This window comes from Macaca nemestrina, chromosome 6 (genome assembly GCF_043159975.1).
Source record: "Macaca nemestrina isolate mMacNem1 chromosome 6, mMacNem.hap1, whole genome shotgun sequence".
Taxonomy (NCBI): Eukaryota; Metazoa; Chordata; class Mammalia; order Primates; family Cercopithecidae; genus Macaca; species Macaca nemestrina.
In genome coordinates, this window is record NC_092130.1 from 107,239,716 (window position 1) to 107,383,894 (window position 144,179).

Genomic DNA, 144,179 nt, shown 5'->3' on the forward strand with positions numbered 1-144,179 from the left:
CCAATTAGTAGGGAAAAGAGGCAGCTCTAAGAAATTGCACTGAGACTCCATACCTAAGGAAGTGGAGATGGAGATGAGGGGAAAGGAAATCATTCTCCTCTCAACCCAGACACACAAGCCTTCTTGTCCCTGGATCTGTCTTTTTCCCACTTGATGTAATGAAACACACATCCCTGTTCCTATCAAAACCCTGATCTTCCATTTGGGCTTTAAGTTCATCCTCTTAGCCCTCTCAAATACTCTTTGGCTATCTGCTTTTCTGCTTTCAGCTTTCCTCTCTCCTGCATCTCCCCAAAATCTTCCTCGTCCAACATGCCCTGAGAGTTACTGCTGCGCTTCTCAGCTACCCATTTGGAGTCTGCCTTCTTTAAGGTGTTGTCCACATAGGCTGCCTGCTACAGCCTGAAACACACTTTTGTGACCTCTGCCCTGCTAGGTCAGCCCCTTCCCCATTTTCTCCAGTGCTTCTTCACAGCTTAATATTCTGTAAGTAGTCATGACATTGTATATTCTTATGCCTAAGTAGTCTTCACCTTTGAATATAGTAGTGTAATTTGATGATATTTTTTCTACTATGATTTTCTGTATGTCATGGAATTAATGCAGTAGTTCCCAATTTTTATCCACAATTTTGCTCTCTGGGATTTTGCTTTCTGTTACCCACAGTCCAATGTGCTCTGAAAGTATTACATTAAAAGTTACAGAAATAAACAACTCAACTGTTTTATTTATTTATTTAAAAAATAATTTCAACTTTTATTATTGATTAAAAGGTACATGCACAGGTTTGTTGTATGGGTATATATATGACACTGAGGCTTGAATTCCCAGTGATCCCATCACCCAGGCAGTAAGCATAGTACCCAACAGGTGGTTCTTCAGCTCACATCCTCTGCTCTCCCTCCACCATCTTAGTGGTCCCCACCGTCTATTGTTCCCACGGTATTCAGGGTTTAGCTCCCACTTATAAGTGAGAACAGGCAGTATTTGTTTTTTTTTGTTCCTGTCTTCATTCACTTAGGATAATGGACTCCAGTTCTATCCACGTTGCTGCAAAGGATATAATTTCGTTCTTTTTATGGTTGTGTAGTATTTCATGATGTATGTGTACCATATTTTCTTCATCTAATCCACTGCTGATGGACACCTAGGTTGATTCCAAGTCTTCACTATTGTAAATAGTGCTGCAATGAACATGGGTGAATGTGTCTTTTTGATAGAATAAACTATTTTCCTTTGGGTATACACCCAGTGGTGGGATTGCCTGGTTAAATGGTAATTCTAAGTTCATTGAGAAATCTCCAAACTGCTTTCCACAATCGCTGAATTAGTTTGCATTCCCACTTACAGTGTACAAGCATTCCTTTTTCTCCACAGCCTTGCCAGCATCTGTTGATTTTTGAGTTTTTCATAACAGTCATTCTTACTGTTGTGAGATGGTGTCTCTTTGTGGTTTTGATTTGCATTTCTCCGATGATGAGTGATGTTGAGCATTTTTTGTATGTTTGTTGGCCACTTGTATGTCTTCTTTTGAGAAGTGTCTGTTCATGTTCTCTGCCTATTTTTAAAAATTTAACATTTATTTTAAGTTCAGGGGTACATATACAGGTTTGTTATATAGGTAAACTCGTGTTATGAGGGTTCGTTGTATAGACTGTTTTGTCATCAATAGCCTGGTACCCATTCATTACTTTTTCTGATCCTCTCCCTCCTCCCAGCCTCCCACCTCTGGTAAGCCCTAGTGTCTGTTGTTCTTCCCATGTGTCCATGTGTTCTTATCATTTAGCTCCCACTTATAAGTGAGAACATGTGGTATTTGGTTTTCTGTTCCCGCATTCATTTGCTAAAGATAATGGCCTCCAGCTCCATCCATGTTCCTGCAAAGAACATGATTTTGTTCTTTTTTATGGCTGCATAACAACTCATGTGTTTTAAATTGCATGCCCTTCTGAGTACTGTGATGAAATCTCAAACCATGTCCCTCCATTCCGCCCTGGACGTGAATCATTCCTTTGCCCAGCATCTCCATGCTTTCTATACTCCCTGCCCATTAGTCACTTAGTAGCCGGCTCAGCTATCAGATTCACTGTCACAGTATCACAGTGCTTGCATCCAAGTAAATCTGATTTTACTTGATATGGCCATAAGTGCAAGAGTTTTGATGCCGCTTTGGGAGGCCGAGGCAGGTGGATCACCTGAGGTCAGGAGTTCGAGACCAGCCTGGCCACCATGGTGAAACCCTGTCTCTACTAAAAATACAAAAATTAGCTGGGCATGGTGGCATGCACCTGTAATTCCAGCTACTTGGGAGGCTGAGGCAGGAGAATTGCTTAAACCTAGGAGACAAAGGGGTGCAATGAGCTGAGATCGTACCACTGCACTCCAGCCTGGGCAACAAAGCAAGACTCCACCTCAAAAAAAAAAAAAAAAAGGTTGTGATGCTGACAATTTGGATATGCCAAAGAAAGCAAGCTGAGAAGTGCTTCCTCCAAGCAAAAAGGTGAAAGTTTTAATAAGGAAAGTAAAAAATACCATACGCTGAGGTTGCTAAGATCTAAGATAAGAACAAATATTTTATCCATCAAATTGTGAAGAAGGAAAAACAAACTCATGCTAGTTTTGCTGTCACACATGAAACGGCAAAAATTACAGCCACAGTGCAAAAGTGCTTAGTTAAGATGGAAAAGGAATTAAATTTGTGGATTGGAGACATGAACAGAAATGTATTATGATTGACGGCAATCAGGTTCTGTACTATTTGTGGCTTCAGGCATCCACTGAGGGTCGTAGAACATATTCCCCATGGATAAGGAAGGCAACTGTAATGACTTTTTAAAAATTGTATAATTTTCTATGCCTCATTACTATTTTTTTTTTTTTCACGGTGACCCAATGGCATGGTAAACCACCCTCTAATGTTTCCCATGCTTTGAGTGCATTCGTTCCATTTTGTTTTCCTGGACACCACTGTCTGGGAACCCTCCATTTCTTTGTTCTCTTGCTCTAGTCTGAACGTGTTGCCCTCCAGGCCTGCTACTCAGCTGTCATCTTGGGACTTCCCTTGACCATTGCTTGATGATGTAAATGTGATTCAAGAATGTGGGGCATATTGGAGAGATGGCAGCAGGAGAACAAATTCAGAGGACTTTGGAATGAGCCCCTGCTTGAGATCATTAGAACTTCAAATACATGCTTATCAGTGAAGCAGAGACTCCTTTCTGGTTCAGTGATAGCATGTCTAAAAGAAGTAATAGTAACATTATTATTAAATATTATTCTGGCTATCTAGAATCCAGGTCTAATCATGGGAGCAGAGTCACTCTGAGTGTGATAGGATAAGAGATGTACCTCATGGCTAGATTTTGTGCAGCTGTGGGAGGTGAAGGGCAGCTGTTGGTCGATCTGAGGAGCCAGGCACATCCAGCCACTGAAGTGTGATGGTGAGGGGGATATGAAACGTCTCCGAGTCCTCAGCCTAATATCTGGTGATTGGCTTAGGGCCACTGCTGGTCAACAGGGTCAGGAATCTGGAAGAAGGGCTGGAGAGCAGAGGAGAGCCAAGAGAAGCTGGATCTCCCCGACATCTTTGAGTCTGTCTGCCACTTGTACTAACCACCATGACCTCCAGAGAACAGTGGCTGCGGCTGTTCTGTCTCTAAAATTGCCATACCTTTTGGCGAACTGTCACCAGGAACATTTAGATGAGGGTAATACAGTTCCTGCTAAACCAAAATGATAACCAATCGTTAGGGGCTGACTTGTGCTCCTTATCTTCCCAAATTCATATGTTGAAGTCCTAACCCTCAGTACCTCAGAATGTGACTATGTTTGAAGACAGGATCTGCAAAGAGGTAATTAAAGTTGGATGAGGTTCATAGGATGGGCCCTCATCCAATATGATTGGTATCCTTATATGAAGAGTTGATTAGGGCACAGACAGGCACAGAGGAAAGACCATGTGAAGACACATTAAGAAGACGGTCATCTACAAGCCAAGGAGAGAGATCCTAGAAGAAATCAGCCCTACTGACACCTTGATCTCAGACTTCCAGCCTCCAGAACTATGAGGAAATACATTTCTGTTATTTAAGCCACTCAGTCTGTGGTACTTCGTTAGGGCAGCCTTAGCAAACACATACACTGATCAATCCAGCACAATGCCTTACATTTACATATTTCTTTGTACATTGCAAAGCATTTCGGTATTTTTAAAAATTAAATTAAATTTAATTGTAAGTTCTAGGATACATATGCAGGATGTGCAGGTTTGTTGCATAGGTAAACACATGTCATGGTGGTTAGCTGCACCTATTGATCCATTATCGATATGTTAATCATCGCAAATATTGATAAACATAGCTAACACTCATACAGTGTTACTACGTGCTAGGCAATGTTCTAAGCACTTTATATATCAGGGGGTGTCCAATCTTTTGGCTTCCCTGGGCCACACTGGAATAAAAAGAATTGTCTTGGGCCACACACAAAATACACTGATGATAATGATAGCTGATGAGCTAAAAAAAATAAATTTGCAAAAAATCTCATCATGTTTTAAGAAAGTTTATGAATTTGTCTTGGGCCACATTCAGAGCCATTGTGGGCCACATGTGGCCCACAGGTTTCGGGTTGGACAAATTTGTTATGTATGTTAACAAGTTTAATCCACACAATAGCCCTGTGAGACAGATACTATTATTCTCATCTCCATTTTACAGATGAGAAAAATGAAGTACAGATAATTCAACTAACTTGCTTGAAATCACACAGCTTGTAAGTATTGAAGCCAGGATCCAAACCCTGGCAGTCTAACCCCTTTCTCCTTCTTGCCCTGGACTCTTTCTGGCCTTCCTGGCACCTGACCTTTCTTTCCCCTTATATGGCATCACTCTGTTTACACACACGTCTCAGGCTCAGTCTCCCCTTTTGTGGGTCATGAATCTAACTTCTTTGTCCTCTTGGTGGGTTTCTGCTTTTGTTCACAGGGGAAATCTTCCAGGGAACCTGTGTATAATCCCCGTGGCACACATAAGGCCACATGCTTCCCCGGTCACAGCAGGGTCGTGACTGCAGGTTCACATTCTCGAGAGAGGAAGGCTTCACTCCAGCATGGTGAACTAATCATGTGACATTATTAAAATGGCAAAAAGGAGCCAGGCAGTTTAATGTTCTTTCTAGAAAAAAATTTGATTGTTTTTTTTTTTGAGAAGTATCTCACTCTGTTGTCCAGGCTGGAGTACAGTGGCAAGATCAGAGTTCACTGCCTCCTTGACCTCCCGGGCTCAGGTGATCCTCCCATCTCAGCCTCCCAAGTAGCTGGGGCCACTGGCTTGCACAACCACACCTGGCTAACTTTTTTATTTTTACTTTTTGCTGATCTGGAATTCCTAGGCTCCAGTGATCCTCCTGCCTCAGCCTCCCAAAGTGCTGGGATTATAAGCGTGAGCAAAATTTCATTTTTTTTAAGTTTTTATTTTTTTTTGAGATGGAGTTTCACTCATGTTGTCCAGGCTGGAGTGCAATGGCACAATTTTGGCTCACTGCAACCTCCGCCTCTCAGGTTCAAGCAATTTTCCTTCCTCAGCCTCCCAAGTAGCTGGGATTACAGGTGTCCACCACCACGCCTGGCTAATTTTTGTGTTTTCAGTAGAGACAGGGTTTCCCCATGTTGTCCAGGCTGGTCTCAAAATCTTGACCTCAGACGATTCACCTACCTTGGCCTTCTAAAGTGCTGGGATTACAGGCCTGAGCCATTGCATCTAGCCAAATTTTATTTTTAAGTTACTTTTTGCAGTGGCCTAAAGAGTTCCCCGGCCTGAGGTCATGTGATTACTTAGCAGATTTTGGTCCACTAGCCTGAAGTTCTAGAAATCACATATTTGTGCAACTTTTTTGCTTGTACCAAAATGCACTAAAATCTGTTTAAAACAGAAAGCCGTGTCTATTTGAATGTGTCAGTGGTCTCTATTGGGGTCCAAAATGGCAGATTAAACTGAACTTGGAACAGAGGGGCAGCAGGCAGCCATATGAAATGCCAAGTGAGCCCTTTAAAACGGAGGCCTTGCTTCATGTTGTCAATGAGACTGAGTTATAATTACCCACACCACTTCCTGAAACAGTTAGTTATGTTCTACTTGGGGCTTCTGATGAAGTGAAATCCTATTGTGATGTTAAAAACATGCATTTCCTTTGCATTTAAAAAGAATCAGCAGATTATTTTTCCACTCATATAACCTTGCCCCACCTTGGAAAAAATACTAGGCAGCAAGCACTATGATGAGATTGAAATAATACAACAATAATAGCAGTAATTAACATTTAATGAGCACTTAATGTATCAGTCACATCCCTGAATGCTTTACATGGGACTCTTGATTCTCACAACACTTATGAGGCAGATATCATTTTTATTTTCATTTTATTGATGGGGAAATTGAGGCCCAAAGAGTTTAAGGGAACAAGTGAATGGTGGAGCTGGAATTTGAATCCAGTTCATCTATTTTTAACAACCCTTACTTGTAACTTTTATGTGTTTTTACCCCGAAGAAGGAACAATAGAAATGAATAAAACAGATTTTTTTTTTTTTTCCTGATAACATTTTACTTCTGATTCTAAACTCATTCTGGGTATGGCAGTGACCACTGAGGGGAGGTGAGGGGAGCAAAAAGGCTCAGGAGGGTGTGGTCAGTCAAGTTCCTTCCACCTTAAAAATGCCTTTCCTCTCTCTCACCACTAGTTGAAGACAGCTCAGTATCGCTGGGAGTCCTGAGAGGTTGGGGTGGCCAGGCAGAGGTGTGGGACAGGCCTATTTGCACAGAGCACTGAGCCCAAGATGCTTTACTGGGCAGAGACACAGGTACTTTTTTTTTTTTTGGTGACAGAGTCTGGCTCTGTCTCCCAGGCTGGAGTGCAGTGGTGCAATCTCGCCTCACTGCAACCTCTGCCTCCCTTGTTCAAGCGATTCTCCTGCCTCACACTCCTGAGTAGCCGAGATTACAAGCATGTGCCACCACGCCCGGCTAATTTTTGTATTTTTAGTAGAGGAGAGGTTTCACCATATTGACCAGGCTGGTCTCGAACTCCTGACCTCAGGTGATCCACCCACCTCGGCCTCCCAAAAAGCTGGGATTATAGACGTGAGCCACCGTGCCAGGCCACAGGTACTTTTTATAGGAAGCCAGCACAAGTGTCTTCAGCCCCGCTCATAGGATGTGACCCATTGTAAAAAACTGGAATTTCTTTTTTCTTTCTTTTGCCATCCTGATTCTTAAAAAGAGCAGTGATATCAGTTAGGGCTCCTGGTTACACACTGCAGAAGCCAATTCCAGTGGACAAAAGTGGAAAAGCTAATGACTAGAAGGATACCAGAGATCTCAACAACCAGAGATCTCACAAAGTGGGTGGGAAGGCTAGGGAAAAAAAAAAAAAAAATGGTGAAGATGAGCTGAACTGCAGGAGTCTAGGAGCAGAGGATCTCAAGACCATGCCAGCCCAGCCAGTTGCAGCCAGGACACTGCCGGCTCTCAAGTGCATGGCTCTCAGACATCATCTCCAGCTCTTGCTGCCTCTTAGGGTCACTCTCTTCAGAAGGTATGTGGTCTCTTTGGCTGAGAGTAGGCCATTTGTTTGTGGAAGCTGGAGGACCACAATGAGTTGTGGAAGTAAGAATAGAAAGGCATGACTAACTTCCAGTAAATCTGCGCAAACTTTCCTTACTTCAAGGGGAAGAAAACAAGGAACGCCAGATCTGAGAGTGGGGCCCAGAGATGGGCAAACAGAGGAAGAGTAGAGAGACAGGGTCTTGTCCTGTAGTTAACATATATCTCTATTTTTTTTCTCTCTCCCTCTTTCCTTTTATTTATTTATTTATTTGTTTATTTATTTATATACAGACGGGGTCTCTCTCTGTTGCCCTGGTCTTGAACTCCTGGGCTCAAGCTGTCCTGCTGTCTTGGCCTCCCAAAGTGTTGGGATTACAGGCATGACCCATTGTGCCTAGCCTTGTACATTGTTCTTGACCTTGGAAACGTTTATGGGTAAACGGGTTTAGGAAGGGTTGCCTGAGAAGAAATACACTCTTTTTTTTTTTTTTTTTTTTTTTAAAGACATGATCTCACTCTGTTGTGCAGGCGGGAGTGCAGTAGCTCGATCTTAGTTTCACTGCAGCCTCAAACTCCTTGGCTCCAGCAATCCTCTCATCTCAGCCTCCCAAGAAGCTGGGACTATAGGTGGGCACTACCATGCCCGGCTAGTTCCTGGAATTGTCTCTTAGCTCCCATTGGCTTTGTCATCCTGCTAATTCAAGAGAAAAATCATGGGTCTGGGTCTGGAAAGGATGCTGATCTATGGGGGTCTGCCCAGCTTTATCTTTTTAATTCTCCTTTGCCTTCACCCACGTGTTACTGTAGCATAAATGACATGAAGAGGTGGGAGGTTGTCTACTGTGTTCCTCATTTATCAGCATAACCAGCAAAGAAAGGAAGCAGAATTATTGCCTAGCAGATGTTGGATTATCAAGCCTTTTTAAGTCCTGACCTTGATGGGACAGAAACGTTCAAATGCGTTAAAAGTACATACTTTTCAAAGGTCTATAAAATTTCCATTTTTAAAAATGAAGACTATAAATTAGGAACCGAATGGGAGGTGATATTTTATAGAAAAAATGAGAAAAAGAAAACTTGAGTAATTACTTTTCCTTTATCTTGGACTCGCCTCTAACAAGCTTAGGGTTGCTCTTCTGACCTTTAAGACACATTTTCTAGTTTTACAAGGTTAAAAATACCAAACGCCTTCTTCATTGCTCAAGGAAAAATGCATTAATAGTTGTCAGACTCCAAATACCAAATATGACTCTCTGTGGGTCAGCTAACCGGTATTGATAGAGTGGATAAAATGGTTAGTTAAATAACCTTAAGAAATTTTAAAAAACCAGGAAAATAATTTAATACAAATAACTAAGAGAAAAAATCCTGTGCTATGTGAGGGCAGAGTGTTTCATATGAATGATTCTCCCTTCAATAGATGACTCCAAACCCAATTTGCCTGGAATTATTTCATGGCATAACTTTCGTAATACTTCTCTTTTACTGTTCTAGATTTTGCCTCAAAAGTACTTTGGGGATGAAAATGAAAATGGAATTTACACTAGGGGTAAATTCTGGAGAACATAAAGGCAGGGCTGGATTCAGGGTGTGTTACTTCTGTAGTCAGTGAGACTAGGCTCCAATTCAGGAGGTCCCATGCTTGGTTTAATGATACGCTGTTGTTGTCTGGAAATGCCTTGTAAGGTTGGAACGAGGGGCTCCACATTTTCATTTTGCAGTGTGCTTCACAAATCATGTAGTTGGTCCTTCAAAAAACTGTATCAGTACAGGCTATGCTGGGATATAATTAGTGTCTCACAGCCGGCTGTATAAGTGGTTGGCAAACTTTTCCTGCAAAGAGCTAAGAATATATATTTCAGGTTTTGTGGGTCATACAGTCTCTTGCCTCAAGCACTCAACCTTGATGCTGTAGCTTGAAAACAGCGATAGACAATACATAAGTTAGTGAGTTTTTAAAACTTTATTTACAAAAACAAGTCGGCTGCATTTGCCCCCCAACACAAGAGTTTGTCACACCCTGGGCTAGACAAATGTTCTTAATCTTAGGTTACCAAGATTGTCTAAGAGATACACAGGTGGGTGTGGGGGTGTGGGGGGGTGGGGAGGAGCAGCATTCTACTGTCTTAACATGCATGGAACACTTTGGTACATTTTTCCCTAATTGAACTGTTCATACTATTGCTTTCCTAAAGTTAATATTACTCCAAGAGCTTTAGATGTATTAGTATAGTTTACAATCCCATTAACCTCATGAACTATGAATTATTATCAACCTAATTTTTCAAAAGAAACCAGGGCTCAGGGTTAAGCAGCTTCAATGAGTTACACAGCAAGGGGTTGAGACCCAGAGCCTCCATGCATACCACGACACTGCATTGCATCAACTAGTGGAATGGGGAGCAGGCAGTTGGCTGTCAGTAGTGTTTGCAAATACTGACATGTGAATGGTTTATGTATTTTATTTTTAAAAATGTAAGTGATAGCAAATTCAATGTCAGCCTTCTAATAACATCTTCCTTACTCACTAATATTATGCTTTCCTCCTGATGGAAAATTACAGCTTAGAACCTTCACTTGCATGTGCTCTCTGGGTACCCATGGCAGGGGCATGTGCAAGTATCATCCAGCCCGCGCTGCAAGCAGAAAACCAGACTGGAAGTGCTGCTGAAGGTGTGAGGAGTAGGAAGGTGATGGGGTTGGAAGGGTATTTGGCATCGTCTCTCTGCGGGCCTGACACTAAAGTTTAAAATGCTATTACTGTTGCTTTCAGGTTGCGCCTCCCACGAGGTGACCTGAGAGAGTCTCTAATACATACGTACACTCATACTAATACCCCAAATCTACCTCCTCTTCACAAACTCTCTAACCCAAAGCAAATCTTAACAATGCAATTTCCTATTCTTGACAAAGAATTACCAATTCAGAAGAAAGATGGAGAAAGAGAAGGATGAGATTACAGAAGTTCCTGCTTCATTTAGAATTTAGACAGTGCAGTAGGGAAAGGGCACACATCACCTTCTTAGTTCCCATTAGAAAGGATATGTTCCCTGGGGCTAGATAGAAAACTCCCCTGCCTCAGGGTTGTCTTTGGATTTTTTGAGATCTAGAGAACTGCTTCCCACTGTCCAAGGAGAACAGCCTGCTGGTTCTCCAAGCTGTCCTTTCTGCCATGTGACAGCTTAGCAAAGGCTTTCCATCCCCTGATTGCCAATAGGCAAAAGGAGCATTCTGGATAAGACGTACGTTGGTGGCATCAAAAGAAAGAGACTGTTGGAAAGCAAGTTGAGGAAACAGCCTTAAAATTAGGCAAAAAATTTCACGTGGAAAGATTTTTATACATTTTTCTATAATTATTCAACTACTACAAAAAAAAAAAAAAAGGGCACAAAACCCAAGTTATTGGCCAGGTATGGTGGCTCATGCCTGTAATGCCAGCACTTTGGGAAGCTGAGGGGGGCAGATCATCTGAGATCAGAAGTTCGAGACTAGCCTGGCCAACATGGTAAAATCCCGTCTCTACTAAAACCACAAAAATTAGCTAGGTATGGTGGCATGCGCCTGTACTCCCAGCTACTCGGGAGGCTGAGGCAGGAGAAATGCTTGAATCCAGGAGATGGAGGTTGCAGTGAGCCGAGATTGCACCACTGCACCCCAGCCTGACCAAGTGAGACTCCATCTGAAAACACAACACAACACAACAAACAAACAAACAAACAAACAACCCCCCTGCAAGTTATTCCCGTAAAATGTTGAGCCTAGAAGCCACATCTAATCGTCTTGTTAGAAGGTCAGCTATATAAACTTAACACTTAAGATAAGAAGTTAGACGTGGCCTCCTGGTCAGAAGGCTTACCATGGAAATTACAGTCCCTACCCCCCCCTCTCTCTTTGAGTTCATAAAACAATGATTCCAGATTTTAAAGTTTACTTTTCCCACTCAGGGAATAGCAGAGATGCTTAAAAGTTGGCCAATCAGTTTTGTCGAGAAGCTTGTGGACAAGAGTGGAAATGGAGATATATTGCGACCACATTTCTGAGCAATTTTAACTCGTTGGACTAACTGATGTCACATGTCATATCAAATAGACAACAAGCAAATCAGGCACACACCTGCCAGTCCATTGTCAGAAAAAGAAGTGACTACTCGAGCAGACATGGTAGCCCAGGGGTAGGGCAGGTGGGGTGGCCTCTCTTTATTTCTTTTTCTCTCTGACTTTCTATTTTGCCTCCATCTTGCTTTTCATCTTCCCTCTCTCTCTCATCATCAGGGAGTGGAATGTGCCTCCCAGCAGCTTCCTAAGAGGCAGGAAGAGAAGGCTAAGTGTGTGAAGAAATTCCTCTCAAGCAGTTCGAATAACCTGTTTTCTCTGATTTAGTTCTGGAGAAGGCTGACAAAGAAGAGTTTGGTTATAAGGAGTGGAGAAGATAAAGGTTTGTTTACAATGTGGGTTGGGTGGTGGGCATTTTAAATACTAGGGGTGGGGAGGCAGGGAGCACTGCTGCCCTACAACCCACCATCTCTAGAACTCAGTTCATTGCTCACTTAAACTGATCTCCTTATTACTTTGACAGAACTGCTCTTGTACCTGAAGCTATGTTTGTTTGTTTGTTTTAATTATACTTTATGTTCTAGGGTACATGTGCACAAAGTGCAGGTTTGTTACATATGTATACATGTGCCATGTTGGTTGGTGTGCTGCACCCATTAACTCGTCACCTGAAGCTATGTTTAAATACATTTCCCCATCCTGGCCATAGCAGGAGGACAGGGTAGTAATTCGAAATAAAAAGAAAAAGAATTGAAGACTCAAAGGCATTCCTTAAGCACGCTGCTGGGTAGACTTCTACTCAGACCAGCCTTGGTCCATTGGCCCATACCCTAACCTCACTGTCAGGCAGAGAAGGAAGGTGTCAGACTTGTAGTCCTGAAGATGGAGGCTCCCAGATGTAAGATGCATGTTAAGACAGGACGAGAGTTAATTTGGAGTCATCAGTTTTGAGGTACAAAAGAAAATCATTTTTCTTGCTCAGTGGCCACACCCTCATTTGATTCTAACATAATCTGTGTTAGTTATCTATTACTGTGTTACAAATTACCCCTAAAACAGAGCATCTTGAAAACAAACATTTGTTATCTCTTCATTTCTGTGGGTCAGGCATCTGGGTGAAGCTTATGTGGGTCTTTTGCCTTAGGATTTGTCATGAGGCTGCAAGCACGGTGACAGCTGGGGCCACAGATTTGTGGAGGCTTGCATGGGGGACGATCTGCTCCAAGCTCAGTCAGGCACCTCCTAGCCGACCTCTGGCTCTCTGTAGCTGCAGACCGGAGACATCAGTTTCTTGCCTCTTACAGCGCAGCTCACACCACGACAGGGGCTTCCCTCAGAACTCAAACAAGGGAGAAAGGAATAGGAAGAGAGTGTGAGCGAGACGGAAGTCACATACTTTTTGTAACCTTATCTTGAAAGTGGCACACTGTCATTTTTGCTATATACTATTTCTTAAAAGTGAGCTCACTCAAGGGGAAGAGATTGCCCAAAGTCATGAATACGAGGAAGCAGAGATTTCCAGGGACCATTTTAGTAGCTGTCTGTAACCAGCTGGACAATCAATGGTAGTCTTCAGATTGAAGTCTAAATGACTTTTGGTTGCCTTCAAAACCCAAATCCACCGTGAAAGAGTGCAGAGCCAACACCATTAAGGATATTAAAAAATGAAAATGTCATGAACTCTAAAGTATTTAAACTTCTGACTAGTTGAAGAAACTATGTCAAAGGAGACAACACCCTTTTGGGTATATAAAATATGATGACTGCGAACCCCATAGGTTCCATTCACGCTGTATATTTGTTTTCACGATGAGGCTTTTTGCATTTTGATAATTAGCCAAAATAACACTATTCCCTTTTCCAAAGTAAAAACAAATTTCTTGTGTGAGTCTAACTTCTACTAAATTGTAGGGGCTGTGACATGGGCAGGAAAGAGAGTGACTCCCTATAGTCACACGGTTTGGTCATCTAAGCCCCCAGACAGGCAGCAGAGGCCTGGGTGCCTGAATCCAGACCTTTCTGGCAGCTGCGTCTAAACCTACACAGGCTGGTGCCAGCACAGCGTTATTTGGCTCAGCATGGGCAGAATGATGGGAAGGAGACCCAGGGTCAAGATGAATAGAACCAGGTTCAGGTTCTATCTAAGCACCAGATTCCACCAGGGTGCTTTGTCCACCCTGCTCTCTGTAAAGGTTTTGTCAGTTTGCACATTTAATTCTCATGGATTGGAAGGAGGGGAAGTTCATATCTAGAAACTTGGAGACATTGTGAACCGGGAAAAAATGGTATCTTGATTGCTGCCTGCTCCAAGTCTTATTGACTTGTGGCCAAGCTTTGACCCGCTTGTTAGAGCTATGCAGGGAATGCAAAGTGGAGAGTCTAATTCTCTCAATGGGAGTCAGAAGCAGGGCTGATTTTCTCCACTCACATACTTTGAATCCACCCATAAGCCCACTCCCTTGGCCTCAACTGGGGCTCCAGACTTTGGCCTAAGCCAGATTCCCTATTTCCTTTAATTTGCTCCTGGCTCTAGTTATTAAGCCAAAACTTTGTTCTAAACACAAGTTGTGAGTGATTGGGTCTTCTTATCTCTATCTTCAAAGATAAGTTATATATTAGCAAGGTTATTAAAGGGTGGGGTAGACTAAGAAGGCAGAAAGTTTAACTCATTAGTGACTAGAGTGGGCCTTCGAGGTCACTCAAAATCTGGAAGAAAGGAACTCATTGGAGGAGGCACTGGTTTTCTTGCTGGCATTCAAATAGAAAGAGTGTGCACAGGGGCATGGGAAGCAAAGGCTCAGGGCACCTAAGCTTTTTCTGAAGACTTCTGCAAGTCACTTAGGAAGCTCTATCTGAGGGGCTCCTCCAAGTTCCACTCACAAAGAGTCCCAAAGAACTAGGATAGAGAGAAGTAGCTTGTTGGTGGGAGTAGAGAAACCAAGCACTGGGGCTTACGATTTGATTTTTGTTTTTTTCTTTTCTTTTTGTTTTGTTTTGTTTTGAGACAGGGTCTCGCTCTGTCGCCCAGGCTGGAGTGCAGTAGTGTGATCTGGGCTCACTGCAACCTCTGCCTCACAGGACTAAGCGATTCTCCTGCCTCAGTCTCCTGAATAGCTGGGATTACAAATGTGCACCGCCATGCCCGGCTAATTTTTGTAGTTTTGGTAGAGACCGGGTTTCACCACGTTGGCCAGGCTGGTCTCGAACTTCTGACCTCAAGTGATTCACCTGCCTCGGCCTCCCAAAGTGCTGGGATTGCAGGCGTGAGCCACTGCACCCAGCCTGTTTTTCTGCTTTTAAGTATGCTTTCACATACACTGTGTATGTTATTTTAGGTAGTGAAGTGGGAAGTGTGTGTGCGTGCATGCACCCACGCTCCCTGTGGGGGATAGAGGATTGCCTTATATTCATTTCTGCGTGTTAAGGTCCATAGAGGAAGTCTGTGCCCCCAGGCTAGAAGATAGCGCAGGGCAGAATGTCAGAATTAGCAAAATCTGCTCCCAATTCCTTACGTAAACCTTCCTAATGCTCTCAACAGTGTTTTAAGCAAGTCAACACTTGCCCACGGGCCTGCTCTGCATTCTTGTGAGCAGGGTGCCAGAGTCAGTTAGTCTGAAGAACACAAAGGCTCAAGGAAAAGAACCTGCTTAGTCTCTGCCACACGTATGTTAGGAAAAGAAAAAGGAACAAAAATGTTGAAGTCTGAGCTTTCATGCTGATCAGATCTATATAAAGAGACTTTAATTTTTCTTTTATCTTCTTTAGCTATTGTTATTGCATTTTCGGTTCACATTATGATCAAGTGTTAGGGTGCACAATTAGTTAACAGATTACTTCAAGAAAAGTAGAAACTAATTCCAATAACAGAACGAGAAAAGATATGCTATTTCAGGTCAGCATCTGTTTCGCCCCAAAACATGCTACAACTATTAATCATAGGTAAGCGAAGGAGAAGGAAAAATATCAAAAATCCTGAAAGGAAAGGAAAGGAAAGGAAAGAGGGAGGGAAGGACATAAAGTGCAGGTCATGTCATACAATTGTATTTACATTTGGACAAATACACCTTTTATCAATTCTTTTGAATAAATATATATTTATAGTGTGTCTACATTAACAAAGGTGTTCAATAACATGACTTAATTATTGACAGAGTTCCTACTGAATTTTTGGCTCAATTTCTAGCCTACGTTGCAAAAGTTAGGCTTGGTATAAATTGACATGTTGCGAATGGCCTCATGCGAGCAATTGCGATAGTCCACCATGACATCTGGCTGTCTGCAGAGATGTGAAAAACTTCTGGTTCAGACACTGGCTAACAACGCCCTTTCTTCCCATCTAGTGTGACTTGGCTTAGGGGCTTGAATGTCCTTCCTTGGAACTGGCCGCAGAACTTTGGAAACTGAGAGTCCCATTTGGAATTGATAACTCATGTTCTGGGCATAAGCAATACTAACATCAAGTCCTCCAAAGAATAGGAAAGCAAAACTCATTTTTTCCTCTATTAATAAAGAGAATAACTTCAAATTTTTAGAGCTTAATTCTAACATTCAATGGAGAATTAAAATTTGGCATCAACAAATGTGCAAATATTTACTGAGTGTTTTCCAACTCTGGGCACTGTTATAGTGAGCAGAAAACCCAGAAGACATAATTTCAGCACTCAAAAATAACATACTGTGATTGAAGACTGAAGTACACTCTATACCAGGGTATCCCAAACTGAGGTAAAAGGATGGATTCACAGTTTCCACGCTTCTCCTGCAATTATATGCAAAATTGTGTGTATATCTATTTTTTTAAAGGAGAATGGCAAGAGTTTTAATTATTTATTTATTTTTGTGGAGGGGGGTGGGGAGGAGTGTCACTTTTGTTACCAGGCTGGAGTGCAATGGCACAATCTCAGCTCACTGCAACCTCCACCTGACGGGTTCAAGTGATTCTCCTGCCTCAGCCTCCCAAGTAGCTGGGATTACAGATGGGCGCCACCATTCCTGGCTAAGTTTTGTATTTTTGGTAGAGATGGGGTTTCACCATGTTAGCCAGGCTGGTCTCGACCTCCTAAAGTCAGATGAAGCACCTGCCTTGGAGTTCCAAAGTGTTGGGATTACAGGCATGAGCCACCGTGCCTGGCCGATTGGTAAGAGTTTTAAATCAGATTTTTAAAGGAGCCCATTTCCTAAGAAAATGTCTAATAACCTGGGAGCTATTTACTATATATTAATAGTAAAAATAAAAGTTAACATTTATTGTTGTGCCAGGATTCATGCTAGGCACTTTACTTTTGACTCATTAAATGGTCACAGTAACTGTATAGAGTAGGCGTTATTATTTTCCCATTTTACAGATATAAAAACTGAGAGAGAAGGCAAGTCAAAGGGTGCTTGATTAGTAACTGTCAGCTTAGGAGTTGAACTCAGATCTATTTGATAGCAAAGCCTGTGTTCTTAATCTCTGTGATACATAATAGTAAAAACATATGAGAGTTGAAAAGCAATAAAGGACAAAAGTAGAAGAGATGTCAGAAGGCAGAGAATCTGGGCACAGCGAGCAGTGGCCAAGTTGGCTATACCTGGTAGAATAACGTGCTAAGAAATATCTTGATGGAGGCGAGAACTGAATAGAGACTTGTAAAAAAAAAAAAAAAAAAGAGGATTTTCTAATTTAGTGTTCAGGACCATTTAACAATACTTCCCTGCAATCCCAGTTGGTGCTAGCTGGAATGCCTAGCCTTAACATTTTAAGCCTTTAAGTGTGTTTCTATATCCAATTAAGTAAATAAATTTTCGGACTCCTACAAAGGCAAGCAAATGTCTGAGCTCTGGAGGAACATATGAATGTGAATAAGGTCCAGCTCACAAAAGGTGAAAACACATAGGTAGGGAATTCTGATGGGAAGAGGCAAAGTTTAGGAACACAATGAAAGCCTTTGGCAGCAGCGAGGCCCTATCTCAAAAAGAGAAGAAGGAGAAGGAGAAGGAGAAGGAGAAGGCCTGAACGTCTTTCTTCTTCTTCTCCTTCTCCTTCTCCTTCTCCTTCTCCTTCTCCTTCTCCTTCTCCTTCTCCTTCTTCTTCTCCTTCTTCTTCTTCTTCTTCTTCTTCTTCTTCTTCTTCTTCTTCTTCTTCCTCCTCCTCCTCCTCCTCTTCTTCCTCTCCTTCCTCTCCTTCTTCTCCTCCTTCTCCTTCTTCTCCTTCCTCCCCTTCCTCCCCTTCCTCCCGTTCCCCTTCTGCTTCCCCTTCCCCTTCCGCTTCTCCTTCCCTCCTCCTCCTCCTCCTCCTCCTCCTCTTCCTCCTCCTCCTCCTCCTCCTCCTCCTCCTCCTCCTCCTCCTCCTCCTCCTCCTCCTCCTCCTCCTCCTTCTTCTTCTTCTTCTTCTTCTTCTTCTTCTTCTTCTTCTTCTTCTTCTTCTTCTTCTTCTTCTTCTTCTTCTTCTTCTTCTTCTTCGAGACAGGGTCTTGCTCTGTCACCCAAGTTGGAGTACAGTGGTACAATCATGACTCACTGCAGTCTCAACCTCCTGGTCTCAAGTGGTCCTCCTGCCTCAGCCTCCTGAGTAGCTAGGACTACAGGCATGCCTCACCATACCCAGCTATTTTTTAAAATTTCTTGCAGAGATGATATCTCAGCATGTTGCCTAGGCTGGTCTGGAACTCCTGGCCTCAAGCAATCCTCCTGTCTTGGCCTCCCAAAGTGTTGGGATTACAGGCATGAGCCATCGCACCCAGACAGGCTTATCTTCGTGGAACAAGTGGGATTGAGTTTGGCATAAAGGAGTGGTCAGAGCTTTGGTGGGGAGATAGGGGGAAGGAGATTTCAGGGCTGAGATCTGAATGGGCTGCCTCTTCACCTCATTGGCTTAGCTCCACACTTTGCTGCGATTTCTGCTTTTCAGTCCTGTCTGTAGGCTCCACTTCTTCATCACTATTGTTAAGTGACACTGGCTGATCTAATTTCTTGGCTGGTATTGCTTTAGGCTGGTCAAATGAACCTCTAGGTTGCAAAGCTGGGCTCATAGGTATAGCCCAGCATTTACAAGGGGGAGTTATGGTGTCCTTGCTTGAGATACATATTTACCTTCTACACTGAGAATCTCTTCAGCATTTTTTTTTTTTCCTTTAATCAAAGTTGCCATAAATGAGCCTCTGGCTCTCCAGGCGACCTTACCTCAGGAGGGTCTTTGTACTTCTAATGGCTGTGCCCAATTCAGAGCCTCAGATACGCTGCTGCCTCCTTGCCCTGGCTTTGAAGCATTGGAGTTGTTTTCAGAAGGGAAATCTGTGCATCTGCCCCATGCTTTATGGTCCTTCCAACTGTTCTAACACAGGGTTAGACATTCTGAAGTTAACCCTTCATCCCTTTTCCCCCATAGATCTTTCTCAGCAAATGACAGACAGACAGAGGTGAATTGACCCTGATCTTTATCCTATGTCAGGGGAATCCTCACTCAACTCACTAGGTACATTTGAGTTAACCTTATTTAAGGCTCTTTTGAGGTATTCATTTAATAAACTGTTAGTACGGTTCATCTGAAAGGCTTATCTTCGTGGAACAAGTGGGATTGAGTTTGGCATAAAGGAGTGGTCAGGGCTTTTATTTCTGATAAAAAGTTAGATTTTTTTTTTAAAGGGCTGTATAGGGTAAACTATAACATTTACGTTTAACATCTGAAATGGACTAGTTAGTACTAGGAGGCCACATGCTCCACGGGCTTTTGCTTCAATTTATCTTGAACCCTTGGAGACATCATTCACGCCTGTAGTCCTTGTTTTCCTTGCTTGTATATGGGATGGATGTTGTTTAAAGTTCCCTACAGAACTGACTTATCTAAGAAATTACAGATACCTTTTCCATTTGTTCACATGTAAGTTATAAGAGCATGAGTGAAGTTAAGTTACTGGTGAGTGTGGTGGCTCATGCCTGTAATCCTAGCACTTTGGGAGGCCAAGATGGGAGGTTTGCTTGAGCTCAGGAGTTTGAGACCAGCCTGGGCAACGGCAAGACCTAATCACTACAGAAAATTCAAAAATTAGCTGGGCGTGGTAGTGCACGCCTGCAGTCCCAGCTACCTGGAGGGCTGAGGTGGGAGGATTGTTTAGGAGGTCAGGTCTGAAGTGAGCTGTGATGGTGCCACTGTACTTGAGCCTGGGCAACAGAGCAAGACCCTGTCTCAAAAAATAAAAAGTTTAACCTTCTCACTCTTCCTGTTGTTGACCTCAGTGGTCCTTCTAGGGATACAAGCTGCTCCCTCTTAAAGAGGCTCTGTAGTTTTTCCTCTCTGTCTCTTTCTGTCTCTCTCACACATTCATATACCATTTGAGGTTCACATAATGGATCAGGCGATTTAATTTCCTTTTCAAGAAACCTTGTCATTTGATTGGGATAGATCTGGTATCTGGGACATCTGGGTCATGTATTATTAGGAGGAGAATCTAACTGACACTTCCCACCTCCCCGCCTCCAATAATAAATGCTTCTCTCTAACATCTTCTGCTGTCTTCTCTTTAAAATGACCCCTGCCTATAGCAACCTTATGAATGGGCCCAGGGCACAGTTAACTTCCAGAGGAATAGGCTGTCTCAGACAGAGCTGCGGCTGCCTGGGACTGGTAGAAAGTCTACTGATTGATCATCAGTTCTGACTAATCATTATCCACTAAGTGTAGGTGGCCATGTGGAGGGCAGGCTGCAATGGACGATGCTTTACTTTCCCCTGCCAGGGCTGTCTAGATGAACCAGACTTCCCCTAGACTGGAAGTAGCATTGGAGACACTTCCCAGGTTACAGTGGGAGGTGTTAGAATGAATACTCTAGTTCAGTGTAGGTGGACTCAGGTATCTGCATTTTAAACAAGTGCCCATTCGATTCTTGCGGAAACTAACTTTTCTTCCAATCTGTAAGCACTAGCTAACTTTGTATTATATAGTCATCGGAGTATTGCCTTCCTGCTTCACACCCACTCCCTGCCCTCTCTGTAGAATGCTCCAGGATTATATGAAATTTGTCTTTTGGCTTACTGCTACATGCACCCCCAGAATCTGGTACATAATAGATGTTTAAATGATTACTTATTAAATGAGTTAAAGTCTAAAAAACAGTGCTGTCTTGATAGGTTGCAGAATACTGATGTGTTTCTTATAATAAAATTTCTTATAATAAAATTTCCTCCTGATATGTTGTGACAACATTCTTGTGAGTGTGTTTGAATATGTGGAGGTAGATGGAAGGAAAGATTGGTATAATTCGCTATTCTGACCCAGGATTTAGGATGTGGACTTGAGCCAAATAAATGCAATATCTATGGATTTTAAACTAGACCACTTATACTGTGGGCCTATATGCTTTTAAAAATATTATTTCTGTTAAAACCAGACTTCTATACTGAACCCACTGAACAGATAGTCTAGAATAAAATAATTTGCTGTTAGAGTTTGACTGTAAATCAGCCTCTGTATAAAGAAAGTGGTTGGCCAGACGTTGCAGTCTCATGGCAGTGAAACATAAACAAACTGTAAATACGTTCTTTTTACTGGTTTGTCAGGCTGGGCAAACCTTGACTGTTCACAGAATCTTTGTATGGTCTATCAAAGTCTCAAATGAAAAATGTATTATTGAGCTTTGTAAGATCCCAACAAAGAAAAATAAAGAATTCCCTCGTCTACAGACCAGGCACAAGTATTAGGGTGGCCTGCCAAGCTCAAAGTAGAATAAGAATGTGGGTGTTGCAGCCAAGTTCAGCTATCATAAATTTAAATATGCATTCCTTCTACTTGAGAATGGCTTATTTCCGTCACTTAAAGGAAGAGCTGACTCTTCCCTTGCAGACAAGCACCAGGCTTGGAAAAAAGCTATAAAGTAAATTAAAGTACCACAAGGTATTTACTAGCCTGCAAAATGTGCACCACCTTTAAGATCTTTCCAGCATGCTTCCTGATGAGGCTAAACAGATGAAATTATGCAACTATAGCCAAACTCCATCTCCAGTCTTACCTGTAAATGGTAACTCACAACCAAAGGGAGCAGAAAAAGAAATACTGGAGAGGAGAGAAACCAAATTTTGTGCCGCTTCACTGAGAAACATTTAGAAGGATAAAGAGCCGAGAGAAGCACCGAGAAAGAAAATATAATTTTCACTGCACTCTATCGGAACAACCACCCTGATAATAGTGTTTTTGGCACATTAGCTCTATGGTTGTGTTTACTGAAGTATTCTTTTGATACAGTTTACATGGTGAGGCTACCCTGTATTTAAAAAGCAAGACTGATCTTAGAGATAAGACCATGCATGTTATCAAATATAATGCTTAATTACGTGGAAGGAAGACATTTACAACCAGGAACCGGAACTGAGCTGGGATGTTGAAGTGGTTGCCCAGTGAGAATTCACTTGAAGCCTGAATAGGGACAAAGAAAAGGACGTTTGGATACTGACTCTTACGCAGCAAAAAGAAAAATAGGATTTGCATGGGGCAGCAAAATAAAAATTAGGAAGCAAGAATCCTTGAAAATTTCAATAAGCATTGTGAATTGACATTGCCTTGTATCCAGATTAACTCTGGTACCTCCTCGTTACCTCGATGGGTGAATAGTTTCTCACATCTTTGATGTTTTTCCATCATTTTATCATGTAAATAATGGAGAAGGAAGAAGGGAAGGTAATGAACATGTATTGAGTATCTACTATGTGTTGAGAGTGTTGCATATGTGCTCATAAAGTTCCCAAATTCTTTTGCCTTTGGGGTTTCTTTTAAATGCTCAACAAATGTAACCCGAGGCTCCATTCCACAGGTTCTCATCTTCCTGAGTTTCCCCTTTCTTAGTAATCCTGTGCTTGCTAGAAAATGCACCCTCAGTCCTCTGTTCTGGCTTTTGTCATCTCTCACATTGGACTTCTCTTTCAGGCATTTCTCTTCACACTTCTCGATTTCTGTAATCCCTTCTGGCTTCTCCCCACCCTGAGGCACTCTCAGTCTGAACAAATACTCTTCTCCTTTTCTCAGAAAGCGTGGTTACTACCTACCAATTTTTAATGTATGGTAAAACTTTACAAATAGCTTGAGAGTAACAGAAGAAAATTACAATGCCAAGATGGAAAATTCAGGCTATATATCAGACGTTCCTACTCCTGGAAAGACAAACCAAGCTCTTTCACAAAGGATCAGTGATTGGTTGCTTCCTCCTGAGCCCCAGTCTGCTACCCTGGTCAGGGGTAGTCCCCACCCCCCCAACTCTGTACTCACTGGACTTAGGCCAAGTTTCCCTCAACCTGTCTTAACCCAGACCAGCCTTTTACATTATTGTGCGCATAAGTCTAGCTCCTCATTCTCCAAAATGCCTTAGTTGTGAAACGGGATTTGGCCTTTTCCTTTGGATAATGAAATCCCCCTTGAAATGCTCTTCACAGACAAAAGCGTCAACTTCCTCCAAAAGTACATTCTTGAGCAACAGGTACAAATTGCAGGTGGCTTTCAGATAGTAATTATATATATATATATATTTTTTTTTAAATTATTATATATATTTTCTTCTTCTTAGACATGGCTACACACATTGCTATGATCTGAATATGTCACCCCAAATTTATGTGTTGGAAACTTAATTTCCAATGCAACTGTGTTGGGAGGTAGGGCCTAGTAAGAGGTGTTTAGGTCATGAGGGCTCTGCCCTTATTAATGGATTAATGTCACTATCTAAAGGGCTTTTAGGGGTGGGTTTGTTCTCTTCTGCTCTTCTGCCATGTGAGGACACTGTAAGAAGTTCTTACCAGATGTTGGTGTTATGATCTTGGACTTCTCAGCCCCCAGAACTGTGAGGAATAAATTTTTGTTCTTTATAAACTACCCAGTCTCAGGTATTTTGTTATAGCAGCAAATATTATGTAAAATATATGTAGCCCACATTTTCTATCTATTTAATTGCTTGTTGTCTGTCTTCCCTTACTGGAATGTAAGTTCCATAAGGGTATGAGTTTTGTGTATGTATGTATTGCTATATCTAGAACAGTGTCTGACACTTGATAGGCACTCAGTATACATTTGTCAGGTGAATAAATCTTATTTAACCCTCAATATAAGCCTATGGGATAAGTATTATATATATGTGTATATATATGTGTATATATGTATATATGTGTGTATATATATGTGTGTATATATATATATTTTTTTTTTAAAAAAGATAAGGTCTTGCTCTGTCACCTAGTCTAGAGTGCAGTGACATGATCATAGCTCACTGTAACCTTGAACTCTTGGGCTCAAGTGATCCTCCTGCCTCAGCCTCCTGAGTAGCTAGGACCAAAATACATATTTTAAATATATATATATTCTATATATTATAAAATATTTTAAAAATATATAATTATATATTATATATATTATTTAAATGTAAATAAAAATGTATGTATATTTTTTGTAGAGATGGTGTCTTGCTATGAAGTCTAGGCTTGTTTCAAACTCCTGGCCTCAAGTGATCCTTCCACCTAGGACTTTCAAAGCATTGGAATTACAGGCATAAGCCACCATGCCTGGCCCAAGATAAGTATTATTAACCTTGTTTTCCAGAAGAGAAAAAAGGATTTAAAAGAGTATAAATGACTTTTCCAGGCTCCCACAGATAGGAAGTGCTACAACAGTTTTGATGAGCTTCAGAGCCAATGCTATTTCTGATACATTTACTTTTTTTCATATTGTTCCCAAATAGCATTTGCCAACTCACATTTGTTAAAGGTTTTGTCTGAGCTTATCCAGACTTTTAAAGAGGACTCTTTCTCAGGGGAATAATGGGGGCGGTGATAGAGTCCCAAGGGCAATGCAACAGTGTGGAGTCAGAACCACATATTCGAAGGTCTTTAACTTCTTGAAATTCCACCTAAATTCAATTCTTACCTTTGATAAAAACAAAACAAAACAAAAACCCTAGTGCCTGGTAACCTTTGCATGGTTTTCCAACATGGATTTGTTCCAGGTTTGAGAGTTCTTTGTTCTCTCTCCTGGGCCAAAGCCTAGTCTTGAAGAGCTTGTTGTATTTTGATGCCGTGGAACAGAACAAACTTGGATGATTGACAGTGGAACAAATTCACAACTTTAAAACCCTGAGGCCCACTGTGTCAAACCTGTACACTCACAGGCCACCATGAGTTAAAAGGAGAAGCAGAAGAAAGAGCAAGAAAGAAAATAAATTCTTAGCAAGGTCACTTCAGCGCCCAAATCACTTCATGGATCTTATTAGCTTTGTTACCTACAATGATATCTAACTCATAGTACATAAATAAGTAATAAATATCTGACAGTTGACTAACTGGATGAATTCCTTTTACGTTGTGTAGTCTCTTTGCTTTTAAATCTGGACCCACCACATGTACTTTGTTCTTGAGAACTCTAGGGTCTTTCTGAAGAACGGTAGAGCTGGTAGCTTTATGGTTTCACATCTCAAGATGTCAAGTTTGTAGACTTCATATGCCTGAGGTACGGGGAATATGCAGAAAAGAGCTAGACAAAAATAGAAGAAGCTGCCCAACTAAAAGTTCCCACAGTAACCACGTCTATGCTACCCCTACTCCTTTCAGGAAACAACATTCATCCACTCTAAACAAGTGATCTGAATAGGAGTGACTGTCTTGTTAGGTGCTTCCTTCTCTCTGGCCTCTTAGTTAGGTTGGTCGAGAGTTGCACTGAGTCAGCCTAGACTTACTTCTTCCCTGTTTCTTTTTCTTTTCTTTCTTTTGAGACAGAGTCTTACTCTGTTGCTCAGGCTGGAGTGCAGGGGCACAATTTTGGCTCACTGAAAACTCTGCCTCCCAGGTTCAAGCGATTCTCCTGCCTCAGGCTTTGGAGCAGTTGGGATTTCAGGCATGTGCCACCATACCCAGCTAATTTTTGTATTTTTTGTAGAGCTGGGGTTTCCCCATGTTGGCCAGGCTGGTCTCGAACTCCTGACCTCAGGTGATCTGCCCACCTTGGCCTCCTACAGTGCTGGGATTATAGGCCCACCTGTTTCTTTTTTTAATCTGAAATCTGTAGGGAAGATTTTACTTCTGTCTGATTGGGAAGTTATTAGGGACTTGGTGTGAATATAGGACTGGTGATGACTAGATTCCTGCCACCTAGAGAAACTGTTCTATGAAAGTACTGCTAGCATGTTTTGTAATAGTCAAAAAGTGAAAGCAACCCAAATGTCTGTCAACTGATGAATAGACAAAAATTGGCACTTCCATAACAATGAATATTATTCAGTCATTAAAAGGAGTAAATTACTGACACATGCTACAACATGGATGCACTTGAAAAACATTATGCTAGGTGAAATAAGCCAGTCATAAAAGATCATGTATTTTATGATTCCATTTATATGAAATATTCAGAAAAGACAAATCTATTGAGATGGAACATAAACTAGAGGTTACCTAGAAGTGGGAGTGATGGTAAGGTTTTGGGAAGGGTTGATGGCTAAGGGGTGAAAGGTTTCTTTATGGAGTAATGAAAATATCCTAAAATTTATTATCATGACAGGTGCAAAACTCTGTGAATATACTAAAGCCATTAAATTGTACACTTTAAGTGGGCGTATGGCATGCAAATTATATCTCAATAAAGCAGTTAAAAAAGAGAGAGAAATAGAGTAATACTAACCATAACAGAAGCAGATGAATGTTGTTTGAGTTGCTGCTTCTAAACTTTTGTTATGTATATTCCAGCCTTACTCTCTCCAAAGTTTGGTTTGATGAGCCAATACAATCTCAATGCCTTTCTCTCCTTCCTTTTCTCCCTTTTTACTTTTAAAATTTTTTTGCTTAAGCAAATTCATGGTGATTTTCTGTCATTTGCCATAACAGCCCTCCTGTTGCAAGGGAGTTATATTCCTAAGGAGGTAGGGATGTACCGTCCCATCAGAAGACTGCTCGCTTCATTCTGCATAAAATACTATCACAGATCCTTACACATATGGATGCTCGGTAAATGCTTAAATCTAAACTTAAATGATGGCGTTTTTTCCATGGGGAATTAGATTCAGAGCTTCTGTCTCTTTAGCTCAAGTTGGTTCTCTTCAATGGCATTATGCTGATTATCTTCGAAACCCTATCTGGGAGCTTTTTCCAGCATTCACAGTTTCCCCTGAAAAAAAATCAAGCTTTCACCTGCTGCCTTGAATTTAACTGGACCATATTTATGGACTTATAGATCTAGTTTTGGGTGTTCCCACAAGTCTTCAGGTGGTAGGCAGAGTTTCGAAAAATTACTTTTCAAACCTAAGCAAATGAAATAATTGCAGGTTACAGTGGACACCAGCATGTACAGAGGCAGGCCGCTGTGGCTCCATTGCCCCATGCAAGCATGTACACGTGCATGCAGGCATACTCCATACCCACTCCCATACCTATCTTTGTGCTTAAAGGCGTTTGTGTTGCCAGATAATTCTTTAACTATGTCTGGCCTATTGGGAAATTCAGGAAAAGAAAATGTTAGTGAATATTCTATTCCACTTATTTAGATATGTGGAAAATGCAATTGCATGATGCGGCACAATGATTATGTTTTAACTCTTTATGAAAGAACACTTATTTAGAGCCATGGTTCTCAGACTTTAGTATGCATCATAATCACCTCAAGGGCGCATTGAAACACCGGTCGCAGGGCTGTTTCTGATACACTTACTTATTTTCAAATTGTTCCCCAATAGCGTTTGCCAACTCCTAGAGTTTCTGATTCAGTAGGTCCAGGGTAGGCCTGAGAATGTGCATTTCTAACAAGTTCCTGGGGCTGCTGCTGCTGCTGCTGCTGCTGCTGGTCTGGAAAACACGCTTTGAGAGCCACTGATTTATAGTATAGAGTTGGGTGCTTGATTTTTCTAAACTGGTACTTAATTTGGGGACTAATATTTCTTATGGCTTAGAATTGTAACTTGATCTAGTGACTTGGAGGTGAAAACTTCATAGCTCATTTCTCATTCCTGAAACCTCAGTTTTAAATTAAATGGTCATTGTTTTAGTTTCTAAATGTTCCATTGCAAACATCAGTTTTTGTCCAATTCTATGGTTGTGCTTTCCACATCAGCTCATTCCCAACATCATTAAAAATCCTAGTGGGACGGTTGAAAATGTAAATTCCCAACTGAGCAGGATCTGGCAGAGAGGTAGAGGAGAAGGGTGGAGTGGCTGGATTCTCAACTGTCAACCGCACAACTATCTAAAAATAAGTCCCCTCAGTCAAGAAGACTGGCTCAGAGATGAAAACTGGGGATGATTAAGAACTGTTCGCAGAATTGCATTTGAGGTATATAAGTCTTCATGTGACATTTTCTTTTTTTCCTTCCACTGAGAGAAAAAAAATGTGCTGAAACACCAAAATACCAAATTTTGTGTAACTTCAAATAGCATGATGAGAAAGGGCAAGTTAGCACGGAGGGTACAAGGAATTTCAGTGCTCAGCTTTAAAATATTTTTGCTAAGTTTATTAGGCCCTCTATAAAAGCAGTGTTCTGTGTGTGCGTGGTATGTAGGCACACATACATATATTACATTCTTACATACATATGTCCGTGTCTTTTATCAGACCTTTGGATCTTTCAAAACATTTTAATGCAATGGTACAGAATGCTACACGTAGCATAAGTGTACAGCTTGAATTTTCACAGAGTGAACACACCTTTGCAATAAGTAATCAGATAAAGGGATAAGTCATTACTCCCACGTCCCCAACATGTTTCCCCTTTAGGGTACCCTTTCCTGTCTTCTGACAGCATATAGATTTTTTCAATTTATTTTTAATTGGCAAATCATAATTGTGTATATTTATGGTGTACAATGGGATGTTTTGATTTATGTATATATTGTAGAATGAGTCAATCAAGTTAATTAACATAGAATCTCACTAACTTTTTATCTTTTTGTGGTAAGAACATTAAAAATCTATTTTTTTAGCCATTTTGAAATACACAATCCATTGTTATCAGCTGTGGTCACCATGCAGTGCAACAGATCACTAAAACGTATTCCTCCAGTAACTGAAAACTTTGTACCTTTTGATCAACGTCTTCCCTTTCCCCATCTCTCTCCCTCTCCATCAGCCTCTGGTGACCACTTTTACTCTGTGTTTCCATGAGATAGACTTTTTAAGATTACACATATAAATGAGATCATACAGTCTCAAAGAAATTTGTCTTTCCGTGCCTGGCTTATTTCACTTACCATAATGTCTTCCAGTTCCATCCATGTTGTCTTGAATGACAGAATTTCCTTCTTTTTAAAGGCTGTATGGTATTCCATGGATATTTGTACCACATTTTCTTTTTCCATCTATCTATTGATGGACACTGAGGTTGGTTCCGTATGTTGGCTATTGTGAATTATGCGAAATGAGTGCAGATACCTCCCTGACAGAGTGATTTCAATTCTTTTGGATATATACCTGGCAGTGAGATTGCTGTATTATATGGTAATTTTATTTTTAATTTTTGGAGGAGCCTCCATGCTGTTTTCTGAGATGGCTGCACTAATTTACATTCCCACCAACAGTGTACAAGGGTTCCGTTTTCACCCCCACCTTGCCAGTGCTTTGGAAGCATTATTTTTATGTGTCTTTTTGATACTACCCATTCTAACACGTATAAGGTGACATCTCATTCTGGTTTTAATTTGCATTTCCCTAGTGATTAGAGGTGTTGAGCACTTTTTCCATATATCTGTTGGCTGTTTGTATCTCTTCTTTTGAGAAATGTCTGTTCAGATCCTTTTGACAGCATGTGGGTTTGTTTGGTTTTTGTTGTTGTTGTTTTGAGATGGAGTTTTGCTCTGTCACCCGGCCTGGAGTACAGTGGTGTGATCTTGGCTCACTGCAACCACTACCTCCTGGGTTCAAGTGATTCTCCTGCCTCAGCCTCCCGAGTAGTTAGGATTAGAGGCACCCGCCACCATGCTCGGCTAATTTTTATATTTTTAGTAGAGATAGGGTTTCACCATGTTGTCCAGGGTGGTCTCGAACTCTTGATCTCAGGTGATCCACCTGCCTCGGCCTCTAAAAGTTCTGGGATTGCAGGTGTGAGCCACTGCCACCCAGCCACATATAGATTTTGACTTTTATTTTTCCTTTTATATAAATGGAATCACACAATATATTTCCTTTTATATATATGGAATCACACAATATATCTGTCTTCTTTCAGGTTTCTGAGAACAATCAATTAGGCTCCAATACATTTAAAATTTTTAATTTAATTTGTGATAGTAAAAGTAACATATATGGCAAAATTTTAAAAATGACATTTAAGCAGTTCCAAAAATATAAAATAAAAATAAATAATTGTGCATTTAATGGTAGATTATTTATTTTCATTAGAGCACAGCATTCCATTGTGTGACTACACCATAATATATTTATCCATTCCATTACTGATGGACATTTGGGTAATTCCCAGTTTGGGATATTTGCTCTGGTTTGAATATGGTTTGTCCCCACCAAAATTCATGTAGAGTCTTGGTCCCCAGTGTGGTGGTGTTTAGAGGTAGTGCCTTTAAGAGGTGATTAAGATAGATTAATGCCTTTCTTTCTTGAGAGACTGTGTTAGTTATCATGGGGATGGATTAGCTCCCATGAGAACAGGTTGTTGTAAAGCTAGGTGGCCTCTTGCACGCATCCACTTCCTCTTATGCTTTTCCACCACGGTATGACACAGCACGAGGCTCTTTACGAAGCTGACCAGGTGCTGGCCCCTCAATCATGAACTTCCTGTCCATTAGAATAATGAACTAAATAAACCTCTTTTCTTTCTAAATTACCCTGTGTTGGGTATTTTGTTACGACAACACAGATTGTACCAAGACAGTACTATAACAAGTAGAACTGCTATGACCATTCTGGATAATCTTCCCATTTCAAGATTCTTAACTTACTTTAAAAAAATAAAATGGAGACAAGGTCTTATTACGTTGCCCAGGTTGGTCTCAAACTCTTGGGCTCAAGCTATCCTCCTGCCTTGGCCTCCCAAAGTTTTGGGATTACAGGTGTGAGCCACTGCATCCAGCCAAGATTCTTCACTTAATTACATCTGCCAGACCCTATTTCCATGAAAGGTAACATTCACAGGTTCCGAGAATTTGCACCTGGTATATTTGAGGGGCTATTTATCAGCCTACCATGAGAGGTTTCAATCAAGCCCTACTACATTTTAAGAATTGAATTTAATTTTGTGACTGAAAAATAATACAAGTGGCAAATTAAGAAAAAAATTCAAACAAAGCAAAAAGACATAAAATAACAGGTGATAATTCACCCAGCCCCAGTTCTCATTCTTCAGAGACAGCAGCTACTCCCAGTTTCCTACATATACTTCTTGAAGTGTTTTATGAACGTACAAGCATATCTAGATATATATGTATCTGTATGTGTATAAATTTAGCTAGTTCTCTATTTACGGACATTTAGTTTGCTTATAATCTTTTGCTTTAATAGACAATGCGATGAACATCTGTATAATCTCAAGCAATTTGCTCCTACAGGATATTCCTAAAGATAAAATTGCTGGCTCATCGGGTATGTGAATTTAAAATTTCACTAAAAATTGCCAGTTGTCTGCCTGGATTTACAGTTCCACTACCTATGTCCCTTATTACTTTTCATATCAATGAAAATTGATCAATTGTTTCAGGGCCACTAGCTGGCATGCTGAGCATGCTCTGGGGTGAGAATTGATTAGGGGAAGGGCAAACAATGATGCAGTTGCCGGGGCATGAGATAACAGCACCTGGGGCCAGAGTGGATGCAGAGTACAGAGAAAGTAACACATCTGAAACAAATGAGCTTATGGGACTAGGACTGGCTGTTGAATTTACAAAGCCCAGTGCAAAATGAAAGTGTGGGTCTATTATTTAAAAATTAGTAACAATTTCACTGAGATGAGAGCGGGGCTTTAAACCAAATTTAAGGCTCTTCTTAGCATGCGGCCCCATACAGCTGCTCAGAGTGCCTGCCCACAAAGCTGGCCCTGTGGAAGACTGGGTAACAGATTTATTGCGGGGCACAAAGAAGAATGAAAATCCCAGGAATGTAAGGATGTAGAGTGAAGCAAATGTATCACATCATTATCTTCATCATCACCAATAACTCTATTACCAAAACCATTGTTTCTTGAGTGCCAACTGTGTCTAGGACATTCTGCACTGAGCAGCCAGGAAATCATAAGCTGTGTCTTTGTCCTGCATGGACTTCTAATGCAATGGAGGACCCAGACCACAGTCAGAAAATAATAACAAATAATGGGAAACAGCTAGCCTCAAATTTTTGTGTGAACCAGAAGCCTGTGGGGAAACTTGGTAAAAATACAAAGACCTTATTCATGAAGCTTGGCCTCAATATTTTCTATTAGCTCTCCACAGCATTCTGATACACACTACTGTTTGAGAACCACTGAGAAGAAACCACTGCTATATGATATTGTCAGGGTATTGACTGACAGTATCTGCTACAAGGATACACAATGAGGCCGTGGGAGAGGTTCTCAAACTTTAGTGAGCATTGGCATCACCTGGGGAGCTTGTTAAACTGCAGGTCCTTGGCTCTTACCACAAGAGAGTCTTACTCTGTGGGTCTAGGGTAGGAGCTCGGAAACTGGCATTTCATTCTGAGCCAGATAGTTTAAGGAACATAGTTTTAAAAATATTGGTTTGTGATTTACAGGGAAATTGTTCTGCAATGAAATGACACTGTAACTTGGATTGAGGGAGAACAAAACTTAAATGAGACAGTGGGAGAAGAGAGGCAGTTGGAGGGGAGAGAGAGAGAGAAAAGAAAGAAAAAAAGGAAGGAAGGCTGTAGGGAGGAAGGGAGAGAAAACAGGAAGGAAGGAAGGAAGGAAGGAAGGAAGGAAGGAAGGAAGGAAGGAAGGAAGGAAGGAAGGAAGGAAGGAGAGGTAGTAGGGCCTTCACCGTGAGAGAAAAAGGATAGATGTAGGTGTAGATGACTACTTTAGAGTAAAAAGAGTCATCATGTTGGCTGGTGTACAGGGTAGTAGAGGGAGACAAGATTGGAGAGGCAGGTCAGGACTGGACTAGGTAAGTTCCAGTCCTTTCTCCCCAAGCAAGGCCCCCGGCATATTAACTTCTCCACATAGATCACAGTAGGAGTGACTTATGATGACGTTTGATGTAAATTCTGATGCATCCTGACTCTAACAGACATAAAAGTCATTGTATCTGCTCGCTCAGGAAAGCTCTGTGTCCCTATCAATACCAGCCATTGAGAGGGATTTTAGAACTTTTGTTCCCGATCTGAGTTGGTTCAAAACTCCTTCAGTTCACCATGTGGCTACAACTTCATTGTTCCTTTTTAAAACACGTCAAGGCACAAAAAACAAGGCCTCCATTACTGCTCACCCCTACCTTCCTGTGCATTCAGCATGCAGATTCCCAGGCTGCTCAGCATGATGGCCTTTTGTTGTTGTTCTTATATGGAGCCTCGTCAAAGCAGACTGAAGCCCAGAAGACACTCAGCTTGAATTCCAGGCCAAGGAGTGGTAGCTGGAAGGGGGTTATTTATATATTCCTCAGCTTGGAATAGGAAAACATTTTGAAAGATATGGTGTTTAATCATGTCTGAGCCCAAGGAATGTGAAGCCCCTGTGAGAAATTCTACTCCAAGAGGATAAAAATAAGAAATGGGTGGCTTCTCCTGTCAAGCTTTCCAAGGTGGGCTTCTTGAGTCTCTTGCCCTCTCTTGTCGTACTTTATTTTCCTACTGTCTAATTTGTGTTCTGAAATAATGTACTTAAGACTAATGTTCGTTTCACCAATACTTTGAGTGATCTACCTCTGAATGTTCTTACCTTTACACGCAGCCTTCCTGCGCATTCATCTTATGCAAAGAGAATAAATGTACATTTACACTTTGAAATGAGTTATCAATAGTATTTACATATCAGCTAATTACCATTGTCAAATATTTTAGATTTCCTTTTCATTAACCATGCTCAGTCTTTGGGATGTAGGAAGCTTTTTCGATTCTCATATTAAGGGGGTCTAATCCATCAACACAAGATGCTGAAAAGTAAAATGGGCAGATCTCTTTCCAAGAGACTGAGTTTATCATTTTTGTAACATTCTTAGCCTCTCCTTACCCAGTGTCTAAGAATTTAAGACTTGAACCTTATCCTCTTCAGCTTGCAGTGCAATATATGGCAATTACATCAGCTGAAGATCTTTCTAATAGGGAACTACTATTATTAAGCAAAGACAATCTGTACATCAAAAAATATCATTTAGTATGCAAAGTTTTGGAATCAAATTTCAAGGTACCATAGGTCCACGTACCAAGGCAAACAGATTTAACCTCAGAAATGCAGGAATGTACAAGTCTCTCTGAAAGTTTACACTCTAAATGACAGGCTTCCCTGCTTGAGCTGGGTCTGACACTTAGAGTCAATGGAAGAAAATATTAGGATCATTGTCATACATCATAATTTACACAATATTTCATGTCTTTATCAAATGCAGCAAAGCATCTAATTGCTTCTAAATGAAGCATTGCCCCTTCACAGAAAACAAGGGAAAGGGATATTGTCAATTATTCAATTAATTTGCTTCATGTAAAAATGAATATTTTTAGTTTTGGATTCATTGCAAACATAATTGGGTCCTCCACTGGTCTCTTCATGCTTTTATGTCATATCATACTCAGCTTTATTTTGGGTAACAAAATTCTCAGCCAAATTTCCATTGTGGGCAAAGAGAGACAAGATACTGAGAAGTTATAAAAGAAGAATTATATCCAAGGCCAGGAATAATTTTTTTTTTTGCTAAATTCAGCATTAGTTGAAGATTTATTAAAATGCAGTTTCCAGTTTTAGTCCCTGTACTTTATAGTAAAATGAAACACAAAAACAATTGAAGTATTAGAAAATAGAGCCTGTAAGACTGTGTCAGGGAGGTTTAAAAAATATTAAATAGACAATTGTGGATTATTAGAAATGCCTAAAGAATTGAAAGCTATTTAGAGATTTTTTTAGTTCAACTGTCACCTACCACCTCCATTTTATATACAAGGAAATGCAGATACAAAAAGGGTCAAATTCATCATGTCTATATCACTAAGTGACGGTCAACCTGGGACCAGAGCCCAGGCCTCCTGACTTCCAACCTGATGCAGTTTCTACTAAGGCTAAAAAGGTCATGTGATGACACTGTTTCTGGATGAATCAATCCATATGACTATTCTTATTCTCTTAACGATTGCCTTGGTTTCTTTAGGAGAGGAAACATGGCTTTTCCTTCTGTATTATCTTCTACTGTGAGAACTAAGTGATAGGAATTCCTGTTGTGTGCATGATGTGTGAATCATTCTTGATGATTGTGGGGGATGAGAAGAGGAAAGATTTTTATTAGCATGAGGAAGTCCTGTACTTTAGAAAGGCCATCCATACTCAGGGATATGGAAAAGAGAATAGAAAATCGTCTCCTCTGGGTTTCTTGGACATTTACTTTCTGAAGCCAAATGATAAGAGATGACTCCTTGAAGTTCTCTCTAGGTTCAGGAGGTTATGATTCCAGTCCTACTTCTGGCCCATCCTTTATCTCTCTGTATACCTAAGCAAAGCTCTTAAACACACCCTTTGGGTCCTGATAAGGACTGAATTGTGTCCCCATGAAATCAGTATGTTGAAACCAACCTCTATTTTGACTATATTGCAAATAGAGCCTTTAAGGAGGTAATTAATGTTAAATGAGCTGATAAGGATGGATCTTAACCCAACAGGACTGGTGTCCTTCTAAGAAGAGGAAGAGACACCAAAGGCCCCTTTTCTTTCACACATGCACAGAGGAAAGGCCGTATAAGGACACAGTGAAAAGGCAACTGTCTGCAAGCCAGGAAGAGAGGCCTCTCCAGAATCCAACTCTGGTGGCACCTTGGACTTACAGCCTCTAGATATCAGGAGAACACAAATTTTTGTTGTTTAAGTCACACAATCTGTGGTATTTTGTTATGGCAACCCTAGCAAACTAATACAGATTTTGGTACTGTTAAATGAGATGCTGCTGCTGTAACAGTTACTTACAAATGTGAGAATGGCTTTGGAACTGGGTAATGGGTAGAGTTGGAAGAGTTTTGAGGTGCATGGTAGAAAAAGCCTAGATTTCCTTGAAGGGACTGTTGGTAGAAAGAAATATGGAAATTAAAGGCAATTCTGGTGAGGGCTCAGAAGAAAAAGAGGAGAGCTGTAGGGAAAATTTCTGTCACCTTAGAGAATACATATATCATCATGAACAGAGTGTTGGTAGAAATGTGAATATTAAAGGTGATTCTGATTAGATCTTAGATAGAAATTAGAAATACGTCATTGGAAACTGGAGTAAAGACAATTCTTGTTATAAACTGGCCAAGAGTTTGGCGGAATTGTTGTCTAGTGTTTTTTGGAAGGTTGAACTTTTGTGTGATGAAACTGAATAGTTACCTGAGTGGATTTCTGAGCAGTTTCCAAGGTGTGGCATGGTTTCTTTTTATTGCCTATAGTAAAATGCAGGAGAAGAGAGAGAAATTGAAGGAACTATTTTGCAAAAAAGAACCAGAACTTGAGGATTTGGAAAATTCTCAGCCTATCCATATTGCAAAAAGTGAGAAAGCATGTTCTAGAGAGAACACCAAAGATGGGCTGGACAATCACTCCATAAAGAGATTATCCATGATTTTAACCAGTTATTTCAGCAGAAGCCAGGAAGAGAAATGGGATTATATCAGCAAAGACACAGTCAAATATGAACAAAAGGAGACAGAGACAGAAGGAAGGCTTCAGATTCCTGATCTTCCAATAGAGCTACTTGGCTGCAAATATGCTTTATCCTTAAAGAACATGGAAGACTGACTCTGAAGATGATTCAGAAATCATCAGGGCTGCAACTCCCACCCAGAGGGTGCTGAGCCTGAGGGCAAGGCTATTTCCTCCTTGATTTCAGAAGGTGAGGCCACCTCCCTACTTCCTCGATTTCAGTGGGCCAGGCTGCTCAGTGTGGTGGTGGCAGGCGGCTGCTGCACAGAGCTGAGGTGGTGGGGCTACCACCTTGTGCCATGGGAATGGCCACTGCCACTCAATGGACGGAAGGCAGAGCATCTGCCCAAAGAAGATTATTCCTGAATCTTAAGTCTTAACGGAATTTATCTTGCTAGGTTTTGGTCTTGTTTGGGACCCACAGCCCTTCTTTCTTTTCCATTTCTCCCTTTTGGAATGGGAAAGTCTATCTTATATCTGTCCCACCGTCATATTTTGGAAGCAGGTAACTTGTCTGGTTTCACAGATGGACATCTGGAGAGGAATTTTGTCTCAGGAGGAATCATACCCAAAGTCTTACCCATACCTCATGTCGACGACGTTTAGTGAGACTTTGGACTTGGAATTAATGCTGGATTGGATTAAGACTTTGGGGGATGTTAGGATGAGGTGAAAATTTTTTGCGTGTAAGAAAGATGAGTTTCAGAAGGCTATAAGGCAGAATTTTATTGACTGAATCCTGTCCTTCAAAAATGCATACGTTGAAGCCCCAACCCCCAATGTGACTGTATTTGGAGAAAGGGCCTCTAAGGAGGTAAGAAATGTTAAATGAGGTTATAAGGGTGGGACATTAATCTGAAAGGACTTCCTTATAAGAATAAAAAGGGAGCCGAGCGTGGTGGCTCATGCATGTAATCCCAGCACTTTGGGAGGCCGAGGCGGGTGGATCACGAGGTCAGGAGTTTGAGACCAGCCTGGTCAGTGGGGTGAAACCCCATCTCTACTAAAAAATACAAAAATTAGCCAGGCATGGTGGTGGGTGCCTGTAGTCTCAGCTACTCAGGAGGCTGAGGCAGGAGAATCACTTGAAACCGGGAGGCGGAGGTTGCAGTGAGCTGAGATTGCACCACTGTACTCTAGCCTGGGCGACAGAGTGAGACTCTGTCTCAAAAAATAAATAAATTAATAAAAAGGCATACCAGAGATCTCTCTCTGCACACACAGAGAAGCAAGGCCTTGTGAGGACATAATAAGAAGTTAGAAGACAGACCTCACCAGAAACCAACCCTGACAGTACCTTGGTCTTGGACTTCTAGCCTTTAAAGCTGTGAGAAATCATCTGTTGCTGAAGCCAGCCAGTCTGTGGTATTTCGCAATGGCAGCCGCAGCAGATTAAGACCTATCCATTCTGACTTCTGCCTGCTCCCTTTGCTCACTGCTACCCTTTATTCTGGAGGTTGATGACCCTCTCTTATGCCTTTCCAAACCACTTTACATGCTTTCTTTTTTGTGACAAAAATCTACATATATTTATTTGGTTGTTCTCAAACATTAGTGACTAATTGTGTGTGTGTGTGTGTATTTTAAAATATATTTTTAAAATATAAAATATTGTATATATTTTAAAATGCAATATATATAATATATATATTTTGCCCTTTTGACTCATTCTTTATTTCTGTTATATATTGTCAGTATTGTGTACCTTGAAAAATTTTAAAATTGACATATGGTAAAATTGACTTGGTGTATCAAATTTAAAAAACAGAAAGCCCCAAACACACAGATTTGAATACAATAAACAAACAAATAAGAACTCAAGAGTTCACGCCATTCACAACTTTAAGTATGTATATGGCATTTTTATAAGGTCACAATTCCCATTGTCTCTAACATACAAAACACACAAAAATCATCTAGACAAATTAGATGAAAAGTTAGAGTTAATCACCAAAACATCTACATTCAATTGTCATTATTATTATTATTATTATTATTATACTTTAAGTTCTAGGGTCATGTACACAATGTGCAGGTTTGTTACATATGTATACATGTGCCATGTTGGTGTGCTGCACCCATTAACTCGTCATTTACATTAAGTATATCTCCTAATGCTATCCCTCCCCTCTCCCCCCTCCCCACAATAGACCCCAGTGTGTGATGTTCCCCTTACGGTGTCCAAGTGATCTCATTGTTCAATTCCCACCTATGAGTGAGAATATGCAGTGTTTGGTTTTCCGTTCTTTCTGTATATGCTGAGAATGATGGTTTCTAGCTGCATCCATGTCCCTACAAAGGACACGAAACTCATCCTTTTTTATGGCTGCATAGTATTCCATGGTGTATATGTGCCACATTTTCTTAATCCAGTCTGTCACTGGTGGACATTTGGGTTGATTCCAAGTCTTTGTTATTGTGAAGAGTGCCGCAATAAACATATGTGTGCATGTGTCTTTATAGCAGCATGATTTATGATCCTTTGGGTATATACCCAGGAATGGGATGGCTGGGTCAAATGGTATTTCTAGTTCTAGATCCTTGAGGAATCGCCACACTGTTTTCTACAATGGTTGAACATTACAATCCCAACAACAGTGTAAAAGTGTTCCTATTTCTCCACATCCTCTCCAGCACCTGTTGTTTCCTGACTTTTTAATGATTGCCATTCTAACTGGTGTGAGATGGTATCTCATTGTGGTTTTGATTTTCATTTCTCTGATGGCCAGTGATGATGAGCACTTTTTCATGTGTCTGTTGGCTGTATGAATGTCTTCTTTTGAGAAATGTCTGTTCATATCCTTTGCCCACTTTTTGATGGGGTTGTTTGTTTTTTTCTTGTAAATTTGTTTGAGTTCTTTGTAGGTTCTGGATATTAGCCCTTTGTCAGATGAGTAGATTGCAAAAGTTTTCTCCCATTCTGTAGGTTGCCTGTTCACTCTGATGGTAGTTTCTTTTGCTGTGCAGAAGCTCTTTAGTTTAATGAGATCCCATTTGTCAATTTTGGCTTTTGTTGCCATTGCTTTTGGTGTTTTAGACATGAAGTCCTCGCCCATGCCTATGTCCTGAATGGTTTACCTAGGTTTTCTTCTAGGGTTTTTATGGTATTAGGTCTAACATTTAAGTCTCTAATCCATCTTGAATCAATTTTCGTATAAGGAGTAAGGAAAGGATCCAGTTTCAGCTTCCTACATATGGCTAGCCAGTTTTCCCAGCACCGTTTATTAAATAGGGAATCCTTTCCCCATTTCTTGTTTTTCTGAGGTTTGTCAAAGATCAGATGGCTGTAGATGTGTGGTATTATTTCTGAGGGCTCTGTTCTGTTCCATTGGTCTATATCTCTATTTTGGTACCAGTACCATGCTGTTTTGGTTACTGTAGCCTTGTCATATGGTTTGAAGTCAGGTAGCATGATGTGTCCAGCTTTGTTCTTTTGGCTTAGGATTGTCTTGGCAATGCAGGCTCTTTTTTGGTTCCATATAAACTTTAAAGTAGTTTTTTCCAATTTTGTGAAGAAAGTCATTGGTAGCTTAATGGGGATGGCATTGAATCTATAAATTACCTTGGACAGTATGGCCATTTTTCACGATATTGATTCTTCCTATCCATGAGCATGGTATGTTCTTCCATTTGTTTGTGTCCTCTTTTATTTCACTGAGCAGTGATTTGTAATTCTCCTTGAAGAGGTCCTTCACATCCCTTGTAAGTTGGGTTCCTAGGTATTTTATTCTCTTTGAAGCTATTGTGAATGGGAGTTCATTCATGATTTGGCTCTCTGTCTGTTACTGGTGTATAAGAATGCTTGTGATTTTTGCACATTGATTTTGTTTCCTGAGACTTTGCCGAAGTTGCTTATCAGCTTAAGGAGATTTTGGGCTGAGATTATGGGATTTTCTAAGTATACAGTCATGTCATCTGCAAACAGGGACAATTTGATTTCTTTTTTTCCTAATTGAATACCCTTTATTTCTTTCTCTTGCCTGATTGCCCTAGCCTGAACTTCCAACACTATGTTGAATAGGAGTGGTGGGAGAGGGCATCCCTGTCGTGTGCCAGTTTTCAAAGGGAATGCTTCCAGTTTTTGCCCATTCAGTATGATATTGGCTGTGGGTTTGTCATAAATAGCTCTTATTATTTTGAGATAAATTCCATCAATACCGAATTTACTGAGAGTTTTTAGCATGAAGGGCTGTTGAATTTTGTCAAAGGCCTTTTCTGCATCTGGTGAGATAATCATGTGGTTTTTGTCTTTGGTCTGTTTATATGTTGTATTACGTTTATTGATTTGCGTATGTTGAACCAGCCTTGTGTCCCAGGGATGAAGCCCACTTGATCATGGTGGATAAGCTTTTTGATGTGCTGCTGGATTCATTTTGCCAGTATTTTGTTGAGGATTTTTGCATCGATGTTCATCAGGGATATTGGTCTAAAATTCTCTCTTTTTGTTGTGTCTCTGCCAGGCTTTGGTATCAGGATGATGCTGGCCTCATAAAATGAATTAGGGAGGATTCCCTCTTTTTCTATTGATTGGAATAGTTTCAGAAGGAATGGTACCAGCTCCTCCTTGTAATTGTCATTATTTTGAAATTTAAAAATAAGGTCAGCTAACAATCTTTTAAGTCAGAGTTGCTTTTCAAAATAAAAAGATGTAAATTACCCATAATTAGAATTTTAGACATACATATTTGTATAGAAACAAAACATTTAACAACAATTTGTTGTCAATGGTAGGATGCTAATGTTCCAGCTTTTATGGAGTTTTACAGTTTAGTCTATTTTACAGTTTAGTAGGTTTTAGTTAGTTTTACAGTTTAGTATTAATTTGCCAGGACTGCCATAATAAAGTACCACAGACTGCATGACTTAAACAATACAAATTCATTTCCTAACAATTCTGGATGCTGGAAGTCCAAGAACAAGGCATTGTCAGGGTTGGTTTCTTCTGGAGGCCTCTCTTTATAGCATTTTTTTTTATGCCTTCACATGGTCTCTTTCCATGTGTACTTGTCCTAATCTCCTCTTCATAAAAGAATGTTAGATATATTGAATTAGGGCCTACCCATATGCCCTCCTATTACCTTAATTACCTCTTCAAAGGCTCTATCTCCAAATACTCATACAGTTACATTCTGAGGTACTTGGAGTTACGGCCGCAACACATGAATTTTGTGTGTGGGGCGGGGGAACAGGGAGACACAATTCAGCTCATAACAATAGTCATTTCTTCATCATCTCCCCTCACCCTCAGCGCCACTCTTGGAAGTGATATAGACAGTCCTCCCCATCTACAACAAACAGCATAGCTGGGATTCAAACCAGGCCTGGTGACTATAAACCCTGTCTCTATTACAATACTACTAAATTTTAATTGATATTGTTAGCTGATTAAACATGTCCTTGTTTTGGTAGACATATGCAAAGCTAAACTATGGCTTGGCCCACTAATCACAAATCCCAAAGGAACTTTTTTAAAACTTTGGGGGAAACGGAGTATACACATTTGGTTTTTCATCTTGTACATACATTCAGGAGAGTGAATATGATTGATGCTTGGAAATGTACACCCTTTTAAGTCACTAGGGTCACATTTAGTTTATCACTTCCTGAGGAGGTAATGTGACTGAGTTCCTAATTTTCTCTTAAGGAGGCCCTTAAGCACAGAAGAAAAGAGGATCAAAGATTTTCCCCTTGAAGGGTCAGCTTTGGAAAGGAGTCGGTGAGGTACTTTGATGAACAGCAACAGGACAACTGCTGAAAGGGATAGTGTGTGTGCCATGGAGAATTGTATATACACACACATATGTACATGAATCTGTACACACACAGATATTGTGTGAGCGTGTGTGTGGCTGTGTGTGTATCCTCCAGGCAGCATCTCAGCCCTCAACTTATGTTTAAAAGTCTTAATAATCTACTTTGCTCTTTTAGGCAGTTTGGCAGGAGAGGAATTTATGCCATATATACACACAACTCTCTCTCTCTCTCTCTCACACACACACACACACACACACACACACCATTCTCAGTTCAAAACTTTTCTACTTTATAACAATAACTATTCTAAAAGATATTTTTCAACACTTCTAGCTAGGAAGTAGAATCATTACGGATGTGGGAAACTAAAGAGGATTCTCCAAGAAGATGAAAATTGCCCACAAAGTTTCTACCATGTAGGATTTGTAAGAAATGAGTTTGCAAGACACTCAGAAATTGTAGGACACTTGTAATCTTGTTTAAAAATATCAGGTTGAACTTTGCCATTTCCCATTATTTTTGAAAATGATGCCAACGGGAAAACTAAGTACTAAATCATCTGAACAAACATTTAGAGAAAGACTACATAATGCAGATAGTAGGTATAAAGAAGGTATGACCATAAAGTTACTTTCTAAACCAAACCAGCATTTCCCTCCTCATCGTACCCTCTGCCAAAGGTCTCACAGTCTGATGTGGTCATCAATAACAGACACAAATAAAATTCCTGCCTGTGATGGACAAGAGTCTACAAGAGACTACATGTGGAATGGTTAGTAAAAATCCTTTAGTTTATTTTCTATTCCTGGATTTTTGTACAAGTACACTTCCTTCCAGTACATAGATTTCTCACTAAAAACAGAGAAAAGGGAGGTGTGAATGTATCACCTTGCTCGTGGACATGTTGGACGAGATCGCCGTTTGTGACTCTTCTCCCCCCACATGGAAACTGAAGACTGCTCTGTGGCTCTGACTCAATTAGCAGCATGTTTTTTCACAAGTGGGTGGGCCGTATCCATTGGAGTGACCTAATTCTATGGGGCTGCCTCTGTATTGATCTGGGTGCATTATCACAAGGTTACACATTCATTAGTGTAACTGCGTATAGCACACTTTCAGGGAAAGCGTGGAAAGAGATATAGGAACAATATAGGCTCTCTCCTTGGAGCAGAAATTAGAATCCTTAGATTATTCTTGTCCAGATTAGTGAAAAGTTCTACCTTGATATTCTTCCCAAAGCTCCTTTTCAAATACCTCACTGCTTTTGTCTGTCTCTAGTTATTACTATGATGAAGATCATGAAAAACAGAGCTGATAAACTAGGCCACAACTAACTCTGCCAGCTGACTAGAACTCACTGAAATAATTCAACACCACAATCAGATGACCATTTCCCACTGAAAATGATGTATCTGTGTGAAAAACAGTTAGAACAAACATGAAGTAACATGCTGAAAATTTGGGCCTGACAATGCAGATGAAGTTAATAGCACCCATGACCAGATCTTTCTCTCTTTCTTTCCTTCTTTCCTTCCTTTCTTTCCTTCTTTTCTTCATTTATTTGTGTCTCTTTTCCTTCCTCTTTTCCTTCCTCCCTCCCTCCCTCCTTCCCTTCCTTCCTTCTTTCCTTCCTTCCCTCCCTCCCTCCCTGTTTGCTTGCTTGCTTGCTTGCTTTTTTGATGGAGTCTCGCTCTGTCGCTGAGGCTGGAGTGCGGTGGCATTATCTCAGCTCACTGCAATCTCCGCCTCCCAGGTTTACGCCATTCTCCTGCCTCAGCTTCCTTCCTTCCTTCCTTCCTTCCTTCCTTCCTTCCTTCCTTCCTTCCTTCCTTCCTTCCTTCCTTCCTTCCTTCCTTCCTTCCTTCCTTCCATCCTTCCTTCCTCCCTTCCTTCCTCCCTCCCTCCCTCCCTCCCTTCCTTCCTTTATTTTCTTTCTCTCACTCTTTCTCCCTTTCTTTCAAGACAAGGTCTCTCTTTGTCTCTGAGGCTGGAGTATAGTGGTGCAATCATAGCTCACTGCAACCTCCAACTCATGGGCTCAGGTGATCCTCCTGCCTCAGCCTCCCAAGTAGCTGAGATTACAAGTGTGTGCCACCATACCCAGCTAATTTTTTAATCTATTTTTTTTTTTTTTTTTTGTAGAGACAGGGGTCATGCTATATTGCCCAGGATGGTTTTGAACTTCTGTTCTCAAGCTATCCTCCTGCCTTGGCTTCCCAAAGTACTGGGATTACAGGCATGAGCCACCATGCGTGGCCAGATGTTTTTTTCTCTGAGGAAGATGATATATCCCATTATAAGGATGGAAGAAACAAACCCAAGGGTGGTGATAACTATTCTGTTCACCACACCTGACCCCCAGTTATTCAGCTCTCTGCTGTGTTCCTAAACAGGATTATCTTCCTTGGCAAAATTAAAATTACATTTCTACAATTACCTGAATCTTAACCACTAGCTACTAACAGATGCCAGTGGCTAGTCAGAATGATGATCCTGTTTTGAAACTAGAATTAGGAACTTTGTATATAAGATAAAATAATATTCCAGAATATGCTGATAAATTGTAAATCGTGAAAGTCTGTTGAAGTGATCATCTTCTACTGAAAAACACACACATACTTCCTTGCTTCAGTGTCAGGGGACTCATGGATTCTCAGGAGCCACTGTGTGGGCCTTTGCAGCCTAGAATTAATATCTTAATGTCAAATATAGCCCGACTCAACTCTCTCCTCTCCAGCCCTACCAAAACTGTTCTGTTATAGCCTTTCTCATCTCCTGACTCTGATCACAGTCTCCTCACCCATCAAACCCTAGGTGGGCCTGAGCCCTCCCAGCCACACAGCAACCAATTGAAAACCAAAACTGGGCATATCGTGCTTCTGCTTCCATCCCTTCCATGGTTCTCCACTCACAGGATAAAACCCAGACGCCCCCATGTCCTGATCCTTAGCGTTACTTCCCAGTCCTCACTTTTAATCAGGTCCTGACTGATACCCAGTGCCTCAGAAGTTCCAGACTTTTTGCAATTTCCTGTACATATGTTTTGAGTACACGCCTTTGTTTTTTGTTTTTTTGAGACGGAGTCTCGCTTTGTCACCAGGCTGGAGTGCAGTGGCACGATCTTGGCTCACTGCAATCTCTGCCTCCTGGGTTCAAGCCATTCTCCTGCCTCAGCCTCCCGAGTAGCTGGGACTACAGGCCCCTGCCACCATGTCCAGCTAATTTTTATATTTTTCAGTAGAGACGGGGTTTCACTCTGTTGACCAGGATGGTCTCGATCTCTTGACCTCGTGATCCGCTCACCTCAGCCTCCCAAAGTGCTGGGATCACAGGCGTGAGCCACCACGCCCGGCCTGCTTTTAGTAGTTACATCTACATCAGCCTGACTCCATGCACTCACCTCTCTCTCATACCCATTACTTGGTTAGTTTTCATTGCCTCTGAATGACTCATTTCAGTTGCCTCTTCCACCAGCAACCTGTCCTGACATCTTCTCTCCTCTTCCTGGCTCATTTAGGGGCCCTTGCTCTGGGGATCTGTAATGCCTACAAATGTCCTTATTGCTTACCACAATGCACTATAATTATCTGTTTGGATTTTGGTTTTTCACTCTAGACCAGAATCTTCTTGTGGGTAAGGGCTTTATCTTATTTTCTTTTTCTCTCTCCCGGTCTGAATAAGGGGCTGATAGAGAGTAGGTTTTCAGTAAGTATTTAGTTGCCAAATGAATAAGAAAGATGAATAAATTAAAGAATAGATGCTTTATGAATAATCGCTAATTTTTTGGCTTATCGTGTATCTTCAGGATCTAAGAGGGAATATGCATAGAAATCTAAAGTAAATGAAATGAAACCTATGTGAAAGTACCTAGTAGAATGCTTGGCACATAGTAATGCACAGTGTGGATTTCTTTTTCCATTTATATTAAATTATGTAATTAAATATAAAAAATAATTTATTCAAATTTTTATAATAAATTTATATAATGTAAATATACTGTATGTTAAAATATAAAGTATAATGTTTTATAATATACATTTATTTATATCAAATCACATCTCAAACTAGGACCAAAAAGAAATAAGATATGTTTTATTGAAGTTATTTGATCAACAAACATTTATTGAATTGAACGTTACATGTAAAAAAGCCCACCACTGTACACCAAGTGCTGGAGGTACTGAGAGTGGAAGGGTTTGATCGTTCCCTGCCTTCAGGGACCTTATAATCAAGTAGGCTTCACATTCCCCAGTCCTCCCTCTGCTTCCTCATGAAACCCACCCAGGAGTGTCCTAACAAACCTGTATGTGTATATCTCTAGGTTCCAATTAATTGTGACTTCATTCTTACTTTTAAAAAAATCCAGAAGGAAGCTTTTTAAAAAATCTGTAAGAATGTTTAATAACATTTTTGTTAAATGGTGAATGCCAGGGACAAGTATGTTGTGTAATTTTATATCTTATGTAAGAGTGATTCTTGTCAAGGTGCGGTGGCTCACCTCTGTAATCCCAGTACTTTGGGAGGCCGAGGGTGGAGGATCACTTGAGGCCAGGAGTTCGAGACTAGCCTGGCCAAGATGGTGAAATCCCATCTCTACTAAAAATACAAGTATACAAAAATTAGCCAGGTATGGTGATGCATGCCTGTAATCCCAGCTTCTTGGGAGGCTGAGGCAAGAGAATTGCTTGAACCTAGGAAGCAGAGGTTGCAGAGAGCCAAGATGGCACCAATACACTCTGGCCTGGACCACAGAGCAAGATTCTGTTTCAAGAAAAGAAAAAAAAAAAAAAAAAAAAAAAAAAAAGAGTGATTCCTAAGGCACATTTGACAGGCCATCTTTCAGAGGCAGAATTTTCAACCTCAGCAGGAGCTGACATTGCCCCTCTAGCACACTCACACGAAAGGAAAAGGTGACATTCCCTTTGACTTCCTGGTTCTAGTCTACTAATATCGTGCAAGAAGGAGGCTGCGCTACTGCAGTTACATGGGATGGGAATTTAGAACTATGAACTGCAGGAAGGATGTGGATGATGGCAATTTGACCAGGAATTCCAGCTAGCCCTAGTTAAATAAGCAGGCACTAACTATCCCAGGAGACTATCTTGAGGGGTTTACAGACTTACAGCTGCTGGAATATTAGAGAAATCCTCCAAAGACACAAAATAGATTTGGGGAGCAAATTCGGACCCTTTGGATCTGCCTTCCTCACTCTTCGGCCCTGGGGGCTGCCTTTTAGTGTACTGAGCTTACTCAATCACTTTTTAATGGCTTGGGAAAATATGTAACACATAAAATTAAATTTGTGTTTGTTTCAATGTCAATATCACATGTGTATATGAATTTAATGACATAGAAACAAGAAAGGAAGCTCAAGACATGTCAAATATATTGTGAGCCAGTGGTTAGTGTTGTTCCTGTTCATCCTTGAGGACATTTGGCAATGTTTGGAGACATTTTTGGTTGTGACAGATGGGAAAAGAGTGTTTCTGGCATCTAATAGAAAGATGCCCGGGGCACTTTGCTAAACATCCTATGATACATAGGACAGGCCCCCTCAACACAGAATTATTAGGTCCGAAATATCAATAGTGTTGAGGTTGAGAAATCCTGGATTAGGCCTTGGCTAGTGAAATAAGGAATGATACGACCTCCATTCTTTCTTATTATCTTGTTACATATTTTCATTTTCACCAAGCTCCCCAAGACATCTATTAAATACAAAGAAAAATTTAAATGAGGTCTTTGTCCTCATAGATCTTGTAGAGTTCATTTAATAAGACCATGTAGATACCCATAAAGTGTTAAATAACAATACAATAGAACAATGAACAAAAATAAAACAGAGTATTAATTGCCAAATATTGGTATGGGCAATCTTGCCATGAGTTAAGAGATGGAAGAGGACACAGTAGAAATAGGAATTTGCGGCCAGACGCGGTGGCTCATACCTGTAATCCCAGCACTTTGGAAGGCAGAGGTTGGTGGATCACCTGAGGTTAGGAGTTCGAGACCAGTCTGGCCAACATGGTGAAACCCCGTCTCTACTAAAAATACAAAAATTTAGCTGGGCATGATGGCGGGCACCTGTAATCCCAGCTACTCAGGAGGCTGACACAGGAGAATGGCTTGAACCCAGGAGGCATAGGTCGCAGTGAGCTGAGATCACGCTACTGCACTGCAACCTGGGCAACAAGAGCAAAACTCCATCTCAAAAAAAAAAAAAAAGAAAAGGAATTTGCATTAAGATAACAGACTCTGGGGGAGCAGGGGCTCTGGTATCTTCTGCATATTGCTGTGTTCCTATTACTTAGTACAATGCCTGGCATGTAATAACTACTCACTATACTAAAAAAATACTTATTGCATGAATCCAGGAATAGATTTAGAGAGAGAGGCCAAATATTTTCTGGAAGGTTGGGAGGAATGGAAAAAGTCAATGCAAGGAGAAAAGAATGGGATTGATATATTTCCAAATTCCGTGTATCTCGGGGACTGTATTGAAATAGAAAAGTAGGTGTGGGTGTAGTAAAAGGAAGTTGGTGCTAGTTTAGGAAATTCAGGTTTGCTTCATAGATACTGAGAACACAAATTGGAATTATGTTGTTCCAGAATAATTGCAATCCATTTAATGCTTGCTTGTTTGAATCTGAGGGGGTATGTCTTTATTGTCCTGCACTGAGGACAGATGCCCAGTGCATGTGTGAGTGTAAATCTGTGTGTGCATGAGGTTGTGGGTGTTGTGTTAACTTAGTCATCCTCTTTATCTAAATGTCTTCCTGATCCTCTTGCCTGAGTCCCCACCTTTTCTGTCTAGCCTGGACTGCGTTCCCGTCTCGTGCATGTGGCAGTGACTCAGGGTCGGAAGAAGGACTGCCCAGCCTGTACCTGGTCACTTCCTGCTGTGACTCTGGCAGGGTCTGCACATGATGCTCCGATTTTCCCAGCAGACCTGAGGAAGTGCCCACATGGCGTGTCTGCCATGGGGGAATGCAGCTTTGCTATCATTGTCACTGAGCTGCCGTTTAACTGAAGGTTTACAACAGCCCCAAAGTGTCTGCTGGCCTCCTCATGGAAAGTGGAAAAGGCAAGGGCAGGGAAAGGCTCATCTGAGTGACACTCTGTCCTGCCTGCTCTTCCTCCACTGCTTGACTTGGCATCTCTCATGGATTATGTAAATAAACAAGAAGAACAATCCACGCAGGGCCACTGGTTTTGACATGCCTTTCCAGTGTCCCAAGGGGTGCCTAAGTGGAGAACACAGCAGATGATGACAGGGGTTTGGTCCTGCCTAGACGGGAGTTCTTTTCTGGCTTGGAAAGTTCTCTTTTTTTTTTTGAGATGGAGTCTCACTTGTTGCCCAGGCTGGAGTGCAGTGGCATGATCTCGGCTCACTGCAACTTCCGCCTCCCGGGTTCAAGCGATTCTCCTGCCTGTCTCCTGAGTAGCTAGGATTAGAGGCATGCACCATTATGCCCAGCTAATTTTTGTATTTTTAGTAGAGACAGGGTTTCACCATGCTAGCCAGGCTGGTCTCGAACTCCTGACCTGAAGTTCTCCACCCACCTCGGCCTCCCAAAGTGCTGGGATTATAGGCGTGAGCCACCGTGCAGCAAAATTTCTAAGAGCTTCCTTTCAGACTTTTGACTTTGCCCTTTGATACCCCTGTCTTTGTGATACAGAAGGTGATATAATGCTGCAGGGTGACCAGGATCATTAGATACAAGACACCCAGGAGGCCACTAGAGACGAGCCTGGTTCTGAGTAATCTCTGTTCCAAAATGATTGGCCTGTACCCACAGGGAGGGCACCTGGATGCTAAGAAGTAGTAATGAATTGGGGAAAAGGGTGGAAGGACATGACTTTGATGGCTTGGTTTCATTAACACTAATCTTAATTATGATGACATACAGAAGAGTGTTATTCTAATATTCAGTGCATAAAGTTAGCATGACAGTAACCTCATGTTCTCTTATTATGTTTTAAAGCAATTCTGCTGAAGGATGATCAGTGTGGATTTTACACATTTTACAGTAGAGGAAATGAAGCCACCAGGAAAGTTCACTACCTGACAATCTGAAATGGTCACTTCATTTCCCACGGAAAGAGTTCACATTTTCCAAGGCGTGTAAGACATTTACTAAGATGGAATGCTATGAAATTGCCAATATTTGACTCATTTTTTATGTATAAAAATAGCAATTTAATAGCTCCAACATAAAATTATCAACAAAGGAAACTGTCTTTTCTACCTTTGATAGTGGAAGGTATTTGGGGTCTTTACTTTTTTATTTTAGAATAGACACACTTGGTTCGACCTCCACTGTAGCATAAATTTATTTCTTAATTCTGGGAAGGAAACCCAGGTTCCCCAAGCTTTGAAGATTCATCATTGTCAGTACTTGCCTTCCCCAGCCCCTCAGGCTACTGTCCTGAGAATCCTCACCCTGGAAGCTCAGCCCTGCCTAGTCCTGGAACAATTCCTGACCCAGGTGAACAAATATCCATTGGCTCAGTCCCTACATGTTGGGGTCTGGAATTTGGCTTCCCTGAGCCCAGAGTCCACATGCCAGGGATGAACTCTTGGCATCTCACAGCCATCATTCTGCAATCACCTGCCCTTCCCAAGCCATGTCTCAGGCCATACACCTGAGCCTCTTCTGCCTTGATTTCCTGAACTGCATTTTGTTTTCCTTCTTGGGGTTTAATTATGCTGTTAGTGTAAGCCAGCTTGGCATGTGGCATAGCTGTTCACTCTCATCCTCTGAGGGAATAGGCTTATATCCAATATTCCAGCCCCTGACTGGTGTCCTGCTTCAAAATGGGTAGACCTTCCTGACTCATGGCCCTGCTCCCCTGATCTTTCAGCAGCTCCTCAAGGTGTCATCAGCCCTGATCACATCAGGATTTGACATTCCTCTTTAAACACTGGCCTTTTAACCCAGGAGGCCTTGCCTCTTCTTGGCTTTCTTCCAAGACACAACATGACCCATAGCATGGGCCTCTTCCATGGCAGAGATGCGGAACCTTCCTAGTTGGCCTTCCAGGCTGCTCTCAGATGGAGCGGCGACTGCCCACTGTCAGCTCTTGAGTCCCCCATTTCACTTACAGTTTGGGACAGAATCCCATTTTGTGGTTGGTGATGAAGAGATGGGAACAGAAGTGGGTGGGAGAAGCCAAACACCACCTGGCCTGAAGCAGCACAGGCAGAGGGAATAACAGAGCACAATGGCCAGGAGGCCGGGGAGCCGGTCACCGCGGTAGGGCAATCTGGGGTAGTCTCTGACTGGCTTGGTCGGGTGTGTGGTGGAGGAAACTGAACACTGTCTTGAATCAGAGGCCCTCACATTTTGTGTGTGAAATTAATAGTGGGTGAGAGAAGTCATGAAAAGTGTCTGTTAGTGACCCAATAGCTTTACAAATCATTTGTCCTCCACAATCAGCTGGGAAGAGTCACAAACTATAAGGTAATTTGGATGTTGGGACTTGTCATTCAGTTCAGAATTTCTTCCTACAAAATAATTTTTTCTCTTTTAGGGACAGGAATGATGGTTTCATGTCAAACCATCCTTCCCCCTCTTTTTTTTTTTTTTTGCTATAAATGTTACAAAGCAGTAAATAAACAGTAATGTATACCATTTAGCATGAGGCTATCATAAAACGAAAAGAGAGTAACACCAGGAACATTTAGTAAGCAAGCTCTAAGTACTTTTCCTTCCCCTGGTTTTGATTTTGAGGAGGGGTGCAGGATGGCAGAAGAACACTGAAGACTTAGGCCACTGCTCTGTCACTAACTAGCAGCCCAGCCACCTTGTGTGGTGGTTTGTTCCTTAACCATATGTGTGGCTAGACAGATCATCCAAAGACTGACTCCACTGTTCTCCTCAGTGAGTGTGGGATGCCTGCTGCACGCCTGAGCTCCTCTGGCATGTATTCACTATGCATGCTATGGTCCTGTTTTACAGCTATGAGCACACACACATCCAGATAACATTTCTTAGAGGGCTGGGCTCATGGATTAGGTTTTTTACGATCATTTTTTTATTTTGAAATTTTTTCAAACAAATTGAACATAACAGATATTTATATAACAACATTCCAGGTACCTGTCATCCCAAAGGGACAAATATTAACCTTTCGTATTATTTGTTTCAAATTAAAAAAAAAATTATAGTGATTTATCCCCTACTTAGCAAGAACTACTACCTTGAGGTTGGTGATATGAGTTCTGTCTATATTATCATGAGCTAACTACCTACAGATGTAGCCATTAGCAAAATAGTGTTGCTTCCTATCATAAATAGTGTCTAACTGTTTATATCAGTCTGCTACTTGCTTTTTGTCCTTAAATTTGTAATTTTGATACTTATCCATACTGATACTATGTTGTAACTCTAATGCATTCAAGTATTATACAAAATTTCATAATGTAAATATTCTATTATTTATTTAATTATGGAACTGTTGGTTATTTCCATTTTCAATGATAACAAATGATGCTGCCATGAACATTTTGCTCATGTCTCCTTTTGCACTTGTGCAAGGATTTCCCTAAAGCATGTACTAGAGGTGGAACTTCTAAGAGTCAGTGAAGAAACACCTTCAACTTTACTATGTATTGCCAAATTGCTCTTCAAACAGGTGTACCAACTAATACTCTCGATCAGAGTTGCCAACTTCCCGTCTCCCAAAATTCTTATTAAGCTTAGAAATTGCTCCCAGTCTAATAGGCATGACATGCTCTCCCACTGATTATTTTCATGTGCATTTACATCTTCATATTTTTTTGTCCATTTAGATTTTTTCATCTTGGAATTACATGCTTTTATCTGTATCAGTCAGGACACCTGCAGGAAACAGATGACACACTTAAATTAGACTAACTAGAGGAGGGACGCTTTACAAAGTTGAAGGCAAGTTTTCATTTTTTAAAAATGGTTAGGGAACTCCTTTTCTAGTTTTAATTTGCTGTGAAGGTTTTTCCCTTGTTATTTGTTGAGAGAGGATGACAGTTGCAGAGAAAGGACGATACTTTTAAAGGACTTCTTTCTTGTCCTTTCTACTTTCTTCTCGGCAATGTGACTGTGTAAATGGTTTTGGGGCAACAGGCAAGTTTGTTTTGAATTTTCCCACAAAAAGGGTACTACCAGTTAAGCCTTCAAGACAGACCCTCCATTCCTGCTATCTACATCTGCAAAATATGCTGTTCATCTTTTGATAGGGCAATTTAAGGAGTCCATTTGATATGCAGTATTTCTATCAATTCATGTCATTCATTTGAGATTATACACCTCTTCCTTCTACCTTCTCTCCTTCCTTCCTTTCTTGTAGAAGTCAGTCAAACTTGAGTTCAAATTCTGGCTTTGTCATTTTCTTGCTTCATGTCTTTAGACAACTTATATAACCTCTCTGAGCAACAATCAAGCTACAGTAGCTTCTGTGTCTTCAAGGGCATACGTAATAAAACCTACCATGCACATACATATACACATATACATATACACATACACATATACACGTATACATATACACATATACACATACATGCATATACAAAGAGACACATGGACATATACACACATGATTAAAGAACATGTGCAAACTGGGCACACAGCAGATGTTCAACAAATGATAGCTCTTTATTATTGCTTGGATCAAACACCTACTATGTATTTTCAATAAGCACTAAGGATACAGAAATAAATAAGGCATGGGACCTGCCTTAAAGAGACATTTAGACAGATTTATAGGTCAAGAAATACAATGATGTGTTCTAGTCACCATTACTAAAGTCAGCATAAGGTAAAATAGGGGCTGAAGGAAGGAAGTTGGGGGAAAAGTTTATAAAAGTCTTTAGGAGGAGACAGCTGTAAACCAAATGCTAGTGAATAGGTACCTCCCAGGAAGAACAAGGGAGAGGGTTCTTTAGGCAGAGAGAGCAGTTTGAGCAAAGCAGGAGAAGTGCAGTAGCCCATGATATTTACATGCGAGCAGGTTGGCACATAAAGCGTAAGCCAGGAGAAGAACAGGTGGAAAAAGGTATGGTAAGAAAGAGGGAAGGGCAGAGGGGGCTCCAAAATGCTATTCTAGGGAAAATACATTTTGAATAATCTCCTGTAGACCTAAAAAGCAATTGAAGTTTTCAGAGGAGAAGAGTAATATCATCTACTTTACAGGTTACAAAAAATGATTCCGGAATTATTTAGCAAATTGGAAGATGTGGTATTCAAGACTGTGAACTCTGTTTGCTGACAAGTTGGGTTGTAATCCCTGGTTCCTTACTTATTAGTTTTGTGAGCTTGGGCAATTTTCTTTTAACCTTTCTAAACGTTAATATCTCTCTCTGTAAAGTGGAGCTATTATAATTATGTGCTTATCTCACAGGGTCATTGGAGGATTAAATGTGATAATTCACACAGAGCCTGGCATATAGCAAGCAAAATTAGGGAGTAGAAACCCAGGGATCTAATTGAGTTTGGAAATCTTTAGGACCATCCATCTCTAGCTCAGAAGAGAGCTTAGTCTCTTAAATTGCCCCAGAAATTTGAGTGCAAGTCGATACTAATCTAGGTTGGCTGGTGGCTGAATTGTTTCTAGTAAAGGGAGGGAAAGAAAAATACAGAGTAAAACAGAAATAAGAGACACTATCAACTGACAAAGAATTAATGATCTTTCTGTGAGATGGAACAGTATGTACATGAACAAGATTTCGGAATACTTAAAATGCAAAGATATCAACTGGACATAGTGTTGGGCGGAAGTATACTAAGGAAATGAACACAGTTAATCTGACCTCTTCGTGGGAGCCATTGCCAAATGAGTCAGTTGTGGACATTGTATAATTTATTTTTATGGCTTGCATTCAAGGGAAATGTTCAGTGCAAGTCTAAATGTTCCACCTCGAACATCTAAATTCAACACTAGCATATGGCATTCCTACTTATACCCACCTGGAGAGAAGGTGGAGGTAGAAGAAAGGAAATGTCATCGGAGACTCTTGCTCCTGGCACTTCCTCTCTAACCTTTTGTGTTCACCCCATTCCAACAGATGCTAACAGGGCTCACAGCTTTCTGGACAATTTATGGGTATTTCCACCACAAACAAAATAACTCAACTAGCGCAAATGGCATTGAAAATCTTGTCTGAAATATTGGATTTTAAAATAATAGTCAAATTAATTCTGTTGGCTCTAGAAGAGAAGAATGGGTGCCCATGAACAGAGTAACACAAATCTGTTACTTCTGCACATGACAGGCAAGTCAACCTACTGCCAGAACAGGAACGTCAGGAATGGTCTCAGGCTCCTGCTAATATTCGTGTATTTCTGCTTGGCAAGTGGTACCTCTTTGACCATGGCCCCAAGATTGGATGTTTTGCCGACTGCTTTGGGGCGCTGTCAGGGTGGACTTCTTTGATACATTGTGTAAAGACTGTTTGTGCTTTGCTTTTCAAAATTAAGTAAAGGAACTGAAGGAAAAGAGAGCATGGATATATGAGTGTGGTTGCATAGGAGGAAAAAACTCCAAACATGGTGTTCACCCACCTGCGATGGGGCAATCTAAGCAGTCCATCTGATACACAGTATTTCTATCCATTCGTGTCATTCATTTGAGATTATACACTGAACTGACTGCTTCACCTTGGGCAAGTTACTTTGCCTCTTTAGCTTCAGACTATCATGCCAGGAAAGGTGGTTGGGTCTCTAAATCCTTTCTCAGTTTCTAATGCTACCACTTTCTATTATTTGCCACTGCTTACAGATGCTTTAAATCAAGTAAAACTTTACATATTTTTAAAAGAAATGTAATGTTTATCAGCTTTGCAAAAAGTAAGCAAGGGATGAAATAAGATGAACAATTTACTGAGATACTATATTTTAACTTGTTGGGAATGAGTAGGAATTAACAAAGCAAACATGTTCTGTGGGAAAACTACAGAGAAAGTGATTTCTTATAGGATAGAACAGTGGGGGCAGGCAATGCCTGTAGGTGAAATCTGGCCCACTGCCTATTTGGTGACTGAAGTTTTATTGGAACGCAGCCATGCTCGTTCATTTACATTTTGCCTATGAAAACAGAATTGAATGGTTGCAACAGAAGTGGTATGGTCCTCAAAGCCTAAAATATTTATTCTCTGGCTCTTTACAGAAAAAAGCTTGCCTACCCCTGCGATAGGAAACCAAAGTTGGTTCTTTTATTTAGTGTTTGTGTAGCTTCATTCTCTAAATAAGAGTGTCCTGTTTTGGGAAGAGTTTGGAAGCTCTTTTCTACTTAAGTAATCAGTAGGGACCTGGGTCCTGACCCTACTTTTAAAAGGATGCAGCCACTGTATCTGTAATTCTGCTTTTTTACGACTTCTTCAGTAGCTTTGAGGTTTGAAATGACTCTACCCTACAAATAACTGTTTTCTGGGATGATGCCAGTGGTGGCCATTTTAGGTAATAGAGGTTTGGGAGCATAGGAACTGTCTTTCTGGAAGGAAGGCTAGCCTTATGCAGGGCATGGCTAAGGAGGGGGGGGGGGCTGGTACAGCACACAGTGGCAGCTGCCCTGCTCCAGGCCCTTGTCATTTCTTGTACTATAGAGAATTCTCTAAAGCACAGATCTTAGTCCATGTCTTCTCTGCTTAAAAATCCTCCAATGATTCCTTGTTATGGACAGAATGAAACTCACCCTCAAAAACGAGACAATTGAATCTCGTGGTATCTATTTTTAACCTCTTCCGAAGCTTGAATTCTATCTCCTCCGTGTCCCTTCATGTACCCTCTGATTGATCCTAAATTCCATGAGGGTTGAATCTGAGGGCAATGTACGTATTTTTCCACCATCCCCTTTACCATAGTGAAAATGTTGAAGATACCACCTGCTGGACAGGGCAGGGTCCTTGTGTGTTCCATTGGTCTCTGTATTGCAGGGTTGAAGCAGGATATGCCTTAAAAATATTTGTAGGGAAAATGAATAAGTAAGTTACTGCTGCTTTGTAATGAAAATAATGTTTTTACTTAAAAAAGCATTGGAACAAAATTCGTATTCAGCTTAAGGTATATTGCTACATGGATAAGAGAAAACAGGGTCTGAGAGACTTGGGCCCTAATCCTAGATCTGACACTACATGACACGGAAGAAGCTACTTAACTCTTTCCATTCTCAGTTTCCGTACTTACGAAAGAAAGGAAACAAGTTTCCAGGACCCTTACATTTCTTTCAACTTTGACATTCTTATTTGGTTTTGAATATTCAAGTCTTATTTTGATGCCTTGTGCCAACCAGCTGCGCTATCGGGTACCTTACATATTACAATGAATATGATAGAAATTTGTCCTTCTTAGATAAGTGTCTATGGAAAATATGAACTCTGAGCAAAAGTTTGTAAGAGGGAGGGAAGGTGGTTCTTAAATAATTAGAACTTTACAGTTATCACAGGAAAGAATACTGGAAAAGCACTCTAGATTGGGGGAGATGGTTCAGAAACAGTGAAATAAGAGATTGAATGTAAAAATAATGGAGTAATGCACCAGTACTCCTAGGAAGCTAATTTTTTTCATATATGCATGTGACCTTACTCTGCCACATGTAAATTCAGAGATGTCATCATGGGTGTATTTAAACATCGCTGCTTTAAGATTTTGGAAAAGATACTCTCTTCCTCTTTCCATCCATCCCAGCCTTTCTTTCTCTCTCTTCCTTCTCCCTCCCTCATTATTTCATTTATTTTTTTTTTTCCAGGGTGACCCCATGGAGCCCAGAATATTCTTCTCTCAAGCTTCCACATCTTAGGTCCATTTAATACATCTTCCATTTAACGAGGGTTCAAAGATTAATAAGGCGAAATACATTAAATTGCCCTTGGCTTAGTAGAAAGTCCCTTTCAGCTGTCTGGGAAGTTACTCATGATTCTGCACAATGCAGGGACTCCCAAGAGAAGAGCAAGGGAGCTATTCAATCTGCCTTTCCCTGTCTGTGTTTATGCTCAAGGCCACAAGGGCGCTTCCCTCATGGGATTGTGGGGAGGAGCCATTCTGCTTCCATGCGTGTGAACTATCTGGCAGATTTTATTTTAGAAAAGATCAAGGCCCTGAGGAAGAAAGAGGCTTGACTGGCAAACAGCCTCATAAATTTATATTCCGTATTGCTTTGCACTTAGTATACAGTAGGAAGACTTTTCACGATTCCAAATTTTATCAAAGAATCGTCAGTAGCATTTCCTGTTTGGAAACAGGATCTAGACCCTCCGAGGTGCTCCATTTCTCACTATTAAAGGAAACCGATCGATCAATAGGAGTTTTACAAGATTGTTAACTAATAGCCTTTAGTTTTTGGCGCAATTTTAGGTTTTCAGAAAAATTGAGCAGAAAGTACAGACAGTTTCCATATATTCCCTCCCCTGCCCTAGCCCCAGTTTTCCCTATCATTAGCATCTTGCATTAGTGTGTTACATTTGTTACAATTGACCAATGAATACCGATACTTTATGATTAACCAAAGCCTGTAGTTTACATTAGGGTTCAGTCCTCGCCTGGTACAGTTCTATGGGTTTTGACAACTATGTAATGGCATGTATTCACCATTTAAAGTTTCACTGCCCTGAAATTCCTCTGCACTCCACCTATTTATTCCTCTCTCCCTTTCCTCCCTGAGCCCTGGTAACTATGAATCACTTTACTATCTCTATAGGTTTGCCTTTTCCAGAATGTCATATAATTGGGATCTCACTGTATTTAGCCTTTTCAAACAGGCTTCTTTTACTTAGCAGTATGCATTTACGATTCCTCCTGTTTTTGTGTGGCTTGATAGCTCATTTGTTTTTAGACCTGAATAATGTTCCATTGTATAAATGTACCATAATTTGTTTATCTATACTTTTTGAAGGACACCTTGGTTGCTTCCAAGTTTTGTCAATTATGAATAAAGCTACTATGTGCTGGTTTTTGTGTGGACACACATTTTCAATTCATTTGAGTAAATACCAAGGATTGTATTTGTTGGATGATATAGTAAGAATATGTTTAGTTTTTTAAGAAACTGCCAAACTGTCTTCCAAAGTGGCTCTACCATTTTCCCATCAGTGGTGAATAAGAGTTCCTGTTGCTTCATGTCCTTGTCAGCATTTGGTGTTGTCAGTGTTTTGGATTTTGGCCACTGTAGTAGGTGCATAATGTGTCTCATTGTTTAAATGTGTAATTCCCTAATGTTGCATAATGTTTAACATCCTTTTTTTTTTTTTTTTTTTTTTTTTGAGACAGAGTCTTGCTCTGTCGCCCAGGCTGGAGTGCAGTGGCATGATCTTGGCTCACTGCAACCTCTGCTTCCCGGCTCAGGTGATTCTCCTACCTCAGCCTCCCGAGTAGCTGAGACTGATGTGCACCACTGCACCCAGCCTAACATCTTTTTTATATGCTTATTTGCCCTCTGTATATCTTTTCAGTACTTTTCTTTGATGATTTTTAATTAACTAGTACCATTTTGACCTATTTTTTAGTAGGGCTTTTTTTTTTTTATTTTTAATTGTTGACTTTTAAAGATTTTTTTTTTTTTTTGTATATTTTGGATTGATAGTTTTTATTTTTTATTTATTTATTTTTTGTGACGGTGTCTTACTCTGTCACCCAGGCTGGAGTGCAGTGGCACGACCTTGGCTCACTGAAACTTATGCCTCTTGGGTTCAAGTAATTCTCCTGCCTCAGCGTCCTGAGTAGCTAAGATTACAGGTGCCCGCCACCATGCCCAGCTAACTTTTTGTATTTTTAGTAGAGGCGCGGTTTCACCATGTTGGCCGGGCTGGTCTCAGACTCCTGGTCTCAGGTGATCCATCTGCCTCGGCCTCCCAAAGTGGTGGGATTACAGGCGTGAGCCACCTTGCCCAGCTGAATCATAAGGTTTTAATGAGCTGCTTCTGTGGTGACAAGAGCTGTGAGGGCCACAGAGTGTTCTAAGAGTACCCTGCCCTCTCTAGGCTCATCATCTAGGCGAGAATCAGGACCAAAAATTAATACACATGAAACAAAACTTTGCAAGACCAGAGGTAACTGGTCACTGTGAGTGAATTTATTTTAGTTTGTGATGTTCAGTATGAAATCCCACTTTAAATGTGTTTTATAGTCCTTTAGGCAGAGAAGGGTCACAGGTCGCTCATTTTTCACACTTCTGTGGTTTTCTAGACAGCCCTCCACCCCCACTTTCACACACAAATTGACAATTCAGAGGCTTGTGTTCCATGTTGTTGGGTAGTATTCACTTTTAGGTCATTTTCTAAAATCTGCCTTGTAATAAAAGTTAATTTTAGTTTTTTAGGTGGAGAGTTTTATGTTTAATATCCTGGGTTGAGCCAGTGGAAGCATATAAGATTTTTCAGCTAGTATTTTTAAAATTTGTTTATTTTGTTTTGTTTTATTTTTACTTTTATTTTTGTTTTTTGGTTTTTAGAAAGATGACCTTTGGAGAAGGAAAGTAAGGCTAGGACACGTCCACTTTGCCGATCTAAATGGGGAGAACATTGGAAGTGTCCACCATGCTGATGCTGGTGATACTTAGGAGAGAGAGAATTCAGAGATCTGGAGATGTTCTCGGAAAACTTTCTCTTATCTTATTAGAGCACTCAAGTGTGCTTAATGGAAATTAAATGGCAACACTCTTAATCAACCTTACACTCCAGTCGCAATGAACCATTCATTGTATGTACTCAGCACTTCCCAGTTCACAAAGCATTATCTCATTTATCCTCACAGTAACTCTAATAGTAACAATTATGAACTTTATTTTAAATATTGGGAGACAGCCTAAGAAAGGCCAAGGGTGTTGTTAAAGAATGCACTACTGATTTAAACTTGAACTAGGGTATTTGACTACAAGTTCAATGGTCTAGAGTGAAGTTGTCTGTTTTTGGACTGGGTTTTCTGTGGAGAATCACTACTCCTAAGTGATGCTGCCTCAAAAAGAATAAGTTCATATCACCAAGAACATTAGATCACCATGTTTAAATTGTGCTTTACAATCATCTCTACTTCACCTACTTATTTATTTCATTTTGTCTATCATACTCACTGATTATGTTGAATTCATAGGTTTTTTTGTGTGTGAAAGCCTTTTCAAATTTAATACAAGCAGTTAAAGACCTAGGAAATGTTCATTGAATATATTAAGTAAAAATAAAGTGACATAGTAGAATGACTACTATGACTAATTTTGCTATGTAAACATGTACTATATTTAAGAAATAGTATTTGAAGGCTGGGCATGGTGGTTCACGCCTGTAATCCTAGCACTTTGGGAGGCTGAGGCAGGCAGATCACGAGGTCAGGAGATCGAGACCATCCTGGCTAATACAGTGAAACCCCGTCTCTACTAAAAATACAAAAAATTAGCTGGGCATTGTGGCGGGCACCTGTAGTCCCAGCTACTCGGGAGGCTGAGGCAGGAGAATGGGTGAACCCCGGAGGCGGAGCTTGCAGTGAGCCAAGATCGCGCCACTGGGGTGACAGAGCAAGACTCCGTCTCAAAAAAAAAAAAAAAAAAAGAAATACTATTTGAAGATTATAAACAAAAATGTTAGCAGAGTTTCTGTTATGGGTGATGAGATAATTAATTTTTTTTTACATTTTTAATTTTATTTTCCAAATTTTTTACAATAGCACATTACTTGTGTAATTAGGGTAAAGAAAGGCACAATACATGCCATAAAAATGTCACTGTAATCTTTGCTATAATATTCTCCAAGTTTCTTAGGGCTCATATTAGCTGGGAGCCAACATTTCTCTCATTCCTTCACCATGAGGAGAGGCTGCCATGAGTATACAATGTGGGACACCTAATTACACAACAACTGAGGCACCTCAGTCAGAACCCCTCAAACCCTGCCTCCCCAGACCCCCTTGGGCAATATTGGAGCCAGTGAGGTGGGGATTTCATCCAGAGCTCAAGGATCAACACTGTTGGAAGGTAAACTCGAACCAGGTCTGAAATATAAGCAGAGAAACAAAATATACTTTGTTAGAAAATCCGGAGGGCAAGAGTAGACACACAGCCAGAGAGTCAGGGCTGAGCAGAACTGAAACAGCAGGAACAAGAAGCAGAAGCAAGGCCTGGAGGGAAAAGAGGAGGTTTGAGGCGATTGTTATGAACGGGTCTCTAATGCCTGAGATGCCTTCAGCACAGTTGCTTATCGTAACCTTTGACTGGAATGAGGTAGGATGGAAACAGCCGATTTAAGAGGAGACAACAGGCTTACCTGACTTGAAAACAACACACACACACACACACACACACACACACACACACACACACGTTTTAAAAAATCAAATTGCAGGATGGGTGCTGTGGTTTACACCTGTAAACCTAGCACTTTGGGAGGCCAAGGTGGGTAGATGACTTGAGCCCAGAAGTTCTAGACCAGCTGGGAGAATATGGTGAAACCCCATCTCTACAAAATATACAAAAATTAGCTGAGTGTGGTGGAGACCGCCTATAGTCCCAGCTGCCCTGGTCACTCGAGCCTGAGACGTTGGGGTTGCAGTGAGCCATGATCACGCCACTGCACTCCGGCCTGGGTGACAGAGTGAAACTGTATATATATATTTTTAAAAAATCCATTTTCAGTTACAGTTGTCCCTTGAATGACATGGGTTCAAACTGTGCGGGTCCACTCATATGAAGATTTTTTTTCAATAAAAGTTACACTGAGTGTGCCTGCCTCTCCTGCCTCCCCTTCCACCTTCTCCACTTCATCTGCCTCTGTTATTCCTGAGAGAGCAAGACCTGCCACTCCTTTTCTTTCTCCTCCTCAGCCTACTCAATGTGAAGATGAGGATGAAGATTTTGTGATGACCCACATTTTTTAAATAAATGGTAAATACATTTTCTCTGTCTTTCGATTTTCTTAATCACATTTTCTTTAGCTTACTTTATTCTAAGAATACAGTATATAAAACATATAGCATACAAAATATGTATTAATTGACTATGTTATTGGTAAGGATTGTAATCAACAGAATCCTTAGGCTCTTAGTTAAGTTCTCAGAGAGTCAAAAGTTATACACGAAGCTGGGCACAGCGGCTCACAATTGTAATCTTAGCACTTTGGGAGGCCATGGTGGGTGGATTGCTTGAACCCAGGAGTTTGAGACCAGCCTGGGCAACATACTGAGACCCCCATCTCTACAAAAAATTCAAAAATTAGCCAGGTGTGGTGGTGTGCAACTCAGGAGGCCGAGGTAGGAGGATTGCTTAAGCCCAGGAGGGTAAGCCTACTGTGAGCCATGATTGTGCCACTGCAGTCCAACCTGGATGTCAGAGTGAGATCATGTCTCAAAAAAAAAAAAGTTATACATAAATTTTTAACTGCATGATGGTGTTGGTGCCCCTCATCCACATGTTGTTCAAGGGTCATCTGTCCTCCGTCTTTGCTGGAGGAGACCTGAGTCTAGGTATTGTAATTGGAAGGATACATGAAATCATATCTTAGAGATTTATTACTTTGTGTTAGAATTTTGGCTATCTAGGAGTCCTCTTAAACTGGTTCTAAATGCTCCTGGTTTTAATTCTTCCAAACCCCTTTCTGACACAGAGCAAAATAATTTTTCTTTTTAAATGTATATCCTCTGATTTATTCTGTCACTGCCCAGGGAAGATAATGATTTGCAATTTCACCTGGTTGTTAATGTGTTAATGTCATGCCACTTTTCAGGGGTATTTGCATTTTATAAAAGAAAGAGTGGATAACCAAAATCCTAACCCCAAATAATGTATCCCTGATGGCATGAATTTTATCCATATTGGTAGAAATGCTAAAGGTTTTTTTTTTTTTTTTTTTTTTTTTTTTAATATCTGGTCTTCCTAATTCACGCTACCTAAGAAGACCCATGAGAGGTCTGTGGTCCTGAGCAACGCACACGCTTACTTTGTGTTGCCTTAAAGACACCACCCAGTTGCTAACCATGGTTAAAAGAAAAACTTTAGCAGAATTAAATTTAAAAGAGTTTAATTGAGCAAAGAACGATTTGCAGATCAGTTAGCCTCCTGAGCCAGAGTAGGTCCAGAGACCTCAGCGCAACCTCATGGTGGAAGAAGATTTATGGACAGAAAAAAGAAAGTGATATACAGAAAACAGAGGTAAGGTGCAGAAACAGCTGGATTGGCTACAACTTGGCATATGCCTTATTTAAAAACGGTTTGAGCAGTTGGCCACTTTTGATTGGCCAAAATTCATTGATCGGCACAAGAGTAGACTATAGTCTGTTTACAGTTCCATTTAGGTTATAGTTCTTGATGTACAGCGAAACCTTTAGACTGAACTTAAAATATGTAAGGAGGCAGCTTTAGGCTAAACTTAATTTAACACCATGCTTGGTTAAGCACATTTCTAAGAAGCTTGCTCAAATGTACTCCTCTTTTTATAGTTATCCTTAGAGTCTGGGAGCCAGTGCTCTTTTAATTGTCTGGGGATGTATGATCCTTTGTGTGATTACTGTACACATGAGTTTTAAAAACTTTTTATTGATGGAAAGTATGACTCATGGTGGTTTGCTGCATACTGTGTCATTTTGAGGTCCTGCTGCCTCAGGATCTTAATTTTCTTAGGAGTGCTTGGGTTTCAATGACTTTTTCTGTTATTGGTCCATAAATAGAAAGTGTGTTTACTTTTGCCAGAGATCATTTGTTTTTAAATATATCATAAGTTTCAATTCTAGAGAAAGAGGAAGAATTTCATGTTTGCCAGAAGATAGGCCCAGAATTGAATAAATCTTTGAATGTGTTTGGTTAGAACTTCCCTCCAGAACACAATGAAGATGTTTCTTGACCCTAGAGGGAAGTGGGAGCCAAGATAAATCATAACATTATTGTGGACTTGCCATTTCAGTTACCTTGAACAGAAAACAGGAATAGAACAGATGAAAATGAAGACTGACGACTCTTGCCTTAAGCCTGGACTACATCTATTCAACAGAACTTTTGTGCATGAAACTCAAAGCTGTGCCAAAACATATATGGGTTAGAAGTGAAATCAGTGGGGATGGTCAAGTTTTGGCATTCGAGCACTGACTTTGTACAGTATGGACTAGTGGAATCTCAGTTCTTCCTCCCCCTCCACGTGGCTGACTTTCAGCTACAGATTCTTGCAATTTCTGGAAAGTTTATTCTTCCTCCTTGGAGGATTTGGGAGGGGGAAGGAGAAACATTTCCTGGGACTATCGTGGCTGAATCCATCCTTCTTTTAGGGCTTAACTAAAATCTCACTTCCTGAAGGAGGCTTTTCTTTTTATTTATTTATTTATTTATTTATTTATTTATATTATACTCTAAGTTCTAAGGTAAATGTGCACAACATGCAGGTTTGTTACATATGTATACATGTGCCATGTTGGTGTGCCCCCTGCTTAACTCATTATTTACATTAGTTATATCTCCTAATGTTATCCCTCCTCCCTCCCGCAACTCCACGACAGGCCCCAGTGTATGATGTTCCCCACCCTGTGTCCAAGTGTTCTCATTGTTCAATTCCCATCTATGAGTGAGAACATGTGGTGTTTGGTTTTCTGTCCTTGAGATAGTTTGCTCAGAATGATGGTTTCCAGCTTCATCCATGTCCCTGCAAAGGACATGAACTCATCCTTTTTTATGGCTGCATAGTATTCCATGGTGTCTATGTGCCACATTTTCTTAATCCAGTCTATCATTGATGGACATTTGGGTTGATTCCAAGACTTTGCTATTGTGAATAGTGTCACAATAAACGTACGTGTGCATATGTTTTTATGGCAGTATGATTTATAATCCTTTGGGTATATGCCCAGTAATGGGATAGCTGGGTCAAATGGCATTTCTAGTTCTAGATCCCTGAGGAATCACCACACTGTCTTCCGCAATGGTTGAACTAGTCTACACTCCCACCAACAGTGTAAAAGCGTTCCTGAAGGAGGCTTTTCTGTTCCTTAGCAGAAAGTTTAATGGTAAGTGTTTAATTGCCAGAAGGAATTAAGTCTTACAAGTTTATTTTCCAACACAAAGAAGCCTTATATTACGATGGCTTGTTTGTACATATATATTTCCTCTATAACAATGTAAACTTTTGCAGAGTTCAAATGGGTTTGGGGAGAATGAAATCTGAGTTTATAAAACGAGGGAGAATCCTGCTAATATCTTCAGAAAGTGATCTTTTATTTATGAAACTATCTGGACCTTACTAAAGAGTCTGCCTCCAAAGAATCTAGGCCACATTTTTGGGGTTTGGAGGATGCTTCATCCCTCAAGTAGAGAAGAAGTGATCCTTCTTGTGGAAGTGTTTCTTCCACCTAAGACAACACTGGAGGATTTATTGTGATATTGCTGGCAGGTATGAAGATCAGGTTTGTGTATTCTGTGTTGTTTTCTCACTCAATGAGAGCTGGTCCTGATGCTTGTGTGTGTGTTTGAAGTCTGCACAGGAAGTTTGAATCATGAGAGCCTCACTTCTAGATGAATTCCAAGGCCCTGGGAGCATGGGCCAAACCTTGGGCCAAGAGCAATGCAGAATGCTGGCCATTGTGCGAGAAAGTGGGGCAGGAGGGGAGGATGTGTGCTGGCCCAGTGGCAAGGAAGCCAATGGTTTGGTGTCTGGGAGGGGGATGGCAAAGGACATTGGGACACAATTATCATTTAGGATTTCCTTAGCTGGATGTATTTGTCTAACCTCCAAGGTACCTGGCCATGACCCAGTGTGGTAAGAACATTGCTGTGAGAACCTGGATCACAGTCACTGTGGAAAAAGATGTTGCCTCATTGTGGAAAGATTTTTATAATCTGCAATTTGCAATAGGTCCAGCAATCCTTCCACTGACAGCCTTGAAAAAATTAAAAGTAAATTTAGAGTTTATGCATAATAAAAACTTTATGTGCCATAAAAAATTTTCTGGGACTGTTCTAGGATCCTTGTCTGAGACACATCTTCTGGAGAGCTCGTGTTTGGTGATGTGTTGATTTAATTTTCCAATCCATGCCAAATGAAATAAATACCTCTATTTTTGATCTGGTAAAATAGAGTGGCTGGCCAAAGGGATTTGTGATCAAAGATTGCACTCCCTCAAAGACCAACAGTTGAATGATGTACTTTAGCATGTTATAGCCTCAGACCAGCTGACCAAAGACAGTAGGGCATATGCTTAACATGGAGACATATAGTAAAGTAACATCAAAAGAAATAATTCTGACTATGCCCAGCTAGTCAAGCATTGGCTTTAACTGCATATACTTTTATTTGAAGTGGGTCAGCATAATTTAGAATATTCAATTTATAGCACCCTAGTTTGTTAGGATTATCTGACCAAAATTAATTGGCTTTGGCTCTTGCAACAAGGTCAGCTTAATATTTATTAAGTTTTTGAACTCTTTTGGAAAAACCATACGGAATCAATTCAGATCCAATAAGATGTGTACAGTGTCTGAAAATGAGCTATTCACATTGCTGGATGCCTGGTTCCAAACTCTGCTAACCTCTTATTTGGGAAAGAATTGAAACTCTTTGTCCTCTAAGATGGCTGTGGCCCTCTCATGTGTATTCTCTGTTACGGACCTGGATCCTCGGTGCAGCAGTAGTCTCACCAGAATTATTGCCAACCATAACTTAATTAACTTAATTTACAGATTCTTCTTTGATGCCACTGTCTTCATAGTTAGGTAGGTATACATGTACTCTTGATAATACTGAGTCTCAGAAGCTTCTTAAACATTCTTAATACCAAAGAAACTAGATGGTATAAAAAAAAAAAAGAAAGAGCTATCAAACAAAGACAAGCCTTTTTAACAAAAAAGAAAAGGAACTGAATTTTAAGTAGAAATAAGTGGTGTTGTCTTAAGGAGTTTGGATCAGTTTCTTCAGATACTGCATATTTGAGGAAAAACTCCAAATGAAAAGGTTAAGAAGAATCTTTGAATTTCTAAATTGATGAATTTCAATTCTAACTTGAATAATCTCTGCATGTTAAACAAACTGGGGAACTGAGACACCAGAGAACTTCAGAAACTTGTGCAGGGGGAGCAAGTAGTGTGTATTTGAGTTACTAGGCCAGTGTGTTCAGCCTCAATCTCAACTTCTTCTAAAAATTACAAATACCAAAGAATTCTAGCCTAAGTTGACTTCATTTTCTTATGTAGGTTATATAAATTGAAAAAAAATGCCAATATATTGAAGATGGATACTACCGTAAAAAGCCAAAGTCTGGTTTGTTTGAAATAGATATATTACCATAGATAAGGATATCCTAATGCCTTTAGTCAGTTAACACAATTGTATAATAGCAAAGTCGAATTGAAACAGAAACCTGCTGTTTCTACATTTCTGAGCCATCATTGTTAATGGCTATAGCCAGCATTTTCTCATTTACCTTTAGTGGAAATACCTCTCCGTATAAATATTTGTCTACATCTATAGACAACATGCATACAGACAGTCATCTTATATGCTTAAAGTTTCTGGTTTATTTTCTCACTGGTACAATTTTCTATTTATGTCCTCAGGAAATGTTAGCATTATTACCTAGATTCCATCAGCATCTTAGAACTGACAGGTCACTCTCTGGTAAGACAAATGCCACATTCCACTAGAAAGAGAAAAAATAAATATTATTTCCGAAGAATCCATTCAGTTTTAAATTAAAATGATTTCACTAGCTTTCTAACTAAACTACTTTTAAATTAGGGCTTCACTATGGCTGAAACAAGTATCAATAGCCTCTTTTGTGATTATACCCAGAAGATTTGAGTAGATGCTTTAATACCATAACTTCCTTTAAAATCATTATTATCCTAATTAAACTGTGACATTTCAGGTAAGCAGATTTAAAAAGTTATTATGGAAATTTTCAAAGGTATGCAAAAGTTTGGAAAATAATATAAAAAATCGTTATATTCCCATCACCAAGCTTTAGCAGTTAGCAACATTTGGGGACAGATTTTTGATGTAATGATCTGTCAGAGGACATCTTAAAGTATAAAGGAGTTTGTGACTTACATAATCTACCCATTGTCAGTTCGGGATTCTGTTTAACAATGACATATACACTGGGAAAGAATTATTGGGTAAATTGGAGGAGGAGGGATGTTGCCTTCAAAGTCTGAGTTAGAGAGATGGCCAAAATAGGGGAAAAAATTTATGTATTCGTTGTTTCATTCATTTAACTAGCAATGACTAAGCACCTGTTACATGCTAGATATCGTTAGGCACCTGCAGGCAAATATGCTATCATAAGTTTCAACCTTCAGCAACCTGACAGTCTAGCAGGGGATGAAAACTAGCCCCACCTTAGACTGACCTCCTCTTTAAAAGGACAGAATGGGCTAGAATAGAAAAAGATAGATCTGCTTTTTGTTGAATGGAAAACGCAAAAACAGAATCTCAGAGAACCATACCACAGTAACAAGAAAATGGTCCCAGAAACAACTACAGTTCAGTAGTAAAATAAGGAATCAGCAATGGCTCTAGCTCAGTGGGTTCCATGTGGGTTATAGAATTTCTAATGGATTCAGCCCAGCTGTAAACAAACCTATGGATTGAATTCAAGCTCTTAAAATGTTAAGGAGGACTGATAAAGACAAAATCTTAAGGGTGTTTTTGCAACCCAGAGAGTAAGAACAAAGTAGGGAGGTTTTTACTAACCCTCAGAAGAAAAATTCTTCTGAGACACACAAAGAGAAGGGAATGTTTATTTGCTGTATGTTTTTTTAAATTAATTAATTAATTAATTAATTATTATTATTATACTTTAAGTTCTAGGGTACATGTGCATAACCTGCAGGTTTGTTACATATGTATACTTGTGCCATGTTGCTGTGCTGCACCCATCAACTCGTCAGCACCCATCAACTCGTCATTTACATCAGGTATAACTCCCAATGCAATCCCTCCTCCCTCCCCCCTCCTCATGATAGGCCCCAGTGTGTGATGTTCCCCTTCCCGAGTCCAAGTGATCTCATTGTTCAGTTCCCACCTATGAGTGAGAACATGCGGTGTTTGGTTTTCCGTTCTTGTGATAGTTTGCTAAGAATGATGGTTTCCAGCTGCATCCATGTCCCTACAAAGGACACAAACTCATCCTTTTTTATGGCTGCATAGTATTCCGTGATGTATATGTGCCACATTTTCTTAATCCAGTCTGTCACTGATGGACATTTGGATTGATTCCAAGTCTTTGCTATTGTGAATAGTGCCGCAATAAACATACGTGTGCATGTGTCTTTATAGCAGCATGATTTATAATCCTTTGGGTATATACCCAGTAATGGGATGGCTGGGTCATATGGTACATCTAGTTCTAGATCCTTGAGGAATCGCCATACTGTTTTCCACAATGGTTGAACTAGTTTACAATCCCACCAACAGTGTAAAAGTGTTCCTATTTCTCCACATCCTCTCCAGCACCTGTTGTTTCCTGACTTTTTCATGATCGCCATTCTAACCGGTGTGAGATGGTATCTCACTGTGGTTTTGATTTGCATTTCTCTGATGGCCAGTGATGATGAGCATTTTTTCATGTGTCTGTTGGCTGTATGAATGTCTTCTTTCGAGAAATGTCTGTTCATATCCTTTGCCCACTTTTTGATGGGGTTGTTTGTTTTTTTCTTGTAAATTTGTTTGAGTTCTTTGTAGGTTCTGGATATTAGCCCTTTGTCAGATGAGTAGATTGCAAACATTTTCTCCCATTCTGTAGGCTTCCTGTTCACTCTGATGGTAGTTTCTTTTGCTGTGCAGAAGCTCTTTAGTTTAATTAGATCCCATTTGTCAATTTTGGCTTTTGTTGCCATTGCTTTTGGTGTTTTAGACATGAAGTCTTTGCCCATGCCTATGTCCTGAATGATACTACCTAGGTTTTCCTCTAGGGTTTTTATGGTATTAGGTCTAACATTTAAGTCTCTAATCCATCTTGAATTAATTTTCATATAAGGAGTAAGGAAAGGATCCAGTTTCAGCTTTCTACTTATGGCTAGCCAATTTTCCCAGCACCATTTATTAAATAGGGAATCCTTTACCCATTTCTTGTTTCTCTCAGATTTGTCAAAGATCAGATGGCTGTAGATGTGTGGTATTATTTCTGAGGACTCTGTTCTGTTCTTCATGCTAAAAACGCTCAATAAATTCGGTATTGATGGAACGTACCTCAAAATAATAAGAGTTATTTATGACAAACCCACAGCCAATATCATACTGAATGGGCAAAAACTGGAAAAATTCCCTTTGAAAACTGGCACAAGACAGGGATGCCCTCTCTCACCACTCCTATTCAACATAGTATTGGAAGTTCTGGCTAGGGCAATCAGGCAAGAGAAAGAAATCAAGGGTATTCAGTTAGGAAAAGAAGAAGTCAAATTGTCCCTCTTTGCAGATGACATGATTGTATATTTAGAAAACCCCATTGTCTCAGCCCAAAATCTCCTTAAGCTGATAAGCAACTTCAGCAAAGTCTCAGGATACAAAATTAATGTGCAAAAATCACAAGCATTCTTATACACCAGTAACAGACAAACAGAGAGCCAAATCATGAATGAACTTCCATTCACAATTGCTTCAAAGAGAATAAAATACCTAGGAATCCAACTTACAAGGGATGTAAAGGACCTCTTCAAGGAGAACTACAAACCACTGCTCAGTGAAATCAAAGAGGACACAAACAAACGGAAGAACATACCATGCTCATGGATAGGAAGAATCAATATCGTGAAAATGGCCATACTGCCCAAGGTTATTTATAGATTCAATGCCATCCCCATCAAGCTACTAACGAGTTTCTTCACAGAATTGGAAAAAACTGCTTTAAAGTTCATATGGAACCAAAAAAGAGCCCGCATCTCCAAGACAATCCTAAGTCAAAAGAACAAAGCTGGAGGCATCACGCTACCTGACTTCAAACTATACTACAAGGCTACAGTAACCAAAACAGCATGGTACTGGTACCAAAACAGAGATATAGTCCAATGCTGTGTGTATGTTTTAAGTAAGCAATTCCTATTTCTGTCCTTGAGTATTCTCCAATGGAATTGTCCTCTATCTGCTGAGTGAATGAGGAACAACTTGCCATATTATCTTAACTACAGCAAATGCATTTAAAAATGACTGATTTGATGTTGGGGCAAATAGTGGGATACAGAAAAAGAAAAAGAAAAAAACAGAAAAGAATGAAGGAAAGAGAAGAAAAAAGAGAATAGAGGATGGATGAATAAGTAAATAAAGTTTCATCAATTATTAGAAGGGCAGATCTCTATAGTCGTTGAAAGCATAAACTAGGCAGCCTAAATGCCTGGGTTCAAATTTGCCTCTACCATTAATTAACTCTGTGTTAAGCAAAGTTTTTAACTTCTCTGTGCCTCAACTCTCTCATCTGTAAAATGGGGATAATAATAGTTCTTAGAACATAATGAGGTTGCTGGCAGGATTATTCAAAACACATGGGAGGGAGAGGATGTGGAGAAATACGAACACTTACACTGTTGGTGGGACTGTAAACTAGTTCAACCATTGTTGAAGACAGTGTGGTGATTCCTCAAGGATCTAGAGCTAGAATTTGACCCAGCCATCCCATTACTGGGCATATACCCAAAGGATTATAAATCATGCTGTCATAAAGACACAGCACACGTATGTTTATTGTGACACTATTCACAATAGCAAAGTCTTGGAACCAACCCAAATGTCCATCAATGATAAACTGGATTAAGAAAATGTGGCACATAGACACCATGGAATACTATGCAGCCATAAAAAAGGATGAGTTCATGTCCTTTGCAGGGACATGGATGCAGCTGGAAACCATCATTCTCAGCAAACTATTCCAAGAACAGAAAACCAAACACCGCATGTTCTCACTCATAGGTGGGAACTGAACAGTGAGAACACTTGGGCACAGGAAGGGGAACATCACACACCAGGGCCTGTCATGGGGTTGGGGGAGGGGGGAGGGATAACATTAGGAGATATACCTAATGTAAATGACAAGTTAATGGGTGCAGCACACCAACAAGGCACATATATACATATGTAACAAACCTGAATGTTGTGCACATGTACCCTAGAACTTAAAGTATAATAAAAAATAAAAATAAAATAAAATAAATAAAACACATGGGAGGGTACCTGTCATATAGTCAGAACCACACCAATGCTTGCTGTTTATCCTTTTGCTCTTCCTCACGATTCCTATTACAGATTGCAATTTATTCTTTATCTCATTGCCTTAGTTTAGTCTCACACATGCTTAATTACACTTACAAACCTTCGGATCACAAATTATTATCAGATTTTCCTTAGAAGGCCTTTGTCAGATAAGGCCTCTGGCCTTTAGTTTTTGCAATCTTCTAATTGCCATAGAAAAATAAATCCCAGTGAAAGAAATAAAATGTAGTGTGTGTGTGTCAGGGGGTGAGAGAGAGAGACAGCATGAGAGAACCAGACATTCTGAAGTTTAGGAAGCAAAACTAGGAAAGAAATAGAAACCACAAGTATGGACATATTCAAACTAGAATTATATAGGAGCTTAACAGGAAAGAATATTATGTCCTGTTGTGGCTTATCCACAAGTTGGAGTTCTGGGCCAATCCTGGAGATTCTAAGGCTGTTTTCAGCCCATAAATTCCTGTGTTTTAGAAGAGTCAAATGACAGACAGACCAACTTCCTAAAGTAAAGACTCTATGTTCTGTATCGCAGAGACATTGGAGAAAGACTATTTTTTTCTTTCAGTTTTGTAGGATGCTGTGATGACAGATGGCCACAAGTTTCTGAAATGGATCTCAGTTCCCCCTCAGGGCAAAGACCTTCCCTAGAACTATTTAAGGATATAGTTCCTCTTTTTTTCATGTATTCACCCCTTTTCACTCTGGGAGCTAGAAGAGTATCTGTTTATAGTCGAATGGGCCTCATAATGAGTTGATTGAATGACGCAATAGAAAAACTTTCCTCTCCACTGCCAGCAGACCTCTTACCTACTGCCATTCTCCAGCCATCCCCCTCTGGGAAAGCTGGCACGGTGGGCTGTGATGATAACTCATAGATGTCTTTGTTGGCCAGCCCTCTGAGAAAGAGCTGGCCTGGCATGTCTGAAGCTGTTCACTCAGTGTCATTTGAGGAGTACAGGAAAGGCCACCTAACGTATTGCCCTAATTGATCTAGGAGGAGCTGGAGATTCCACTAAGGACAATTCAGTTATCTGGATGAACATTGCTGTAGCCTAGCAGTTCTCTATTAAAAAGCAGCTACTCAGTTGCCTAACCCCTTTAGAGCCCTGATTTGTAAAGACACACCATCAGCTTGTATTCCTCTATGAATTTAGGTAATGAGACATCATAGAGACTGGGCATCTGGGAAGGAGGTTCAGCCGAAGGAAGGGAAGTGGAAAAAGGAGAAAATGATGGGGACAGGAAAGGTCATCTTGCCTCCCAGACAATGTAGTTTAGGGGAAATCTCCATTCTGTCCTAACAAGTTTGCAAGTTTTCATTCATGACTTCTCTGGAGCTCATTTTCTTCATATGCAAAACAAAAATGATGCTCATGTCACAAAGATGTGTGTTATGAAGTTGCTGAGAGGAAGGCAGGATATGATGAAGAGCTTTCTAAAATTTTCCACTCAAGTGTTTCTAATAGCTGAGCATCAATGTGTACTTTGGAGGATCAAAAGGGTGGATGGTGGGCTGCTCACTGAAGACATAGCCTCAAGACCTTCTGCAAAAGTAAAGTGTCAGAGAAAACTCAAGTTGTATTGTAAAAATGTATGGCTAGTTTTTAGTCTACTCAAAAATATGTTTGTGTTTGACAGAAAAAGAATATGAAAATTCTTCTTTGCAAATCTCTAAGTAAAATTTTGCCTTGAGATGATTAATTGTGTTTATCCTGTAACTTTATAGATCCCTTGCGACTCCCTGATGTGAAAATCTTGAACATAATGCATATAAGGCCTCTGGTACAGAGTGACTCCTCAACACAGCCTAGGTGTTAGCTTTTATTACAATTATTGTTATTTTTGTAAATATTGTTCATTTACATCTCTGCTTAGGGATGGACCTAGTGAGAACCTACACACTTTCCTCATGAACCCTGGACAAATTGGTCTGTTTCCATTCATTTTCATTTCTGATGTTGTGTTTATCCTATTTCACTGAGATACGCTATTCTTCTGTGTGATTTTTTTGCTAAAACATAAATCTAAATCTATAGTAGGACCCTAGAGCTGTTGGCTATTTATTTCTTTCTCCAGTTTCTTCATTCACTCACTCACTCACCCTCTAAATCAGTCAATTACTTATCCAGTCAACCAAGCACCTCTCTCAATAAGGCAATGTAGGGGCATTATTAGAAATACAAAATATGAGATAAAATTCTCATTACTAACCTAAGAATTCATCATCCAAGATCTTGCAGTGCCAGGTTTCAAAGCAAAGCAAGTTATAAGATATAAAACTAATAAATGGACCATTTATAAAATGAATTGATCCACCTCAGTATTCTTTGTTTAACTCCAATATCTATCTCCACTCATCATGTCAACGTATTTGTTAACAGTTTTTTGATGACCTAATGATATTATAAGTAGCAGAAAATACATTGGAAAAACAGTGCAGAAAAAAGAAGCAAAATGACAAATTTAGAAAATATTTAGTATTTCCTAAGAACAATGAAATTGATGTTGGAGACATTCAATCAGATATAATGCTATTGACAAATTAAAATCTGGCAGGCTTTTATCAATTACTGAAGAAAAGAAAATTGATAAAGGTGATAAGATGTTGGCGTTTCTAAAGAGAAAGCAAATTTTCCTTGAGAAAATTGATGAATCATTTAATGCTTTTGCAAAAATTGTTCCTCATTATGAGCCCACTGAAAAAGCACAAATGCAAGGTAAATTAGTTATATTGTGCTATGATACAATTGTAATAGATAAATTATATGAATTATTTGTCCTAAGATTTAGCACATAGCCATAATAATATTCTAAAGTTTATTAAGTGCAAGGTAAATAAATCATCTTCATAATGTTTAGTTTTAATATTCATAGCCATATTCAAATCAAACATTTCATTTCCCCCTACTATTTCCTATGTCCACATTGGTCTCTGTTTTAAATGGATTCAGTTTAAGCTGTCTTTTTCTGGTATTAACTAGAAACATTGGGTCATAAGAACCTCTTATATGGACTCATATGTTACATTTAAATAACACTTTGCTGTTTACAAACAGTTTCACAGGCCTTGTCTCACTTCATTCTCACAAGAACCCCATGATTAATTGCATTTTCCATATTACATAAAATAATACTTATGATAGGGTAAGCTGCCAGTTTTCTTAAACTTTTAACTCTTTTAATAACCACAAAAATCTCATGTCCCCTAGAAATTCTAATCTACTCCATTCCTGAGGGAAATAAGACTTTCATCTCTAATTAAGGCTCAATACTTTTTAAAAAGTCCATTTCTAAAGGCACTTTTTAGCCAAGACTTGGTCAAACCTTACTTTCTATAATTTTTGTTACAAAAACGACTTGTGTTCTAAAACACAAAATTACAATATTTAATATATAGTTAAAATAATCTGCAATCCCAGGTTTCTGGCACATGTTACTGAATAGTGTACCTGTCCTTTTCTACACCTAATTATAAATCACTTCTGCAAGACCACAGAGCCATCAAATAGCCAAGTTGGCCCTAAGACTTAGACCTGTGACTCTGTATCAGTGCCCTTCTCACTACAGGAGATCCCTTCAAGTTCCATGACATTTAGAAGCCACTGTGGCCTACTCACAAGGAATTGACCCATGGTTCCAGCAAGGAGGAGAAAAACTGAGCACATGAGCCTCCTTATTAAACCATACATTCCCTGGAACCTCCGAGGACTGAGATATTGCTGTGGCCTGGAGAAATTAGGTAAAAGGTACTAGGCCTAGATGTTAAAAGATGGGCATGATTCAGAAAGGACCAGTGTTTCTAGACAATAGAGAAAAAAAGGCAGAAGAGGAAGGTCTAGACCACAGTTTGAGGTGTTCTGATAGGCAGACAAAGAGGTATAGACTTTCAGGAGGTTAGGGGAAGGTAGGGAGGACATTTTTGGCATTTGAGCAGTGAAACGGTGAAAGTCACCTGATGATTTTATATAGTGGGGAAGAGTCCTAAGAGAAAAAAGTGCAGATCAAGACTAATGAGAAGGGTACCAAAATACACGTAAATTAAAGTGTCTGAGAGCTGGAAGGGTCTTAGTAAGTCTCTAATTGAACATTTTTCCAGTGCATGAATCCTCCTTTACTCTCTTTAATAAATAAAAAGACCAGAAAAATGGAAGACCCAAATAAGTATGATGGGATGGAAACACCAAGAATGCAATGAGTGCAAATTTTATCACAAAGAGAGAGAAGTGTCTTTTTAAAGTTAGCAAGGATGATCCTGTCTCCTCATCCTGCTGCCTCCCAAACCCTTGGTCAGCACTTTGGAATTTCTCTCTAGCTTCCCTTTCCTCTCAGTGGAGTAGAATCTATTTATTGAGGATGGAGCTCCCTAGATTTTGGTAGAAGGTATTATAAATCTGAACCACACTGTCCAGTGACTGAGTATACTCTGAATCTGGGAATATCACTTGCTAAGTGGTTACTGGGCCATTCTTGGGGCATGTGGGATCTTTGGGCCCAGGCTTATCATAGTCCATGCCTGTCTCAGCTGTGGGCAGGGGTTATTATGGTATGGTAGCTGACATTTTCAGAGATGAATAAGGTGGGCCATCAGCATCTGAAACCCCAGAGACATTCTGGAGTTGTTACTAATGGCTTACAGAGACTTCTACCTTTGTCTTCTTTTGTCATCTGTGTATGAGTCTGTTCTCACATTGCTATGAAGAAATACCTGAGACTGGGTAATTTATAAAGAAAGGAGGTTTGATTAGCTCACAGTTCTGTAGGCTGTGTAGGAAGCATGATGCTGGCATCTGCTCTGCTTCTGGGGAGGCCTCAGGAAACTTACAACTGTGGTGGAAGGCAAAGGCGGAGGGAGGCTTATATGGTTTGGATCTGTGTCCACACCCACATCTCATGTTTATTTGTAAACCCCAGTGTCAGAGGTAGGGTCTGGTGGGAGGTGATTGGATTATGGGGCTGGATTTCCCATGAATGGTTTAGCACCATTTCCCCTTGGTACTATATAGTGAGTGAGTTCTCATGAGATCTGGTTGTTTAAAAAGAGTGTAGCACCTCCCCACAACTCTGTTTCCCTCCTGTTTCAGCTATGTAAGACAAGCCTGCTTCTCCTTCACATTCTGCCAAGATTGTGTTTCCTGAGGCCTTCCCAGAAGCCAAGCAGATGATGCTGTGCTTCCTGTATAGCCTGTGTAACCATGAGCCAATTAAGCCTCTTCTCTTTATAAATTACCCAGGCCCAGGTATTTCTTTGTAGCAATGCAAGAACAAACTAATACAGAGGCGTCTCACATGATGGTCGCAGGAGCAGGAGACAGAGAGGGGGGACGTGCTATAGAGTTTTAAACAACCAAATCTTTCAAGCTCTCAGTCACTCACTATCATGAGACCGGTACCAACAGGATGATGCTAAACTATTCATGAAGGATCCAACCTCATGTTCCAATCACCTCCCACCAGGCCCCACCGCCAACACTGGGGATTATAATTTGACATGAGATTTGGGTGGGGCACAAATCTAATATCAATTTGACTTTACCTAGCTTTTATTGTTATTATTTTTGCAATCAGAGTGGGTAAGAAAGCATATGTTTGGCCTTTATCAAGTATCTGACTCTTACTTCCAAAAGTTGTCATTGCATCATGTCTAGGCTTCTGCAGATAGTCTATATATATGCCTAAACCCACATTTTCTATAATCCTTATTCATATATTATTTATTGGATCTTATTTTATGCCAGGAATTGGGAAGGCAAAGACAAAAAGAGACATTCCCTTTTTACAAACTGATTTCAACACTTGTTAACTAAAAGACTAACAGGAGGAGAGACATTCAGAAAATAATGATATTAGAATATTGTGCTGGCTGTGAAGAACTATTTTCTTTAATGTACTAGGTTCATATTTTTTTATTTTTTATTCTTTATTTTCTTTTTTAGGGAAAGTGCACTAGAGTTAAGAGGAATTTGCTTTCAGCTTAAACCTATTTCAGTTACTTGCAACTTTATTTTGCAAAATGCTTGGGCATGCTAAATTTGAGTCCAACAACATCGCTCATGTTCTTCTTTACTCCCTCCAAGGTGAACTTTTTTTTTCTTGGAAAGGTAGTAATGAGGGGCAGGAGGAATGGGCAGATGATATTTGTGTTGCGTTTTGCATTGCCCATTCCATTCGCGGAGTTATGCAACCAAGGGGAAAAAAATGCATTTTCCACTCTTGAGGCTCTTTGATCACTTTTGCTCTTACATAACTCCCTAACAGCTGGAGCTGTAAACTTTAAAATTGGCAGGAACATAGTTCATATTGCGAAAGGAAATTCAACCCAATTGAAGAGAAACAGCTAGATATTTTTAAAGTGATCCCAGTATTTGTGTTCTTTAACATTTAGTGAGTGCTGGTGACGTTTGGGGGCATTAAGCTGGCTCCTTGCCCAGAGATGTCACCATCTTGACTGGGGCTCCTATCTGCAGGGCCTGGCTCAGGAGAATGGGCTACTTTCTTACTTTTGGTTTTATTTTATTTTTTATTACTAAACTATCTCATCTTGTAGCTTCTTTCCTCACAGACAACCAAAGAAATACTTGTTCTGAGGTTTGGTGCTGCCGGAAGTAAATTCACACCACCCTGCCAAGTCCTCCTCCAGCTGGCTTGCTTGGAAGATACATCTGTTCTTCTCAACAATATCATTCCCTTAACCTACCTTGCAAAAGGTAGCCTGCACTACCTTGTCCTCACGTATACCCCTTTCCTTCCTGGTAGAGACCTCTCTTTTACCTACCTCTTCCTCCTCCTCCTTATTTATTTTTTTTTAAGTTTTAGATTTGAGCTTCTTATCCACCACGGTGGAAGTAAATCTGTATGAAATCATATATTTGTGGCTACAACCTCTGCATCACAATGTGAAAGAGTAAACTCACTAAAAACCCACTGCTTCAAAATCAATAGCTTCTTCAATGCTGCATTAACACCTCCATATAGTTAACACATGTTGAAATCCATTTGTAAAGAGGCTATTAAATTTCTAAGCTGCTAAAATAAAATTAAAGGCAAAATTGTCTTTTTCACAGTGAAGCAGTCTGCTGGCATCACTGATACTGGATAGTCAAGCAAATATTTAGATGTCTGAAGTGATGAGAAATCCAGGCACCTAACTTCTTTCAGTTATCCTTTCTTTCCCATCGAAGAACTAGATGTATGGAATTACACTTCCCGTAGCAATTGTTGCCTTAAGAGAGGCTCCAACTCTGTATCTCTAGGAATGGCAGGCCACAGGTGAGAAGGGTGACGTTTGTCACTTTGATATATTTTGTTGCAGTTGCTGCCACTTAAAGAACTTCTTCTCTGAGGTACTCCAGGATGGCTACTCTGTATAGAGTAGGGGTCACCCCTGCAGGATGATGGTTTTCAGGGGTCAGTGAGTCCTTTCTATGGGGAAGCACAGCATGGCCCTCTGCAGCAGGAAGCTGCCTTTGTCTTGGCTTTCTGGAGGCCTCCTCAGCCTTGCTCACTGCCATTTTGAATTCGGCTGTTGTGCAAACACAAACAGAAAGGGCAAATTCAATGGCAGCGAAGGCTTGTCTCCTATTCTTGCTGCACCATGATTCAAACTACTTCCACTCTGTTTTTAAGCAAAACCAGGTTCTTATTATTCAGAGGTACACCACGTTTTATTTTCTCTACTGCCTTTTCCAGTGCATACTCATCTTTTTTTTCCTTCCTTTTATGGTCTTGAATTTTTATCTATGCGTGTTGTAATAACTCTTCCTAATTCCAGAAAGGTGCAAGACCTGGCTTTCATCTATTTCTGAGCGTGAAAACCATTTATTACAAGAAATGCCTGAGGCACTGAAGGCCATCAGGGAGAACTAGGTTTTCTGAGTACTGTGTTTGAGTCACTCTGGTATCCGTCCAGGATCAGGTCAGTCTTCTGGAAGCATCTTGAGTAGATTTGCAGGAAGAAACAGGTGTGGCTTCTCAGGTAGACAGTAAGAGGATTGTTATTTTTAGCTTTGGAAGAATTTTGATGTAATGGAAAGATATGTGGGAGAAGAGGTAGTTATCTTTTCATCCAAATGGTATATATGTTGCTTATTCCAGTGGTCACAAACTGCTCATTTCTTTAATGGTTGAAGAGTTAATGATATTTTTGGCCACTTTTTTTTTTCTTTGGTCATAGAAATGTTGCTGAGCCAAGCACAGGTATGTGAATCAGATACACCTTGGAGTACAGAAACAGCTCATAGGTCAAGAAATGAACTCTTCATGAGGTTTCAACTGGCAGGTGCTTAATAACTGGTAAATGTGACTAGTTGAGATGCAATGATGGGAACAAAGATGATGCTTCTTATCATATCATGACATTTGGCATGAATTTGGAAATGATGATTGGCATTGCTAGCCAGCAGTTTGCATGCAAATGCAAGGCATCTGCTAACCATTGTCTTGACAGCTCTCCTATTCAATCTAGCTATGACTCTGGCAGAAAGGAGCTGCTACATCAGAGAATTTGTTGGCATTGTTAGAAGTTCATTTATGACCATGCGACTTTCTTTCAATGGGAGGATTTTTGGCTAAAATAATAAAAAGTTCGTGTATTTAAAAAGAAAAAAGGTGTGAGTCTAGTTCTTCTTACTTACTAGAGAATTGATGCTTATAGAAATCTTTGCCAAACATAACTTCTTTGGGTCTTTCTTTTTTTGAGGTTTTTTTTTTTTTTGTCCTCACTTTGAAGAATCTAAGAAAGAACTTGATGTGAAGTGAGATTTTTAATGTTTTCAATGCCTTATCTTTATTTTCTTTCAAATAACTCTCTCTCCAGTGATGATTATGATAGTAGCAGCTGATTTTGAGTTTTTGTGGTCACATTGTATGATTAATCCTCATAAAAATTTATACTGTTGCTACTCTTATTCCCATTTTATGGATAAATAAATAAGGCACTGAGCAACTTAGTAATGTGCCCAAGGTGATGCAGCTAATAAAAGTGCTATGGAAAGATTTAGATCCAGGCTTTCTCACTTCAAACCAAGCTTATAACTTGATATTATGCAGTTTCTCTTTTTAGAGATAACAATAATTATTGTTTAATCAATGAAAATTTATGAAACTCTTACTACGTGCCAGATTCCAAACTAGGCATTGAGGCTATTGAAGCAGGCAAAGCAAACATGGTTACTACACCATGGAACTTAGAATCTAGCAAGAGGGATCAACATTGGACTAATCATTAAATCAAAAATTATATAATTAAAAATATGATAAGTCATGATAATGTAACAGGGGACCTATTTTCTCTATGAATAAGTGGCATTTTAAGGTGAGATCAGAAATCATATGAGATAGGAAGTTGAAGACAGGGATAGGAAAAGAGGTCAGAGGAAACATTTGTCAAAGGCAAAACCTGGTAATTTCCATTGTTCCAATCAATTTATAATGACCATATTTAAAGCATAATTTCTCTCAATACTTTCTTTAAAATATGGAATAAAATTTGAAGGTTTATATATACAAGATGGTCATAACTAGACCATATTCTAGTTACAGAACTAGCTGCTTAGTCACAAGACTGAGAATAGGGTATCTTATGACAATGGAAGTACATAAAGTCAGAAATGCCCTTGGAAAGATTCCAAAGAGAAACTTCAAGAACCCATAAGTGACTCTGTCCAATGGAAAAAGATACACATAATTGTTGGTTGGGAAGAGCCTTCATTAAGTATCAGGGCTTGTCTGTAACTTCTCTAGTTCTGCTAAGCTGTTGTGTTCTGCTCAACGCTGCAGACAGCTCTCCAGGAAGACTGCCTCGTGCCCCGTTCTCACAGGCCTCAGTGACTTCATTGGAGAGACGCTCCTGAAGCTCCTTCACATCTTTACCCTTGCTTCTCTTGGAGCAAAAGCACCATCTACTAAAACAGCAGTAGCATGGGAGAAAAATGGAAACTATGAAGTTAAAATTGGAATGTTTAAAAATGTAAAACATCTGTACAGCACAAAACTTTGTAAGTACAAGCTTTAGGGCCTTCTCAAGGGAAACATTGAAGCAGAATTCTCCTCTGAACTAACACTACACGTTCTGCCTCTTATAAAAAGGCTCTTAACCTACCCCCAGCATTCAGAATGTCCATAAACTTGGTTGGGGAAAAAAATTATATCTTATTTTCTTTAACCTCCAACAATTCCAAATAAAACTTAGCACTTCTTTCAATTATGGATGTAGGGAACAAACTATTTGGTTGGTACAAAAGTAATCGTGATTTTTGGCATAACTTTTAACGGCAAAAACCTCAATCACTTTTGCACCAACCTAATATATTAGTATTAGTGTTACCTATGACTTCATCACTAATAGAAAGCAGATATTTTTATATTATTTTATAGTTGTTTGTTGATATCATTTACCCTCAGCACTAATTCCAAATTTATGGTAGCTATTAGAGCCATTGCTAGGTCTTATTATTTAATGTGTTAGTAAAATATGTTCATGCGTATATACATAATATTGACATTAATTTGTCAATTTGTCACATAAATTTGTGACAATAATATTCATATTATGTTATATAATACATATTATAATAATATTCATCCATATATGGATTCATCCATATATTGTCACAAACTTATTTTCAGAAAATATTTTGACAAGCATTTTTTAGTGTACTTGATTTCTTCTGTAATCCTTTGTATTTTATTTTATGCATTTAAAAACTGATTCGGAAAGGAGTTCATGGACTTCAAAAGACTGCCATAGGGGTCTGTGTCCTGGAAAAGTTTAAGAATGCTGCCTTAAGGTAATGATTTACAAAGGAGACACTTGTCACACATATGCACTGTTTATTGCCAGCACTCCCCACCCTAAGCTCTAGACTTACTAGGTGAGTGTAGAGGGTTTAACACCATGTACAACATAGAACATTTTCCCTTCTGAAGGTGAGCACAGCAGGTGGTGAGAAAGTCAGGTAGGGCCTGGGCTTCTGGATGACTGGAGTGTCCTTTGAGCTTGGCAGGTCCAGGTTCCATAGCTGAAATTTTTCACTGAATGCAGGTTTGGCTGCTTTGTTGAAGTTACTGCCCCATGACTGCCCCATATTTGTTGAAGAGGAAGATGTCTAATTTTATGGAGTTTTAGAGGACTCTCTTATACTTTAGGGACCAGCACCAAATCATAGGCTAATAGCCTTTATATACCAAAAGTCATGCAAATCAATAATAAGAATACAACATCAGACAAACAAGATATACATAGGTAATTAATATGACTAAATACTATATGGGAAAAAGTATTTGGCCTCACTGACAATCAAAGAAATGCAAACAAAAGCAAGATTTTTAAAATGCCTCTCAATTTGGTAAAGTTTTGAAAAGCTTGACAATACTTGGTTTGATAAAGATCTTGGGAAAGGAGCAATCATGCCTTGTTAACGGGAATGTAAATTATTTGTTTTGAAAGTTTAGTTTAGCAATATTTATTAAAATGCTTCTTGTGCATACACTCTGACCCAACAATCTAATCTCTAGGAATTTGCCCCACGGAGTTCATCATAAATATGTAAACAAATATATGTACTAGAATGTTCATTACCTTCTTATATAGTAGCCATCACCAACCAAACGAACAACCCAAACCTGGAAACAGTCTAAAATTCTTATATATTGTAGCAAGGTAATTCATTGAGATATTTTGCTCTGTCTTCCTTGTGTGTTATCGCCTGTTCCAAGAAAATGGGCAGGCGTCCTTGCCTTAGGGGAGGTATGTGTTGTACAACAGGAAGCAGAAGTTGCCGCCTAAGAACTGTCTTCCTTGGCTTTTGTTTTCTGGAAACTGAGTTCATACTGAAGTGGTTAAGCCAGGGAGAAAAGTGAGACAGAATGAGAGCAGCAAAATGGGGAGGTCCCCAGAGAGGACACAGGGCTCTGTGGGTCTCATGTGTTGAGGGGATCTATGGTCTGCTCCTGCACATTACCCTGGGATGGGAAAGGAATGGGGTCACCTAGCAATGCTCAACCAGTTGGTGGAGTCAGAGGCTCCAGGCTACTGGATTTTAAAGAAATATGAGGGCTGAATGAATTTTCATTTCCAAAGTGCCTGGAGTGGAGTAAAGACCAGAGGGATTTCTCTGAATATATAAGACTCTTTGGGGAGGTTTTGGAGGGGAAGGGAGCCTCAATGATGATTGCCTTCGAATTTTGCTCCTGTCTGGGTGGTGGTGGAGAGTAGAATTTAATTTGATTTAAAGAAGTAGCCAGGCTGGGTGCAGTGGCTCACGCCTGTAATCCCAGCACTTTGGGAGGTCGAGGCAGGTGAATCCCTTGAGGGCAGGAGTTCAAGATCAGCCTGGCCAACATGGCAAAACCCTGTCTCTACAAAAATTAGCCAGGTGTGGTGGTGGGCACCTGTAATCTCAGCTACTCAGGAGGCTGAGGCAGGAGAATCACTTGAATGTGGGAGGCAAAGGTTGCAGTGAGCCAAGATTTCATGACTGCACTCCAGCCTGGGTGACAGAGTGAGACCTAGTCTCCAAAAAAGTAATAATAATAAAATAATTAAGAAAATAAAGAAGTAACAAAATGTGGCAATTCTTGCATACCTGTTTTCCAACTTGTGTTGAATATGCTACAATATATTCCTGCTAACTAAATCTCTTTCCTAATAACTTTGTAGCCAGAGGGTCACAGGGGGCAAGAAGATCATGCCTGTCCCATGATACACACAGTCTCATGCCAGCTGAGGAGAATTTTCTTTCTCTAAGGGCAACATCCAATAAAACTATAAATATACAGAGGTTACCAAAGGTGTACTGATGTGGCTGTTACAGAACCACGTGCAAACTGCAATGCAGCTTGTGAAAGGAAAGTAAAAACTTGGGACTCCAACTAGCCATGCCAAAAGGAAAAAATTAAGCTGAGTCATGCAAGAAACTGCCTTTCCTTTTGTTCCTAAGCAGATAGCTACAGATAAAAGGCTAAATATATCCACAATAATTCTTATGATAATTCTTATGTTCACCTCACTTTATGTAAGGTGCCGATTTACTGTGTGTGAGAGGAATACATAGTTGACTGTTCCCCTACCTGCTCCTTTTCTCTTACAACATGTGGATTACATATCCTCCGTCCTTCCTCTCCAGCCTGCTTTTCCCCTTTAAATACTGAAGTCCTCAAATTCGTCTTTAGAGAAAGGCACAGACGACACATCGTTTCTGTGATCCGTGTTCTTTTCTTCCGGGCATGTCCTTAACCTTGGCAAAATAAGCTAAATGATTGAGACCTATCTCAGATAATTTTTGGTTTTTAAATTACAAAGAACTATCTCTAATGTTCAAAGAACAGAGTAAAACACCTTATGGATGGAGGAAACGGGAGGTTCGAGGAAATTGTTCGTCCACTTTTCACTCAAGACAGAAATTGGATCAGAGCCTGTCCCAGCCCAGCCCTGGGTGAGGGATGTGGCTGCGGAGGGGTATGCATTGGACATTGCAAAGGAGCTGCACAACTGCAGAGCTTCTACTCCTTTCAAGCAAGTCAGTGCAGAAGGGTTGTCCCTTGGGAGCCTGGACAAACGTTGGTTCAAACAAGAGGAGTATCATAAAGTATTTAAAGTCAGGAGAAGACAGTGTGCCATTGAAACAGTCTTGTGAGGCAGAGTTTGAGAATCTCAGACTAAAGCCACCCTCACATGGCTAACAAGAATTCTAGATAGAAATGTAGTTATAACCAAACAATAATCAGGCTGCACGTCGACCTACTTCCTTGCAACCGAAAATCACATAACACTAGATGCTGACCACGTGCACCCTCACTGACCCTATAGATAGGATTTCTGACAAGAGAGTCATAAGGCTTTTGTTTAGGATAGATAGGATTTCTGACATTAGAATCGTAAGGCTTTTATTTAAGAGTTGCTTAAGAGGTCTTGCAGATTCTAAATTCTAGCAAAACAGCCGAAACAGCTGATACCAACCAGTTTGAAGACCCCCCATAAATAAACAGAATCAGCATGAGAATACAGTTTCTTCATCTTCCGGTCCCACGTCTTCAACCCGCACTCTTCAACCAATCAACGATCTCCACACATTGGGCCACTCCAAAACCCCTAAAACCCCAGCTTCAAACTCCTGAGGAGAGAGATTTGAGGTTTCCTCCCACCTCCTCATTCAGCAGGGCCTACAATTAAACTTTATTCTCTGCTGCGACCTGGTGTTGCCGTGGATTTAATTTGCTGTGCACATTGGGCAACAAAACCAGAAAGCCCCTTTGCCTCTGATTCCGGAACCAGACCTCTGGGGTTAGATTGAATGCAAATCTGATTTACCTTTACAAACTAAAACTGGTCACATGTGCCTACGCCTAGAACTGAAATTCATGCATGGATCAGGAAACAGAGTCCGAATATGAAGGATAACTAACGCCGTGCTTTCATTTCTTGGTTGGGGTTAAGGTGAGCAAAACCAGTGACTGCTTTGTTTCTTTGCTCTCCGTCTTCCTTGACCTATGCTCATCTAGGTGTCAAGCAAAAGCCCCATGCAATCATTATTTCAGAATGACACACGTAAGAAAAGCAGAACTTGATTAACTCTGTATGCTGTGCTAAGTACTATCATGCATTATCTTATTTAATTCTTTTAACATCTCTCTGAGGGGCATATGATTTTTTAAAGAAGAGGAACCTGAGGCTTAGCAAGATTAGGTAATTTTCACAAAGGTCTCAAAGCTAATTGGTGTCATACATGGTATGTGAATTCACGTCTAAGTCCAGAGTCAAATCTTTTAACCATTAGAGTACACCTGCTTTCAGTTATCTTTTAGACACCTGATGGGGGGAAAAACCTGTTTCTCTTTGCTTGTATTTTCTTTTTGTTTATTTTATAACGTGCCCAAAAATGACTCATTTTTTTTTCTCCTGGGGTTATGCATAGATCCAGAGTAAATGGATTTAGTGTTAACCCAAAGCCCTGAGCTTTTCATCCAAGGTACCTCTTATTGGTTACAAATGTGCCCAAATTTTCAAGTTTGAGAAGCCCAGAGCTCCCAGGATGGCCAACTCACTCATGAGCAACCTCATCTCTCTGCCTCTGTGTTATATATTCAGTTTTGTCAGTTTTCTGTATTTTCTATAAACTGAAAAATCTTGGAAACCACTCCCCAGGCAATCTGTTTGCACAAGAAGATGATGTGATGTTATTTGTACCTTGTCTAATTCCCAGTCATCTTTCTCTCTTATTCCAAGCAAAAGTCCAGTAGGATATCAGGCCCACTGCTTTGGCTATAATTTTCTCCAGGTACTTATGGTTAATACAAATCAAAGAACAGTGGATTCCTATGTCTCTTTCTACTGAACATTTTCAATAGTCCGATGAAGTAGGTACCATCTCATATCATAAGAAACCTCACTTATCCCATAAGCTATCAAGAGATGAACTTGGTAGAGGAGTATTTCATAAAGATTGACAGACCAATTATTTATTTACTCCATATGACTATTTTTTCTTAGGAGTCAATTAAAAATTGCTTTGATCTGAACAGAGTGGAAGAGCAAAAAGATTATAGACAGGAGTTCCTAGTCAATTGAGAGACCCTAGGTCACACATGAAAATATAACTTTCAACTGAAAATGTTGCAAATGCAATTTGTTCTGCCTCTTCTCTAAGAACATTTATCTGAACTATTGAGTCTAGAGGTCTCTGCAACAATCCTATTGGAAATCTGCATTATGAGAGGAGGCATGTGATGACACGTAGTATTGATTGGGTCACACTGAGGGGAATTGAGTGACAGCTGGGCCTCAAGTTTATCACCCCTGTGATCTAATTGGCTGTAGGTAAAGTGGTCCCTGTTTGCAGATGTGTTCAGAGGTGAACAGGACAAGCCATAGGCATCTCACACTCTACCGTTCATTTTGCAGTTCTTGATTATATCAATCAGTATTTAAGATGAATTTGCCACAGAAACATTTGGGAGACTCTTTGGCTTTATAACTCAATAAAGGCATTATCAATGATAATGGTAACTAATTCTAATTTTTTAGTGCTTACCAGATACCAGGTATTCTCCCAAGTAACTTACACATATTAAATAATTTAATTCTATTATCAATCCTGTAAAATAAGCATTTATTCTAGTCTTATGAAAAATAAGCTTGCCCTGGGCCAAATGGTCAGTGAGTATGGTAGAGATGAGAATCAAGTCCATGTCTGCTTGACACCAAAGCCCATTTTTAAAAACCACTATGCTCTAGTATCTTCTGTGTTAAGCACGTTGAAATTGTTTGTTTGATCACAGTTCTCAGTCTCTGCAACTTCTCTTCTCTAAGCTTTGTCTAATGGAAAAACGGAAACACGGCATTCAAAAGTCAGTGAGTCATAGTCACTGTTATGCATTTTCGTTTTTTGCACTTGAAGCATTAGAAAAAAGGGGCTCTAACTGGGCGGAAATGGCTGTACAGAATGTAAGGGAGAATTCAAGGGTTTCAGAGCACGGACGAAAAGGCCAGTCACACGCCTCTTACCAGAGGTATGCCTGCTAATCTGCGGCATGTCAGAGCCTGCACACCAGAGTGTGATGTGCCTATCACTTTATCCAAAGGAATCTAGCCCACATGCCCATCCCTCTAAGTGCTACAAGGCTCCCTGCAGCCAACTGAGCAGGGTGCCAGCCTCCACATATCAAGGCAATTCCTCCCAAGGGGAAAGGGTGATGGGAGGACAATGGTGTGACCAGGCGCTGGCAGTCTGTGTGTGGTTTGAGATTGCCAGAGTTATGAACGGAATCTTCAGAATGTGGCCTCCTTCACATTCATTCTTGGTACTGTTTGGTGACATTTGCCATAGAACAGAGGTCCTCAATAAATGCTGATGATTTTGATAAAGATTTACATAACAGCATGCTGCAAGTGTAAGCCTCCTGCTAAAAAAGCAGATATAATAATAATAATAAATATTGCACTGGATAGGTTGTTTAGCCTTAGCAATTTACAGCTTCAGAGAAATGGCTCATACAATGTTAGGGCTAGGAGAAATATTAAAGATGATAGAAACTCCAGCTCCCTCATTTACAGGTGCTAAAACAGGTTCTAAAAAAATATAATGACTTCCCTAAGGTACTATATATTTATTTAATATGAATGTTATATGAACTTAAATTTTTAAAAAATACATTGAGAAGATTAGTATTTGTTTTTAGAACGATTCCTTTTTTTTTTTTTTTTTTTTTTTTGGAGGTTGGATTAAATATCTGATTTGAGACTCATGAGTTCAGATTTTTTACACGAGTAATGGATGTTACAGGAAAAGTGTACAGTCTGGGCCTTGCTGACACTGCCTCACAGGGCAGCCATTTACACTGAGCCTGGCACAGACAAGCATCAACACATTTTATCATTCTTATTGTTGTTCCTAAACACGCCTATTGACCATTGTTAACACAACTGTCTCCAAATACTTTTGATGTAATACACCTATTTGTAAAACATTTCGAGCATGTTTCTCAAATATATATAATATGTAAATCATCTAATGGATTACTCTATGTATTATTTATATTATAAAGAATGCATGAAGGAACAGAAAACCAAATACTGCATGTCTTCACTTATAAGTGGAAGCTAAACACTGGGTGCTCATGGACATAAAGATGCAACAATAGACACTGGAGATGGCTACGCAGGGAGAGAGGGAGGGAAGCAGGCGCTGAAAAACTATTGGGTGTTGTGATCACTAGATGACAGGATCATTTGCGTCCCAAACCTCAGTATCACACAATATGCCCATGTAACAAACCTGCACGTGTACCCCCGCCGAATCAAAAATAAAAGTTGAAATTATTAAAATAAATAAACAGATAAATGAAGTGTGAAACAGAATAAAAAGGGCAAAATAAAAATAAATACATTTCAGTGCATGGAGTTTATTTTCCAAGCTGTTACCTTTTTATGTTTAAATTTTTCCATTATATAAAAAGCAATGAGAAAAAAATATTAAAAATGAGTTTTTTCCTTTTATACTTCTTATGACTTGTGGTGCATCCTTTGTTTTCTAACTTGAAAGTAGAGGCTCAATTAATCAAACCAGATGACTTCTTTGACTTCCTGAAGAGGGCACCTTTGTAACCTCCCAGCCGGCCCGTGTTCTTTGCTGAGTGTCCCACAGGAGTGTGTGTCCCATGCTTCTGAGAGTAGAATTTGCAACAGGAGAGGAAAGTCGCAATTTATCTGGCCTGAGAAACTAGCAGGACATATGGTTTGAGCTGTTCCATCATTTCCATCCCTTCCTCCTCTTTATTCATACCCAACAAATCACTGAGTTCAACCGATTTTTCTAATCTCCACCACATTTTCTTGAGGACAGGTGGATCCTAAATGATGCAAAAAGCCTATTGTGGCATTTGTTTTCATCTCATTCTCTATACAGGAAGTGACATTTTCTCCAAGAAGAATTAAAACCAAAAAACCAAGAAACCTCCCACCAACACAACAGACAGAATAACGATAATCCTTTGTAAAATATTTGGCAGCCAGAAAAAAAAAGACGTAACTTGGTGAAGAGGACACAGACAATGCTCTAGGACTTGAGTATCACACATTCACCACAGAGTTCGCAGAGTACCCTGGAAAGACAAAATCAACTGACTAGCAAGCGAGTGCATTAAAGAACAAGAAAAGAAAAGAAAAAGGGCAAACTACCTCTGAGAAATGAGGCTTCTGAAGCAAGGAGTAAACATCCCCATTCAGACGTGATCAGAGCCCAGGGGACCCAGGGCAGAGGCAGGAGCAGATTAGCTCAGAAAATGTTCTTTGAATTCCACTGGCTGAGGGTGTTTGTCTGCTTAGGTGAGCAGGAACTGGTACCCGGCCATTAGCATTAATGTCTTATCTTTTAAACGTTGTTGTCCCCAGGTGTAGATCAAGAACTATCTGATCTTTTAACAAAGTATGTTATCAACCCATTGTCTCCACACCCTCCTGTCATCTTTCATAAAGCTCTGAGTTGAAGTTCTCTTTGAGTTTTGTTTTTCTGTAAGTAGATTTGGCAAACCCTACCTGGCTTTTAGAATCAAGATTCCAGTGGCCAAAGTAGTAAAACCACTGTAATGGGATAACGTTTCTCATTTATCTGTCTATCCCCAGTGCCTAACACAGTGCCTGGCATACATAGGGTGCCCAGTTGTGTGTGTTGAAGTTTTGAACTGATCCCACCTGTTCTATGCAACTTCTTTACTCTCCTGAAATACTTCCACTCCAGGAACGTGGGTCTCCTTGGCAGCCCTTGAGGCTATCTGGTTTATTCTTATGACTTCATTGCTCTTTCTTCCATCTGAAATGATCCCCCTCCAGCCCTCTCTCTCTCTCTCTCTCTCTCTCTCTCTCTCTCTGTGTGTGTATGTGTGTGTGTGTGTATGTCTATCTACTCCCCAAATGCAATTGTCCTATAAATCCTTGCTCAGGTCTTGCCTCTTCCCAGGATCTACCCTGATGTTTGCCATATTTTCCATCCCCTTTCCTTTTAGGTATAGCCAATGTGCAGCACCACAAGCCCCGGCTCCTGTTTTCCCACGTGGTTCTCATTGTGGTTACACACAGCCTGTAGGATATTATAGAATACCCATCATTCTGGAAGTCAGCAGACCTGGGGTTTAGTTTCAGCTCTTCCTCCAATTAGCGATTCAGCTGGGAGATCATGTTTCCTTCCGTAGGACCCTTTCCTCCTTTGTTAAATAACACAACTGTCGCTTTAAAGTTGCTTTCCCTATTGTAAGGTTTGCAAAAGCAGGAACTATGTCGTTTATTGATTTTTTAAAAAATAATAGTATCCATCATTTGACAGATGCTCCATAATATTTGTAAAATTATGATTGTGATCAACTGAAATTAAACTCCTGATTCCCAATTTCAAGCAAGGGTTTGTACATTCAGTGCTGCAAAACTGGAGAACAGCTGTGGTAAGTATGTAGGTGGACGAGGCAGGGCACTTGTGTGGCCAGAGCCGGGTGGCCAGGCTTCTGGCTCTGGGCCTGCCATTTTCCACCTTCCTCACTTATTTACTTTACCCCTCTGGCCTCAGCTTCTTGTCCTAAAGCCAGTTGGTTGAAGGTGATAATTACTCCCATTTCAGTTTCCTAAAAGCAGCACATTTTCTAGTTTTTGGAAACTTTCTTCTTCCAGATCTCATCCAGCATCCATATCTTTCAGAAACCAGAAGCCACATGATCTTGAAGGCAAATGTTGCCTTGGAGATCATGGGATATACTTAGAGATACCAGCACTGTTCAACCCAGTGCCCCTGGGGAAGTTGCAGAGTGACCGGAAATTCAAGGGAGCAACTGAAAGGGAAATGGTGCTGGGGGGAAGAGACAGGAACAAAACCAGCTGCTCAGTAAGTTCCTCAGTAGTCAGGACTGAAACACGCTGTGCTGGTAGCTAAAAGGAAGGTGACAAGAAACCTGAGTACAGGGAACTTAATTATCACTAAAGCTTCCAGAGACACTTCTACCTTCTCAGGTTTTCCTCCAGCATTGATGACGCAGCTTAACACTAACAGCACCAGTATTGTGTGCTTCATTTGTGTCTGGCCAGAAGGTAATTCAGAAAACTGGATTCTTTGTTTTCCCATAAAACTTACGCTTCCTTAGGGGTTGAATCAATACAGGAGAAAAACAGAGAATTTGAATATTAAATATAAAAGCTTATTAAGAAAACAACGTGAGATGTAGATTGTGCTCAGTTCTTTTCCTATTTGGTGCAAAGTGTAACCATTTCTCAGTGAAGCCCCAGTCTTTTGCAAACTCATTGATCAACACAGACATTCTTGTGTCCATTCAGCAGACCTTTTTCTCAGTACTCATCATGTATCATACACTCTCCTAAGTACGAGGGAGAGCAAGATTAAAAAGTCTTAGTCGTGACCTTATAGGTTCTTACAGTCTAATGAGGAAATAGAGGAACAGACAGGTAATTAGCATATATTTTGATAAGAAATACAGTAAAACTTCTGTAGTCTCAGCTCAGCCCCTTGCATGTTTCTTTCATAGCATGCAAGTTATTTTATTATTTTATTTGTATAGCTACTTTGCTCTGTCTCTCCAATTAAACTGTAAACACTGTATGGGGAGGGATCTTGTCTGATATTCCCACTCTTACATATCTCACACCTAGCCCAGTGCCTGGCAGTAGTAAATGCTCAACAGTGTTAAATGTACGAATGAATTGGCTTGTTCTGGAATTCAGTTGTTGAGAAAGGAAGTCAAGAATTATGGCTATTTTAATGTACAGCACAAACTAGAAGACTTTGAAAACTGGAATCATTATGAAATAAAATCTAAAATTTAAAATTTTAGGAGGCATGCATCTAGATTATAATTATAGAGGACATACATCAAAATGATATTATACATCTATCTCTGGATAACAAATTATCTTTTTTTTTTTTTTTTTTTTTTTTTAAAGAAGGCTCATAATAAAAGCTTGGAATAGAGATGCCTAAGGGAAGAAAGGGGAAGACCATGATACAGACTTTGGGATTTTACTGCAAGCCTGACACCTTGACCAGTTGCCTGGCTAAATGCATTTCAGGGCAGTGGGTTATACGTTCTGAGAGAGGAAGGAAGTCTTTACAGTTCTTTGCCTTCTACCTGTAGAAAGTCTTAACTGGCACCATGTTCATTCACAGCAGGCATTCAGATTTTTCTAGAAGCCCCTCTGCCTCATCCTGCCCTGCCCGTGGGGCTGGGGTGCTGCATGGGAGTCTAACACTGTTCACGCTCTCCTGCTGGAGGGACGCCGAGCCAGCCAGGCCTGTGGCCATGGCCCCTCCATCAACAGGTGCAATAAGCCTACAAAGCTTCACGGCTGGGAGCATGCTAGGGTGAGGACAAGCTGAGCTGCTGGCAGAGAGGCTTTAACAAATGTGTCGGTTAGGAGCTATCCTGCTTACAACCTCCGTAGAGCAAGAAAAAACAGAGCTTCTCACTCACTCCAAGTACAGAAATCTTGTGAATGAGGCAGAGTTTCTGCCCTGCAACCAGAGATTCTCCCTCCTCAGAGGTTGCCCAGAGCAGAAGAGAGGCCAGAAGTCCAGTAAGCCAGAGGGCGGGGAGATCACAGTCACCACTTATATGGGAATCTGATGCTTCCATTTTACTCTGGCACAAACAAGAGAACAAGGCAGGGGAAGGAGGAGGGATCAGAAAAATCATGGTCAGAACTCCAAACCAGAGATTCTGTGGGTTCACAGAAAACCTGTAGCTCTGCTATTCTTGCTGGTGGTACTAGAAGCTCTCAAGGCTTGAGCAATTTGAACACAGGCCCTAAGAGATTCCATGCATCCTCATTCCTCATGGCAGAAGGAGGATCCTGGGATTACACATTTGGAGCACATGTATTCTCTAGAGTGAACAGATAAAATCTAACTTATTATGGCACAGAAATTTTAGGATTCAAGAAAAGTGTTCTTTGTCTTAAATAAAAATTGTTGACAGATTTGAAATTCGTGGCTACAGATAAACATAGGACAGAAAGGTCAAAGGCAATTTTAGAATTCCAAGAATCCAAATATCAAATTTAATTCCTTTAAAATGTCTCATGCTTTTCTTACTCAGAGTTCCTCCCAGTTGAGACTTGAACATTTGCTGACAAAATATGAACCCTGGCTAATCTAGATTGAACAATTATATACATAATATCAAATGTTAATAAAGCTGGAATAGTACTCCTTCAAGATGTCCTATATCATTGCACCAAAAACCTTTGGGTAAGTTATTATGTACATTTTGGTACATAAAACTATTATAAACATTATTATCTTCAAATAATTTCCAATTGTTTCATGGCTCTCAACTCTATTACCACTTCAGTAATACTATGAGTAAGAAATTCCAAAAAGCCTTCTTATTGCAAACACCTAGCTATGTTTCTTAATACTTACTTTGAATAATCTTTGAAATTCATATGTAGGGTCACACCCACCCACAACAGAAGTGAAAGAAATCTACCGGGGCCAAAAAGTAAAGAGTGAAATAAACTAGGGTGATGTATGTGTAATAGAGACATGGGCTACGCTGAAGGAATCTGCCAGTACGAGGAGCTTTGAAACCTGGGTTGTAGTAGCCATGAGGGCGAATGACAGACAAAAACTTTGGCTCACATAAAGTGTGTAGAAAGAACCGAGATCTCCAAATACCCTGTAGTTATGAAGGGTTATAGCTACAGTAAAAAGGGGGCTAAAAAAATATCTGTTCCCTGGAAAAAGAAGCTGGCAAGGAAATATGTCTAAGTTGTTGGCTTGAGGTGGGAAAAATTTTTTCTGGAAATTAGCAGCCATATGACTACCCATGTACAGAAAAAGGATTCAAATTAATATCACTTGCATAGTCTAGGGAAATGCAATTCAGTAAATTAAATTAAAATATTTTGGGGTCAGTGATGTTCCAGGATACTTGGAAAGAGATAACACAAATTCCTGCTAAAAGAATGCATCTCAGCCTAGGCGTTTCAGAATTTGTGTTTATAAAAACAGCCAAACATGAGGTCCTAGTCACATTGGTCAAGAAGAAAAAAGACATAAATATTATCAGAAACAACAGAAAGCAGAGCTAGACACCCCTCTGTTTGATATTGGAATTATTAAATACTAAGAAAAAGTGTGATTAAAGTGTTTTCAGAAATATAGAAATTGGAAACATCAGTGTAGAACATGGTACTCTCAGACATGACCAGGCAGATTTGAGAAAAAATAAAAAAGGACTCCTAGAAATAAAACAAAAATGTAATCTTCAACACATACATCTAAACAGAAGATTAGATAAAGCTAAAGAGATAATAAGTGAACTGGGAGATAGAGCACAAGATATTGAAACAAATGTAAGAGAGACAAAGAGATGAAAAATATAAAAGAAAAACAGAATGAGAAGCTCCGACTTATGCCTATTTGAATTTGAACCAACCAGAGATTAAAGATAATGAAAAAGATGCAATATTAGAAAGTAAAATAGTTGAAAAATGTCTAAAATTGATGAAACACACAAGATGCAAACAATTAGATGTACGAATTAAAAAAAAAAAACTTCTAAAAACATTGTAATATAACCACATAACATTAAAGATGAAGAAGAAACCTTAACAGCAGTCAGAGAAAAACAAGAGTTGACCTACAATAAAACAAAAATTAAATTGATAGCAGACCTCAACAGAAACAATATAAAGCAAACACTGGTTTATAATAACTTCAAAGGGATGAAAGAAAATAACCGCCCTCTGCAAATTATATATGGTGATAAACAAAAACTCAAAAACAGAGGTAGAATAAAAGGTATACAGCTTGGGAAAGAAAAAATAATACTGTTTGTTCATAGATGATATGATTATCTATGTAGAAAATCTTAAAGAGTAGACAAGAAAAGTTCTAGAACTAATAAGTGATTATAGTAAGGTTGTAGGATATGTGGCTAACATGCAAAAATCAATCACTTTTCTATACACTAGCAATAAATAAGAGAAATTTGAAATTAAAACTGTATTACCATTTACAGTGGTTCTTGCCAAAATAAAATATTTAGGTAAAAATCTAACAAAATACATATAATATCTATATCAAAAAACCCCACAAAACTCAGATGAAATAAAGAAATAAAAAGTGAGATGTCCCATGTTTATGGTTAGCAAGATTCAATATTGTCAAGATGTCAAGTGTTTCCAACTTGATTTATAGATTCCCAGCCAAAATCTCAGCAAGTTATCTTATGGCTATCAATAAACTGATTCTAAACATTATATGGAGAGGCAAAAGACCCTAAAAGCCAACTCAGTATTGAAAGAGAAGAACAAAGTCAGAGAATTAAATTTACCTAACTTCAAGGTTTACTAGAAGTCTACAGTAATCAAGACAGTGTGGTATTGGCAAAAGAATAAACAAATAGATCAATGGAACAGAATAGAAAACTCAGAAATAGACTCACGTAAATATAGTCAACTGGTCTTTGACAAAGGAACAAAGGCAATACAATGGAGAAAAGACAGTCTTTTCAACAAATGGTGTTGGAACAGCTGGACATCTACATCCAGAAAAAAAGTCTAGACACAAACCTTACACCGTTCACAAAAATTAATTAAACATGTATCAGAGACCTGAATATCAAAGGCAAAACTATAGAACTTTTAGAAGATAACGTAGGAGAAAATCTAGATAAACTTGAGAATGGTGAAGACTCCTTAGATACAACATCAAAAACATAGTCCCTTAAAATGAATGATTCACATCTTGTCTGACAACATTCGTGAAGCATCTGACTGGATACTAAACCTTGGACAACACTGCTTTAGAGTAACCACATGCCCCTTGACTGTACCTGCCAGCAGAAACAGCCAAGGTATGCTGTCTACCTCACTTCTGTGCTGCAACTCTGATTAGTGGTGCTTCTGTTTGGTGGAAACTAAATCATATCCAGAACATTAGCTGCAAGAGGCTGGAAAACATTTTAGCATTCTAGCCCTTGTACGTTAAAAAGTTTTGCAATAGGGGCTGAACATCATTCTTCCATGTCTACCACAGAGGTGACCAGAGTTAAAGTGTCCCAAGGTCCTTGTATTGCCCAGAAACAAAGTAGAACTAGTGAATAGTTTTACATTTTAATTTAAATGTATATATTAACATTTTAAGGCCAACTATTAAAAGTAGCAAAGTACATATCTTCTATAAACATATGTGAAAAAAATGAAAAAAAATCACTCTTAAAAATGTTTAGAAAGAAGAAATAAAAGAAACATAATAAAGGGAAGAAAATAGTTCAAACTAAACGGTAGGAAAAAACTTTAGTAATTTACTTTAAATATACAAAATCTAAATCCAGGTATAAAAGACAGAACTTAACATATTGTGTTAAATTTTTTAAAAAGAAACTTCTGGTTTTTATTTTCACTAGAAGTAAATATAAAATATAAGTTCACAGGAAGACTGAATGTAAAAGCGGAGCTTATTGCCAAGAAAATGGATCAAGAAATTGTGGTATAATCAGGTAACATGGTATTGGGTATTGTACAGCAGTGAAAATAATTAAGTATAGAAAACAGTGTAGGTGATTCTCAGTAACATGAAATTGAGTAAAAAAAGTAACCCCCTCAAAAAAACATAGAACATTATATATATAATATATATAGATTTATATATATTATATATATATTTATATATATATTTTTTGAGACAGAGTCTTGCTCTGTTGCCCAGGTTGGAGTGCAATGGTGTGATCTTGGCTCACTGCAACCTCCACCTGCCAGGTTCAGGCAATTCTCCTGCCTCAGCCTCCTGAGTAGCTAGGACCTCAGGTGTTCATCACCATGCCTGGCTAATTTTTGTATTTTTAGTAGAGATGGGGCTTCACCATGTTGGCCAGGCTGGTCTCGAACTCCTGACCTCATGATCCACCTGCCTCAGCCTCCCAAAGTGCCGGGATTACAGTCACCACGTCTGGCCTCAATATAAATGTATTTTTTATGAAACTAAAAAATATATATTGTTTGGGCACACAAATATATGAAGTGAACTTAAAAGTTGATTTAAAACAAACAAACAAATATATAAAGTGAACCTGAAAGCAAAACAAATACAAACACACCAAAGAAATGATAAACACAAAATTTAGGACAACTACCTCTGAAGGGGAACCAGAAGTGTGAAATATAGAAGGAGCTCACAAATAAATTATTGGCAATGTTCTATGTATTGGGAGTTGGTTCATGGGAGTGTATAATACAAACATACAAATGAACAAATAGACAAACAAATGGAATAAAGTATGGTCATGGATAGATAAATAAATGCAGTGCATACTGCACCAAGGACTTTGATTAATCCAACTCTATGCAATTGACCTTCATTAAAAAAAACCTATTAATACATTCAGGTAAAATTTAATGACATCTGGTATAGTTTGTCGATAAAATTCCTGGTATCTTCATGACAAAGGCATTAGTAGGCATTATAACAATAGGTTAAGTCCACCAGGAAAGTATTATAATTCTTAACCTCTATCCACCCAATAATACAGCTTGAGAGGATACAAGGAAAAATTTGACACAATTTTAAAGAGAGATTAATTACTAGCAAAACGGAAGAATTTTAATATATTGGTTGAATAAGTAGGCAAAAACTTACTAAAGGATATAAGTTTCAGTAGCACAATTAACATGTTTGGTATGATGGAAATAATGTAGAACTCTGCAACCAGGAAACTTTGAATGAATCTTCTTTTAAAAGGCACACTGAGTATGTATAAAGACTGACCACATACTAAGCCCTTAAAGCAAGTCTCAATCAGTGTCAAAGTATTTGTATTATAGAAATCATATTATCTAATTCTAGTATAATTAAGTAAAATATTTTTTAAAACACAAGAAGTTTACTGCAAAAAAGTCCAAACGTGGAATTTTAATGGGAGACGATTCTAATACGTAACTTGTCCATGCTATGGTTTGCATTATCCCCTCCAAAACTCATGAAATTTGATTACCATTGCAGTGGTGTTGGGAGGCGGGACCTTTAAGAGATGATCAGGGCATACAGACTCTACTCTCATGGGTGGGATTAGTGCCATTATAAAAGGGTGAGTTTGGCGCCTTTTGCCTCTTTGCCCTTCCACCATGTGATAAAGCAGCAAGAAGACACTTGCTAACTACTGGTGCTTTGATCTTGTACTTCCCAGTCTCCAGAATTGTGAGAAAATAAATTTCTCTTCTTTATAAGTTACCCAATTTCAGATATTCGTTATAGCACCAGCAAACAAACTAAAACAATCCACGAAAGCACTCAGAGTGGAAGTTACAAAAATTTTAAACTTAGCAATTAAAATACTTCATATACAAATTTGTAGGAATCAGTTAAAGTGATCATCAAAAGGAAACTTAGAGGTAAAAATGCTTAATATTAGAAAAATGTTACGATAACTCCAGAATTAGAGGAGTCACAATATATCAAACCCAAAATTTCAAAGGAAGGCAGTAATAAAGACTTGAGAAGAAATTAATGAGATAGGAAATGATATTCAGGATTAATAAATACCAAAGCTGATTCTTTGACAGAGGAAAAAAGAGAAGTCACAAATAAATTAGGCATGAAAAGAGGACGTAACAATCGACATGGCAAAGATTTAAAAATACGAGAGATTTCTCTGACAATATTTATGCCAATAAATTCCAAAAACCTTAATATAATTGATTTTTTTAAAGAAAAATGTAACTATGAAACAGAGTCAAGAGCAAACCTTAATACTCCTATAGCCATTTGAAACATTTAAACAACAGTTAAAATTTTTCCTAATAACAAAAAATTCGGTTTAGATGATTTTGTCAGAAAGATTTATCAAACATTCAGATAAATGTTGATTCTAGTCTTACACAAACCAATCTACACAATTCAACATCCTTTGCTGTAGATGTGGTCATGTGACTTTGTTTTTGCCATTGAAATGTGGGTGGTTGTAATGTACAATGCCACTTCCAGGCCTGGACTTTAGAAACTTCCCATGTTATCTTCTACACGGTCTCTCTTGCCTTTTCTGAGAGCTGGATGCAGAGTAAGTGGCAGAGTACTTCCAGGGCTTAGTGGATGGTACAGACATAAAAAGGAGTGTGTCCCAGAATGGCCATATAGAACGATGTCCTTAAATGAAGAACTGATTAACTTTTGCATCAGTGAGAGATAAACTTTTATGACATTAAGCTACTAAGGTTTGAGGTTTCTATATTACAGAAGTTAATATTAGTTATTCTAGCTTGTGCAATACCCAAACTAGACAAATATAAGAAAAGAAAATTACACGCCAATTTCATTGAAGATTGTAAGTGCAAAAAAATGAAATAAAATAAAGGCAACCAGTTCTCTTACATTTTATTTAATTCACTAGTTCAGGTCTCCTGAGTTTATATAGACACTTTAAGTACAGTATTATCTAAATCTATTTGGTGTATTTCAAATAGATAGAAGTTTAGATAGTGAATATGCAAAAATCTATGATAATTCACAAATAATCAGAATTAACCAAGACTTCAATAAAACTATTGGCTATAAGATAAAAGTTAATTGCACTGTCATCAACAGCAAACATCTAGGAATATACATATACAGATGTATATACACACACACACACACACACACACACATTATTTATAATATAATATAATGTACCCAGAATACAGAAAATAACAAAAAGTGCATGGCTTTGGTAGTTGAATTATTATTCAGTAAATATTCACTCTCTTCTCCTTGCCCATGGGAGAAACATACAAGAAACATACACTTTCTTGTATGTTTATTTTAGGCTTGGCCATGTAACTTACATGTTTTGAGTAGAGGCTTTAAAGAGGCATTGAAAGTTTTCAACAGTTCTCTTGTTCTCCTACACTCTTCCATGAGAACAGCATGCCTCAACTAGGAAATACTCCTTTAACTTGGATTCTCAAATGAGAAGACACATGAAATAACCTAAACTCAACTCAAAACCTATACCTGAGCTGACCTCAAAACATGAGAGAGAAATAAATGTTGGTGTAAACCACCAAGATATCAGGGTTGTTTGTTATACGGCATTATTACTGCAAACACTGACTAACAGATGACTTTACAAGGAAAAATGTAAACATTTTTCAACAACACAGTATTAGGGCTGTATAATTCCTATGTTAGCTCCAGGAATGACTCTGTTAACCCTGCTTGGATTACATACACACCAATCATTGTGTCTAGAGAAAGGAAATAATCATGTTTGGTAAAGCTAGTGTTCTGGGATAAACTCCTACCCAAACCAAATAAAGTTTGGGAAAATTTGCCAGAAGACAAGAGAAAAATGAGATTAGAAAACATGTGGGGCAGACAAAACTCTAGCTATCACAAACCACTTACATCATTGAATTTTTCTCTATCAAATAATTTATTGGGGGCCTAGTAAACTTCAAAATAATAATAAGCATTTAAACAAATGATTTGTTTTTTTCTCAGAGGGCCTATGGGAGTTTTCTTGATTATCTTTCAGCACTTTCTTCTATTTTACTTAGCAAAAAGTTTATGAAGGAGATGAGATTTCAAGATTACAAAAAAGAGAAAGAGAACTACATGATGTAATATATGATCTCTTTTGAAATTTGATACTATGGAATGTGGTGGCTTCTATTTTGTCAGTGCTTTTCAATTAATTATGTTTAGACTACAAGTACTCACTAGATAGACTTGATGCATTTCCTCATGAATTTACAAATATAAGCAAATTGTTAAGCAAAAGTGTGCTTCTAATGTGGCTAATAAATAAAGCTTTATTATAAAAATGAAGGAAGCAGGCCGGGCACAGTGGCTCATACCTGTAATCCCAGCACTTCGAGAGGCCGAGGCGAGTTAGTCACTTGAGGCCAGGAGTTTGAGACCAACCTGGCCAACATAGTGAAACCCTATCTCTACTAAAAATACAAAAATTAGCTGGGTGTGGTGGTGGGCGCCTGTAATCCCAGCTACTTGGGAAGCTGAGGAAGGAGAATCACTTGAACCTAGGAGGTAGAGGTTGCAGTGAGCTGAGATCATGCCATTGCCCTCCAGCCTGAATGACAAGAGCGAAACTCCGTCTTAAAAAAGAAAAAAAAAAAAAAAAAAAAGGAAGCAAATTTACTGTTTGACTCCCTTTGAACCGGTGTCCAAGAAGATGTAAAACAGGAGGAATACATAGAATGTTACCTTATGTAACTTCTTCAGGTTATCCAAGAAAAGTTATGATTATATTTGTATGAAACGCAAAAGGAAAAACATGAAATTATATTTGAAGACATGGGACATGTAGGGACTTGATTTTATCCAGAAGGACCCAGACTAATATACTCTGTAGGTCAAGATTAGAGTCCTATTCTTGGTAGTGTCCAAAAACCAGCCGATATGGTGGCAAGACAGGTTAAGGGACCAGCACTATCTTACTTAGTACTTCGGTTCTAAGAAGTGTGTTATTCCAAGTCTGAGATTTCTAATGGATGTATCACAATGGGTTACAAATTTGCCACAGGAAATTGTTATTGTTGTTGCTTTTATTTTTATCTGTTTTGTTGCAAAATAAAGAGACAGCAAATCACATACATGATAAATATTCATCTTAAGTTACAAAACAAACACCTTTTTAAGCACCCACAAAGGTCAAAAAAGTAGAGTTTTGCCAGTCACCCCAAAAGCCTTGTGGTCATGCTACAGAGATAAAACTGATTCTTTACCCACAGTTTGGCCTGGATATTGAGATTAATGTTGGGTATGAAACACATTAAGAGGGTATGAAAAGATGTATTACTCATATCATGAGGCTTTCTGGGAAGAGCAAGGCAGGTTTCCTAGCAGGTCTGAAAATGGCATGTATAGTTGGAACTTCCTGCTGGTGGCAAAGGAAGAGCTTGTGGGCTCTCTTATTGGCTTGTCCAGATGTGGGGCAGAATGGGGAGCAGGGACCAGGGGGACTTGAAAGTTGTCAGCAGGCAAACATCAAAAATAGAGTCGGCCTATTTATTTATTTATTTATTTATTTATTTATTTATTTATTTTTGAGACGAGGTTTGCTCTTGTTGCCCAGGCTGGAGTGCAATGGCGCAATCTCGGCTTACCACAACTTCCGCCTCCCGGGTTCAAGCGATTCTCCTGCCTCAGCTTCCCGAGTAGCTGGGATTACAGGCACATGCCACTACACTTGGCTAATTTTGTATTTTTAGTAGAGACGGGGTTTCTCCATGTTGGTCCGGCTGGTGTCAAACTCCCGACATCAGGTGAGCTGCCCTCCTCGGCCTCTCCAAGTGCTGGGACCACAGCCTGTGAGCCCCCGCGCCCCACCGAGCCTCTTTGTTAGACCTCTCTGTGTATTCTTGTTCAATGACAGCTCCTTCCTTACCCTCCGAAAGTAAATCACATTCTTGCATTTTTTTTGAAATCTTTTTTTTAGCATGCGAGTATGCATTCCTAAACATTATCGTGTAGACTCACCCATTTAAAAAAATTTCATGTGTATTTTAAATCTTCTTAAATCTACACTTTCTTCCTCTCTTTCTTTTCTTTCAATATTTCAGTGGAGGAACTAGAGCATTTGACTTCTACAGTCTTCCACAGTCAGGATTTTGTGGCTGCGTATTTATGGTTTCATACAACATGGTTCTCTATTCTCCACTTTTCCTGCAAACTGGCAACTGGATCCTGAGGACTAATCAGACTCGAGTCTGTCTCTTTAGTACCATTTGAGGGAGATAGGTTAAATCTGTGACAGAGGCTTGGAAGGATTCAGCAAATGCAGCATGAAGCAACAAGTTATGAGAGGTAGTGTCGTGATAAAAAGAACACTTGAAATTGTCATGTTCTCAAGCCTTTCCATCACCCCCGGGTCCCTTCTGCCATCTCCTGCATGGATTTTGAGATCGTGCAGGTCTTATTACTATCAGCTTGTATTGTGTCATCCAATTGCATTTTGTAGCTTTTGGGATGCCTTGTTGCATAGTTGTGTTGTAAGAATCTGCCACAGGTTTCTGTGATTTTGCTCTCTAGCTGCTCTGTTTTTATGTGAGTATTTAGAGAAATTTAAAACCTTTGTAGCCACTGCCATCCTCTTTCTAGAATTTCCCCCAAGATATTGTTTTCAATAGACTCTTGATGTTAAAAACCCTAAGACCAATTTTTAAAAACATCTAAAAATGTACCATGTTGGAATTATAATGAATAATATTTGTCTAGCCTCCCCTGAAAACTTCCTGAATTCAGTAGTTTGAAAAAATTATTCAGAATATTTATGCAATCAATATTTAACACTTTCCCTAACATTTTGTATTTTATTGCTTGCCATTTTTATATAGCACACAAAATGTGATATGTCTTTCCACCAAGTTGCAAATACATTTCCTCATGTCCCCTTCTTCTTCCAGTTTACTGCATTATGCTTTATAATGCTCATTTTCTGAATGCGTGCTGATTTGAAGAAGGGCTGAGTAACACTTCTCAAAGGGACCCTCAGTGTTTATCAGAGGAATAGGCTCACAGTCCTAGTTTTGGTCAGGGAAAATAATACAGTTCTACTTTGTGTTGAGTGGACTGTCAATATGATGAAAAAGAAATATTAAATGCACCCTTGGTTAGGTAATGGTGGAAGGGTGGACCATTTGCAAACCTTCCATATTATATACCTGATCTCACAGACCTAGAATATATGAGACACACTGAGGATGCTATTGTGTTTGTAGATTTGTAGAGGCTCAGAGACCTTGAAGTGCTGATAAAACTTCACTTTGCTTCATTTCCTTTGATTTTGCTTCTCTTCTTTTGAAAATAAAAAAGCCAATGAAGCTGCAAAATACAAACAACTAAGCTTTCAACGAAAGATGTAATTTAATGATCTTTCCAAATTGGCAGGCAGAATAAAGGCTTTCAAATAAACAAAGATCCTGCAAAAATATTTGCTTGTCAATAGCATCCTTGGTCAGGATCTGAGGAGTTGAAAAATAAGCACTGGAATGTTTTGAGTGCCCTAGGATCCAGTGGTATCTTTTGAACATGTATATAATGACTTGCTTTCAGAGGCAAGGGGCATTGGGTGATGTGTTAGTTTCCTAGGGGCCGTAACAAAAGTACCACAAACTGTGTAGCGTACTATAACAGAAATTAATTTTCTCACAGCTCTAGAGGCTGGAGGTCCAAAATCAACGTGTTGGCAGAGTTGGTTTCTTCTGGAGGCTCTGAGGAAGACTCTGGTCTAAACCGCTCTCCTAGTTTCTGCTGGTTGCCAGCAGTCCTTGGTATTCCTTGGAGTGTAGCTGCATCACTCTCATATCTGACTGTGTTGCCATGTAGCCTTCTTTCTGCACGGTCTTTCTGGATGTCCTCTCCTCTTCTTATAAACTCAGTAATCATTGAATTTGGGGCCCATCTAATGCAGTATGCCTTCAACATTAATTTCATTTGCAAAGAACCTATTTCCAAATAGATTGAATTCTGAGGTTCCAGGTGGTCATGTATTTTGGGGAGGTACTAATCAATCCCCTTTAGATAACTTCCACATTGTAACCAGATTCTGAAATTTTTAGCCTTTGCAAAAATCTACCAGTGGTGGTTGTGTCTTTATTATGACAAAACGAATTGTGTTTAGCCTTTTTCGTATCTTATCCTTACCTTAATTTTACTTTTATTTGTTACATTTGAAGGTTGTATTTTTTTTTTCTGTTCATCTGCCTTCTATATATTTCTGTCCCCCTTAAGGAATTAAAAATAGATCTCCTAATCAGGATTCTGAATGACACATTAATGAAAATGTACAGGCTCCTGTTCTCATAGATCCACTGTTTAACGCTATTTTTGCCTTCCTACCTCCATAGAAAGCCTGCCAGTGGCAACAATTTTCATGGTACCAAGAAAAATGTTGAAATTGGCAAATCTTAAGTGCTGAAAAAAAAAATCAACATTGGCCTTTTGGAACATAATTTTATATATAAGTATTCTGACCTGGGAAAATTTCAAGGGATGCTATATTGGTCTATTCCTTTTTATACAAGGTATCATTTTATTAGGAATTCATTTTTGCATTTTTTCCCCAAAGCCAAAGACACTCCAAAGTATTAAGTGATTGTAATCTAGGACTTTAATTCCTGCCACCTGACAGCATACTCAAAAAGTATCCACAAATTATTTGTGTTGAAAATGGCCACTCAACCTCTTCAATGAAATTGTTAAACCCAATTTAGCTTTATGCTCCAGTCCTCTAAGGATGGCCCTTGTGTTTTTGTTTGTTTATTTGCTTGTTTTGTTTCCTTTTCTAAATTACTAGAGTTAACTTTTGAGCACTGTCAGGAAGAAGATGGGCTGGAAATTAGAAGACCCAGGGCTTTAGATAAAAAGGGAAATCTGTATGTGTGTGAGAAGAAGTCAGCGAGACTATGACAATCTACGTAACTGTGAATGTTCACTCTGTTTCACATGCTCTACTTTCCTCAGACCTCCCTGTTCCACAGATCTTGGTTTTGGTGTGTTCACAAATCCCTAAGGAGGTAAGCCTCTATCAGTTAGGATTGGGCTCAACTGAATGTAACAGAAGAAATGGTGATTATTTAAATAAAGCAGGAGTTTATATAGCTCTCTCTTAAGGGAATTTGCAGGAGGCAGCTCAGTGCTGCTATGTCAGCAACACGATGTTGCCAGGGACCCCACTTCTTTCTGTCTCTACCAGAGCCTTGTTCATGACTGAGCTCTGGTAGAGCCCCTTTCTGGTTAGGAGACTTTCTGGGAACACCACTCAAACATGCTTCCGCCTCATTGACGGGAGCTTGGTCACATTGTCACACCATGGTCTGAGCCTTGGAAATGTAGTTTAAGTTGGGTAGCAACTTAGTTAAGGAGGTTGAGCAGTTAAGGGGGTTGCATGATAAAATAATACATACCCAGTTAAATTTGATTTTCAGATAAATACTCTTTTGCATAAGTGTGCAATATTTGGGAAATACGTAGACTAAAAATTATTTGTTGCTTATCTGAAATTCAAATTTAACTAGGCATCCTGTATTTAATACTTGGCACATACTTATACTAAAAATTGATTTGTTGTTTTACAGAAAGTCAAATTTAATTTAGCAATCTGTATTTTTATTTGCTAAACATGGGAATCCTAGTTAGAAATCAGGGTTCTACTGCTAAAAAAAGGGTGGAGAGTGAATGATAGTGGCGGGTAGGCAAACAAGGGTCTTTGGTAGAGCTACTTAAAAGGACCTGAAGCAATTAAATGTTATCCAGTTTGTGAAATGAAAAAATGGACTTTGAGATAGGGACTAGGGAAACTGGGAATAACCAGACCTTCTGAGATCACCTTTACTAACAAATCTTTACTAATAAAGTGTATGAGTGGGAACATCCTGTAAAATACTTAGCCTCTCAAATCTGGTATTCGTTAATGAGGCTGTAGAATTCTTTGCATGTTTCTGCATACACAATAGGAAGACACTGACCACACACACACACACACACACACACATACACACACACAAAGACCTTTATAAGTCACCATCACAGTACTGTAAGTAAAAAGATACAAACTCTTGCTTATACTGGATCAGAATCTCTGCTCTGAATCTGACACAGTGTGACCATGTTTCTTTCTGAATGATTCCTTTTTACCTGTCAAAAATTTTGAATGTTAATGCTGACTTACCATTTATTTAATTTATTTAGTTTACCTTGGAATATGAAGGAAGCCCCCAGAGACCACTGTTTTTATTTTTGGCTTAGCCCGAGCCTCTCAAATACAGAAGCACCTTTCTGTCAGATAGTCAGGCCACCTCTGCATGGACCAGCCTTCGTTCCTGAACGGGCCTTTAGACATCTGACTCACAGCAGAAAAAGAACACTTTGACTTTCTATTTACATTTCATTTGGCAGAAAGCAGCACGCTACACTTTGGAGGTAAAGCTACAGTATCCAAACTTCCCTGTCTTGACATCCTGACTCATCCATTGGACACAAAAATCATACATAATGAAGATGCATTTAACGCACTTACTTGTTTGTCTGTCTCACGTTTTTACTCTTACATCTTCTTTCCAGAATATCCATGACTCTGACTTCAACAAGAAAATTTTGTAGCAAGTTTTCAAATTATAACATTTTTCTTGCAAAAGGTAAAGAAGAACGACTGGCATATTTGGGATTATTACTTTTCTTATCCCTTTGGATTTTGAAACTACTGGGTGATTCATAATTCATTTCTAGGCACGGATACTATTCTTCTGGCTGCCTCTAAGTCATGATAAGAAAAAAAATATCCGAGGGCAAAACGAGAAGCAACATATTTGTGGCTCAAGCTAGATGAATGGAAAAGAACAGAACACTCAGTGGATTAAATAGGATACTGCAAAGCAAGGCTTAGTGATTGAATGGTCGCCCAGTTTATATTAAAGGACTTATTTCCATTTACAAAACGATTCCCTTTGTATGGTTCCAGGATTAATGTGCTGGGCATCTTCCCAGCTCTAAGCATTTATTTAAAAAAGCTTTCCATGTCAGGAAAATTCAGGTCCTGTAGTGATAAATTTAATGATGAGATGTATAACTTGAAGATCTGGTTAATTTCAGGTGTTGAACACCCTCCAACCATTTTTTACCAGAATGGGAGGGATTCATCCAGTGCCATAACTCAATTCCAGTTGTGTTATCACCTCCAATCAAATGAAAATGTGCTTGAAGCTGAGGATATGCATTCCTGAATGTGCTTACACTCAACATATGGCTCCATGAGGCCAAACTTTAAGATGAAAGCAAAGGAAATCAGACAGTTGCCCAGAAATTTCTGAATATTAGCAATATATCTGGATGAGTGACTGATTTTTTCACTTTTCATCCACCTCTGTGTATAACTACCCAAAGTGTTGAAATTTCTTGGTGGGTACTCTGACTTGGCAATAACAAGCAGAATAAGCTTCCTAAGATCATGGCTTGCAGTACTGTGAATACTACTATTAACATGTATACATTTTTAAACATTCCTGCTCAGGTGCTCTGGAGCATACTCCAGTACCATTACTTGCTTTCCATGCAAGCTCTGATATGGATCATAGCTGCCTCTCAGTCTTAGCACTGAACCTGACATATGGTTGGCACTCAATATGAGTCTGGTGAATAAAATGAAACAACTCATAATGCAGTGGCAACTTAACCACGATAGTTGTTGCACTCAGAAGAAATGTTTCAAAAGCTAAGCCAAGAAAGATTTTTTTTTTTAATGCAGCTCTGAGCAAAAGCAGCTAATACAAATATGAAAAATAAAATATGAAGCCAATAAATCAGCAATGGACTACCTTCACATACTTGGTTAATATCTCATTGAACTTGGGCTTGATTTGGAGGACAGAGTGTAACTTCCACAAACACAAAGATTCACAAAGCAATTAAGAACTGTTCAAAGACCAACATTAATTAAAAGTACATTTCTTTACAATTTCCTATAAAGAACATTAAAGGGGAGTCCACTCCTCAGTCCACAGCAATGTTGACATCTTTCCCTCCTCTCCATTTCCTTCACATATCCCAGCAGTCAGATCCTCTCTGTTATCTCCTTACCCCCAACTCCCAAAACAATACTTTTCTTCCTCCCCTACCCCTCAGGGCTTTCTTCCCTCCTTTCCTTCCTCCACAGGATTTCTCTTAGCCCTTTATTATGTAGATAAACTTAGCTTCTCTCCACTATAAATTATCTATTCCCTTCAGGAAGGGTGTAGAGAAGAGGAATTGGTTAGAAATTGTGGAATCATCTTTGGGATGCTAGATGAGTGGCCAAGTCTGTCCGCATTTCCAGATTAATCATTTTTGTCCCAGTGCAGTAATATTTTTGGTAAGCCACTCAATAAGAATCAGACTTTGGTATGTAAAGAAAATCAGATCCCATAAAGTGTGCAGTATTCATAAACACAATTACTTTTATAGCTATCAGAGACATTTCGAGGCACAGTAAAGCTCACTCTTATAGATGACTTATCTGGTATAGTATGGTGACTAGGCAGATACACAGGATCATAAACTTTTTACTATGCAGAATTGGTAAAAGGTGTGTTGCAGAACATAGCATCCTTGAACTGAACAATTTTCAGACTAAAGTATGTCATGCTTTAGACAGCAGCACTTAACTAGTGAAGGGTCGATAAGCAGTCTAGCTTTATGACAACTGGAAGTACTCAGGCAGTAGCACTCAGGCAGGTGTTCAAAACTAAACTAGGTATTTCACATTGATTCTCTGGTAGCAGCACATGTAGAATGAGCATTTCTAAGGAAGGCTCTCAAGGGAACTTTTACATCACTTAGTGGCATTGGTTTGACATATTGTTTTCTAAGATCTTTTCCAGCTCTGATTAAACAATTTCACAAAATTATCTTGACTATAAGTGGCAGAAATATTTGCTTATTAAGTACATATGATGTCTAGAAATTGATTGGTTATTGTCCATATTGTGAAAACCTGATTAATTCCAGAAAGATAAAATAATACAATAAAGATAAGCACATGAAAACCAGAACATTACATATTCTGACTGGGATTTCAAATATTGTTGATTGTATTTGAAGAGTTCTGAGGCTTTAAAAAACAGCAGCATATATGAGAGTTTGGCTGAAGTAATATTTCTAGTACAGTCTCTTCCTGACTCTTCTGATGCTGCCTTTAAAAAAAAATTTTTTTTTTAATTAAAAATTGAGACAGGCAGGGTTTTGCTATGTTGCCCAGGCTGGTTACGAACTATGGGGCTCAAGTGATCCTCCCATGTGGGCCTCTGAAAGTGCTGGGATTATAGGTGTGAGTAACCATGCATGGCTTTCTAATGCCTCCTTAACTGCATTCCCCACCCCCCATCATGGCCATCCTATCTCTGTAGAAATGGTTTCCATCTAACATATGTTTACTTTCAAGTTGCAAGTGCATCCTCATGAACACCAGAATCCTCTCGACCTTACTTTTTAATTCTAGCCACTGCTGCTGTGGGTGGTCTGTGCCCTGCAGGCTTTGCTCAGATCAGCACAGCTAGAACAGGTCAGCAGCACACTCCCCTTCCTCTCCCTCCGCCAGCTTTTGGTCTCTGCCCCAGTGAGATACCTCTTGCTTCCTCCCTTGGACTTTTCCATTCCACAAAACTGTTGGACACTCACTCACATTTACTTCTAGAACTGTGAGGGCCATAATACTCGAGAGGCCATCTTCTGGCACTAGGAGGTGGGAGCCATTGTGGACATGCTTTCCTGTTTGCCCTCAGGTGACCAGAAGGCCCCGGTAGAATAAACCACCAGTTGCCTGTAGCAGAGGCCAACTCTACAACATGCTTTTGAAACGGTTTTCCCTCCTTTCACGTTTTACACTCCTGCATGTACTCCTGTTCTGAAGGATCGTATTCCCAAATAAACTATGGGCACACGAGTGTGTCTCAATATTTGGGGATGCACAGGCCAAAACATGCATATGTCATACTGTTGGGAATCTTCTTATCACTTTGTAAGAAAGAATTACATAAAAATTGTTCCTATGCTTCTTTGTTTTTTGATTACTAGAAACTTATGCCTTGGAGAGGGAACCTACAACTCGTACTATCCAATAGGCAACCACTAGGTGCACGCACATAGTGAGCACCTAAAATGCAGCTAGTATGAACTGAGATGTACTGTAAGTACAAAATACATACCAACGTTCAAGACTTAATACAAAAAAGTGATAATTTTTATATAGGTTTCATGTTGAAATAATATTTTTCATATATTGGGTTAAATAAAATATATTATTAAAATGAATTTTGCCATTTTTAACCCTTAAAATGTGGCTATTACACAATTTATTATTACATGGGCGGCTCACATTATATCCTTATTGGCTGCTTCTACCATGGATGAAAAGAGACTTCAAAGACATATCAGTCAACTGCAAAGCACTAACTTTACTTGAAGCTAATTGGAATAAAATCCATGTAAAAATTATAAGACAACGAGGAAAATGTGAAAACTGCCTGGATATTTGATGTGAGGAATTACTGTTAACTTATGTTTTAACTGTGATAATGGTCTCAGGTTTGCTTTTTTTTTTTTAAGGTTTATTATCTTTTAGAGATACTCACCAAAATATCTAAGAAAGAAATGATGTACTGTTATAGTTTGCTTCAAAAGAAAGTTGGTAAGCATATAAATGAAATAAAAGTGGCTTTTAGTTGATAATTGGTGAAGTTAGATAATGGTATTGCAAGTTTATTTTCTTATTGTCTCTACCTTTGTACGTATTTGAAATTTTCTACAAGAAGAAATAATTTATCAAAAGAAATAAACTTCTGTCAATGGCTAGTGATAAAAAGACACTGACCTATGGGCTGTGTGTGCAATGATATATATATATATCACTGTATATTCCACTTCCCAGAATTCTTTCCTTCTTGGCCTCTTAGCAAGAGGATGGTACTGGCAATTGTATTATGGTGGGTGTGCACAAAACCCTAGGTAGGACTTCTCATTGCCTGGAGGAGTTAACCTGGTTATGTGAATAACTTTATGTGCGTTCAATTTCAAAGTGATCTCTGTGCCAACCAGAGAAGGATATTTTAGGAGCTTCTTCTATATTATGATGGTATAAAAATGTAAATAATATATAAAAATATATATACTATATTGTTACATATAGTATATATAACATATAATGCAAATACATTATTATAACAAAGAATATATCATGCTTTTACATTAATTTATTTATATTTATAATTTATGTATATAAGTATGCAATTTAATGCATAAATATATTTAAAAAATACATAACAAATATAAATACATTATATATAACTATATACTTATAAAAGGAGCTTCCTTTCATATTATGCCTTGTTATCTATTCTCTGAAGATCATTTTCATTGCAATGTTTCAAAAATGTACACATTCATTTTTCTTCTTGTTATAAGTGTTAGAATTTGATGTTTGATCTTATAAGTTTCTCACTGAGTTAATAGTCATATTGCCTTAGTCCTGAGACAGAGCAAGATTTAATTTAACCATGAACAAACAAGAGGTTTTGGGTTCTACAGGCAAAAACGCTTATAAAACATGTCTGAACTCCTGGTCCTCCAGTCGATGGCTACATTGTGGCCCATTTTTTATCTTCCCATAGAATAACATGCAGGAGTAACGAGTGGATTTGGGAGTGGTTAGGGTGGTAGCGACAGAGTGTTTTTCTTGTCGAGCCATGTTTCAGGATAAAATAACCAGTGAAGCTTGTTCATATAGAGCATTTTTCATCTGCCTTCTTTCTCTAATTGATGAAGTACACATAACCTCAATGTGTCCCAGGCTTGGAGGCAGGACTCCACCAGTCTCACCATGCTGGGACAGATTGAACGGACCTTCCTTAGGCTGTGTTGTGCATGTTCAATCCATCCAGAGTAGTTCCATTTAGATAAAATAAATAACCCATGGCTTAAAAGCTCTCATTGAGAACACTCTGCCTTCTTTAGGGCTTCTCAAAATAAAGAACATTTTCTGGTCTAAAACCTATTAGATTGAGTACTCCTCTAGGGATTTAAATCCCAGCACCCAGTATACATAATACTTGGCATGTAGAAGATGCTCAGTAAATGTTTATGAATATTATAAATCTGGGTTAAGAATGACCCATATTGGCCGGGCGCGGTGGCTCAAGCCTGTAATCCCAGCACTTTGGGAGGCCGAGACGGGCGGATCACGAGGTCAGGAGATCGAGACCATCCTGGCTAACACGGTGAAACCCCGTCTCTACTAAAAAATACAAAAAAACTAGCCGGGCGAGGTGGCGGGCGCCTGTAGTCCCAGCTACTCGGGAGGCTGAGGCAGGAGAATGGCATAAACCCGGGAGGCGGAGCTTGCAGTGAGCCGAGATCGCGCCACTGCACTCCAGCCTGGGTGACAGAGCCAGACTCCGTCTCAAAAAAAAAAAAAAAAAAAAAAAAGAATGACCCATATTGCTTGTCTAATGGGTTATTGATCTCACATCTTCTACAGTAGAAAGATATAATGTCTCTACTTCTACTATAGTACTATTGATTTATAAATTGAGTTGAATTCAAATCTCAACAGAACTAAAATCTGTTTCCTACATTAAGCTGCCCATGCTCTGGGATTCACCAAATTATCACACATTAATGCAAGAAGGTATCTTAGAGAGTGTTTAGACTAGACGTTTTCAAATGTGTCCTTGAGAACTCCACAACTTCATGCACAGCCCAAGGGACTTCTGAGGGGATATAGAGGGCGCCTTAATTCAAACTTATTTTATGGTTCATTTGGGAGGAGAAAAAATAGCGGTTCTCAGCTTTGCAGAGTTTGGAAATCATTCGTCTTGACCAATTGCTTCATTTTACGGAGAAGAAGTAGAATTCTAGAAATATTCGGTGGCAAGCTCAAATTCACAGTGTCAGAGCAAAACAGAGGCTAGAACTCCTGGTGCAGACTGAATGCCCACAGCAGTCTCCTGCAGTCAACTGTGTTGTTCCATAGTAAAAAGTTACATTACATTTCTCTTTTTGCGGTCACGTTGACCCACATGCATTTGAATATGTTTGCACATTGCTTAAAGTGATCTTACATTTCCATCATGAGTGTATCTTCCACTTCCTGAAATTGATCGTAATGTTCTCAGGGATGGGAGCTGAAGCCTCTATTTTCTTTGTGCCCTATCTCCAACACCCAGTGGAGTTTCAGCAAGTGTTATTCATAGGTTGACTGACTGACTGAACATGGAAGCCAAGATAGAGAGACTTTGGAAAACTTTGGGGTTTAGCCACAGAGGACAAAGGTACGATTTCTAATCTATCAGACAACCTTTTTCTGCTGTGTAATTTGGAGACATGGTTTTGATAAACAACTGTAGGGCTCCATCAGTTTCCTAAAGCTTTAGAAAAATTTCCAGCATTGTGAGTGCTTAGAAAATAGATTGTTATTGTGTTTTGTATATTTTAGAAAAAAATGAGGATAAGTACTCATAATTTCTCACCCACAGTGGAGAAAATAGATACATGAGAGCTGAGTTGGTGAATTAATATAACAATTAATGCTGACTGTGTCTCAGCTAGGATCAAGTTAACCTCACTTAGGTTTAAATGGCCACTTAGATTGTTACTGTTTTTTTCTGGGGTTTCAAACTTCCACAAAGAAAGGGAGAATAGGGTGGAGTGGCTTTGAGTATGTGCTTTGGAATCAGTCTATTTTTTCAATTTCAGTTTCACCAATTACTAGTCATATAACCTTGAAAAAGTTACATAACCTGGCTAAGGCTCAGTTTCTCCATCTGTAAACTGCAGATAATATTTCCTCAATAGGATTTATATAAAGATTAAGCAAGACATTTTATATGAAGTGAGAAGTGCTCATCAGTGGTTGTGAATATTATGATGGTATTCCTAGCAGTCCAGGATGAAAGCAAACTTTTAGATTATTGTTCTGCTATTACTGTTTTTTAGTTTACGAATGAGAGAACCTGAGATGGCAAAATGATGAACTGCCATCTTACTTGTGTTAATTGACATTTTAGTTTGTTACCTATGTGTACTTTATGTATTTAGCAATGTTGCTGCTAGTTATAGTGTTTGAGGTAGCCATAAGGATGTGCCTCTCAGATCTCTCACTCAGGAGCATAACTGACTGAAGGTCTCAGCTGCTGAGCCCTGAAATCCATACTGGAATTGGTGCTGAAGCCATACTTGCCACAGGCTGCTGCCGACCAATGACTGAACCCAGCAGGGATCCTGAGGAGGGCTCATTCCACGGGGGAAGACTCCTCTGGTGGACAGCTTGAGCTGAATAATTCCCTAGCTGTGTTACTGAACTTCTTTGATCCTGCTCTGCCATTTAAGATTCTCCCACCCAACTTGCCTTCTTCCTTCTGTCCTTCACAAGGGTCAGACCTACAGGAGGATCTAAGTCTCATAGCTTCTCCTGGCTCCCTTCCCATGTTCCTTCACAGGGGTTTGCCTTAATAAAATCCATGCATATTTAACCCTGTCTTGATACCTGCTTCTCAGAGGACCCAGACTAACATACTGTGACCAGGCAGAGAGCAGGGCTGAAGCAAGTAACTTTCCTTTTTCAATAGGCAGTGCACCTTCGATAGCTAATGGTGATGACCAAAGAATCCCAGAACCATAAAGACACCCACAGAGATATGGTTTATTCATCCTGGTGGTCTTCAGATGGTAAACACTTAAAGAGTGCACAACACGTGTCTTCTGCCTTCTTAACATATCTCAGATTTGTTTCGTGTTCTTAAGTGGATGAAACTTCTGGTGCTGATAATCAAAGTTGTCAGCTGGTAAATGCTGAGCTGAAGTTAGAAAACAGTTCTGTTAAAAGCAAGTTCTTTGCTGACTGGCCAGAGTGAAGAGTACTTAAGAACTGTCGTTCTTATTACCATAATAATAATCATTGAAAAAAATTTTAAACCCTACCTTGGATGAGGGAGTAGAAGACAAAGGAAGGAAATGACATTTGCATGGGTTAGATAACTTACTAGTTCATTTAAAGAGGCCTGTGAGGAAGATGTTATTATTTCCTTTCTGTGTGCAAGGAAATTGAGACTCAGAATGGTAACTTGCTCTAGGTCACTGTCTTAGTCTATTTTCCAGATGCTATAACAAGATATCATGAGGTGAGTAGCTTATAAACAACAGAAATTTATTTCTTATACTTCTGAAGGCTGGACAATTCAAGATCAAGGTGCCAGCAGATTTCGTGTCTGGTGAGGGCACACTTTCTGGTTCATAGACGGCGTCTTCTCACTGTGTCCTCACATGGTAAAATGGGTGGCGGGGGTGGGGAGGGTTTCTCTAGGGCCTCTTATATAAGGACTCTAAGCCCATTCATGAGGGCTCTGCCCCAATGACCTAATCACCTCTCAAAGCCCCCACCTCCTAATACCATCACCTTGGGAAGGAAGACTTCAGCATATGAATTTGGGGGCGGGGAGTGCATAAACAATCACACTATAGCAGTCATATAACGAAAAAAGAAAGAAGAATGAAAGAAAGAGAAAGAAAGAAAAGAAAGAAAGAAAGAAAGAAAGAAAGAAAGAAAGAAAGAAAGAAAGAAAGAAAGAAAGAAAGAAAGAAAGAAAGAAAGAAAGTCTCTGAGCACAAGTTTGTCAGATTCAATAATTCAGACAGATGCTTCTGTGTTTATGGAGCTGACTATTGGTTGTTTTCTAGTGTGGACCTAAGAAACTGACCCAGAGATCTCTAACCCATACATGGATTTTCTTTCTCAAATAGAGAATGTGCCTGTTCAAGGCATGATCAGCTGAGCATTGCAGTGATAGTAGGTAAAGAGAGTTGGAGAACGTCTGGAAGAAATGGTGAGGCATACTGGGTTCCCTAAGGGGAAATTGTTTGCTTGCTCTTCATTTCCACAGGGATTTATGATTCGAGAGTGTTTGAATATATTACTCTGTAGATGGTCAGCTTCCATATGTGGCTATGCCTGGGTAGCAGTTACTATTATTCAGACAATTTAGGTCAACCCATACTTTTTCCTCATTTACTTTAATATTTGACAAGGCAGGTGGTGGTAGATATCAAATAATTATAGGAAAGAATATTGTGTTGTAGGAAGAGCATTTGACCAGGGGTCAGAATTGCTGAGTTCTTGGCTTGACTCCATTGATAATCAGCGGGAGAGCTTGGATAAGTCTCTTTACTTCAGGCCTCAGTATCTTCAGCAATGAAATGAAAGAGTTGGAATAAATGAATCTCTAAAAACCCTCATAATTTAAATGTCCTATAACTTGATGATCTTGGCCCAGATTGGCTGAGGACTCTTGTGATAGTCCTTGAGTCATTGCCAACTTCCCTCTGAGCAGGGATCATTTGGTTTGAGCACACTTCATACCATTTGTCCTGTCTGGGTCAATCATATGCCTTCTCCTTCAGCCTGGGCCTCAGCCAGATGTCTCAGTTGTGGTATATTCTAACCAGAGCCAGCACCACCGAGACCTGTTCAAAACTCACCTAGTGCTACATTCAAAGGTGATGAAAATTTCTTTGAGCCACATATTAAACCATAGGAGTCTCTTAGAACATTAGGTCAGGTTCCTTCTGAGTGCACTCTGATAAAGGTATTTTGAATAATCACAATAACAATATTATTATGAATCCTAAATCTTCATTCTGATATGAAGTCACTTTCATAAGTGCCCCCATGAAAACTCAGATATGGCAGGTGGTGTGTGTGTACACGCATGTTTATATACTTTTTTTAAAAGATGCCCAGAGCAAAGTTACTCAGTATCTCTAGAAGTGGCATTTCTCATTACAGTTCCTGGCAGTACTGTAATGCAAAGAACAGGAAGTTGGAAGCTTCTGAGGTACAATGTTTGCTTCCATTGACCTCTTCTCTTCCTGATATTTGTCTGAGTGACATTTAATAGACAGATGCGATGATTCCAATATCCATACTGGCTTCTTTTCAAATATTTCACACATATGCATCCCACTAAGAACCTTCCTTAGAAACTCCACTAAATCAAAAGTAGAGAAATCTAAAGTAAACTTCAATATTTCATGTAGCATTTTACCCAATAGGGTTTATATTTGAATGTCTTAGTTAATCACAATAGTTTAAAATTCAGATCCCTTTGAATTTAGATTCTTGGATGGTTCTTCTCCTGCCGCCATTAAATAAGACTGATATAGTTTGGCTGTGTCCCCACCCAAATATCATCTTGAATCGTAGCTCCCATAATTCCCATGTGTCTTGAGAGAGATCTGGTGGGAGGTAATGGAGTAATAAAGGGGATGGGGGGGTCTTTCCTGTGCTGTTCTTGTGATACACGAGATATGATGGTTTTATAAAGGGGAGTTCCCCTGTACACACTCCCTTGCCAGCTGCCATGTAAGACACGGCTTTGCTCCTCATCCACCTTCTGCCATGATTGTGAGGTCTCCATAGCCATGTGGAACTGTGAGTCAATTAAACCTCTTTTCTTGTAAATTACCCAATCTCAGGTATGTCTTTATTAGCATCATAAGAACAGACTAATACAATGACCTAATTTAAAGCTATTTTGTGTTCCTGTGTCAGAAGACTCAATATTGTGAAGATATTAGTTTTACCCGAGTTCATCTATGCCTCCAGTGCAATTCCAATTAAAATCCTAGTAGGCATTTTTAAGGGTATGGGTTGGGTATGGGTAGAATTGACAAACTAATTCTAAAATACACGAGGAAATACAGAGGACCTACAATAGCCAAACAACCTTGATAAAGGACAAGATTGAAGGGCTAAAGTTACCTGATTTTAAGACTTATTATAAAATGACACCAATCAAGACAATATGGTATTGGCATAATGATAGATAAATAGATTAGTAGAATTAAATGTAGATCCCAGTAATAAACCCACACATACATGAAAAACTGGTATTATACAAAGGTACAAAGACAATTCAGTTGGGGAAAGGTTAGTCTTTAAAATAAATGGCATTGAAACAATTGTATATTCCTATAAAAAATTAAATTTTTATCCATATCTCACACATTATACAAAAATTAACTCAAAATAAATCATAGACCTAATTGTAAGACTTCCATAATATTTGTAGACTACTGATATGGATTGGCTCTGTGTTCCAATCCAAATCTCATCCGAAATTGTAATCCCCACGTGTCAAGGGAGGGAGGTGATTGGATCATGGGGGCTGTTTCCCTCATGCTGTTCTCGTGATAGTGAGTGAGTTCTCATGAGATCTGATGTTTTTATAAGCATCTGGCATTTCCTCTGCTTGCTTCTGTCTCCTGCGGCCATGAGAAGTTCCTTGTTTTCTCTTTGCCTTCTGCTATGATTCTGAGTTTCCTGAGGCCTCTCCAGCCATGTGGAACTGTGAGTCAATTAAACCTCTTTCCTGTATAAATTACCCTGTCTCAGGTATTTCTTTATAATAGTGTGAAAACAGACTAATACAGATACATTAGGAGAAAACTTTTGTGACCTTAGGTTAAGTAAATATCTTTTATATACAGCATAAACATAGCAATCCATAAAAGAACAAATTGTTAGATTGGCTTTCATCCAAGTTAAAAATGTCTACTCTTCAAAATACATTATTAAGAGATTGAAAAGACAAGACATAGTCTGGGGAAAGGTATTTGTAAATATTTATAGTAGACATATCTAGAATATATTTTTTTTAATTTTAAATCTCAAAAATAAGAAAACAACCCCATTAAACAATGGGCAAAATATTTAAAAATATACTTTACTAAAGAAAATATGCAGAGGACAAATATGCACATGAAGCAATGTTCAACATTGTTAATAATTAGGAAAATATAAATGAAAACCACAATGAGATACAATTACATATCAATTAGAATGGTTAAAATTCCAAAGACTGACCGTATTGTGTGTTGGTGGGGATGTGGAGGAAATGGAACTCTCATATGGTGCAAGTGGAAATGTAAAATTATACAACCAATTTGCAATTCATTTTGGCAGTATTCTAAAAACTTAAACATATACCTACCATATGATCCAGCTACTTCACTTCTAAGTATTTACCCAAAAGAAAGGAAAGCATATGTCCATACAAAGACTTGTACATGAATGTTCATAGCAACCTTACTTGTACCAGCCCAAACCAAAAAAAAAAAAAAACCATATGTCAATCAACAGTGAATGAATAAATGAAGAATGGTATATCCATACAATGGAATACTCTTCAGCAAAAAAAGGAATGAACTATTGATGAACATTATAGCATGGATAAAACTCAAAATAATTTTGTGTGAGTGAAAAAAATGACACAAAAATGATTATTTGCTAAATGAGCCAACTTATATAAAATTCTAAGAAATGCAAACTGATGCATCCTAACAGAAAGCAGATCAGTGGTTGTTTGAGAGTAGATAGGAGGTGAGGAGGAGTGGAAGGAAAAATAGCAAAAGTAATACAAATATCTATTAACCTCTATTTATTTCCTAGTAATGTTTGCAGGTAATTTGATGATGGTAATGGTTTTTTGGATGTATGCATATGATTAAATTTATCAAATTGTATACTTTAAATATGTGAAGTTTTTTATAGGTCAATTAAAAAAACCCTGCAAACAAAAATTGATTAAAGATATAAAAATGATAATAAAATAAATAAACCTCTGGAAAACTGCATGAAATAAAGAGAATCAAGCAAACAATATGTTAGAAACAAAAATTAATATGTATAAAGATAGGTAGTATGAAAAAGGTTAAAATGGTAAATGAATAGTTTATAATATAATAATAAGCCTGAAAGTACGTCAAATAGATAGCTTAGTAGAAAAACATATATATTATAAAATCTACTTAATATTAATAGAGAACTTCACTAGATCAATAATTATTAAATACATGGAGTTAATAAGAAAATCTCCACATCCAATCCAAGAAGAACCACACCCAGATTGTTTTAAGGACAACTTCTTTTGCCAAAACTTCAAGGAAGAAGTTATCATTCTCTTTAGTTATTTTTTCTGGAGGACAGAAAAACAGAGAAAGCTCATTCTTTTATTAACATAAGTGGTAAAGTAAGAAAAAAATACATAAGCAAATCAAAATTCCACGTAATAGAAAAATAAAACTTTTTAAAAGACATTTCACTGTGACCAAGTAGGGTATATCTTAGGAATAGAACAATATTTTAAATATTAAAATTCTAATGACCACATTAAAATATTATTAGAAAAAATCAAGTCTTTAATAAAATTCAGTATATATTTATGATTAAAAATTTCAAGCAACTTAACGAAAAGGAGGGAGTATCCTTCAGCTAAACCATAAATCTATGGTTAACATCATACATAATAGCAAAATGGGGAACATTTCTTTTCAAGTAGAACAGGATAAGGATGTTTGCTGTCATTCTTATTGCTGAATATTGTGCTGGAGGTCCTAGTAAATTCAATAAAACAATAAAAAATGAGGTATAAAGATTTAAAAGAATTGAAAACTGTCAAATTTGCAGATAATATATGCACACAAAAATCAGAGTGAATGAACAAATTATTACAACTAATAAGAGGCCTTGTAATGTTAGTAGGATACAAAGATTGACATGGAAAAACAAAATAGCTCTCTGGTGATCTTAAAATAACCAGATGGAAAATACAATAGAAAAGAAAAAATAATCATAATTGTAAGAAAAAGTGAAAGGCACCAATAAATAAACGTGTTAAACATTTTTGTAAGATTGTTATGTAGAAAACTATACAACTTTAAGGATGAAAGAAAAACTTATATTATGGAAGAGATGTGCCATACTAAGGTTTGAAAGACTCAATATCATAGAGATGTCACTTCTTCCTAAATTCGTCTGTAGATTTCATGCAATTTCAATAAAATTACAAAATGGTTTTTCATGAAATTAAGAGTTTAACAAATATGGAAGGATAGCCTACACACTTCTGACAATGAGTAAGAAGAAAGAGTGTCTTGCCCTTTGGTTATTAAGAGTTATCATAGAGCAATAACAACTAAATCGGTGTTATACCAGCATAGGGATTAGACGAATAAACCAAGGGACTGGACTAAAGAAACAAAAAAGAAAAGGGAACCGAGATCCATATATTTCCAGTCAATGAGTTAAGTTCAGTTCTACCATTGATGGGAATGGTTTGCAGGAATGAGAATCCTGTAAGTATGTAATGCCTGAGTGACTGCTGAGGAGTGGAAGGGTTGAGTTTGCCTGGGATGCAGATGAGGAGTTTTTCACTGAGCTCCTTTCAGGACAATTTCTAGCAAAAGATAGGATTTTCCGAGTGCTCTAAAGAAAACCAGAAGGCTTAAAATCCAAGAACAGGAAAAGTTTCTGATGCTTATCCATGTGAGAAAAAGCATGTACAGAGAAGAGGAAATTCAGATGAAAGGAGCAATGACTGTGACCATCTGGGAGGCAGCACAACTCAGTTAACAGCAAGGACTTTGGAGGCAGAAAGTATTTAAGTTCAAACCTTCTTCTACCACACACTGGCTGGATGACTTTGGCCGGGTTCTCTATTCTCTGTAAACCTTGATTGCTCCTTCTGTGAAATGGAGCTAGTGATATCTCCATATGGTGTTGTGAAGATTATGTGAGCTCATGCATGCATGCAATGCTCTTAGCTCAGTGGCTGTACCATGGCAAGGGTTAACAAGAAGGCTCCATGGCAGCTTTCTAGGGGAAGGCAAGAGGGAAGGTTGGCAGAGAGGAAAGAGAGGTCTGTCCTGGTCATTGTTGCTCAGGGCCCAAATCAGAGAATGCTGAAATTCGTGGCAGCATTTCCAAGAGGGTAGAGATGATTTTGAAGTACCCAACATATGTTGTGTTTATTGTTTCACTGTTCAAAAACTTTAATTCTATTTCCCATTGAATTTCAAGTTACTCTAAAGCAGAGACAGGGTTGTATAATCTTGGTAGTTTCTCTACCTGACACACACACAGTGCTTTCTTATTGTTAAAAAGGGTGAGGTGGGCAGGACACAGTGGCTCATGCCTGAAATCACAGCACTTTGGGAGGTCGAGGTGGGCAGATCACGAGATCAGGAGTTTGAGACCAGCCTGGCCAATATGGTGAAACCCCATCTCTAATAAAAATTAGTGGGGTGTGGTGGTGGGCGCCTGTAGTCCCAGCTACTTGGGAGGCTGAGGCAGAAGAATCGCTTGAGCTTAGGAGGTGGAGGTTGCGGTGAGCCAAGATCGTGCTACTGCACTCCAGCCTGGGTGACAGAGCAAGACTCTGCCTCAAAAAAGAAAAAAAAAGGGGGGGTGAAATGGGGACAAAGGGTAAAAGCACCAGGATCAACATTAGCATTTAAGATTCCCTGTAGAAAAATGATGGTTTAAGTGAGGGCTCATAGTTCTGTGTTGGCAGTAATGGGTAAGAAATTGAATATGAGACTTGTGTGACTACCAAGGGCAGGAGACAGATAGAGGGAAAAGCGTCAGAACCCTGTAATGCTTAGATTGAAGGAGAGATGGAAAGAGAAGCCACCCGAATCAGGTTTTCCTTCTTGGGGAAAAAAGGGCAAGATAGTGACACCAACCTACGACTAAAATGGAGACTGGAGAAGTGGTACACTTTAGAGCAGCCATGAACAGTTTTGTCTCCACTCTATTTAATTTGATCTGGTTGCAATTTATCCACTTTTAGATGCTCATGGTCTGCACTTTCTAACTGCAAAAATATTTGTGGAATGTAGTAAGCACAGGTGCACTGTTGCTTTTCACAGAAGTTTATGGTTTCAGTTAAATCCAAGTAATATAAATCTATTTACAGCCTATTTTGTCTCTGGTAAAATGTTCAATACTTATAATCATAATAGTTATCATTTACTCAGTCATTCTTATATTCTAGGCTCTGGGCTAAGTACTTCATAAACATTATTTGTAATCCTTGAACCATGTGAAAAGTGGATAATTATGTCCCTTTTAAAAAGGAGAGACCCAAGATTAAGGAACTTGCCCAGGGCCACCCATCCAATAATGAAAAGAGCAGGAAATCAAACTGGATCTGTCTAAGACTAAAGCTTGTGTCCTCTCAAGCACACCTGGCTGGGATGTCTGGGACATCATGGTCTTTGACCTTTTGGTAAAGACCCTGCATGGTGATTCTCTTATTACTTGTATTTTACGCCATCGACCCATGATCTTCCTGACTTCTCTGTAAGTATCTTTTCCACTAATTTTGCAGCTCCTCTTTGAATAAATGAGCTTTGTGAATCCAGAAGTCTTCCTTTCGCATCTGAGCAGGAAAACCAAATGGAACAGAACAAATGTTGTTAGTGCGATCTCTGTACACAAGTTTTCTGGGTCCTGGCTTGTGATGGCCTTTTCCAGAGGCAGAGAAAGGGGCTTATAGGATTTGGCAGTGTCAGGCAAAAAGACCATGCTGGCAAAAAAAAAAAAAAAAAAAAAAAAAAAATCTCTCTTTGGTCTTCTGTAATAATTATTAAATTTAACTGTAATTTTTAAAAATTTATAAAATTGCTTGGTCTTATGATGCTAATGATTCATAAAATTCAAACTCATCTAGGAGGGGTAATTCAATAATGCATTGGCAGAAATTTAAAAAAGACTTAGCTGGAACTAATTTTCTGGATAAAAGGAAGGTTCTGAGAAAAGGGACACAATGTCCACAAGGTTTATTAGGAGAGGGCTGAGAGAAAGACCCTAGGTGGGCAGAGCTCCTGGGAGGGGCAAGCCATGCAGGCCACCTCAGTGCCACATCGCTGGTCACTGTGGCAACAGGAAGCACTGGGCTTCCAGGGGAGAGAGAGAGACAGAGGTGCGCAGAGTAGGCAGCTCCCCGTGGGCCAGCTCCCCATGGGCCAGCTCTACTCTAACACCACTTTCCTGTCTCCCATTGAGAACTGCGTTTCTTCAATAAGTTTCATCCAAGTTAAGCAATAAATGGAGAATAGGAAATGTTAAAAGCCAGAGGAATGGAAGGATCAAGAAGGAGAATTTGCAGTCCCTATTCAAGCCTCCCTCTCTCCATAACTTCTTAATAGTTATCTGCAATCGCAAGAGCACATCAAACATGTACATTTTAATACACAAATCCTGTTTCACATATTTGTGAGAAATCTCAATGCCAAGGAGATGGGTAATGATTTTGCAGAGTGGGCATGAATAAGAATTAAAGCCACCAGGGCAAGGTCCCAGACCTGTGAGAGCCTACAAATAAATCTGTAATAATAATAATAATAACAAGGAGGCTGTGGATATGATATCAACTGAGTTCAGGGGAACCACAGGATTTACTGAGTGTGAGTCTACTCAAATAATAAGGGAAGCCCATAAAAATATTAAAAACTTAGAGCATAGACAATGTGGGGCTGCAGACCAGGATCTTTTTCATTTTTCTGGAACTGTGTAGACAGATCAGCTGGATGGTCTACATAAGCAGAGAACACAGGTAAATGAAAGGTCCAGGCCAGACCCTCCATCACAGATTCCTAACCGGGAGAACCTGTGAACCACCACTGCTATAAAGGACATTTTTTTTTTAGCCTTTGAGTGAACCAGACCTGAAGTGCCCAAACCAAAGACATGAAACAAGCTTAATTTTTATAAAGATACCCAGGAAGGCTAAAACCACAGATACCCGAAGGGATTCATTTCACTGGAGATGATTTATATTATTAAGAAAGTCTTTCCTATTATTATCTCAAATCCTTCCCAATGCAGATTGCATTGACATAGAATTAGGTAGTAGTAATTTAAGAAGAGCAGTTAGGACCCTGTCTTTGAAATAATCTTCCTATTATGAAGAGAAGAAAACTAGCATCAGTGTTTTTTTTTGCAGTCTTGTTTTTGAGCTGGTACATTCTTACATTCTTGTATTTCTAGTTACATGAAGGCTTTAAGTGAGAGAAAGTTCTCGTAGCCTCATTAGATTTGTTTACCTTGTTTTCTCTCTCTCTTCATCAGCTCAATAAGAAAAGGGACTTTCTATCTGTTTTGTTTAATGCTGTATTTCCAGAGCCTAGAAATAGCGCCTGACATGTAATAGACATTCAGTAAATATTTATTGGAATAATGAATTCTACTTTTACGATATCATCTAATTACTCTCCCTGTCTCTTATTTTACTCTATCCAATCTACCCTCATCTCTCCCAAAACCAGAGTAGTGTTTCTAAAACATGAATGCACTCTTCTTTCTTAAACTTTTCAAAAGATGTACACAGTGTAGGATAAGGCCGTTATTTTATATATATATATATATATATATTTTTTTTTTTTTTTTTTTGACAGAGCTTCACTCTTGTCGCCCAGGCTGGAGTGCAGTGGCACGATCTCGGCTCACTACAACCTCCTGCTCCTGAGTTCAAGTGATTCTCCTGCCTCAGCCTCCAGAGTAGCTAAGATTATAGGCACCTGCCACCATATCCAGCTAATTTTTATATTTTTAGTAGAGATGGGATTTCACCATGTTGACCAGGCTGGTCTCAAATTCCTGACCTCAGGTGATCCACCTGCCTTGGCCTCTCAAAGTAATGGGATTGCAGGCATGCACCACCACGCCCGGCCCGTTATTTTTTAATAAGCTATTCAAGTGCCTCTGTGATCTGGCGCCGGCTTATGACTTTAGGCTCACCTGTCACAGCTTGGCGCCTTCTGCACCAAGACTGCTGCTGTCCTCACTGATGAACCTTCCCTGCCAGGGCATTGTTCTTCTCCAGGTTTCTTCTTCCCTTGGCAAACTTTCATTCATCCTTAAAAACTCAGAAAGAATGTCACTCCTTCTGGGAAGCCTTCTCAGACTAACCTCTGCACAAAATTATTACTTTGGCGTATCATATGCTTCTTAAGTGCTTCTATCAGCATACTTATGATGTGTTAGGATGCTGGATTTGTACGTTGGTGTTCCCTACTATTGCATTCCTTGCTGTTACCTCCATGTTAGTATCTTGGGATTCTGTAACATATTACCTCCATGTTAGTATCTTGGCCTACTTGGGATTCTATAATAAAACACCATAGGTTGAGTGGCTTATAAACAACAGAAATGCATTTTTCATAGTTGTAGAGGCTGCAAAGGCCAATATTAAGGTGCCAGCACAGTTGGATTCTGGTGAGGGCCTTCTTTCAGGTTGCAGACTGCTGACTTCTTGCTGTGTCCTCACATGGTGGAAAGGTAAAGGCAGTTCTCCAGGGCCATGTTTATAAGGAAACTAATCACAATCTCGAGGATCCCACCTCATAATCTGATCACTTCCCAAAGAGCCCATCTCCTAATATCATCACATTGGTTACATGAATTTTAGGTATGAGTGACACATTCAGACCGTAGAAGTTAGGCACTGTGGCTTAGTCACTTTTGTACTGCTAGTGCCAGTGTGTTTGCTACAAAATTAATACTTGATAAGTATTTGGGGATAGAAACACCAAAAAGCGATTGTGTAATTACTGGCATTTAATTTTTTAAATAAAATGTTTATTTTGTTTGTAAATCTTAGTGTTATTAAAAATAAGTTGATGATATTTGTAAGTTTTATCTATCAAGTACATGGTACACAGTCTACCTTCACAAGTCATTAGTCTTCATTATTTTTATTGTAGTAAAATATACGTAACATAAAATTTGACCTTCAACAAAATTGACAAGAACAAACAGTAGGAAAAGGACTCCCTATTCAATAAATAGTGCTGGGATAACTGGCTAGCCATCTGCAGAAGATTGAAACTGGACCTCTTCCTTACACCATGTACAAAAATCAACTCAAGATGGATTAAAGACTTAAATGTAAAACCCAAAACTATAAAAACCTTAGAAGACAACCTAAGAAATACCATTCTGGATGTAGGACCTGGCAGAGATTTCACAATGATGCCAAAAACAATTGCCACAAAACCAAAAGTTGACAAATGGGACTTAATTACATTAAAGAGCTTCTGCATAGCAAAATAAACTATCAAGAGTGAACAGACAACCTACAGAATGGGAGAAAATATTTGCAAACTATGCATCCAACAAAGGTCTAATATCCAAAATCTATAAGGAACTCAAATTTACAAGCAAAAAACAAATAACACCATTAAAAAGTGGGCAAAAGAAATGAACAGATACTTTTCAAAAGAAGACATACATGAGTCAACAAGCATATGAAAAAAAGCTCAACATCACTAATCATTAGAGAAATGCAAATCAAAACCATGCTGAGATACCATTTCACACCAGTCAGAAATGGCTATTACCAAAAAGTCAAAAAATAACAAGTGCTGGTGAGGTTGTAGAGGAAAGGGAACATTTATGCACTGCTGGTGGGAATGCAAATTAGTTCAGCTATTGTGGAAAGCAGTTTGGTGATTTCTCAAAGAATGTAAAACAGAACTCCCAATCTACTCAGCAATCTCATTACTGGGGTATATACTCAAAGGAATAGAAATCATTCTACCATAAAGACAAATGCACATGTATGTTCATCACAACACATTCACAACAGCAAAGACATGGAATCAACTCAAATGCCCATCAACATTAGACTTTATCGAGAAAACGTGATGTATATACATCATGGAATACTATGCAGTCATAAAAAACAATGAAAAACATGTCCTTTGCAGGGACATGAATGGAGCTGGAGGCCATTATCCTAAACAAACTGAGACAGGAACAGAAAACCAAACACAGCGTGTTCTCACTTATAAGTGGGAGCTAAATACTGAGTACGCATGGACAAAAAGAAGGGAAAAACAGACACAGGGATCTACTTTATGTGGGAAGTGGGAGGGGGGTGAGGATAAAAAATATCAGGTACTATGCTGATTACCTGGGTGATGAAATAATTCACCTAACCCCTGTGACATGCAATTTACCTATGTAACAAACCTACACATGTACCTCTGAACCTAAAAGTTAAAAAATAAAAGTAAATTACATAAAAATTCACCACTTTAACTATTTTAAAATATACATTTCAGTGGCATGAAGTACTTTCACAATGCCATGTGGTAGTTGGCATTACTCATTTCCAGGAATTTTTTATCATCCCAAACAGAAGGGCTATAATTATTAAAAAGTAATTCCCACTCTTTCTGCCCCCAGCCGCCAGCAAGCACCATTCTACTCTCTGTCTGTCAGGGCTGGACTACTCTAAGTATCTCATATAAATGGGATAATACGCTATTTGTCCTTTTGTGTCTGGCTTACTTCACTTTGCATGATCTTTTGAAGATTCACCCACGTTGTAGCATTATCAGAATTTTACTCCTTTCTAAGCCTGAATTTTACTCCTTTCTAAGGCTGTATATTGCATTGCACATATAACACATTTTGTTTATTCATCTGTTGATGGACATTTGGATTGTTTCTAACTTTTAGCTATCATGAATAATGCTGCTATGAAGACTGATATATGAGTATGTGTTTGAGTCCTTGTTTTCAATTCTTTTGGATATATAACTAAGAGTAGAATGGCTGGATTACATGGTAATTCTGTTTAACTTTTTGAGAAACCATCAAACTATTTTCCACAGCAGCTGCAACATTTTCTCTTCATACCAGCAATGCATAAAGGTTCTAATTTCTCTATATTCTTGCCAACACTTGTTATTTTCCATTTTTAATAATAGCCACCCTAATGAGTATGAATCAGTGGCATTTGGATGGCATGGACATTTAGGTGTGGGCTATATTTATATTTTCAACTTTAAGTATAAAATTTGAGCAAAAAATTGCCATGCTTAAATTGTGGAACAATTAGAAATTCACTGTTATTTATAAAACTATTCCCAGCTTGGGTATAGTTTTGAAACAATAAAGATACAATATAGGAGTAGAAAAAGAGGGGAAGCATGATAATATTCTCATGACCTGCATACAGCCATTTCTTTTGAGTTAATAACCTTCACAATGTCATCCACAGGCACTTCCAAAAACATATTTGACAAATGTATGAAGCAGGATCATGCCAGTAATGATCTCCAGTGAAATTGGTTTCTTTTTTTTTTTTTTTTTCATTAGTTTGAGCATTTTTATGATTTCAAGGATGGAAAAAAGCTTACCAAAAACCACATATACGCAAATACTGTGGATGTGAAAATATGCATAGAAAATGTGGTTTATTTTTATAAAACTTTTTTTACAGCATATTAAGGCAAAACCAATGTTATTGCAATATTAAAGTTCAGAACTTCAGCAATCTATTAAGGCCTCTGGAGGAACATTAGTTACAGCAGAGAACTCGAGCACTTTAGAGGGCTGCCAATGAAGAAAGATTGTTCTCTTGCAGATTTAACTCAGGGAAGCATTAAATAGGAGGAATTTTATAAAAGTGACTTTACAGCATTCTTTGAAGAAAATCAAATGCTCAGAATTGATTGATTCGTAGTAGCTTGGCCTTGTTGTCCTAAAATTAATCAGCTGCAGACAGTAATATTTCTTGGGAGAAGGAGTATTTCATGGAACAAGGAGTAGGAGGATGACCATCTTTTACATTATATGCTAGTACCATATCAGTACCATCATCCACAGTTGTAACATGTCTGTGAACATTTTACTATACAGTTACTAAACAAAATCCTTGTTATTATAATCCTGTGATGTAGGCATTGCTGAGACTGTCATCTCTATTTGGGCAAAGCGATTCCAAGACCTAGAGATGGTTAGTCTCTTCCCCAAGTTCACACAGCCAGTCACTAGATAGGCCGTGTAGAATAGTACAGAATGTATGGCAGAGAGACAGACTGAAGTTCAAATCTCAGCTCTAGTACTCTCCAGTTGTTTCCTTGGAAAATCTTTTTAAGATCTTTAAGTCTCAGTTTCACTTTCTATGAAATAGGTTCTTAGCAGCTACCTCATATTGTTGTTTGAGAATAGATATTTAATAAGATGAGCTATTCTCTTCCCTTTCTCCCAGCCATGACCAGGTCAGACATCATTAACCAATACAGCACACTTTCCCACTGAGCATGGAGCAGCCTTAGAAGCCTTCTCAAGCTGGCATTCTGGACAGCTGTGCTATAGCAACTGATCAGAGTAGGCAGTAGATGTGGGACTTACTTGTCATCCTGGTTCTTAGGGTTACGCTCACTGCTGCCTATATTGGTCCTTTCGTCTGTCCTTCCAGAACACTCTTCATCAGCTTTTATTAACATCTTACATGAAAGTCCAAGACATTTTTTAGCTGGGTCCATTTTCTCAGAATTCTCTCCTTCTCCTTCCTCCCCTCTGTTGCTACTAAGCAAACATGTTTCTATCTGACTGACTCTATCCCTGAGCCTACAAAAGGCAAGCAGAGGAAAATAAATTAAATGGCTTAAATGGAAGAGAAGAGTGAGATGGGAAAAAAATATCCAGACCATCTTGCGTCTTTTGTCATGTGTTTTCAAATTTTCTGATTTTATTGGCATTTTTCATTTGAGGAGTTTGGTCTAGTGACAGTATTCATTGAAATAGTCAAATCCCTCAGTCTGAAGGTTATCAGTTACACAAGCAGTTGTATATATAGATATATAAAGAGGTGCTAATAATATGTTCAGGGTCACCCAATGAGTCATAAATGAAAGTGGTAGACAGCATAAGTTTGAACCCTTGATACATTTGTGGTTATGAAAGTGAATTTTTGAATTTAATATTTACACAAGGTTTTTGAAGTAGTCATCTCTTCTTTTAGATTTCAATCTTGTGATCAAAGAATGTACCTTTTAAAAAATATTTCAGGTTTGAAGTTTCATTTGTCTTGAGTTAACGCTGGAAAGAAAGCATGTGTTCTTCTTTGCCCTAATGCTAAACAAAGAAAATGTTATCACCTCCATCTCTCAGGCTCAAATGTGACTGAAAAAAACTTCACACAAGCCCTGAAACAAAGCAAAAACAGCTCTCTCATTGGATTTATCAAATATTTGGGAGCAACTGGCTTAAAAGCTTCAACTGAAGTCCTTCCTGACTTAGAATTCTTCTTGACTTGGTGTCAGTGTTCAGATTATGAAGTCTATTTAACCCCCACATAGTGCTTGGTCATCTTCAACCTTAAAACCATGCCTTGCGTTTCAGACTGTCTCCTAGATTCATTTGTTACCAAAATTTGTCCTGGGCTGCATTTCCTTCAGTGGCTCCACATAAAACAGATGGAAAGTGAATAGAATATTGTCTGAAGGTCTAGACATAATTAATAAGATTTGCCTCCCAAAACCTCTATAGTGGGATGTGGAATAGTGGAGACAGTGTACTGTATCAAAAGTTCCCCATAAATGGCTATAGATGTGGACTACCTGGGCTAGTCCTGAGGCTAACATATTTCATTCAGGCATCTCAGTGGATTCATGCCAATCAATGGAAGACCCTAAGAAGCCCCTTCCAATTCTGAGACCACATGTTAGGCTGCAGAACCCAGTCCACACAACGCTCTTTACTATTTGACCATTTGGCTTTTGCTCTACAGAGAACAGATCACCCCAGGGATAAGTAGGAAGATTTAAAAGCCTTGTTCTTTTTTCTTAAATGTCTTCACGAGCTGAAGGAACATTTAAAAATAAAAACAGACGTTTGTTTCTCAACAGTCACAGTTCAAAATGGCATGTACAAGTCTCCCTGCAGTCATTTTTGAAACTTCAAAAGCTTTTCATGTTGCTTTTTAAACAGAAAAGCAATTTGGAAATAAAGGAAAGCATTTAGCATTCCCAAACAGTGACCCAGAGTGTTGGCCCCTGTAGAGCACTATCAAATAACCTCCTTCCACTAGGACAGAAGAGTCAGAGTGTGAACACAACACATGTTAAAAGACCCACTTTGCAGATGTACATTGATTCTGGCCATCACTGGGGAGGACTCTGGGGAAAATTAGGAAAGACATATTTATCTTTGGCATTTCCTGCACTGTGCCACGGTGAAAAAGAACATGGGTTTTATAGTCTGAAATGTGGATTTTAATTTTAGCTCCACCATCAAGCAGCTGAGGGACCTTGGACAATTATTTTAACCACCTGATCCTCAATTTCTTCAGAGCTAACAGGAATTATATCTCCTTTCAATTTTTCTGTTAAATGAGATATATAACATAACTAGCACATGAAAGATACATAACGAGTAGTCATTTCTTTCCCCTGCCTTCTCCCCGCATCCCCAGCTACTTAGATCTCCACTCAGGGCAGCCTTCCTGGGCCTCACTTGGCTGCATTATAGGGTGGCATTTCCTATTAAAATTTACCCATACCATGGTGTAATTGTGTTCTCAGATCCCAGCTTGTACCAGGTAGTCTAACCAAAATGTTCAGCTCTCATATCCTTACACTCAGCTCACAGATCATCGAAATGGTGCTGATGGGTTAACCTCTTATTCCTCCTAAGTAAGTGTAACATTTTACTTTTAACCTTTAGAAAAACAGTGTCTTAATGTAAAGGAATACCTACAATGGGGGGTGCGACTTCAGGCAAAGCAGGAATATGTGTGTATAAGGGGAATCATCTTTCAGTATTCACCCTTCAGATCACATAAACAAGTGCTTCCCTTCTGCTTCAACATACAGGGCTGAAACTTGCTTTTGGTCCTCTGATATTAATGGTGACCTAATGGTAGAACAATAGGACTAGTGATGAAGTGCCTGTAATGTATATCTATAGGTTTCCCAAACTCTAGGCCTCTGCCTACCCTACAGTCTTGCAGCTGGAATCCTTAGGCCTTACCTGGAGGTTCAGCCCCACACAGAACCTGGAAACATTCCTGACTTCTAGCAGGGCCAATTGAAGGCACTCTGCCTGAGGAGCTCTCAGACTCTGCAACCTCTGGTCTAGTAGTTGGCTATGCTCTGGCTTGATATCAACTTTCAATGCTGACCTTTTCTGTTTTTGCTCCTCTATCACCAAGCTCCACACTACTTCTCCCTTTTAGTAACCAAATCCTTATTTGGTGTCTCCATGAGGAGCTCAGATTGTCCCTGCTTGGATATTCCAAGGTTATCTTCTCACTTCTCTTTCACCCAGTCCAACCCTTCCTCCTTCCTGTTCTCTTAGAAGCTAAGGTTCTGTGCCTGAATTCCATCCCTTCAATAAAGAGTACACTTGGTTTGGGATTTGTTGAGCTGCCGATGTCAGTGATACTATGGATTTGGTAGATACAAACAAGGAGTACCTTGTCCTTGCAGGAAAATGTACATTGAAATGGAAAACACAGCATAGCTAATGATGAGAAGTATTAATGTCAATATCAGACAGACCTGGGGCTAGACTTCTTACAGCTGTACTAGTGTTAGCAATTTATTTACCTTTCCCATGCTCTGGTTTCCTCATCTCAAAAGCTGAACTAACAGTTCTTATCTCATAGGGTTATTGCAAGGATTAGATCAGAAAATGAATATAGAGTAATTAGCACAATGCCAGAGACAGAGTAGATGCTCAAAAAAAATCAGATATTTTCATTAGTGTTAGCATGATGATTATTTAATAAGAGAAATGCATGAACACAAAAGAGAATGGTGGAACAATAGGACTAGAGACCAAGTGCTTGTAATGCATATCTAGAGGTTTCCCAAACTCTAGGCCTCTGCCTACTCTACACCCTTGCAGCTGGAATCCTTAGGCCTTACCTGGACGTTCAGCCCCACACAGAACAAGGAAACATTCCTGACTTCTGCCTATGGACCTCAATGCATCAAATAATATAGAAGGCAAAGATAAGTATAGCTTATACTCTTAAATAATTGTAGCCTCTAAAGTTTGAGAAAAAAATTGGGAGTTCAGTTGACATGTAGTTTCTATAGCAACCACATTAATAGGCAGCTGTAGTACATGCAAAGAGATTGCCTCTAAGTCACGGAAGACATTTCCTTAGCAATGGAAAAGACAGCAAGACCAGACTCAGGAATAAAGGTTTTGCTTGGGGGTGAACTCTAAACACAGAAAGAACAAGAATGGGCTTTGGAGGTATTTGAAAAGATTTGTCTGCCATTTCAGGTTAGCCTTTTACTGCATTTTGGAAGATGACATCCTAAACTTCCAGAAATTAAGTAATTCATCACTTCTAATCCCAAAGTCAGAAACTATAAATTCTGCTCATGTATTAATCATGGTTTTTTATTTTCTATATTTCCTGATGTTTTGACATCTTGAGGCCTTGTGGATCTACTGAAAAACTGACTGCCCCTCTCACGGTTAGTTAATTCCTAGGGAAAGCAAAAAACTTACCTGTGAACACAGCTTTCATATGTAAACCAACCTATCCTGGATTCCCATGTGTCTTCTGTTATTGGACTTTTATAGTCCAGGATACTGTCCCCCTGCCCTAAATCACACAGGGCTAGGTACAAAACAATCAGAGACCACCCCTACAGCCCAGAGCCCTCCCGAATTATTCAAACCACGCTGTCCTAGGCCTGCTTCCTAATTGACCATGGTACTTCCCTGTGGCCCTGCACAGTATCTGAGCTCACTCCTCTTGGACACTATGAAAAATTATCATTTCGGTGGCAACCATCTTATCTGTTGGCCTCACCATACCTGAATAAAAACAAAATCCTAGGTATACTTGAAGCAACTCAAAGCAAGAGAAATCTGTATTCAGAAGCCTCCAACTTCTGGCTGGAATATCTTAGCAAGGCTCAACCGTTTAGAGCCTCAGTTTCCTCATCGATAAAACTGAAATAATAATTATTATCTAGCAGAGCATGGGGAGAATTTATACGTGTGAAAGCACTCATCATAGTTTATGCTTACCTAATGTTTGTTCCTACATTTGTTTAATTACCCATTCATTCATTGCTATCCACCTGTAGTCTATAAACACAATTCAATTACTACCTTGTCCATCCTCGTTAATTCTATAGTAAATTCTGATGCCCTTTCCAAGTGTATCTGTGGCTTCTGAGCACTGTCATGAACTCTCACTCTTTTCTTCACTCTGTGTGTGACCTCACTGAGAGCTCTCCCCTTGAGTCCCTTAGTTGATTTCTGCCACAGCTATTTTAAAGTCATGCAGTTTTGGAAAAGGCCAGTCTCACTGTTTATGCTGACATTATCAATCTTATCAAGCAATTTTGTCTACAAAAGGGGAGTCAACAACCTTCTGTTGAGCAGAAAAAGAAATCACATTTTTGGCAGATAATTAGTAAAATAAACATGTGAAAGCTGTAGATAATTTGTATTGCACTACAGGCTTTGTGGATATTTTACCGCCTACGCTCCTCTAATTAGGGAATGGGGTTGATAAATGCTGAAGTGAAGAGAGATTCCTGAGACACAGAGCCAAATGCTCCAACTGGACTAAAATTACCAAGAAGATCAATTAAAAGAAGGAAGATGACCAGTGTAGCAAAGAGTATCAGGGTGGGGTCAAGTTTGAGACAGATGGCAAATGAGGCAACTTCAAGAGAAGACAGAGTGTCCCAGAGTTATTTATTGTATTCCTGATGAACAAGACTAAGGAGAAATCTGAACACTTGCAAGAACTGTGCAAAAAGATCTGGCACCAAATGCAGGGTGGGATAAAGAGAGACACTGGCCTTGGACAGCCCAGACCTGGTTCACTGGCTCGGGCAGTTCTGCCAATGAGGTTCCCCTTTTTAGGGATGGCGGACAAGAGACCACTGCAGTGGTGAAGGAAGTAATATTTTAAAAAATGTATACATTATGAAGATTTATATAAGAGGGGCTATTATCAATGACAGAATTGCTGTGCTTCAGTCTCCTGTTTGAAAGAATAAGTATAAATGTTTAAAAGCCCAGTTTCTGGAGTCAGATTAAGTAGGCTCAAATTCTAGCTTTGCTACTTGTTCTTTGTGTGAATGTAAACAAGTGGCTTGACGTTTTGAATCCTCAGTCTCCTTACTGCAGAAATCAATAAAATCATAGTGCCTACCTCATGGGCTGCTGGAACAGTTAGAGGAGGTCTGCATGTAAATCTCTTCACAGAGGTCCTAGTGCATAGGAAGCACTCAATAAGTATTATATGTTAATATTTGCCCAGCCTCCTCCCGTGACTGTTGTAGGTATAACTGCAGGATTTTCCAAGCGCAATGGTGAATACTCTCCTGCCCAAGCCTCTGATACTCCAGTGAGGCTTTCTCCGCGTGAGTGGGTCTGTTAATGTTAATGGGGGTGCAGGGGGCATTGCGGGGAGGAGGCTGACTAGGAAATTCCTATTATGGCAACAAGTTCCTGTGGAAGTGGTGCAGTGCTTAATGTCATTGTTCTAACATCACCCATATTTGATATCGTTGTTTCAGATTTTGGCTCAGAGTCCGCAATTTACTGTTCTGTGGAGCTGTTGGACTCTTGGACCGACCTGAACATTTCTAGAGTGAGATAGGAATTCTACACCTTGCCTTGGGTAATTATTACCTAATTAGCAACTTAGTGAAATACTGTTTTTTGTTTTGTTTTGTTTTAGGTAGTATCTCCACAGCACAGAATTTCTCCACACAAATTCACTTAAGCCTTTTGATGGCAAGCTTGAGGACCAAGTGCCTTTTTGTTGTGCTTTGTTAAAACAATTCCCCTATTCTATGTGTCTTGCACGAGGCTGCTGTCAGTAAGCAATGCCTCTAGTCACCATTCAGCCATCTAAACATAAGACATTCCTCTGTACCAACTTTCACGTATGTATCTCCAGGCTCTGCAAATATTAAGAGTAATCTGGTTAAATTGACTTTAAAGGAGTTCTGTACACCGTAGGATTTCATAGTCCTGTAACTTAACCCTTGAATTGCTCCAATAACCAAAAGAAAAAGGTTCTAAAAAGCGCTTATTACTTTTTTGTAAAGTTCTACTCTTTTCCTGCCTTTTCAAGTGCCCGAAGATCAACAGTTTGGCAATTAATGCAGTGCTCACTGCATTTTTTTTTTTTTTTCCGGATGGAAAACATACCCACTGTGAAGTCGATTGGGACAGCGTCTCATTTGAGCAGTTAAAGAGCCGAAGTCCCTGCTACCCCACTAGATAGAATCCTTTGTATATCTGTGAATAAGAAACCCTGGCATCTGGGGAGCTGGGCAAAGTAAGGGAGTTGGGACATATACTGTGCCAGGGCCAAGCTCCTGTGCTGGATGGCTGATTGTATAAGAAAACCAGGCATCAACAGGGCCGCGCGCGGTGGCTCACGTCTGTAATCTCAGCCCTTTGGGAGGCCGAGGCAGGCAGATCACGAGGTCAGGAGTTTGAGACCAGCCTGGCCAATATGGTGAAACCCCATCTTCACTAAAAATACAAAAATTAGCCAGGCATAGTGGCAGGTGCCTGTGGGAGGCTAAGGCAGAAGAATGGCTTGAACCCGGGAGTTAGAGGTTGCAGTGAGCCGAGATCGCACTGCTGCACCCCAACCTGGGGAACAGAGCAAGACTCCATCTCAAAAAAAAAAAAAAAAAAAAAAAAAAAGGAAAACCAGGCATCATCAATGCAAAGTTAAGAGATGGGAAATGGACTGATTTGCTAGGCAACCGGTTTCATCTGTAATGAAGATTATAGTGCTCAGTGACCAAGTCATATCTGATGTGTTAATGTATTTTGGACACCAGAACACTAGACAGCTGTGTAATTTTGGGGACTCTCAGGGTTATTTTAATTGTTTATATTATTTTCTTATTGTAACTGGCAGACAAGGGAATTCATGTCTAGGTACATTCAATATGGAAGAGTAAATTACTACAGTGCTCTGAATATTTCTAATAATTGAAAAACATTCAAATCCCCCAATTACTTATTTCAAAAATAGAACACCTGTAGAAAAGTTGAAAATAGTACAATGAGTCCCCATTTTTCCTTTACTAAAATTGTGCAATATTACCATATTTGTGACACTTCTCTCCCTGTTTATTTATATTTATTTATTTAAAGTATGTGGAAGTACTCACCCAAGGTAATGACACTTATTCCATATTATCTAATATGCTGTCTACATTTAAATTCCCCCAATCATCCCCAATATATATTTTATAGAATTTTTTTTTTAAATCAAAGATCCAACCAAGTTAGCATGCTGTATTTGGTTGTTATGCTTCTTTCATTTCTTTTAACTTAGAAAATTCTCCTCCGTTTTTTTCTTTTCTGCTTTTTATGATATTGGCTTTTTTGAAGAGTCCAGGAGCTGTCACAGAGTGTCCCACATTCTAGATTTATTTGATTTACTCCTTAAGTTTACATTACTTTGAAACATTTCTGGCAAAACTACTACATAGGTGATATTGTATGTTTTGCTGCTTCTCATGAGGGGCCCCAAAATGTCAGTTTGTCCCTCCATTTGTAACAGTAATGCCTTTAAGGTTGGATTTGGCTGGGTTCTCTTAGGGAGCATTAGCATCAAGACTTGTGGCCACACCCCTTGGCGCTGCCCTTCCACAGCTTTCCATGAGGGCATGCCTGCTGATGACCCTGGGGACCATGTTGGGCCATCAAGAAATAACCAATAAGATTGATTCTGAAGAAGCTTCCCTTTGGAGCCTCCAGTTTCATATGACAGTCGCTGAGCCAGTCTATCCAGAGGAAAGCTGGATTGGTGATTGGCATGCTGCTGAGATCTCCAGAACTTATTTATCCTGCCTAATTGAGTTTTGCACCCTTTGACCAGCATTACCATTTTCCCCACCTCCACCTTCACCCCCTCCACAGGACCTGGCAAGCACTATTCTACTCTGCTTTCATCTATGAGTTTGACTTTTTTAGATTCCACAAAAAAGTGAGATCATGCAGTATGTCTTTCTGTGCTTGGCTTATTTCTCTTAGAATAATGTCCTCTAGCTTCATCCACGTTGTCATAAATGACAGAATTTTCTTCTTATTTAAGGTTAAATAATATTCCATTACATGTATGTTTCTGTCTATCTAATGTATCACATTTTCTTTATCCATTCATCTGTCAATGGACACTTAGGTTTTTTGAGTAGCCTTCCTACTGTTTTCCATAATGACTATACCAATTTACATTCCCACCAACAGTGTGCAAGAGTTTCCTTTTCTCTACATCCTCACCAACACTTGTTATCTCTTGTCTTTTTGATAATGACAGTCTTAACAGGTGTAAGGTGATATCTCATTGCGGTTTTGATTTGAATTTTTCTGATCATTAATAATCATCTATTGGTCATTTTTATGCCTGCTTTGAATAAATATTTATTCATCTCCTTTATCCATTTTTTAATACTATTGTTTTTCTTGCTATTGAATTGATTGAGTTCCTTATATATTTTGAGTATTAACCCCTTACCAGATGTATGGTTTGCAAATATATTATTTCATTCTGTAGATTATCTCTATATCCTATTGGTTTCTTCCTTTGCTGTGGAGAAGCTTTTCAGTTTGAGCCAATCTCATTTGTCTGTTTTTGCTTTTGTTGCCTGAGTTTTGGGGTCATGTCCATAAAATCATTGCCCAGACCAATGTCAAAAGCTTTTTTCCTATGTTTTCTTTTGACAATTTTATAGTCTTAGGTCTTACAGGTAAGTCTTTCATCCACTTCAAGTTTATTTTTGTGTATGTTGTGAGAAAACGGTCAAATTTCATTCTTCTGCATTGGATATCCAGTTTTCCTAATACTATTTATTTTTTATTTTATTTTATTTTTTGTAAGATGGACCTCATGCAAGAAATAATTTGGGGTGAGTCTATAGAGCAAAGTTTTTTGCTATAGAGCAAAGACTTTATAGCAAAATTGCTCTATAGACAGCAATTTTATTAGGAAAGTAATGGAATAAGTTATGGTTACTCCATAGGCAGAGCAGCCCTAACACCATTTATTGAAGAAAATGTTCTTTCCCCTTTGTGTGATCTTGGCATCGTTGACAAAGACTAAGTAACCATAATGTGTGGATTTGTTTCTGAGTTCTCTATTCTGTTCCATTGGTCTGTATGTCGGCTTTTTATGCCAGTACCATGATGCTTTGATTACTGTAACTTTGTAGTATATTTTAAAATCAGGTAGCATGATGTTTTCAGCTTTGTTCTTTTTGCTCAAGATTATTTTGGCTTTTTGGGGTTTTTTGTGGTTCCCTATGAATTTTATGATTGCTTTTTCTATCTCTGTGAAAAATGCCATTGGAAATTTGATGAAGATTACATCAAACCTGTAGATCACTCTAGGTAGTATGGACATTTTAGCAATATTAATTTTTCCAATCCATGAACACAAGATATCTTGCCATTTATTGTGTCTTCTTCTATTTCTTTCATCATTGTCTTATCATTTTCATAGTAGAAATCATTTGCCTTATTGGTTAAATTTAGCAAAAGGTGTACAAGAAGAAGAAAAAGCATTCCATCCCACTGGGAAGAATTCATCAGGATAGATTTGGATGAAGCATGATCTTCAAGTCACATGAATGTATGCAACAGAAGATGGGGTTTTGCCCTCGTTGGTTCTACTTGACAAATGAGGAACAAGCACAGCTGACTGTATTCATCCAAATTAGCACTCCCAGTGCTTCCTAAAAGTCTTAACTCCAATTAGGAAGGATCCAGCAAAAGGACTAAGTGGGAATGGGCTGCATTCGCAGTTTCACCAAGTGTGGTATTAATATAATAATAAAATCTGCCATTTGTACCAGCATTAGTTCTTGTTGCTACTGTAACAAATTATCACAAATTTAATTTCTGAAATCAAAATAAATTTATTTTCTGACAGACCTGGAAGTCAGAATTCCAAAGTCAGTTTCACTGAGATAAAGTCAAGGTTTTGTCTGGGCTTGTTCTTTCTGAAGGCTCTTAAGGGAGAATCCATTTCCTTGCCTTTTTTAGCTTCTTGTGACCACTTTCTTCATCTTCAAAGCACATGGCTCCAGTCTCCACTTCCCTCATAACATTACCCTCTCCTTTTCTGGAGTCAAATATCCTGTTACTTCCCTTTTATAGGGACACTTGTCATTTTATTTAGGACCTGCCCACATAATCCAGGACAATTTCCCCATCTCAGTATGCCTAATTACCTTTTTTTGCCTTTTTGCTGTGTGTTAATAAGAAAGAGCAGCGAATGAAGAGGCAGAAGAATTCAGTTCAAGT